Consider the following 144,179-nt stretch of genomic DNA (forward strand, 5'->3'; position numbering starts at 1 on the left):
AGGTCAGGGACCACTGCTACAATGGCTATGCAACATCCTTAGGCCTTTATCCCTAGACCAGTGATGATGACCCTCAGACACAAACTTCTGAAGTGTCAGGGAAGAGTGTTGGCTTCAGGTTGGCTCCTTACTGGAGCTATTCACAGAAATAGGTTCCCAAAGATCATGAGGGTGTCTCCTGAGAAAAAAAGTGCAGATCTTAGTCCTGGGTCCTGCAGTTATGCTGAGATACAGCCTGAATCAACTGTGGGACAGTTAGCTTGTGGAGACTGCTAGGTGAGTTTCTTCATTCCTATGGCTTGACTTTTTATTTAATTTAAAAGTTTATATTTATTATTGTACTTAAGTGTATGTATGTGTATCTGTAAGGAAGTGCCCCATGTGGGGGTGCCCGCAGAAGCTAGAGAGGGCATCATCTTCATTTGGAGCTAGAGTTCCAAGAGGTTATGAGCCACCCTATGGGTGCTGGGAGCCAAACACAGATCCTCTACAAGAACATTGAGTGTTCTTAGCCATCTTAACACTGAACTATATCTTTCCAGCCCCTGCCATTAGAGCTCTACTCTGGGCCTATAAAGTCACTCTGCCAGTGGATGACATGTGTGATGTATTCAATTTCAAAGAAGTACAAAGAATACTAACTCACCTATGTACGCAAGTCTGTCTCCAAAGTATGCAATCTCACGGTAATGCTCAGGACCATGAAACTGTGAGACCTGGGGTCCCCGCTCTCCCCAGGACACATTCCCCACCTCTCTTGGAAACGTGAAGTGAAGAAACCAAGGAAGAGTCAGAGGAGCCATCCCATGGGTCTTGCTCTTCCCTAATCATTAACACAGTAGACTTTAGCTCCTTCGTAGACATCCTTCTTTAAGACTCGGAGGGGAGTGTCTGCTCTAATTAGTTTACTCTCAGTTACCGGGCTGCAGCTATTAATTATGGTAGTGGAGAAGAAAAGGCTTGTCAATTGTTTTCTACATACAAACTATGTCAGGGCCTTAAGTTGTATATTTAAAGTGTCGTAGGATTTTGTTTAAGGTAGGAGCACTCCTACTTAATAAGCATCTGAAAAAGTAAGCATTTTGTTTCTGTCTTAGAAGCAGGAAGTGGAAGTCAGCCTTTAAAGCAAAGTTGTCTGCCTAGAGGTGTATCTAGGGGGGACTTCCCAGGGAGCACAGGAAGTACCACCTGCATTGGGTGGGAAGAGGCTAAGGAAAGAACCCTCCTGTTTAGGGACTCTGGACCAGCTTAGGCTCCTTAAAGTCCTTAGCTGTGATAAGAGATTTAAGGGAAGCACAGCTGTGGTGAGCTTGGCTTAATCTATGCTTGTGGAACTGTGATTATGTGACCTTCCCTGCAGACAACCCTCCCACTTTATCAAGGATTTAGATAAACCCTCTTTAGGTTTGTTTTTAATCTGCCTTTTTGAAGTAAAGAACTATTTAACACGAGTCTTATTTTTAGGAATGTGTGTATGAACTCATCTTCATAATGTCTGAATACTTCAATGTGACAAAGTACAGTAGAACAGTAACTTAAAGGGAGAGATTTGGCACATCGTCTCAGAGAGCTCAGTCAGTGGCTGATTTGGGCCTGTGGTGGCACAGTACTCCATAGCAAGTGCATGTGACACAGCTTGTTATTTACTTCATGGTGGTGGAGAAGCAAGGAGAGACACGTGAAGAGCTGAAGTGCTGATATTCACATTCAAGCATGCTCCCAATAACCTCAAGTCCTTCTACAAGGTCACAATTTTATTGCCTCCCCAAGGCACCATGGACTGGGGACCATGGTTTTGAACCATAGACCTTTTGGAGACATTTACCAAAATCGCTATAGTATCTTCCTTTAGCAGATGTAGAAACTAAGAATCAGGGAAGTCCCTGACCCTCCAAAGGCTGCATCAGTTTAAGGAAAGCCAGAATTCAGACATAAGGTCATTTTACTGTGAAAACCCAGCCTCTGTGGTCCCAAAGTTCCTTTGGGAAAGCCTTTCTTGCAGACCATCATCCTTTCAAGGGGTTAGTCACACCCCAGGCTTCTGTGCCCTTCTTTGCTCTAAGATTTGACTCTGAAATCCCTTTGTCTTAGCCTTAAGGTCTGTTTCCTCCTGTGAAGGTTTCAAGAATTTCCCCCCAAGGCCTTCATCAGGGGACCCAAGACTAGGAAAGCTTCAGGTACAGTTCCCAGCCACCCCCGTCCCTATTTTTGCTTTTATTTTTAACTGCACTTTCTGGCAGGAGCCCTGTTTGTCCTGACTCGTGTCTGGTGTTATGAGTCACCAGGGGGATATAATATGCTGATTGCTGAAGCAGGTTATTACTTTCTTCTTTTTCTATGACTCATTCTTTTCAAAATCTCTAATTTATGATAAAAGTCGGTTAGATGTAAGCACAGAAACAGTTTCCAATGGGCTGTCTTATTATGCCTGGGCCCACTCTGTCTGCTTTACCTCTTGGGGAGAACAATGTGAACCAGTGTGCCTCTTAGAGAGAGCTACAGCTGGAGATCTGTAACCGCCATTACATCCCAACATAGCAGGGCAGCTCCTGAGCAGGCATGGGGTGCAGGCATCAGAGGATTCAATGATGCAGCGCTAGAGAAAAGAGCATTTTGTAAGAGGTGTGGAGAAGGTGTCCTACATGTGTGAATCAAAAGGGCAAAGAGCCAAGGAGAAAAGTTTTGATTTACAATGTTCCTCCTGACGGGACCTTGTATACTCTCATCCCCTTCACCTAACACGAAAACAGAGCCAACTCACATTCAAAAAGAACCATAGTTCATGGGATTACGGTGTCAAGTACTAGGAACAATTGCTGGTTCAGAAGGGGTGGGGATTTGTGTGGGGGCTGGTGAGATGGTCTGTGTCTTGAGTGTGTGTGTTTCTGTGGTTTGGTTATGGTGTGTGCCTGTACCCATGGACCTGTGTGCATGTGTATAGTCAGAGTAGTATATCATCTGCAACTGTAACCCACCTTATCTTTTTTTTAGACAGGTCCCTTGCAGAAGCTAGAATTCACTGGACCAGTCAGAGATCCTCCTATCTCTGCATCCCTCTCTCCACACAGCTGGAGTTACAGATGCATGCTACCACACCCAGTTTTTACTTGGATTCGGAGGATCCAACCTCACGTCTTTAAGTTTATGTGGCAAGGACTTTACTAGCTGATCCATCTTCCCATTCCCAGAGATGGGGGCTTGTAATGATCTCTTTTATTTTAAAAACAAAAATCAGAGGACTGGACCATGTTCTTACCTTATTGAATGTCTTCTATGGTTCCTCAGACCTAGAATCCTCAGACCAAACCTGTTCTGATGAGAACCCTTGGCACCTATACCTTTACGAATCTTAAGTTCACTGTCTGACGACTGAAGATCTGTGTCCTGATTTCTCCCAGAACCAGAGGGAAAAAATATGATGAGTTTATCTCTGTATCGCTGGGTTCTTAGGAGGGCAAACTCCCAACTAATTTGGTCCCATCTGTTGTCTGCACAGCTGCCCATCTTCAGTCTCTTTAGACGATACCGGGGGCCCTGCTCTGACAAGAAGCATCTTCTAAGTGGATGCACCTGTGCTCTTTGGTACTGTGGGCTGCTCATTTGTGTCAGCCTCTGTCTGGCAAATTAGCTTGTCAATGCTGCTACCTGGGAGCCTGACACAGTGCAGTGGCTGGAATGGCCCATGATTTTCTCCCAGTGTCAGTGCCCTTGCTTGTTAGAGAATGAATTACTTCTCTCTAAAGCCCAAATGTTAAAGTCCTACCCTTTAGGGTGGTTGTAGTGATAATATCCTATGGAAATGATTAAGGGGCAATGAAGGCCTCTGAACAGAGCTCTCAGAAGTCTGGCATGCTCATGAGAAGAAGAAGAGACAATAGACATGAACATATTGAGTGGAAAGTCCCTGTAAAGATGTCACAAGGAAGTGACCATACCGAAGCCAAGAAGAACCTTGACTTTAGACCTGCAGGTTTGAGTGCTAGAAAAGTACACTGTGTTATTGAAGATGTCCTGCACCTGTATATGGTTTCCTACTATGACAACCTGACATCATCCTCTTGCCTAAGAAGAACTCTTCAGGTCAGCTACCAGTTCCTCCATCTGGTGCCAAGTGCATGGTGATCCCTCCATTCACTCCCAGGGACAATCCAGACCATCCTCTCGTTCTCTTGCTTTCATTGCTCCTACTTTCATGCAGTCCTCCAAGCATCTTCACTTATCACTCCACACCAAGAGTCAGACTTACCATTGCTCTCGACTCCAAAAACAGATCTTTTGTCTCTCTACAAGACTCATTTTTTCATTCTTATAGAGAGAACTTGGCATAAGTGCTAAGGTCTTCAAAGAAGTTATGAGTTCTCCTGATCCAAAGTTTTCAGAGTTAAGTTGATGGTGAAGCTATCAACCAGCAAGAAGAAATTCCAAGATGCTGGATGAGCTGTTGTCTGAGGAGGAAGATGCAGAGGAACAACTTCTGCCTAGTGATGTCCAAGTAGAATATCTCCTAAGAGTGATACTTTGGCTGGCCTTGAGATGTGCATTAAGAATTCAAGAATGAGGGGGATGGGAAGGAGCCCTGGGAAGCAGAATGGTGTGGGAAGCCAGGAGGAGATGGACATGTGGGAAAGATGGGTTCAAGAAAGCATGACATGGTTCTTGGTCCAAGTTCATGAGAGGAAGAGCTGTGTTTGGTGGTCCCACTGAATATGACTGTAGCTCATTAATACAGTTACAAGTCACTCTCTAGATGGGCAAGGGATGTTTTTGTGTTTTTTGTTTGTTTGTTTTTGTTTGTTTGTTCCTGAGTCCTTGGTTCCATGTTGTTTCTGAGAAAGTGCATAGGAATGAATGTCATAAGTCCATAAGGAAGACCATGAACACTGTGGTGTGTTAGTGAGAAATTTATGTGGAGTTGAGAAGGAGTTGTGATTTCGACACAGCCCCTTTTCATGCTTCATTTCTGCATAAAGGCTTTGGTAAAATGGGATGAAGGGTGTGTGTGTGTGTGTGTGTGTGTGTGTGTGTGTGTGTGTGTGTGTGTGTGTGAGTGTGTGTGAATGCAAATACTATATGCATGCATCCAGAAGCTAAAGATCAACCTCAGATATCATTTCACAGGTGTCACCACCTTGTTTGTTGGGGTAGGATAGCTTGACTTGGAACTCACCAAATCAGCTTGGCTGGCTGGCCAGTGGCCTCAGGTCTTTGCCTGTCTCTTCCTCCTCAGCAAGGGAGTACAGCAGCATGCTACCATATGCTGCTTTCTCCCTGGAATCCAGGGGATCGAACTCAGGTCTTCAAACTTGCAGCCATTGCTCTAGTCACACCAAGGATGTTTTTGTGGTTTGTTGTTTGTTTGTTTGTTTTTTAATAAAAATTACCTCCCACTCACACATACTCTCTGAGTTATCACTGTCCAGAAAGAAAACAATAAAATGGATTTTCACCTTTTCAAGCAAATTTGGCAACTCTCACAGCTTTGTTTGAGCTGCCAAATCTGTGTTCCTTCTTCTGTGTTCCTCCCTCAAATACTCAGTAGATGTTTTATACGGAAATAGAAGCAACTTAATGTATTTTGATAACTTATTTGCTGACCTTGGGAAAAGGTCCAACGATTGTCTGCATGAGCTCAGGCAAAAACAATTCTACTTTAGAAACACTAAGTTTGCCTTTCTGAGTGAGTTTAAGTAGATTACATTAATAAGAAAAACATGTGTGCCTATAGGTAGCGCAATTTACTCAGTTAATATTGGCCAACTTTTATATGAATAAATTATATTTTAAAGTCCATTTAAATTTATTATTTATCCCATTTGTTGAGAGTTTCACAAATGTATATAATGAATTTTAGTCATTTCTACTCCCATTGTCCTTTCCATTCCTCTCCAACTCCCTTCTTCCTCCCAGTAAGTTCCCTTCCTGCTTTGATATTTCTATGTATGTGTGACCCAATTGAGTTTAGTTAAGGTTTCTTGGATAAGAATGAGTGGGATGTTATTTACTAGGGCATAGACAATATCAGTAGCCACACCATTAAAAAAGATGAAACTACTCCACCAGCCACCATTATCTACCAGTAGTCTTCAGGGAAGGTTGGAACACAGTGGGCATCTCTCTTCCACTCATGACGAAATGTTTGGCTGAATCTTCTGCAGGTCTTGTGCAGACAGCCACAGTTGCAGTCAGATCGTGGATGCCATATTCAGAAGACGTCTTGACATCTTTCTCAGGACATCCTAAAACTCATACTTTTTTCCCTGCCTCCTCTTCTACTGTGTTCCCTTAACCTTGGAAGAGGTGGCATAGACATACTACCCAGGGCCAAGAAGTCCACCAATAATATCATTTTAATTGCATATCAGTATGTGTGTGTGATATAAAGCAAAGTAGTGTCTATTAATTTATGCATTCCTTTGTTCAGCCAAAGGACTCCAAGCACCAATATCCTCTAGGTCAGTGGTTCTCAATCTTCCCACTGGTGTGACCCTTTAATATAGTTCCTCGTACTGTGGTGACACCAGCCATAAAATTATTTTTGTTGCTACTTCATAACTATAATTTTGCTACTGCTATGCCTAGTGATGTAAATATCTGATAGGCAGAATAACTGAATGACCTCTGAAAAGGTCATTCAACCCTCAAAGGGGCTGAGATCCACTGGTCTAGGTCTTGGGAGATGTGAGGAGATACTTCCTAGTATCCATGGCATGTGATTCACAACTCTAACTCCACCGAATTTGATGCCCTTTTCTGACCTCTGTACACACACACACACACACACACACACACACACATCTTTAAGGGAAAGGAGAGTTTTGAAGAAATAATGCAAAAGTAAATCAGAAATGCTATGTATACTCTTTGGTCACATCTTCATATGTGTTCCGGGCAGCTTTAGATCAACTTGACACAAGCTAAAGCTAAAGTCATCTGAAAGAAGGGAACCTCAATTAAGAAATGCTTCTATGAGATTGGACTGAGGGCAAGCCTGTAAGGCATTTTCTTAATTACTCGTTGATGGCCCCACCCAGCCTTTTATGGATGAGGCCATCCCTGGGCCTCCATGAGAATGCAGGGTGAGCAAGCCATGAATATGAACCCAGAAAGGAGCATTCCTCAGTAGCATGTGCAATAGCTCCTGCCTGCAAGTCCCTGCCCTGTGAGTTCCTGTTCTGGCTTCCATTGATGAGAAACAGTGCTGTGGAAGTAGAAGCTGAATAAACCCCTTCCTTCCCAAATTGTTTTTGGTCATGGTGTTTCTTTGCAGCAATAGAAACCCTAATTAAGGCAATATGACAATAATTCTGTCAAATCTTCTGTAGAGAAACAATACAGACAATTTAATCTTCCCTCTCCTTTAATTGCTTGGGTTCTTTATTAATAGCTCAGAAAACTTCTGTCATATTTCTTCATCAGCAGTGTCATGTCAGGTTGGGGGAAAACTGCTACCACATTTGCTTTATTAAAAGGTACAAGATTTGAAGATACCATGTTTTCTTGCACAGAAGTCATTCTTAAAATTTTTTGTCAAGTCAGTATTTGTCAGCAGCCCCGATGGCCCCTGGTGTACTGGCATAATGGGAGTTGGCTCTTTTTCCAGTGTTGGTATTTCTCATCAACTTAGCAGGAAATCCGAAAAGCTATTCTCATAACTCTACCACATCTGATTTCTTTCTGAATAAAAAAAAGTGGGACATTCTAATTGTAGATGCTGCATTATCAAGTATATTCTTGGAAAGATGAGACTTATGTTTCAAATTATCTGCTTAGTGTTTTACATGTTTGACGATGGGAGGGATTTTCCACAGATTAGCTCCTGATTCTGGGCATTCAAGATCCAGTCTTATTCTCTGCAACCTACACAGTCCTAGATCGTGGTGGCAAATGTATTTTGTGGTCTGTTTCCAGGAGTAATTCCTACATGAGGATGGTTATCTCTAGCAAGTCAGTAAATATATAAATTCACCTCAGTAAGCCCAAACTGCCACTGCCAGACATCCTTCTCAGTTCAACACACAAAGTGCCAATGGATACAATACTGCTGCCCTACAATTGATGCAAGTCCCAATACAAGGGAATGTGGCCAAGGGGGTGTGGGAAGAGACGGTGATGATCTGCACAGAAAGCGCTGCAAAGGTGAAACTTCATTTGATTCCCAGAAATCACTGACAGGCCCCAGATATTTCCTCACGTCTAAAAAGCATTAAATGGATTAACAAAGACCACATGCTAATCGACAGATTATGATCTGGAACATAGGTTTTATATGAAAACAGATCTTTTGCTGCTACAAAGGCTGTCAGATGTGGAACATCCCTCCTCTTTTTTTTATGACCTATTTGGCACACAAGCTATTGACTTAGGTGCTATGATTTCTAAAATGGTTCTGGATCAAAAACATTTTATACCCTAAACCTATCCTCCAGAGTGTGGGTCACCCTCTCTTGTCCTTTCTCAAATGTTCTGATGAAATGCCGGAACCTGAAGACATCTTGCCTCTGGCCCAGCCCAAACTTACCACAAAACAAGGTGCCAGGGTGCAAAGTGAGCTGAGTTCCTACTGAGTCTAAAGAGCAGACAAATGCTACATGTGCCTTTGAATGGCAGAGTCTCAGTGTGAGCAGAGGCCCCGTGAAAGTCTATAGGAACTATGCCCCTCTTGACATAATTCACTTTAGGTTCCTTAGAGATCCATCTATCCCCATACTCCTAACAATGAGGTGGTTTTCCAGAACCACCATAGATTTATATAGATCTGAAGTCCTTCAATAGATGTGTTGAACTCAGCCAGTAGCAACAGCAAGCAGCAGCATCTCTTCACCACAGTCATCAGGCTCCCTTGGACCTCTGGAGTCAGTATTCCCCAGAGAAGGACAGAAGGAAATGTTGATTTGTCTCTATCTGTATCTTCACCTTGAAGATCATCTCTGTATCTATTCGTATCTGTATATAGAGAGAGGCTTTTGAATTAGTAATCACAGAACCCTTCCTAGCTTCCCAAAACACACTGCTCTGACAAGAGAAAATGAACTCTTTGATGATTCTCATAAGTCTGGATCCATTTAGAAACATCTTTTGGTGTTTCAGATAGAGGTGCTAATGGTAGGGAAGACCTTATAAGGGCAGGGAGACCAAAAGGGCATATAAAGAGGTAGAGGAATTAAAAGGAAAACAGGTCTGATCAGTGATCAGGATGTGCTAACACTTGTGGTTGGGTATCCAGGCTGCTGCTGCTGTTGCTTCTGACCTCCTAGAACATTCTCAGAGGCATGGTGCAGGGCCTAGGGCAGGAATTCCTGAATAGGTGCTACCCCTGCTTAGGAAACTAGAGGCTGGATTCTCCTTAACTCTCATACACCCACAGGATCCACACTGTCAAGAAGCAATGGCTTTCTAACTCTGCTCTGACTTGCTCACTGTTTTCTATTAACAGATGCTACAGAGACTCCTGTCTGCAAGGGAGCTTGGGAAATGTAGTCTGTGAGCTTCCACCTTTAGCTATTGACACCATGTCTTGCACTTTGTGGGGATTCTTAAAGGTACTGTTCCTAAAGATCTTACTGGTGTCTTCACGGTTCTTTTTGCGGCATCTTTGTCAAGACAGAAATAAAGTTTAAATAAGTTAATCTGTTGCCAAGCAACTTCACTTCAATTCAGCATACTTCTTGTTGCTCCAAGCAAAATTGCTTTCTTTCTTCAGTAGCAGGAGCACTGGAAGATTTTAAGGAATTATATATACACCTACCATGCTGATAGAATTTCTTTTGTGAGGCAATCTTCCTTTCTAAAAATGTGCTGATTTTCATTACATTGGCCAGTGCCTCTGTGAAGCTAACAGAAGGAGGGCGCCTGTCTTCCACCTTGACTACTTTTAGGAAGTGCTGTTTATGTGATCTATCTTGTAGACTTTTCATTTCCTGTTTTGAAAATCAAGTAAATTTTATGTCTTGGATAGAACATCAACTACTCTTGCTTTTTAGAATTTATAGTAAGTGTTAATCATACTCTACTTTCATATCTATTCCCTGAGGGGAAAAATATCAAAGCCAGTTAAAAAAAAATCACGGAGTTTTAGATGGCGGCACTCCAAACCAGTTGGCCATTCTCTCTCATCTTTACTGGCATATAATCACACATTGCCTTCTCTGCCGCTACTCGTAGCTACACAGAGAGACTGAATGGATTCCATTGGTTATCCCATTGTTGGAGGCTGCTCTTCCCAGAGATTTTCATCTATTGTGATAGCCCTGGGTTGACTTTCCCCTTTTTTTTTCTCTTTGCAGCTCATTGCCCTAACTATAGATGAAGACATGAGGGTCAAAGAGGTTCAGTGGCCTTCCTGCCAAAGTCAGAACAGCTATTTTTGGAGACAATCCTCAAACCTAGGGTTGTTGGTGTTCATATTACGGAGCCCGGCATGCTACCAAGATGGCAGCACTCGAAGAGCTTGGGTGGTGTCTGCTCTCTACACAATCATGACATGCTCATGGCACAGTTGCTGAACTGTAAGAGTGTTTGTGATACCTACTTTCTAAAACAGAACTCTGTGTGTTTGCTCACAGTTATGCTCACTGTGACACTAAAATACCTCACATGCCCAGCTACAGGATCCAGGTCTCCAGACTGGAGTTTGTGGAGCTGTGAATCTTCACCCTTGTTATACTGAGTCATGACAGTGAAACCAAACATGGCGTCTATTTCAAGGTTGTTCTGAAAGTGTGATCCTGAGCTGGATTGCTCTATCAACTCAATTGCTCAACTCATATTTGGGGGGCTAAATTACTCTGCATCATTCTGTGTTATCTATTTGCATTTATATTTTAATTGACTTATAAAGTATGGTATTTTCATTAGCTTATTTTTATACAAATAGAGCATTCTCCTTTCCTATTGTCCTTCTCCATCTCCTCCATCCCTCCTTCCCTCATCTCCCTGGCTCTTTCCCTCCCCACGACTGCTCTCATGGCATGTGTACGCATTTTCTAGGTCTAGATGATTCCACATGTAACAGGAAACATGGGATATTTTGTTTTCTCCCAACATCCTTTCTTATTGTTTCTGCCCCCCTCCCCCCACCTGCCATTCTATTTAATATCCAAGAACCCAGAGGAAAAAGCCTATTGTTTAAATCTCCTTTATATTTATTTTGGTTTTAGTCAGTTGTCACACTTGTACATTTTGAGAGCAATAGTTAAAACAGAAATAAGCATTTCCTGCTATGATTTCTCGCTTCAGAGGCCAAGAAAGAGAAGCAAGTAAGACCACCATCTGGTTGAATGTTTTAGGGATTTTTCTAATAAAAAAAATACGAATCTTGGGCTGGCGAGATGGCTCAGCAATTAAAAGTGCTTGTCCCCAAAGCAAGGAAATCATAGTTTGGAACCCCATGTAAACTCCAGGTGAGCTTGACAAGCCACCTGTAATTCCAGCTTGGGGAGGCAGAGACAGGATCCCGGAACCAAGCTCCCTGGGCAGACTACCAGCCCAGTTGACAGGCAGTTATCTATCAAAGAGGCTCAAGTCTCTAGAAAACATTTTGTGTCTCTTCTCTCTGCCACTGATCTAGGATTGGTCTGACTGACCTGAGACCGTATATTTCATTTCCTTCGGAACCAAGAGCCTGTTGACACCCTAGCAAATCTTCTCTTACATTATGAGCAGCAGATTCTGGCAGACAAAAAGATGCCCTTTAGAGATGGAAGGCGAGTGTTTAGATAGTTACGATGACCAGGTGTCTGTCTCCTTCCCACTCGCTTACATGTCACTGCTTCTTGGAAAACACATTTCTGTTCATTTAATTGAAAATATTCTACACCTGCAAACTAACAAGCATGACAGCAACAAGCATTCACAGCTACTTTGTTCCCTTTTCTTTGTATTAAGGAGGTCTCTGCCCATGATTTTCAAGTCCATTCAGAATTCTTGAGGGCCATGGGCAGGAAAGAAAATCTCTTGGTGTCAGTAAATATCCATTCAGCTGTTAGTGGATGTTGGTAAGTGTGAGTAACTGCAAGGGCTGGGGGAAAGGGTGAGATGGTTGATAAGCTTTTCATGATCCCAGTTAATGTTAATGGGGAGTTAGGATCCGTGTAGTCATTCTACTCGTTTGTAGCTGTGAGGGGCTGGAGATGGCTTTAGTGACCTCTGAAACTGTCTTCCTGTTCACTTTATCTGACAGACAATGGTTCCTTAAGCTGCTGACTTCACACTGCTATAGAAGGGGTGGGCTGCTTACAAGGGAAGCTGAGGATGAAGAATGGCGTAGAATAGCTCACAGCTCTAGTCATGTAGAACCACTTTAGGTTCACCAGTCATTGAAACACCGAAGGCACAGTTTTATCCTCCGAGCCTCACTCTACCACTAAACAGATTCAACAAACCAAATTGGTATTCTGTGAGCATCCTGGACTCAGGGTCAGAGTTTCTCATTCTGAAAGCCAGAAAGCAGCACCTCATGAGGGCTTTCCAGAGGGCCTGGGGACAGTTAGGCTTTCAATCCATCCATCCATCCATCCATCCATCCATCCATCCATCCATCCATCCATCCATTCTCATTCTCTCTCTCTCTCTCTCTATTCTCTCTCTCTCTCTCTCTCTCTCTCTCTCTCTCTCTCTCTCTCTCTCTCTCTGTCTCTCCACCTTGGCGCGCCACATGCTTATATGTGACACCTGGATAAGAATTTAATCCACATGTGTTTCTCTAACTCAACATTTAATGGGAATCACACAGACTTTTCAAGAGCTTTAGTAAAGATCAAAAGACCAAAGCAAACATCCCTGGACAGGGGCTGGGGTTGGTGGGGGGGTGTCGGTCCTTCGGGAGAGCTCACATCCAGACCTAGAAGGATCCCTGCCTGTTAATAGCCTAGGAAATGTCTTCCGTGAAAGAAAGAACAGCTATCCCTTCTGCTGATATATGGGACAGCCTGCCAATGCAAACTCAGATTTTAAAAATGTTTCCTTTTGCCCTGGCAGTCCCCACTTCCTGCAGCGCTCTCTCTCTCTCCCTCCCTCTCTCTCTCTCTCTCTCTCTCTCTCTCTCTCTCTCTCTCTCTCTTGCTCGATATCTGCCTGCAGCCAGCTTGTTTCCATTCCATAACACTCAGCTCAAACCTTACCTCAGGGGAAGCTCATCATTCACAGCAAGTGGTTCTGCTTCTGCTCTCCCCAGAACTTTCCTATAGCTCTTCGAGGGAGAATTGTAAGAGACTCTGCCTTATTGATTTCCCCATCCAGCTCAGTACCTGTAAAGAGTTCTCCCCGGAGATTATCAACTGATTAAATCAGGGGATGAATGAATAATTGAGAAGGTATTCTCTGCATTTGAATTTCTGGTAGATGGAACGATTCCAAGCCTGTCTCAACTAACTCATTCACATTTCCCAGTAAGACAATCATAAGAGACCTGATTTCTAGAATTTTCGAATTCTCCCGAGCTTTGTGGGGGTCAGAGCCATGGAATACATCTGAAACAATAGACCTAATGTCACATGCTCAGCTGCTTAATAGAATTATGGTGTGAATAAACTTCTTCCAGGGTCTCAGGGTATGGACCAGTGGGTGTGACTTTTCCTAAGGAGCTGTGAACGAATGTCTGCTTCCACAGTTAGGGGACGGACAGCAGACCAAAGGAATAATTACACTTAATTATGACATGGTGAATGAATGAGGCTACTGGAGTTACACACAGATGTAGAGATGATGCCAAGACAGTTGTCACTGAAAAGCCCCACCTAGCACAGAGTACGCCCCCGGAGCTCTGGCTGTCCTTGGCATTCCCACTTCAGGCTCTAGAGTGTTAAGATTTCAGCTGTGTCCTACTGCACTTGCCCTAATTTTCTTATAATTTCTGGTATCCATTTTTAATGCTTTTCTTCATTTGTTCTTATAGAAATTTCCCCCTGCCCTTCCCCCTCCCCCTCCCCTCTGTTTGTGTGTGTGTATGTGTCTGTGTGTGTATGTGTCTGTGTGTATGTGTATGTCTGTGTGTGTGTCTGTATGTGTGTGTATGTATGTGTCTGTGTGTATGTGTCTGTGTATGTCTGTGTGTGTGTATGTCTGTGTGTGTGTCTGTATGTGTATGTATGTATGTATGTGTCTGTGTGTATGTGTCTGTGTGTATATCTGTGTGTGTGTCTGTATGTGTGTGTTTGTGTGTGTATGTGTGTGTGTCTGTGTGTGTGTATGTGTGTCTGTGTGTGTATGTGTGTGTGTATGTGTGTGTCTGTGTGTGTGTCTGTATTTGTGTATGTATGTGTGTGTATGTGTGTGTGTGTCTGTATGTGTGTGTCTGTGTGTGTGTCTGTATGTGTGTATGTATGTGTGTGTATGTGTGTATGTGTGTGTGTGTCTGTGTGTGTATGTGTGTGTCTGTGTGTGTCTATGTATATGTATATGTATGTGTGTTTATGTGTGTGTGTCTATATGTGTGTGTGTCTGTGTGTGTGTCTATCTGTGTGTGTGTCTGTGTGTATGTGTGTATATATCTATCTGTGTGTATTTCTGTGTGTGTATGTCTGTGCGTGTGTCTGTGTGTATGTGTACATGAGTATGTATAATCATTTGATATACATCTTCATATTCATTCCCCAGATCTTCAAGCCAAGTATAGCTACAACTGTATTCTCTAAGATGTATTTATTTTTTAATTTTATGTATTTGCCGGAATCTATGGCTGGGCACCACATGTGTATGTGTGTGTGTGGTACCTGCAGAGGTCAGAAGAGGGGATGAGAGCCCCTGAAACTGCAGTTATGAATGGCTTTGAAGCACATGTCAGTGCTGGGAACTGAACCCAGGTCCTCTGCAAGAGCAAAATCTGTTCTTAATTGCTGGGCCATTGCTCCAACCTCTAACAACTGTATCCTTTAGGTTTCATGTAGCCCCACAACTTAATCCCCTGTCTCTGTTTTCTCGTCCAGTCTCTGACTCTTTCATTCCCCATAACTGGAGACATCAGAAGTGAAAGTTCTCATTAAGTGCTTCTATACCAACGTGTGGCCTCAAACAATCTGAGACATGACCTGCAAACACTGCCAGGATAGCTTTTAAAACCTCTGCCCAGGTGCTTCCTGCTGGGTGGAGTGTGGTGGGTCTATGGCTTTCGATCTACACACAGCCAAGTGCCATGGAACCTCTATGCATGAAAAGGTAACACACCCGTGATAATGTCCAAGGTCAAGGTCCCCGAGAGCGGGATGCCTGTTTCTGCCAGTAAGAGATTGCAGTGGTGTTTGTCTTGCTTAGAACATTGACTTGAACTTTTGGGTGCCTTTCTTCCCTCTCTTCACTGCCCTCTTGCCTGTTCGTGTCCTCTGAGACTTGATCACATTTCCCAGAGCGGGCATCTCTGCAGTCATCACTATGATGATCATTTTCTCAACTTAGCAACACATCAGCTGTGACAGCGTTCACTCTGTTGGCCTTTCGGTGACATGGTTGAGCAAGTCCTTCGCTGAGGTAACATTTCACCCAGCCGTGGTTCTAACTACCAGGGAAGCCAATAGGAAGGAACTGTGGAAAGTCATTTCTAAGTACCTGTGTCAGGTTCCTGTCCAAGGATAGCCCGAAACTAATGCCACACACATGACTCAATCACAAACTTGACCCGAGGAATGAGTTTCCAAGAGACAGCAGGTCAAATGAGTATACCCCTGTGGGAGATATTTCTGTGGAGTTCCCCATGAAAAACAAGCTAGGTGCTCATGTTCCCTGTGTAGCTATCTTTATGTTCTTCTGAGAAGCCAAAGGGCCATGGGCCCAATGTCCCAAGTCCGTGGTATTTAGTTACTGTTAATAGGGCCCCATTCAGACTACTGTGCTGAGGACTGACCTTCAGGCTTGTGGTTTTGTTTTTTAACTCCAGGCTGGGGTTTGGAACAACAAGGTTAACCACCTGAAACAACAGAATTTGCCTAATCTAGAGCAATCTATTCCCCCACCAGAGATCCCTCGCCGAGTTATTTTTATTTTTAAAGGGAGTTAACATTTAACGCGAGTGTTAGCATGTTCCCACCGCTCTGAATGGGTCTGTTTGTTTCCACTTGATTCTCTGTTACACAGTTAAGCCTTGCCTTCCTCTGGGTTCAGAGAAATTTAAGTATTAATGAGGACCAAAGACCCCTGGAGTTTGAAACTGCTTCTCAACCATGTAGCCCAGTAAACAGTTTCTTAAAGCATTTAGCAACCTGATTAGGAGGTGAGTAGAAATGCTACAGTTGACATGGTGATAGTTTCTAAAATTCCTCTATGAAAAAGGGATGGGTGGCTGGGCACTTGGTATTAAGCACCTTGGGAAAATGTTCAGGGATGAGTGTTTCCCGCATTGGCCAGAGCGGCAGGGCCTGAGACTCCAACAGATACGGATTTCTAGGTCCTACCTGGAATCTGTTGAACTGAACATTTACCAGAGATTACTGAGTGAGTCTGGGAAGAAAGCGTAAGGGTGAAGACCTGAGTCTGATCCATGTAAGAAAAAGCCATGGAATAAGCCAGACATGGTGGGCCAGCCAGTCTAGCTCATCCACCAAACCCATGCCCCAGTGAACCCCATCTCAAAAAACAAGGTGGAAGACATCAAGGAATGATGCTAGAAAGGTGGCCTCTGGCTCCCATATGTTCATATGCACTCAAAGGAGCACCCCTCCAACTGCCCCCTAGGGACACATTCTGGGGTGGGCCATAGCAACATGGATGGGCAGGTGGCTTTATGAGTAAAGTGATTATTTGCCCAGCAAGCCTGACGACATGACTTTGAGGACTTAGGACCCACATTAAATCAGGAGTCCTGCACTTCTACACTTCCAGTGATCCTATGATGAGACAGAAGGGGCCAGATATCCTGGTGCATGCAACTGTCAACAACAGACTCTGTGTCAAAAAGGTGGAGGAGGGTGAGGTTGTCCTCTGACATGGGCATGCACTCCATAGCATGTGTGCTTCCCTTATACTTCAAACACATATGTGCCTGCCTGGTACACACATACAATGTCAATAAAAACACGGCCCTTTGGGCTGTGAATGGCTTTACCGATGTCAGGGACAGAAGCTTTCTATCTCTGCAGTTGGAATAGCCAAAATAGCTGACTCTTCTCACTTTCTCCAAATCAGCCGAGCACTTTGCCCAGAGTGAAGTATTGCAGGGTTTTCACCTTGAGGAAGCATACTCTAAACCCATCGGTTGAGTTTCTGCATGTTAGTTTTAGCTTCTTGGTATAGTTCTGCACATTTATGTCTTAGCTTTATCAGGAACTGGAAAAAAAAGTCAACTTTCTCTTTGAATTGAAACATGGAGTAGCAAGCAGCACATGGTCACGGGACAGTTTGGGAGCATCCAGGGAAGGACAGAGTGGTTGCTTTAGAAGAGGTTATGCATGCCTTTTGCATTAAGCCAAGCCTGGCTGTAAAACAGGTTCTCCCTTTGGTGAATTCCACATATTATCACATTAGCCACCTGACTTATGAGAAAGAGAGACTAATTCAAGGGTTCAAATAGTGTTGGTGATGGTTGGAAGAGCCAAGTTTTTTAACTAGTAACATTACTTTCAGGAAAGTTCTTTCCAAGTGTGATGTTTATAAACTATTATTTGGATTTTTTACATTTTAATATCTAATTGGATTACAGTGGGTCTGTTTCTATTGGTTATGTACAAAGCAAAAATTAAATTAGAAAAGCTTAGAAAAGAGGACAAGGTGTGACAGAGAGAGAAGATGGTAGATGAAGGAGTTGAGGTGACAACTTTGTACTTTAAAAAAGACACCTGGGGAAGGTTGGGATGAGAGGCAGGCTGACCCAGCTAGGTGCCCCTGGGACATAAGCAAAGCAGTTGGAGGAAGACAAATCCCCCCAACACCCCACTCCCGCTGGTCTCTCCATTCACACTCTCCAGTGAGCACACCAGCCTCTGGCTACTTTGTGCTCAGCAACCAAGCTTAAAGAAAGATTTGACAAATAGGAATTAATCCTAGATAACCAGAACCCTACCATCTGAAAACTCCCTCAAAGAAGGGAGCAACGCCCACGGGGAAGGTGATTCTCAACTAAAGAGGGAAGCGGAATGAAGATTCTGTTTTTACAGTCAAGAGAGCTGAAAAAAGTATCAGGCCATCTGTGACTCACTCTGGGTGACTTTAACTGACTGGAAAATTAGGAGAGAGAAGAGAGGGAGTCCAGCTGACTCAAGTTAAGTTACTTGCCCAATGATAAAGATACAAGCTTCTCTCTTATAAGTTATCATCTTGTTGGAAGTGACCAACAAGAGGCCCTTGACAACCTTGACAAGGAAGTTACCAAGAGATGTGCAGGGGCTGGTTGTCATCAGATGATGTCATTTTGCCCTGATTCCTGTTCTTCCCCATTCTGATTATAGAGTCTCTGTCTATTGTACAGGAAACTGAGCTCTTTGGGCATCCTTCAACCTCACAGGGATGTCTTATCAAAAGATTCTCAGGACTAAGGAGATGGCTCATTTTGTAAAAGCATTTGCTGACAAACCTGGGAACTGACCTGTTTGAGCTCTGAAGCCCCCATGGTCAAAGGAGAATACCCACTCCTATAAATTATCCTTCGACCTTCCTACACGTGCTGTAGTATGCTTCTACACACACACAGATACACACACACACACACACACACACACACACACACACACACACACACGATAAATATGAGAGGGAAATGCCCTTTCTCATCCCAAACAATCTTACAGGACTATACAACTAACACATATGTTATGTACTTAAACTTTGTAAAAATTGTACCAGGTTGTTAAGTTGTTTAAAAATATAAGAGAGAAACTGAGTCACTGACATTTCTACCCCCAGTCAGCTTCATAGGAAAGAGACTGTTTAATGGAGAGGTATCAATAATGTGAACAAGAGTTCTGCAGTGGGTCCAAAAGAGACTCAGCACTCTGAAGATGGTATGACTGCAAGAAAATCACCAGAAAAGCAAAAGCAAACCGAGAATATCATGTGACCTGACAGAGAAGATTCGTCTATTCTAGAAGAAGCTTTCGCATGTTATCTCTGCACTTAGGGTTGCATTCCCAGGAAATCATTCATAGGAAGTCATCCGTGTTAAATTTTCTGTCACAATAGCCTTGATGGTTAAAATTACAAAGTTAAAGATTGCTGAGATGAAAATCTCATTTTTTTTAATTCTTTAAAATGCTTAGGTTTTAAAACACCATGAAAATATAAAATCCGGATAAATCAGATAAAATATGTATAAGGCTTGGAAAATTGAATCTTTAGAACCACAATCCTTGACAATTACATTTTACTCCTCTAGAATTGTGTGATCTTTTTCTTTGCTTATATCCTTTGTCTCTTGCAGAAATTCATCCTTTATGCAATAGAACCATTACATTGTCCCCAATTTTAATACACGAATTTACATGGTTTCTGTTAGCTGCTGCTATGGTTCATTTTGAATGTGGGAATGCTTTTTCTTTCCCTTCCTTCCTTTCTTCTTCCTCTCTTTCTCTTTATTTCAATGAAAGTCTTAAGACATTATTACAAAGTTCTTGCTACATTTAGATTTTATCCATAGATCTTATTTTATTGAATTTTTATAGTTGTTTTAATTTTAATTTTATAGTCATTTAATTTTAAATTAATTAAATTAAATTAAATTTTTAAAGATTTTAAAATAAATAGTTATTCAGTAGCTGAAACTACATGGTGCATTATTTCAACTAAGTTAAAGTACAGTCTCTGACTGTCATATTATTTTCAGGGATGTTTTTCTGCACTAAGGAATACTTTCGTTTTAATGGTGTGTATTCGTATGAGTTCTTATGCTCATGGGGTTCAGAAAACCTCAGGTCCCCTAAAGCTGAAGTTGAAGACAGTGTGTGCCACTCAATATAGGTGCTCAGAACTCAAGTACTCTACAAGAGTAGCAAGTGCTCTTAAATCCAGAACTGTCCCTCCAGCCTGGCTTTTCAGCTGTCCTTGAATCCATTCCTATCCAGAGACTGTGACATTTTAATTGCATTTTGTTAGCATATCACAAGCACAATGCCTTCTACCTTTACTTCTGTCAGATTTTAACTAGATCTTTGTCATTATTTTGTATGACTGTTAAGAATATTTGATAGAGAACATTGTAGATTCTCTCCTTCACTTCTTCCTAATTGGAATTCTGGAAAACAGTATACATGGCCTTTTAAAGTTAGCATCATTATGACACCAGAGATTCTGGTTCAATAATTGTTTTATTTTCTTATATTCTTCTAATGTTTTCCACAGATCTCTTGTATTTTTTCATGTGAACCTCATGCTTCTGTGTGTTTATAAGTGTATTATTTGTGTGTGCATGTGTCTGTATGTGCAGGGTATGTGTTTGTGTGTGTGTAGAGTGTGTGAATGTGTGTGTTTGTATATGTATATGTGCCTGAGTGTGTATATGTATATGTGTTTGGGTGTAGGATCTTTGTGTGTATATGTGTGTGAGTGGGTTTAAGTATATGTGTTTGTATGTGTAGGATCTGTGTGTATGTGTGTGTTTATGTGTGTGTGTATGGATATGCATATGTGTGTATAGGATCTTTGTGTGTATATGTGTGTGAGTGGGTTTAAGTATATGTGTTTGTGTGTAGGGTCTATGTGTATGTGTGTGTATGTGTGTTTCTGTTTGTGTATGTATGTGTATGTGTTTGTGTGCATAGGATCTTTGTGTGTGTGTGTGTGTGTGTGTGTGTGTGTGTGTGTGTGTGTGGGGTCAAGTAGGGATCAGAGTCAGGAGTCTGCTATCTCTCCACCCTATTCTTTGAGGTAGGGTCTCTCACTGAACCTGAAGCTCACCATTCTGCCAGACTGCTTGGCCAGTGACTTCCCTGAGTTCACCCATCTCCATCTTCCAATGCTGGGATTACAGGGCTGCAAAGCCATGCCTGACTTTTATATAAATATTGGGCATTTGAACTTGGACCCTTTCACTTCTACCATAAGTGCTCTTATCCACTGAGCTCTCTCCCTGCTTCTTAAAGCTCATTCTTAAAAGAGGTTTATACTTTGGCATCACTTTTAAGGGGGAAAATTTCTCATCCCTGTTACAAGCATTTAGGAAAGCGATAGACTTTATAACATCATCAACCCTGCCTCCTCAGAAGTTAAGTTACATAAACTGGAAGGAGTTTTAACCTGTTTACACCACCAACATCAACATTCTGACTCTAGTTAAACAGAAACGGTTTCAAGAGTGTTTGTTGGTTAGTATATCCTGAATTCTATCATGTTATTTTGGTATGTTTGAAATTTACCCTGATATTTCTACAACTGTTATGGTCTGCCTAGCACCATTTCAAAATGTACCTGTCTAAATTCTTTATTTTTTACTTCTTAATTTGATAGCTTATTGTTTCTTATTCTTCTGTGCCAATTTCACACATGTAGACAAAGGCCTTCTGGCCACACCCATCATCCCTCCATCCACCAGTCACAGCTGCAATTCCTCCGACTAAGCTCCCATCCACTTTCATTTCTTTCATTATTTTTGTTTTGTTGTTGTTGTTGTTTCTGTTTTGTGAGCCAGTGTGCATAACTGGAACTGCTCACACGGTCCTGGGTGTGAGGCTGTCCATTGAAACATGAGTACCTTAGCAACATCCTCTCTCCCAACAGTCCTCACCTGCCATTAGCATCCCTTGGTGAGATGGGGAGTGGGTCCATGGGCCAGTCCTTCACCCATGGCTGAATGCCTGTGGGCTCAGTCTGGATCAGGCCATTGCAGCAGACCACACCCCTACTTAAGAGACCATTAATTTTCCTGCTGTTTAATTACCTCTTGCTTCTTAGAATGAGGTCTTGTCTCATAGTTTCAAAATTCAGATATAAGATGATACTTGGTAATTCTAAAATCCTGAAGACATGCTCCTGTGTGTGTGTTGCGCTGTCTGCTTGGGTTTTAACTTGTATGCCTGCTGAATTGGTAATCTTGAGATTTCTCTGTCCTTTGTTTTGCTCGACTATCTAAAAGTAGGTTTCTCTTTTTCCTTTTCAGTGGAAACTAAAGGCATGGCATTCACAACAGGAGATAACATTTTATAAGCCAGGAAAGCCCCTTCTCCAATCCCAGTAATTTCACCAGGCTTTATCACAGATCAATAGCAAGAGAATGCTGGAGAAAGGCATCCTGTGAGCAGCGTGCTTCCACTTGTGCATAGTAGCCCAGTTGTGCTTTGGTGTTTTGTTTTGTATTAATTGGCAATCTGTTGGGGAGTAGGGGTTTTCTTTATCTAATCCTAGGCGAGGTTCAGCAGTCTCACATATGTCCACAGCATCTGCACGTCCTTCTCTTTCAACGGCCTTTCTTTCTACCTCGCAAGTTTTCGTTTTCAAGAGTGTTTCTCTTTCTAGTTATTATTTTGGTGCTGGGAATTGAATCCAGTCTTAGTTGTGTAGCTAGCAACTTTCCTGAGCTGTCTTTCACTTGACACAAAGCACCTGTGTCCTTTGCTGTGCAGAACCTTTTTAGCTTCATGCAATCCCATTTGCCAGTTCTCAGTTTTATTCCCTGAGCTAATTGAGGCCGTTTGGGAGAGTCCTTGTCAAATGTTTATACCAGGAAGTGTTTTTCCCTTTTTAAAAAATTATTTTATTTCTTAACATTCCAGCCATTGGCCTCCTCTTTAGGTCCCCCCCACAACAATTCCTCTGGAACATCCCATTCCTCCTCCCCCTTGCCTCTGAGAGGGTGCTCCCCACCTCCCCACCCCTCACCAGGCCTCCCTGTTCCCTGGGGCCTCAAGTCTTTTGAGGATTAAGTGCATCTTCTCCCACTGAGGGCAGATCAGGCTGTCCTCTGCTATATTTGTGTCAGTCTAGCCTGTGTATGCTCCTGGTTGGTGAATCAATCTCTGGGAGCTCCCTGGGGTCTGGGTTAGTGGAGGCTGCTGGTCTTCCTATGAGGTTATCCTCCTCTTCAGCTTCTTCAATGCTTCCCCTAATTCAACCATGGGGGCCCCCAACTTACCAGCAGCTGATTGAGACACACCAGATACTTACAGCCAACCACTGGACTGAAGTATTTCCCTTTTTTTCTCTAACCATTTAAGAATGTCAAGTCTTGCATTAATGTTTCTGATACAGGGTGGATTGCCTTTCGTGGAGTGAGAGCATCTGGTTCCATTACTACTCTACATGTAGGCACCCAGTTTTCCCAGTCCCATTGGTTCAAGGGACTTTCTTTTGTCCAGTGTAAATATTTTGGTGTGGTTGTATAGGTTTATTTATGAATCTCTCATTTTCTCTCATTCATCTACATGTCTCCTGTCGTGCTTGCTACTCTGTACTGTAACTTGAAGTCATAGGTGACAGCGGTACCTCTAGCAATGTTCTTTTTGCTGAGAATTGCTTTAGCTAATAGGCATCTTAGGTCTTCTATTTGAATACTAGGATTGCCTTTTCTATATCTTTAAGAATGTCATTAGAATTTTAATCAGTAATTTTGCTATATTAAGACTTCCCATTCATGAGCATGGGAGCTTTGTGATCTTTTTAGTTTTTTTTATTTCTTTAGAGATTTTTTTTTAGAGATCTCTCATGACCTCAAGTATCTTTTTTTCTGGTCATTTTATTTTTTAAGCTAAGGGAAGTGAGATTATCTTCCCAGTTTCAGCCTCAGAGTATTCATTATTGGTATATAGAAAACTTAACATTGTCTACATTCTGACTTTATATCTTCTTATTATTCTGAAAATGTTTATTAGTTCTAGAATTTTCTAATGGATATTTAGGGTCTTTTATGTATAAAAGCACACCATCGGGATATAAGAGTAATTTCATTTCTTTCCTGAAAATAAATTCTCTAGTTCTTCCTTATATTTATTAGAACTTTAAACCTAAATTCTCATTTGCTATCAGCAGCCAGAGCCACCAATGACAATCTCAGTACAATAATAGCTTTAACCAATGGTATGGCAATTTGAGTTCTCTCTGTGTCTGTCTCTGCCACAACCCCCTGCTTTAAGCTGACTCTCAAATCCCACTATTATGGGACCAGTGGAAGGCTTATTGACCTTCTTCCACTCTTTTGACAGTTCTGTGAATTTGCAATTCTAAAGACAGAACATGCTTTGATTTTCTTCTGCTATGTGCCACACACTCACGATGCTTTCTTGAAGAATACAGAATCCTGTAGATATTTCCTTTATATCTTTACATTTCTTCTTCATTGACTCACACTTCCTATTGTGCTGTGCTCTAGAGGAATTTCATGACTCAATCGCTTAGCCTGTTAATTTTCGCCTAAGGAGTCTTCTACTTGTATTTCTGCCCCACTAATTCTTACTTGCTGTTAATGTTTAAGATCAAAAGTGCCTATTTGGAAGAGACTGTCTTTGCTCTCTTGCCTATTTAAAGCTACCCTTCTAATTCTTTCTTTACACGAACTACTTTTTACTCCTTGGTGTGAGTTCTATCTTTCTTTTAAATTATTTATTTTTTATTTGTTGGGTGTAGCCTAAACTAGTTTAGACTTTCCAATCCTCCTGCCTCAGCTTCCCAAGTTCATGCACTTGCAAATGTGCACACGTGAGCGTGCGTATTTGTGTGTGTGTGTGTGTGTGTGTGTGTGTGTGTGTGTGTGTGTGTGTTTTCTACCATTCTACCACATCTGGCTCCTTTTGCTATGATCTTTAAATGTGAGTTTAATAGAGGTCTCTGCTCCTCTGGCTTGAGAATGTCTGTCCTACATAGAAACATGTATTTCATGAATTTCTGTATACATGAAACTACTCTGCCCTGTTTTTCACTACTGGTATGATTTCATTTTTTTAAAGAGATTTTCTTCTTCTGTCTTGAGTTTGGGGGATAAAATAAAAAAACAAGTGATTTGTGCATATGTCAATCTAATCTTTCCCCTGCTGCTTTCTAATTAAGTTTTTTATGTTTATTATGCTATAATGTGGTCTTTGGGCAGTCTGTCACAGAGTTCCCTTCTGTACGCAGTCAGGAAGCTGGTACCAGAACTATGGTAACATTGACAACTACATAGAAACTATTTGAGGAATAAACACAGATCCTAGTCAGTCATCTGAAAGTTTTTTTTTTAATTTTTGGAGTTTTGCAAAAAAAAAAAAGTTTGTGTGTGTGTGTGTGTGTGTGTGTGTGTGTGTGTGTGTGTGTGTATGTGTGTGCATGCAGTTGCCCTGGAGTCCAGAAGAAGGTGTCAGATCCAATAAAGTTCAAGGTATAGGTAGTTTGTGAGTGACTCGGTGTGGATTCTGAGAAGGGCAAAAAGCCTTCTGAACTGCTGAGCCATCCTTCCAGCCCCTGAAGAGTATTTGCTGACACCTTGGGCATGTTCAAGTATCTCTGGGGGAGGAGAAAACTTCCTTAGTAACATAGTGGTGAGTAAGCAGCCTGTGTATCTGTAAATAACCCTTCACCTGTGCAGCAATAAATAATCCCTATTAAACCCACGGCATCACCAGGAAGGAAGGGAGGAGGGAGGGAGAAAGGGAGGGAGGGAGGACAGTGAGACAGGAAAGTAAACGGAGGACTCCTTGAAAAGAGAAAAGGGATCAGCAGGAGTCAGGGGACAAGACAGGGTAATGGGGATGAGAATGATCAAAATACATAAATAAAAAATTCACAATAAAGTAATTAATTGTGTGATAATAAGAACACAAACAAATAAATATGAAGACTAATCTGCCAACATAAAATGATGCCTCACTGAGCAATTAGCTTAAAAACACATTAAAAAGCAACTGAGTTCTTGATGGCTTGGAGGATAATGATTTATGGGGGGACTATACAACAATTAACATAAAACTGTTTTAGACCAATAATTTTGAATATGAGATGGTTTTAGGATACCCTTACTATTTTGTCTTTTGAGAGTACATAAGTAATACGATGTTACAAATAGTCACTCATAGTCTAAAACAACTCTTCAAGTAAATATAAAAGATAAACATGCCATGATTTAAAAACAAACAAACAAAAACAAGATGGCAGTATTAATGTGCTGTAAAATAAAGAGTGGCGTTTTCTTTTCTAAACGGACCTTCAAATTAGCGCACTAGATTTCTCGAATGCAGTATTAGGTGGTATTTTTAAACATTGTTTAGCTACATTACATTGTGTGAGCCACCACACTAGGCCCCATAAATGGGTGGGCAAATTGTGGTTCAAATGAGAACCTCAATGTTCGAGCAGAAGAAAGAAGGATGGAGCATACAGATGTCTAATAGTGCAAGCTGTAAGGATTTTGCAAACTGCCACCTTCCCATGCAGCGTAAAGAGTGCCTTCCAGATTATACTGAGGAAAACATCAATGACAGTTCAATGAAATTAGAGAATTTGAACCAGGCAAAGATGATGAGGAAGATGTTACAGGAGAAGGGATCTCCTGAACAGAAACAGGTCTGTTTGGTAAATATTGGATAGCTTCGTGAGACTACGTCTTATGCCATGACAGCAAACAGTGGTGAACAAGGTAGGGTCAGAGGGGGTTCACCAGCTCAGATAGGGGCTCAGAAGGTAGTTAATCAAGCCTTGACACTTGGGCTTCACTGTAGAAGAAATTAGAAACCATAGTCTGAAGTTTGGTATCATCTTTAGATCTGATCATGATTTAATGATGTGTAAGGAAGATAATCAAGGAGCTTTGTGTTGGGGCTGGGGAAGCAGCAAGTTGCATGAAGGAAGGACTATGCAGATGCAGGAGTGCAGACACGAAGTAAATGGTCCTCAGGCCAGAGGTACAGGCATTTCAACTGGATTGTTACCAGGGTCTGCGGTATCGGCACATAGCAATTCTCAGCTCTCTTTGCCCATATATCAAGTCTATCTTTACTGGGAGGTTTCTGCATCAGCGTCCCTGTCAGTTGGCTGTCACTATCCTCCCCCAGCTCTGCTGGTGTGGACTGATATCATCACATTCTACAGAGAGCTTCTGGGAGCTGACCTTCATCTTCAACTGTCAGTTTCCTCTGAGCAGTTATCCCTCAAAACACTACGGCTCATATAAAAGCAAGCAAAAGTCGAAGCAATAGATAGCACCCTGTTAGTCACACCCAAGGTGAGACCCAGTGTATCTCCCAGACTAGAGACTCTAGATGATTTATCTACAATAGGAGCAGAAAGAAATAAGGAGTAAAAGTCACAAAAGTCACTCCCACCCCTTTACACACACACACACACACACACACACACACACACACACACACACTCAATTCCTCTTTTGTGAGCTACATCTTCCAGAAAACAAACTAGATTATTTAGGTGCTCTGGCATATGTGGTGCTTTGACACATTCTAGTAAAACCCAGGGACTCCATTTAAGCGCAAATGGAATTCCTTCAGCTGTGCTCCCGTGGACAATCCTAGATTAGCTCAGTCATTGTGAGCGCCCAGTCACCACATACAGTGATAGAAACAGGACTTGGAACCTGCCTGCCTGCCTGGGATGGGGTCTTTAGTCTTAGTTTCAGTTTTTTGGTTTTGTTACTGTTTTTGTTTGTTTGTGTTTGTTTGTTTGTTTGTTCTTTAAGGAACTGTGTTCACTAGTGCTTCATCTCCTAGCAACCCAGAAACTGAGCTGCCCCTCCTCCTTTTTAGTGAAGGTTCTTCTTGCTTAAAACACTTAGATTCTTTACGTGGGGCTGGTTTCCATGGACTTGGACCCTACATAAACATGTTGCCTTATGCCATTTTGAAGCCATATTCCAGTAACCACAAATAATTCCACGTGTTTAATTAAACAAATGAGAGGATCAAGTGATATGGCTTATCTGTTAAGATTTAGCACCAGAATAAGGGATATATAATATATATGAGAATATAAGATTATATAGTATTACATATAATTAAGCACAACACACAGGATATATAGGATTATATATAATTCTGTAAATATAGTCAATATTTTATATATATATACATACACACACATACATGTGCACATATGAAGAGAGAATAAGAGAATGAAGGGAAGAAAGAGTATGAAAATTGATTTATGAGTTTAGAGAATTGAAAATTCTCTGTAAGCTGAAGTCCTATTGCTGCAGGTAAAATTTCATTGTGGATTTAATGCTGAATACAAGGTATTCAGTGGCATAAAGGCCAAGTCCAAGGAAAGGAGGAGTTGGGGAGGAGGAAGAGGAGAAGGAGAAGAAGGAAGAGGAGGATGAGGTAAAAGACCTATGCCCCATGCCAGGTCAGCCCCATGCATTCTATAACCTAGGACAGCTTCCTGCCACAGATTCTGCTCACACTTCCAACAACCCAGTTAACTCATGACTCAACAAACTGGAACCCTACAACCAGATATATATGTTAAATGCTCAACGTACAATACATCCACACAATTAACTTACAACCAATTGATAAGGATGTAAATTGCCCACTTAGATAAGATATAGTTTGCTCATCTAGACACACAAAATCCTGTACACATCCATCCCTTAAGAACATTCATAATAACCTGTTTCTATGTAGAGATGCATGGCGAGGATCATTTATGTCTGCCTCCACATCGCTTTTCTCGACTGCTTTCCCCCTCATTCTGGTCTCCTCTCCTCTCTAAAACTTTTCTCCCACCCATCCTTTCTTCTCGTCCAATGACAGGCCTCGTTCTATCCTGTACCTGCCTTCACCTGCATAATGACATCATCCTACAATACCTAATAGTTGGTAATAACTAATAATAAATAGAAAAACTATGGTAAGCCTTATAGTAAAATTTCCTTAAGACTCAAGTTATTTCTTGAAATTACTATGTCCTATATCCCCATGATGGATGACGTCAGAGAATGAAAGCAGGATAAGACATCGCAGATTGAAAAGACTACTGAGCTTTTGAGGGCCACAGTAATCCAAAGCTGCAGCCAGATGTCTCACTGCAACCTCATCATCTAATCTCTAAGAGAAGAAAGATGCAGGATGATTAGAGATGATGGGGGGGATGGGAAAGCAGTCCTGCTTGCCCGAAATGGTATGGGCTGAAATATTATTTCAGCATCCACTAGGAAACTAAGAGTAAAGAGTAGAAGATTGCCAGAGCGATGAAGTGACCTTTGGACCTAGGTTTATCTCTAGCATTTTTTTTTCTCTACCCAGGGCACCTATCACAGGGCAGTTATATATCCCGGGATCCCTGTGGCTGCCTGCCCGGCATTCAATCTGGAAAGCAGAAATGATCAGAGTCAAGAGCCTGGGTAGAGAAGGGAAGAAAGGATGGTTGAAAATCAGCACGGAATATGGAAAAACAAATGATACATGTATGAGTGGGCCCGCAATTTACTCTCAAAATTATAGCTTTCCTAGACATAGAAAAGTGGGGAGGACAGAAACGTAAAAACACATATAACCACAATAGGCTTCTATGGAGGGAGATAGGTACAGGGTAGCTGTTTGGAAGGGGGTTTTCTCATTCATAGATGTCCTAGTCCACAGACACAAAAGACACAATATGTCTCTCTAATAAGTAGAAAGGTGGCGACGCCTAGGGACATTGTAGGGTGGGGGCCTAGCTCTTTGGCTTATGTACTTTTTTTTTCATATTCCTGGCTATAATTAAAAGGGTGAGTCCACAGCCTTACCCTCACACAGCACCAGCACAGGGCTCAGAGGCAGGACTGTGTACAGGTATTCTTGCTTTCAGTTTGGTACAGGGTTCTGATACTCTGGTCTTGAAGAGAACAGAGATACCTTGACACTCCAACTGATGAGGAGATGGGAAATCAAGCTGTTTCCTGTGAAAGACATGATGCTAATGGAAAGAATCTTATTCTGAGGGGAAAAGAACCTTGTTTTTCTTTGCTCAGTTGGTTATCAAATTGCATCTTTAATATTAACAGAAGAGTATTCACTCAAAATTTTAATGGCTATTATCCAATGTGGTAGTCACCTTCTATAAACATAATAAGCTTCAAGTTTATTAAAGTTAAAATGTATTTAGTAGAATAGGAAGCCCAGTTCTTTGATAGATCTATCCTTATCACGGTCTCAGGAGAATCAATGTGTCTATGAGTTTCATATGCGTGTTTGCTCTGAATAAGTGGCTCTCTAACTCTTGTGCCTTCTCTTTGCCTTGATCAACTCCAATGTGTTAGGTTTTATTTTATCATATTTTATTTTATTATTATCCATTAGAAACATGTTTCCCCTTGAGAAACAGGAAGTGAAGGAATTCAGAATTGTGGGGTTGGGGGAGCTTCCAGGAGGATAGAGGAACTGGAAACCATAAGATATATTGAGTGAGGGCGATAAGAAGAAAAGTTCAAATTTAAAGAACTATAAGAAAAATTGATATAGGGAGGGGAAAAAAGCCAAGAAACTAGCATTTGCATTATGCACAATGCAGACAGAAGATCATTCTATCATTGTAAAATTCTTTCTCAGAATGTCACTCTAGCACAACAGCAGGAAGTACTTTAAAGTGATGGAAAGAAGAATGCTGTAAAGAAATGACACAATTCTATAAGAGACATTTTCCCTTTGAAGTCAATTCGTTTTGACTCACTTGTGAGCTACAACCCTGAGAACTCCCAATCTGCACTCAGAGAGCCTCCTTCCACAATGTATTAGCTAAGAAATGTGGAGCATATTTGTAATCCTTAATTTTTTTTCTTTTTTATTTACTGCAGGAGAGATGGAGGGAGTACAGAGAGGGAAGGAAAGAGACTGAGGAGACAGGAAGGGGAAAGGAAGAGAAACAGCACTTGAGGGGGGAGGGTTAGAGGAGGGAGGAACAAATGGACAGACAGACAAATAGACAGACAGAGAGACACACAGATCACTTTATAGGAGTTAGTTCTTTCCTTCCACTTCTACATGTGGGTTCTGGGCATTGAACTCAGGCCAGCAGTCTGTGGCAAGCACCTTTACCCACTGAGCGATCTCCTCAGTCCTTTAGATTGTGTTTTCTGAATCATAAGAAAGTAAGAAGTACCCATGAGAGTCATTCATTCCTCTCACTTCCCCATTTTGCCGTGTAGCATATAAAGACAACAACAGCAGCCTTCCTCTCTCTGTGTCTCTTGCATGTAGCAAGAAACCAGGAGCACAGTAGGTGCTTAGTAAGTATTGAATTGGTAAATTCCATAAATAACACTTAAGCAAATGATTTCCTCCATTATGTAAATGGGACCATATTCTCCAACAAGATCATACTGCAAGGCTAAACATGAGTAAGATTTGGACCTTACAATATGTCTGAACCAGAATCAGAGCATCCCAGTAGATCATGAGATGGATTATGATCAAGGTTCCTAAGGAATTGTGGGACAATAGGCATCACAGAACAGATTCAACTAAGCCTGAGGTAGATGGAGCACTGCAGAAGGATGGTTTTAGAATCTTGGATCTGCAGTACCAACAGCTCACTGGAGTCTCTTGCATATGTGTATAAAATGAAATCAAGGTACACCTCTGTAGCCAATGGGTCTTATGCACTGCACTGATGTCAGTACTGAAAGACCCCTCCTTCCTGGAGACTTCCAAGCCTCAGACACACTGAATTGATTAAGGATAAAAATTTCCTTTCCATTTTCTAAACAGAGACAAGAAAATAATCAAAGACAGTGAGATAATAACCATAGGATATACTGAGGAACCAGGGCTACACAGGAGGAAATAGGTCACAGCAGACCAAAATGTACACCTAAAAGACCACAGAAAACTAAAAAAGTTTGAAAAGCTTCATAGAGCTGAAGAATAAGAAATAATTGTTCTAACTTTACAGAGAAGGGAGAGTTACTAGGATAGCAAATTATGGCCAACAGCCACCTTTCTCATTCTGGAATAGAGAAGGTTCTAAGTTAGATGGAAAGAGAAAACCCAGGGAAATTATTTTAATAGGGAGGCTCATCAGAGACGCAAAATCTACAGCAATCCAATAAAGTGGTTGTTTGAGAATGAAAAAACAGTAAAAGATACTAAATTTAGACTCTAATATCTATGTCATATGTCAGATTAGGCCCAAAGAAAACACAATACAAAATAGGGTATGACAGAAAACATGGAGCTAGAGTAGAGAGAAGATAGATGAAGTGACCGAGCCGAAGAAGCTTTGGAAGAACGGGCACGGTGGTGCACGCCCATCAGAAAAAGAAATCAATCCAATGCTGCCTGGACTTTTTATGCAACAAAAATATGCCTGGAACATAAAAATGAAATAAGAATAATCCTTATAAAAAAGGGTGAGAAAAAATTGTCATCATCTATGATGAAGAAAACGGCTCTTGTTGGAGACGTGAGAATGGGTGAAAGAATGGAGAATGCTGGAATGTGAGGTCTGAGGACAGGTGAGTCAACACCAACTGGAAAATTAAGTATCCTGGGAATTTGTATAGCAAGTCTAGCAGTCTGTCTCAGATGCATTGCAAACTTGAGACAAAGACATTGAAATCCTTCATGGCTAGAGTAGGAGTGTTGAGATGCAAGAGAAAACCTTAATTGTGATACATCAATGTACATGGATGGCATAGTCCAGGCTGGCCTTGGAAAGAAGAGCTAAAGAATAGGCCACTAACAAATTAACAGGATGAAATGGGGGAGCAATTTCCCAACATTGATAGGTGCATAGTGACTCTTAGAAGGAATGAGATTAGGGATTCCACCTTCTACTGAGACAATTAGGACCCACACAGAAGGTCATGCACACAGGGTCACTACATGGGGTCACCACATAAGGTCATAACAACAAGCACAGGAGTTCAATTGATCTCATGATGCTCCACGGAGCCAAGATACTATAGAGCCATTACTCCCAAGGAGCAGGGGTTTTATTTCAAAGTATAAAGAGCAAATATAATCTGTGTTCTATATGGAAAAATAGAAAAAAAATCCAGCATTAGAGCAATGCTCATAAGATTAAAAAACATTACGGAGGCTGGAGGTCTGATAAAATGTTTCCACAGAGGAAGATGGATGCTAACTGTTTTTCTCCCTTTTCCCCAAAGTCACGTTTGGGGAACCATTGCATCACATCTGGAAATCTCTCACCTGGCTCATAAATTCTTGGATGACTCAGTGGGGTTGAGAACAGGACATCCTCCAAGGTCAGACTCACGGTTTCCTTTCCAGCCCATTCAGCCTTTAATTGCAAAACCAATGCATTGGCAAACCAAAAGGACATGACCAGTGCACAGTGGAGACTGAAATCTTAGTATCTTTGCTTTCCAGAGGCAACCGAGGATCCAGGTACACGGAAGAGGCAGGATGATGAATTGGCACTTTTGTGACTCCCAAGGAGTGAAAGTTTTCCATCCTACCACTAGGTGATTCTTCCTTGGGTCAGACTTCTTGGAAAGTAATACAATATATAGTGACTAAGGACATAAAGGATCACTGACCCAAAAGGCAACCACCCCCCAGCCCAGTCCACCCCATAACACTAAGAATCCCTTCATTTGAACACCTACTCAGAGCCTGCCCCACATGTGGCCCATACATATACAGCCACCAAACTAGATAAGATGGATGAAGCAGAGAAGTGCAGGCCGACAGGAACCGGATGTAGATCTCTCCTGAGAGACACAGCCAGAATACAGCAAATACAGAGGCGAATGCCAGCAGCAAACCACTGAACTGAGAACAGGACCCCCATTGAAGGAATCAGAGAAAGGACTGGAAGAGCTTGAAGGGGCTCGAGACCCCATATGTACAACAATGCCAAGCAACCAGAGCTTCCAGGGACTAAGCCACTACCTAAAGACTATACATGGACTGACCCTGGACTCTGACCTCATAGGTAGCAATGAATAGCCTAGTAAGAGCACCAGTGGAAGGGGAAGCCCTGGGTCCTGCTAAGACTGAACCCCCAGTGAACTAGATTGTTGGGGGGAGGGCGGTAATGGGGGGAGGATGGGGAGGGGAACACCCATGTAGAAGGGGAGGAGGAGGGTTAGGGGGATGTTGGCAGGGAAACCAGGAAGGAGAATAACAATCAAAATGTAAATAAGAAATACTCAAGTTAATAAAGATAAAAAAAAGAAGAAGAAGAATCCCTTCATTTAAGGATTCACTCAATTCAAATGACTAAATGGTCACTTACGAGCGGAGCCAGTGAAGTTGCTTTCTCTGAGGACAAAGCAATTAGGATCTCTTCACAGGGATCTCTCATTGCTGGGAATTTAATGAAGAAATTTAAAAAAACCTCATTAACACCATCTCTTATGTCTTCTAGTCTGCCAGACACTGAACAAGGTACCTCATTCTCCCAACAACTGGCACTGTGGTTGTCTTAGTTTCTATGCTTGTTGCTCTTGATAAAATACTTGAACAAAAGCAAATGAAGACAGAAAGGCATCAACCTAGTTCATAGTTCAACACAGTGGAAGTCCATCACAGTACAGTCCATCACAGTGGAAAGTCAAGGTTGTGGGATCTTGAAGCATCCTGCCACATTATTTCCACAGTTGGAAGAAAGCAGTGAGCAAATGATGCTAGTGCTAAGTCCAGGACCTCCCATCAAGGGCAAGGATCTCCCCCATATATTCCTATACCAACTCCATAGGCAAGATAATCCCCCACAGGCAGTCCAAGAGGTTCATCTCCCGGCTGATTCTAGATTGTGTCAAGCATACAGTTGGCACTAGAACGACACCTCTTATAGGAGGTGGCAGATTCTTTGAAGGCAGAGACTTTATTGAAAACCTTGTCATGTAGTCTCAGAACCTGGCACTATATAAGCACTTAGCAGACAGTCAAAGGATAAAAAGAGAGAGGTAGGGAAACAGGAACACTTTGAACAAAGCGGTAAGTGTTCTCTGTTAACTTCCCAAAATAGAATTTTACTTATTTTCTAAGTAGAGAAAGAAAGAACAGATGGATATTGTGACCAGAGATCAAGCTTGAAAAACCAAGGTTCGAATTATTGCTCAGTTATTCCTCCTGGGCTGTAAGGGAAGAGTACAGAACTCTGTGCAGCACGCAAATGTTCCTACCACAGGGTTCAAAATCTAAATTCAAATTTGTATTTTCTCACTCCCTGCTCTCCTACTCCTAAAGCAACAGCCAAGCTCAAGTCCTCATTATTGATCTCATCATTGCACTGCACAGAGAGCTTGCATTTGTCTATAATGTGTTTTCATTGGAAATCATTATTTATCCTTTAAAATTCATCTTAAAAATTGCTTCTGCTTTGAAACCATCCCCAGGCACAATTGCTTTTCTTCCCCCACTCTGTTCTCATTAGTCTGTGTGCTCACATTTATTATAACACTTGTCAGCTCCATTTTTAATCACTTGTCTTTAAGTTTCTCAACTAGGCAGCACATGGGCTGCAAAAAACAAAGATTCTCTAACACAGCCCCTGTGTTTTCTTTATTTCTTTGTCTTTGGTGTCTGGAATTTCTGTGACCCCTAAAATGAACTAAACAGTAAAACACAGGTTAAACAAGAGTCAGACAGAGATGACGTTGGTTAGACTCTCACAAAGAACCTAGAGAGACAGAGGGAAGAGAGATATGAACCAGAACACAGTGTCCTAGAAAGATTTCTGCTGCTGGGATAAAACAGTGACTGAAACCAACTTAGGTAGAAATGGATTTATTTATTTCAGATTATACCTTATGGTACATCACTAAGGGAACCTAGGGCAGTAACTCAAGACAGGAACCTAGAAGTTGGAATAAAGCAGAGACCATAGAGAAACACAGATTACCGTCTACTCCCCTGGCTTTGCTTAAGCTTTTTTCTTACCTATCCAAGGCCTATATGGTTAGGGATGACACTGACTACATGGGATGGGTCCTCCTATGGAAATGAGCAATTGAGAAAATGTGTTGCAGACATGCTCACAGGCAAATCTGATAGATGCAAGTCTCAAGTTGAAACTCTCTTCCCAGGTAATTTAAGGTTATATAATTTCAGACAAAAGTTTTGTAGCACATTGAATAAGCATACTATTAGAAACACAAATGGCACCAAGATTGCATTATCCCCTTTTGTATTAAGAAATGTCTAACAAACCAAGAAAAATTGCTGGAGACAGTAGTACTAATGGTGAACATAAGAAGAAAACTCCTAGGATCCTGATGAACTGCTTTGAAAGGGGATACTAAAGGCTTGCATAGCTTTAAGCTACAATCCTACAGAATAGAACATTCTTCATCATTTGAATAAAAGTGTGGACATTATATTGTGAAGTTGGAATTTTATACACTATTCACGAAAATATACACTAGCTGTATGAAAAACATTATGGGAGGTCCCCAAATTCTATAATAAATTCTGGTTCGAACCTTCGCCTGGAGCAGACCTGGGGCACTGGCTCTGTACCCTACAACAAAGAAACTCAAACGCTAGGTGCTCTATCCAGGATCACAAGTGAGGCCACAACATCTGCCCCACTACCTGGAGTAACTAGGACCCTGGGGATCCAGGGATGCAGAGGCCCCCATCCGGCCAGAGGCATGGGTTCCTTCTGGTTTGAATCTGCACCTGGAGCAGACCTGAAGTGCCGGCTCTTCACCCACTCCCACAACACCCAGAAGGAGCCCGACTCCCAGAATCTCTGAAATGCCCAGGATCACAGGTGCTCTGATGCACTCAGGACCACAGAGGAAGCTTGACTCCTAGGAGATCAGACACACCCAGGATCACTGGAGTTCTGACACACTCAAGATCACAGGTGAGGCAACAGAACCTTTCCCAACACCTGGCATAACTGGGACACTCCATAGGAACCAGGGAATCATTAACCCCCTCCCAGCCAGAGGCCTGACAGGTTCCTTCCAGCTTGCACCTGTGCCCAGTGCAGACCCAGGGCTCTGGCTCCCCACCCACTCCTGCAACACCCAGAGAAAGCTTGACTCGCAGGAGCTCTGACACAACAGGATCTCAGGAGCTTGGTCACACCAGGATTTCAGTATCCCAGAGGCAGCTTGACTCCCAGGAGCTCTCATACACCCAGAATCTCAGGATCCCAGGATCCCAGAATCACAGAAACAGCTGGACTCTGAGGAGTTCTGACACAACCAGGATTACAGGAAAAACAAGCTTTAGTCAGAGACAGCAAGGGCAGTTAGCACTAGAGACAAACAGATGGTGAGAGGCAAATGCAAGAACATAAGCAACAGAAACCAATGCTACTTGACAACATTCGAACCCAGTTTTCCCACCATATCAAGCCCTGCATACCCTAACACACCTGAAAAGCAAGATTCCAAGGTAACCCAGTCACAAAGGAACACACATGGTATATACTCACTGATAAGTGGATATTAGCCAAAAAGAAGCCCAGAATACCCACAATACAACTCACAGACTATATGAAGCCCACGAAAAAATAAGATCACACCAAAGGATGGATGCTACAGTTCTACTCAGTAGGGGGAAAAGAATAATCTCTGGGAAGGAGAGGAGGAGGAGGGGAAAAGGGGGGCCAATTCAGATATGGGAGGAGATGGGGGAGAAGTACAGAGGGTCAAGAATTTAAAAGTAGGTGTGTAGCAGTGGGGTACCTGGGAGTAGCCACTAGAAAGTCCCAGATGTCAGGGACCCAAGAGGTTCCCAGGACCCAACAGGGAAGACTTTAGCCAAAATACACAACAAAGGGAAGATAGAACCTGAAAGACCATATCCAGTGGATAGGCATGGCACCCAGTTGTGGGATGGGGCCACCCACGCACCCACCTCAAAAATATTAATCCAGAATTCCTCCTGTCAAAAGGAAATGCAGGGACAAAGTTTGGAGCAGAGACTGAAAGAAAGGCCATCCAGACACTGCCCCGCCTAAGGATCCATCACATCTGCTGACACCAAACCCAGTCACTATTGCTGCTGCCAAAAAGTGCTTACTGACAGGAGCCTGGTATAGCTGGTCCCTGAGAGGCTCTGCCAGGGCTGGACCAATACAGATGCAGATGTACATAGTCAAACATTGGACTGAGTGCAGGGACCCCAATGGGGAAGTAGAGCAAGAATCATAGGAGCTGAAGGGGCTTACAACCCTATAGGAAGAACAATAGTATTAACCAACCAGAATCCCCCAAAGCTCCCAGGGACTACACCACCAACCAAAGAGTACATAGGGGTACCCATGGCTCCAGCTGGATATGTATAGCAGAGGATTGCCTCATCTGGCATCAGTGGAAGGGAAGTCCCTTGGTCCGGTGGAGGCTTGATGACCCAGGTTAGGGGTAACCTAAGCTGCTGAGGCAGGAGTGGGAGCACCCTCATAAAGGCAGGGGGTAGGGAGGAGGAGATAGGGGCTTGTGGAGGAGAAACCGGGAAGGGGGATAACATTTGAAATGTAAATAAATAAAATAACCAATAAAAAATCTAAAATGAAAAAGTGCTGTGCAATCCAGTAATGGTAGCCTTGGATATATAGATGAAGAAGAAACATCAGAATGGCAAAGGTGTCCACATTCTAGCACGATTCCTAATAGCCAAGATACGCAATAAACCTCAATGTTCCTCAATGGCTGGATAGATGAGTAAAATGTATATACAAATAAATTGCTGTCAACATAAATGGAACTAGAAAATGCTTTGCTCAGTGAAATAAACCATATGCAGAAACACAGACACCCTGTGATGTCACTCATATAAACAAGTTTTTTAAAAGTTAATTTCATGGGGGCTGAGAAGTAGGGACCAGACATTGAAGGGGACATAGACAGATTTGATTAAGAGAAACCGTTACAGTTGCATTTCTGTTGCTAAAATACTCTGACCAAAACAATATAGAGTAGGAAATGGTTTATTTGGCTTACAGTTTTCCAGGTTATGGTTCATCATTTCTGGGAAGTCAAGGCAGGAACTCAGGAAGTTGGCCATATTACAGCTGCAGCCCAGAGTAGAGGACAAAGAATTCACCCATGCATTCTCCTTGCTCAGCAGAGCCAGTTTTCTTTATTCACACAGTTCAGGGGCCAGCCTAGGGAATGGTGCTATCCACAATGGGCTGGGCCAATTAACAATCATTTCCATGGCCAAGATGATCTAGATAATTCCTTAATAGAAACTCTTCCCAGGTGACTAAATTGTGTCAAGTTCAGTAGAGGTACAATGTTACATTTAAACAACAAATAACTCTTTGTATTCTGTAGCAGGACAAGGCAAATATAATTACTATTAATGCCTTGTATATAGTAAGGAGAAAGGATTTTTAATAGATTCATTTCAAATAAGTGAAAGAAGCTTAAGGTGATATATATGCTAACTAGCCTTATCACCAAATTGTATACATTAATCAAAATATCACATTATGCTTCATAAATATGTACAAAAATATAGAAATCAAACAGAAAATTCCTGTGCATTCATTAAGAAACAAGAATGATTATCACACACACTATCAAGTGGTTATCAAAACCACCATATCAGTTTGTTCTCCCTTCCTGGACACATGTGGATCACCTGCACCAAGGTCTCTGTTAGGTGCTACTGTAGGTGTCAACTCCATGCCTAAATTCTAGCCAATAGACTCTGAGCCGAAGGGATACACTGTGCTTCCAAGCCTTTCAAACCTGCCATGCAATCCTTCACCTAGTGCCTTTCATTCGCATGCGACAAGGCACCATGACCGATGCAATACAGATGAGGTAAGGGTTTATTTGATTTACAGTTCCAGGTTATTGTCCATCATTTCTGAGAGGTAAAGTCAGGAACTCAAGCAGTTGGCCATATCACAGTCAGAGGCAAGATTAGAGAAAGAAAGAATTCACACATGTAGCCTGCTGACCTAATGGAGCCAGTTGTCTTTACTCAGACAAAAGCAGCTCTGGCCAAGAGCCCTGGTAGACAACTGAACAGTGAGTGGATGGGAGAGTGCACTCAGTCTTGGAAACACATCCCGCAGAAGATTTCTCCCACTTAGTTTCTACAAGCCCATCCCATATGATATGAACTGTAAGATCCTACATCTCAGCAGGACACTGATTTTCTCTTGGAATCTCAGCACTTGGAAAGCCAAGGAAGATGGGTCATGAGTTCAAAGCCAGCTTGGGCTGAATGATGAAATTCTGTGTCAAAAGCAACTAATAATCTCACTTCTCAGTAGCTTCACATAGAAAATCTTCTCCTCCTTTGTGGCAACTTGCCCATAATACAGAAGAATTCAGTGCATGATTCACCCCAGCCCCTCCTCTGACACACTGAGATTAATTCTGGCAAAGTTTCTTTGTTGGTTAGTTTTAATTGTCAACTTGACACAACTTAGAATTTTCTGGGAAGACAGACTTCATGAACAATTATATAGATCAGGTTGGCCTCTAGCCACATCCATAGAGGGCTTTGGTTGCTAATTGATATGGGGAGACCCACTCTGGATGTGGGTGGCATTATTTCATGGGCTGGACCCTGAACTGTGTGAGAGTGAAGAAAGGTAACAGCTGACCCCAAGAGAGCAAGCAAATACGAGTTTGCTCAGTTCTCCCTGCTTTTGACTGCACATGTGGTGTGACCAATCAACTCATACACCTTCCTCCATGACTTCTTTGAAATTGCTGAACGTAACCTGGAACTATAAATTAAAATAAACCTCTTCTTTCTCTAAGTCGCTTTTATTCAGGAAACATTATCTCAGTGACAGAAATTAAACTAGATCACCTCCTTTACAGGGTTAGATGTGAAAAAGAGGCTAAGGTTTTTGCTCGTTCTCTCACCGATTCAGGCTTTCGAGTTGATCTTTCCATTCTGTCAAGGAGACTGGACAGAAAGCAAAGAGGCGACAACTTCAGAGCACGTCCTTTCAACTGCATGAGAACAGTGTGGAAAGAGCAGACCTTGTCACTGTGAGTTGGAGGGCTAGCAATGGATCTTTGAGGCTGAATGTCTTGTGGTTTGGCGGTGTGATTTTTTTTTTCAGTCCTTCAGTTATGGCCCTGGGATCTGTCATCTCTGACCTAGAACATTCTTCTACACAGCTTGGTCTGTGCTGTTCAGAGCATATTTCTAGAACACTTAACAAATATCTCTGGGCCTAAGTACCATCAGCTGTATGGAGAGTGAGGTCCAAAGCAGTAGGCTTACATGCCATTCCCACCTCGGTGAGCATCCCTAGATGTATTCAACTCTGAGTGCCTGCATGTGTTCCAGTGCCCTCTGGTTTCTTGATGGATATCACAAGAGAAATTCTCCCATTGTAGAGAAGGGAGGATCCTTATTTGACATGTTACCCTTCAAAGTTGTTACCAAGCCAAAGATTTTTGAGATGACTTTGTGTAGAGGAAGACCGTGAGTCACGCTGGGCTTACTAATTCTATTTCGGGAAACCGTGGGAGGCAGTGTGGTGTTGTAGAGAACAGCAGAGCACTGCAGTCACCCTGGCCTGGGACTGGAACTTGGCTCAAGCTCACCAGCTATGTGGGACTGAAGTATTACTCTGACGCTGGGCCTCACTCTCTTTCCCTGTGAAATGGGTTGTTGAATTGGTAAAATGACTCCCATAATGCAGCATCAGGACATACCGTCCGGAACATACCGCCAGGAAGTGTCATAGTCCTGAAGCTTCACAGATGATGAAGGCACAGGACACCATATCGTTTCTAGCTTCAGTGTTGGCTTCCAGTAACACTATAAGAATGTAATTGTGTACTCACCTTAATGGTCAAAGATACCCAACACATTATCTGGGGAAAAAGTTTCAATTATGACACTTTTCCCTCAGTCTCTCACATCTTTCATTGTTTGTGGAGAGTTTAAAAACATTGTAGGTAAACTTGTCGAATTTGAATGGGGTTTAATGCATCTATTCTTTTAGAGACCAGATTGGTGCTGCCTGATGATACTGTCCTGAATGCCGTGAGCTGTCTATAAAAATGATAACTGATGTTTATTAAATTCTACTGTGGTCCAGGGGCTAAAGAATATTCTACACATTTTCCAAAGCAACATCCTGAGAAGGGTCCATGGCTTTAATTTTGAAGATGAGGAATGTGTCGTTTAGATAGTTAAAGTAACCTTCGTGGTTCCCCGCAGTAGAAGCAAGATACCATTCTGGGACTCCAGCCACAAAGCCTTGCCTTCCCCTAAAACATGAGCCTTGGCTCTTGTTCTTCTTTACTGCGTAGACAGCCATGCAGAACTCCTGCCCTGGAGGAGAACATCGTGATTGGATAGGACAGTGAGGCTGATTTGTTCAGTTTGTGTGGAAATGCAGAACCTGTCCAGGCTGAGCTTTACCTAAACTTAGTCACAGAGCTAGAGGTGAAGAATTGGGCATGAAATTCCTTTCACTTTAATGAAATGCCTAACAGGAAAGAGTGGAGGAAAAACACATCGCTGCCAACCAAGAGGCATGGAGCTTCCGAGCAGCACAAGTTTGAGAAGGAGAATCCCAAGCCCTATAAAAATGAAGAGTTAGGGGTTGGGGATTTAGCTCAGTGGTAGAGCGCTTGCCTAGGAAGCGCAAGGCCCTGGGTTCGGTCCCCAGCTCCGAAAAAAAGAACCAAAAAAAAAAAAAAAGAAGAGTTTTCGGTACAAAACAAACCATGACTGCCATGGTATTTTTGTCCCTGTATGTTTCAAACGACCACTTACAGAGAACAGTTGAAACATTCCCAAGCCCCATCATCTGCTTCCTTTTCTTTGGACTATGGGTAGTTCTTTTGACAGCCCTGGGACCCACTGACTTACTAGTGGCCCCGGGAACTGTTATTGGTGAACGTCAAACCAGATGCCTTACATGGCAGTAGTTACTGGGGGAGGGATGGGTGGCATCTACATGCCAAAGCACGAAGTTGAATCAGCAAAGATCTCTCTCTGATCTGTGTTCTTACGTTTAGACATAAAGCCCAGACAGACAGCGTGACACCTGTCTTTCACATCAGAAAACCAGGGTCTAACATCTGTTCTGGTGGCTTCATTCTGCCTTGTGGCTTTGAGCTGGCTAGTTCCTTCCTCTTTTTCAACCTCTGGGTCTTCCATTATCAAGCCTTCCACCAGCCACCAATTCTCTGATTGCCTTTCAGTCTTCTAATTTCGATTTTAGAACTCCTTTGAGAGTTTGTATGACATTTCTTTCTCCACATGCCTCTACTAACATGTTTCTTGAGGTTTTTCATTCGTGGGTGGTATCTAGAGATCTCCCCAGCAGGAAAGGCCTTCACAGAGCTTCTCATCTTAAGTGCATTTAAGATTGCCTGAGGAAGAGACCCTGGATGGTTATAATGATCAGATTCAAATTCTGCATGTCCATTCTTTAAGGAATTGGAGGTCACCAAACATCAGACATGGCCAAGGTTCTCAGAAGATCTGAAAGTTAACAAACTGACTAACAGAAAGCTCCATGGACTTCACAAACAAGTCACGAGGTTCTCAACTGTGTACGATCTTTCTAGACCTCCTTAGAAGCCATCTAGGCAGACTTTCCCTCTGAGAGATAACTATTATCAAATGCTATTCTTTTTCATCCTTAACTGTGCTGAGATCCTGAGATGTTACAGCCCATCCCCTACCCCCAGAGAGCTCAGTAGGAAGTGGCTAAAAAGATATGTGTGCTTAAACCTCCACCTCCCACCTGCCACTGACACTCAGTCCCTGAGTAGGCTTGAGGTGGTCACTTCTGAGAGAAGTGCTGGGGATGGAGGTTGGGCAGCTAGTCACACTGTATCAGCTTTACTGAGAAGTGATTCACACAATCCTACAGCTATATTAATTATTAAGTGTTACACTTCAGTCCCACGGACTTGGCACCTGCTAGGCAAATGCTTTCTCATAGAGCTCAGCTCCCATCCTCTGAGTTGTGCTTTCAGAGACTGAGATGTCTACCTCTGCCAAGCCTAAACCATCTCCTTCAGCGTCTTTTTGTATAGTTCTGACTGTGTGGCTGGCTTAAGCCCAGCCTGCTGGGCAGCACTGATTTGCAAACCCTAGTCCCTGCTAGCTTTTGGAATGAGTTGCCCTGACCTTCTCTTGCCTGTTCAGCTAGTGTGGGGCAGGAAGGGGAAGGGTGGAGGAGAGTTCCCACCCTTTCCTGCATAACAACACGGGACCTCAAACATGCACCATCTACCCAAACAACCAACAGGAGAACACTGTCTTCATGTGGCTTGTGCGACTCCTTGAAATCCTCACTTGAAATCATCCTTTAAAACCTCAAATTGTGCTTAAAAAAGTCTCCTTCAACAAGGCAAAATTGGCTCATTATTTGCAAGAATGTATCCATAATACAAAAATAGTAGATGAAAGAAAAGCTGCATCAATTAATATCTACATCTTACTCAGTTCTAGACAATAATTGCTAAAAAGAACGATTTCTACTAATTTAACATATTATCTGGGGTATGAAGAACCTTTCCTCCATATGGAGAGTAAAAAAACCCTCAGATCGTTCTGGGCAGCCTGTGAGTCCTTTATTTGAACCTTGTATTATATTATTATTATTGTTGTTGTTGTTGTTGTTATCATTATTATTATTGTGATGATGATGATGATGATGATGATGATGATGATGATGACGACGACGACAACGACGACGACGACGATGTTGTGGGCTGATGAATCCAGCACAGGCTGCAGAGAACAGGAGCAGCTGCCACCTATGTGACAGCAGGAAGGAAGTCAGAAAGCTGTAAGAATTGTCTCCTGGAGCCTGTTTGACACTCTCTAGCTTGTACTATTCAGTTTCTTCTTGGGCCTTTACTTTCCTCACCCCCACACGGGAAAGAAGGCTCTGCTACAGATGTCCCTGGAGCATTTGGACAGCATTTTTCACTGTCCCCTGATAAAGTCAATCCTCGGCTATGGTATTCCCACAGGAGTGCACACAGGCAATGGGACCCTGTTATGTCATGACTTTCTCCTTCCTTTGCCTTGTTTTAGAATCCAAGCTTGCTTGTTTGCTTCCTTCCTTCAATCATTCAATCATTCAGTACAGGGAGAATCACCAAAGCCTGCCATTACACCCACTTGCATCCCCAGCTCATGCCCTGTGCCCCTCTCCTTCCTACCCACCACACTCAGATTTCACCGAAAGGAGACTCTCCTCTCCAACCAGAACGGCCTAAGGAAAGCTCACTGTGCGGGAATAAAGATGACTGTGACTCTTACCCTAAGCAGCATGTGAGAAAGGAAGAGAGATGTTTGTGAGGAAAAGCACATTCACGTTCAGTGTTACAAGAGCTCCTGTGGCCACTTTATGAAGTTAACCTCAGAATGAAGAGATGATGGGAGCTCGAGTCTGTACATGCTCCATGTGCGTGCCCGTTGTCCCCAGAAGGCAGAAGAGGGCATCCAATTCCTTGGAATTGGAGTCATGGGTGTTAGTTAGCTACTATGTAGGTACTGGGAAACTGAACCCCAGGTCCTCTGCAAGAGCAACGAATGCTCTTAACCGCTAAGCCACCGTGGAACTTTTTGAAACAGGTTCTTTCACTGAACCTGAAACCCATTAATTTAGTCAGGCCGGCTGGGCAGTGGGCTTCAGGGATCCACCTGCTGAACTACCCAGTGCTGCTATTACAGAAGTATCTCTGAGCCTGGTGCTGTGTTGGTGCTGGGGTCCAAACTCATCTCTCCAGCCTGCATTCTCCTTTATTCTCTTTCTCTCTCCATGTCATTCGCTCTGCATTTCAGGTTCTCTTCTGGTCGTGTAAGCAAGGTGGAGCGTGCTGAACTTGACGCAACATGGCTAATGAACGTGCTTTCAACCCAATGTGATTTCCAGCTTTATCTAGCTTGTCCAAAGACTTGAGCTCCCACACACATAAAAAAATGTAAGATGGAGAGCAATTGAGGAGGATACCTATTGCCCACCCCTGGCCTCCACATACACATGAACAAACCCACAAAGGATAAGAAAGTTATGCTAGGTGGCAGGTTTTCTGTGTTAAGGCAGCTCCCTTGAGTATGCTGACACCCCTGTGTCTCCTCTCCCCCTCCCCCTCCCCCTGCATGTTCAGAGGGAAGGATGTCTGAATGGAGTCTGGGCTCAGGAGGCTGAGTTCCGGAAGCTGGAAGCTCAGTAGGGCCAGCCCTGAAGATGACTCAGAGCTCAGTGCTGGACCCTTTGGTCGCCACAAAGAAACTGAACCCTGGCCGAATAAAGGTGGACCTTTACCAAGGAGCTCATGGCTTTCATCGTGCCCTCTCCAGATGCCTTCAGCTAAGGAGGAATCGGAGAAACAGGGCAGCCCACAGAGACCTGCTCCGAGGTAATGAGCGGAAATAGAAAATGTAATTAACATGTCTGCCCTGAGAAAGGAGAGCTAACTCTATTACACTCGGCCTCCCTGCTTCCATTATGAACGATTGTGTTTCAATTATGATCCCAAAAGTATTTCCTTCAGGAAATATGTCAGGGTTCCGCAATAGGAAAGAAGGAAATGGAGCCATGAAAGTTTAATTTATTGCGGTGACTGCATTTTAAAAAGGGAAAAGAACAGAACTGCAGGGGGTGGTGACAAATACAACCGCCTCACCTGCTGTGAGCAGGGTCTGTTTGTATAAAAGAGGCCCAGCCTGTCTAAATGATTTTATGACAGATATAGGATGGAGAAGGAGAGGAGATCCCCATCCTCCAAGGGACACTGTTGTACTCTGGCTCCTACTAGCCTCCTTTGTGCCCCCAGCCCCACGCCAGTGACATTCAGGAAGGAGGGCACTTGGTTTGAGGGTGAACAGTGGTCTGGCTCCAGCATCCTGCAGGATACTGGGCTGAATGGGTAGGGTGAGTCCAGTGCCGCTTCCAATCTCAGAGTATAATAATAGCAAAGAACGGGGCGGCTGAAGTGACGGATAGAAACTGACCTAAGGAGCTCTTGCAGCAAGCCCACGGAAATCAATAGGTGGGGAGCCATCTGGGGAAATCAATAGGTTACTAAGTTTCTGACTCATGCTGGTCAGTGCTCCTCCCAGGGGAGACATCACCTCTGCAGATTGCAGAGGCGAGGGAGACTCTTCCATAGATGTATTCAATCGTTAGTTTGTTCGTTTGTTCATTCATTCATTCATTCATTCATTCATGTTTCTGCTCAAAGTGAGGCTGGGAATCCCACCAAGCAGGAAGTCTGGACAAATATGGAGGCTGGGCTCACTGGGGTCTTGGATACTGTTATCGTTCATTCTAGGCTCCGCCCAACAGTTACCTGGCAACAGCCAGGTAGGCCTGGCTTGCTATGAAAGGAGCTGTTTGGCTCCTTCTCCCTCTCTCTGCTCCTGCACCTTTCTGTCCCTCTCCCTTCTCCCCCCCTCCCCATCTCTGTTTCACATTCCGTCTCTCCCTCTCCCTCTCCCTCTCCTCCTCTCCCTCTCTCCCTCTCCCTCTCCCTTTCTCTTTCTCGCTCCTCCTCTCTTCTCAACTCTCCTCCCCCCACGCCCTAAAAAACTCTATTTTACACTGTATGCTTTGTATGGCTTTGTACCTCAGGGGGAAGGGATACCTCAGCATGGACCAGCAGAGGCACCCCTCCCACCTCACCATACACTCTACCAAACATATCCTGGTGTTTTGTTTGTTTGGGGTTTTTTTTTTGTTGTTGTTTGTTTGTTTTTTTAAATAAAACACTACAGCGGCAGCACAGGGGATTCTCCACAGGAGAAAAGCAGGTTTCTGAGAGAAAGAGACCTCTGCAGTCATTCTTAGGGAGGTTTTCCAGGCTGATAAATGGGAACAGGGAGCTGAGAATGTGCCTGCACTGAAGTCAGAGACTATGATTTGGGGCCAGTCAGGATTGCTGTAAGAAGGGACAGGAGAGAGACTTAAGAGTGTCATTCAGGTTGAGGGGTAGGAGTAGTAGAGTGCTGGAAACCTGGATTTACCCCTGACTGGACTGAAGACCTCAGGGGAAGACTTCAGCATGAGGGCAACGTTGGGAAAACCACCTGAGGAAGGGGACTTCTCATTAGCGAAAGTCAGCAGAAGACAGAGACTAGTTTGGAGATCCACGGATGGCTACTGAGCCATGCAAGACGGATGTTGAGGGCTGAGTAAGGCAGAGGGAGCACAGACCAAAGAGAGGATGTCCCAGGGGCTCTGCCAAAGGTCAGTAGAGGTCAGTGTAATGGATACTGAGATCTTGAGTCACAGACACATTCTGCTCCAAACTACACTTTGGTGCAAACACCTCGTGCATGATGGGATTAGGAGATCCATGATTTACTATGTAATCAAGAAACTGACTCAGAAGGACCTTTACCCTATCTGTTTTATCATAACACATTACCTCATTTTATCCCCAAAGCCACTCACTGGCAGACAAGAGAGCACTTCTTCTAGCCCTTTGGGTTAAGATCAAATGTAAAGAGAAAAAAGATCAAATTCCAAAGCAGAGGCTGGAGGAAAAGTCTCTGTGCTTAAGAGCACTGGCTGCTTTCTCAGAGGACATGGGTTCAATTCCCAGCAGTTACATACAAATTCACACTGCCTATAACTCCTGCTTTAGGGGAGCTGATGCTTTCTTCTGGCCTCCCAAGGAGTTAGACACCAAGCATACACACCTATATACATAGAAATAAATAAATATAATTAAATAAAGGAGAGCACCATCACATTTCACAGTTATTTAAAAGCAGAAAGAAAGGCAAATGACAACGAAGTTTAAATTTGTTCAAAATCTCTCATACCTAGTATGGTAAGGATATTAATTCCAGCACTTGGGTGTTAGGAACAGGAGAGTATTCATACTATGTAGTAAGAGTTTGAGGCCAGCCTGGGCTACATGAGACCTCTATTAAAGTAACTCTGCCAATTCTAGCGTTTCAATCAGAACTTGTTTCTTTTACATTTCAAGCCAGGATATGTTTCCTGCCCTCATTCCTGGGGCCTTCCTTTTTACTCCCTCTCCTCCCTTCTTTCATCTCCTTTCTCCCCTTCTTAGGAGCCAGGACCAATAGATCTTAAACATGAAGCGGGTTGACATACCCATCATCCCTGGTAAGCAGAAAGGAAACCTGTCACTAGATGTGAGAAAAGGAGAGCTGGGCCTGATCATTTCAGATTCATAGCAGAGGAAGTTATTTCCACCAGCCACCCCCACCTTTGTCTAGGTCTCCCACAAGGCTGTGCAAAGAAAGTAGCTCTCACTGGGAAAGTAAAAAAGAATTTCATAACCGCACAAGACCCTCTAAAGCACAGAGACTCACAGACGGAGCACCTACCCTGATCCTACAACAAGTCAACCTGCCAGTTGTAACCCCCCCACTTTTCAGATTTATCATCCCCTGGCATTTCTTTCCAACTAGAGAACAAGTATTCCCTCTATCTGTTGCTCCTCCATTGCTTTGCTGGCTACAGCTTTTCCCCTTGACCATCAGAGATTAGTTTTCTGATGTCTCTCCACTGACGTCACTCAACTTTGCCTGGCCTGTTTCCAACACACACAGGTCTCAGCACAAGGCCTCTAGGAGAGTGTGTGTGTGTGTGTGTGTGTGTGTGTGTGTGTGTGTGTGTGTGTGTACACAAGGCACCTGAAACTTAGGAGTCAGCCTGCACTCTGCACTCTTCCTTCAGAGATAAGGGATTGAACCCTGAACAGGAACAATGGAATACTCTAGTTCCTGTCCTAAACAGCAGCTCAGGCCCCTCCTTAACAATAGGGAAAGCAGCCCAGCATTGTAAAAAGACTCTGATGAATAATTAAGTCACCATTTACAAGAAACTCTAATCTTAGTACAGTTCAAGGTAACAACAGACAACAGCCATGGACAGCCAATAACAACATTGCCAGAACACTCAGGACACAGACCTCTAGCCAGACACTGTTATTATTATTTTTTTTTCTAAATACTGTCGCCAAAAGCTCAAGTCAGAAAGTCTCTGTCTGTCTGGCAACCCCAGCATATCAGTAATAGTAACAATAAAAAATAATTAGCTATGATTTAGGATTGCCTATTAAGGGCTCAGCACTGAGAGTTTGTATTATTTTATTTTAAACACTACTCATTCCTCTGTGAAATTTACATAGCATTATTGCAGCAAAAGAAATGAAGAGGTTACACTGATTGAAGTCACAATGTTATTAAGAATCAACTCATAACCAGGTATTGCCTGTACCCACTTTTCAGATTTACCACCCCCTTGCAATTCTTTTCTTCTAAAGAAGCAGTTTCTCCAAATGAAGGTTTTGCTTATTTATTTCTGAATCTTCTACATCTCAACAAAAGTAATTTGATTATTTGGATATATATTACATAGATATATATTAATTACTGTGCTGGAGGATTAGTTTATTTTATTTTATTTTTAGTGCAGTGAAAAATCTGACCTTTCTTCCCAGAAACCCATACATGTAAATGAGTTTTTAATAAAAGGCTGTATTCTAGATGAATTTTTGAAATCCACTTGTGATTCAGGTGACTGAAAGCATTTGTGTAAATGTAAAACATTGTGTCTTCTTATATAAGAATCTCCAGGATAGGCCTATGCCTTGCTTCCCATATATATATATATATATATATATATATATATATATATATATACACACACACACACACACACACACACACACACACACACACACACTGTTGGCCAGGAGGGACTACTGGTCAACCTTCTATTCTTCAGTGGAGCAGAGCAGATTCAGAAGGGACATTTCCAGCTGTCACAAATGGTTCTGGGTTGCTTAAGCTTTGTTCCACTGATAGTTGGGATATTTTTACCTCTGCTATTTTCTGTGTTTTGTCTACCTCTCCAGAGAACAGATAGAAGCCCTTGCAAGTGTCACAGCTTTGGTTTGTTGTACTGATGACTGGAACAAGATGATAATAACATGACTTTTCACCAAGTCTTAGAACACCTTGTTCTTCTGTGGCTCCTACCACCACTCTGCACAGGCCCCTCTAGCTATGATGTCTGAATCCTTATAGCAACTCAGAGTCAGAGTGAAGATAATGGTCATAGATGTCTCCTAAACAGAAGGATACAGGAAGAAGGAATTGGTAGGAATTACTGTGAAACTGTGGCACTGATAAACCTACAGATTCCCTGATTTCAATCCCTTAAAGAATCTGATGACTCCCAGTAGGTAGTGATATGTGATAATGTGGTTTAGGAAGGCATTCTTGTTTCTTCTTAATTTGCACTTTTTGCAGTGTGAGACTTTTGACCTCAAGTACAAAGACCATTTTGCAAATTTCCTTCCGATTCCTTGGAGTTTATTATCAGGATATTTGTGAAGAAAGGTTATGTTTGAACAAATACACTCTCTGAGACATTCCCTAAGTAGAAAGTCTATTTATGATAGAAAGTGTGAGTGTGTGTGTGTGTGTGTGCGTGTGTGTGTGTGTGTGCCTTCATGTGTGTCTGCGTGTGCATACACATATATGTAGAAATTAGAAAAGAATCTTGTCTATCATGCCCAGGAATGCTGTCCACAGAGAGAACACAATAAAAACCAAAAACTGTATTTTGATTGTTTTAAACTGTGTATAGTAGCATGAAAAGGGACCTTAAATAGCTCATTTTGATCAATACTTTTTTTTGTTCTTTTGCACACAATCTGCCCCCAACTCTCCCCCTGATCCTAATACGAAATATTCATAGATTTAATTAAACGAAAGTTCTTGGCAGTTATCAGTTTTACAGACACATCAAACATCAAAAGTTTTAAAAACCACTTTTCAAAAAGATATTTTGACTTCAAAAAAAATCTGAAAAAGCCACTTTTTAGAATGGAATGAATGATTCAGACGGCTTGCTTTCTATTTTATAGATGCACGTCTGTAGTCGCAGGTAAGTAAGAAAGAGGTGATAGGAGGAGACAATATCCAAGAGTCCTGAGTGCTAACCTGCAGCGTAGTTCTAAAATGTGGGAGGTTGGATAAATAAATAAATACATGTCTCAGGCACCATCACTAGATGGTTGGAGTTCATTGACTTTTCTCTTTTTCAAGCCTTGATCTCAGTGCAGGTGACATGGTACCTTCTGAAAAGTGGCTTAATACAGTCCTAGGCTTAGAGGTGAACCATGGTTCTCTGCTCAGAGTTATGAGGAGTCAGTGATACAGTCAGTGTTGTCTCTCTTCTCTGCAAGTCAATGTCCTCATCCACTGAAGGCAGATATTTGATAAGACATTTTCAAATTCTAATAATATTCTATGACTCTTTTTGGAGGGATATTTGAAAAGCAATGAGCTAACTATTGGCTTCTATATAGTATTATATAATTGCTATGATGCTTTTTCATCCAAATTTTTACTTTATGCTATTTTCATTGTACAAGCATTATGGCAATTATGGTTGAACAGCCTAGAAACAGATTGACTGGTATTTGTACCTACATGTCATTAATGTTCAGTGTGGCTTTGGTGAATTGCCTAATCTGTCTGTGCCTCAGAGTACTGATGATTAAGTAAGGTTAATGTGTGCTCAAAGGCTAGAATAAATTCTAGCCTATGGTAAGCACCCAGTATAATTATCAAAAGCTGATCACTTTTCTTGTGATTGTATGTTTACTTGCCTGTCTTCCTCCTAGATTGTGAACTTGGTGTAGACAAAGATCTTGAATGGCACATTACTTTTCTTCCAGCTTCTAACATAGTATTACCTAAGAAATAATCACTCAATAGAGAACCAATAAATAGATGTTCTACTCTGAATCACGAATTCAATTTTTATTCAGTCCTATTTAGACAGAGTAAAACAGTAAAAATTTTCCTTGTACCTGGGTTAATTGGTTGAGTTTCAGGGGTCTTATATATCCCAATATTGTTTGATTTAACTTGTGTGGCAATGATCTTAAGAGTCAACTCCCCAACTTGCTAATGATTCTACAATTCAGCCTTTGAATGACAGAGACAAATCCAGATGGCCATATTCTAAAGCAGAGCCCTTATTCAGTAGAACCAGCACATCCAGTAGAGCATGCTGGTGCCAAATTGTTTTTGTGGTGTCAAATAAGATTGATTTTCTAGAATACTGTTGCTTAGGAGTGACCGAAATTGCTTGCATAGGTGAAGTACCATAGAAGTGTGTGTCTGTTGACCATATATATACTCCAGGAAAGCCCTGTACACATCCTAACCATTTACAAAGACACTGCCCTGCAGACTCTTTAAAAGAGCAAGTGCTTGGGTTAGGGTTTTTAGTTGTATCTTTATGGCAATACAGACAAGCCCTCATTAGCACATAAATTAGGTGGTCTCATTCTTTCCATTTTAAATGTGCATGTCATCTAGAATACAATTGGTCACAGAAAAAAATTCAAAGAGTCAGCTCAAAGGTGTGTGTGTGTGTGTGTGTGTGTGTGTGTGTGTGTGTGTGTGTGTGTGTATCTGTCTGTCTATGTGTGTCCTAAAGAAAAATGTCAGATGCCATTCCTTAGGTATTGTTCATCTTCTTGAGACAGAGCCACTCACTTGCCTAAAACTCAACAGTTAAACTAGAGAGAATGATCGTCAACCACCAGAGATCTGCCCATCTCTGGATTGCCAGTGGTAAAGTGACAAGTGCACAGCCCACACTCTGCTTTTTAAAGATGGGTTCTTGAGTCCTTGTGCTTGCAAACAAGCTTAAGCTCTTCAAAGGAAACAATAGGCATGATAAGCTTCTGACAATGCCAGACCTGGTTCACAACCATCTGTTTGTGTTGCCTTTAAAAGTCTTCACTTGTTTGGTTTTTTGCAAAGTCTGGAGAGAGGATTAAGCCCAAGGCTTTGCTCTTCATGGCAAATACCCCATGGAACTCCATTTCTAGCCATTTTTTTCTTTTTTTTTTTTTGATTTATAAATGTTTCACTTAACATATAATATTAGTACCTATCCACAAGGTACAAAATTATAACAATATACATATACACATTATATATATATATATATTATATACACACACACACAATATGTACTATACACACACATACACACACACGCATATGTGTATATAATGTGCAGTGATCAAACCAGGGTAATTATTATTCCCATATCTTCAAACATTAACATTTCTGTGTTGGACACCTTCACACACTTCTCTAATTATTTGAAGTGTGACAGGATTGAATTCCATATATATTGTGCTCCTGGGTACATGAAATGCTACAATTAATTTTCCTCAACTACATTTTCTATTATCCTCCGTCTTCACTCTAGTCATCTCTATTCCAGAAGGTAAGACCTTCCCAGTAACAATTTCATGCTTTCAGGATGGCTATCACATACAAAAGCCACATGCTCATTTGTATACCTACAACCATCACTGGAATCCTCAAAAGGCCTCCAGTGTCACTATGACCAGACCTCTGGGGTCAGTACCTACTCTGGGTTTTGTTTTGTGACTGTACCAGGAATTTAACCTATGGCCTCACATATGCTAGCAGGCATTCCATCAGGGAATTGCACTCCCTGTTCAAGCTCTGAGCTATTTGCTGTTGTTCTTGATTCTACCCTATATTGCCCATTTGCTTGGCAAATGTGTATGGATCCTTGCCTGTCAGGCACTATTGATAAGTAACAGGAATCTTATTGAATGAGGTAGAAATAGACTTTTCATATGCTTTTCTCTATATAATATAAATAAACAGGTTAAGAAGATGGGGACATAATTACATATACAGAGACATAATGCTTATTGCTTATAGAAACCAGTACCAGAAAGTACCCCAGATGTATTTTAATTCAATCTCAAAATATTCTTGCATGGCTAGTGTGTTTGTCTACATTTTAGTATTAGGGAGAGTGGAAGTTTTAGCAAAGGTGACACACAACAAGCCAGTATGGAAGGCTAAATTCTAATTTTTGTTTGTTTGCTCTTAATTTGGTATGTGTTTTGCTCTCCACAAAAGGCATAGCTTGCCTCTCTTCAGGGGAATTATGAGTCCTATGTCTGATGATGTTAAAATCAACCAGCTGCTTGTTAATTTCATTCTAAGAATTTAGGTTAAAGCTTTAGTGCATTTTGGCTAAGCATGATATACTTGGAAGTACATACATTAATCAATGTTCCAAATTGCAACAGTGTCCATGGCTATAGATAGAAATTGATTAAATTTGTATTTTGACAAGCTCATACATACATCTAATACATTCTGATTACGCTCACCCATTACTGCATATTATCTCCGTCTCTCTATGCGATCTCCCCCTCTCTCCAAGTCTGCTTCCCACATTTACTCTGTTTTGTGACCCACTAATTTTACTCAGCGTTCTCTGTGGGGCTACACATTTGGAAATAGCCTCAGGAAGCTGGTTGGTTCACTGTTGGAATGACAGCTGAGAGCAGTGCCTGATCTTCCCCCAGAATCCATCAGTTGCCAATAATTCACTAGAGACAGTTAGGGCTCCAGGAGCTCATCCTAGGTCTAGTCTGTGATTGGCTGTTGACAGGCCCAGTCTTGTGCAGGAAACAGCAGCTGCTGAGAGATTATGTCTGCAAAGGCTGTGTCATGCCCTGAAGATAGCCTTGTACAGCCTTTCTCCCTAGCTCTGACTCTCACATTCTTTCCCCTCCCTCTTCCACAATGTTCTCTGAACCTTAGACTGGGTGATATAAATGTTAAGGGCTCAACCATTAATTCATTTCTACACTTTATGCAGCAGTGACTCCATTGACTTTGTCTTCTAGGAAAAATGTCTATGACTTTGTCTTCTAGGACACAATTCTAGGGAGTGAGATGTCACATTTTTTTAAATCAGTCTTCCTGTGGCAAACATTTAGATTAGATGACTAATCCACCTATTTGAACTTCTCTAGTGGCAGGGGGGTGTTGGCATTTATTTATTCAATCTCAATTTATTTTTGCAATGGTGAATTAAGTAGAGACAGAGTGTGTTGAGACTTGCCTGAGTTTCTTGATGTCTAACTCAGAATTTAACTGCTTTCCCCAGGGAAGTGGATCCTCACTTCTCCACAGCTTCTCATCATAAGATCTATGTCTACTTTCTAATTGGCATGCTTCAGAAATGTCCCCGGAACTTGACTTCACGCTCCTTTGATATTGAAATTACATCCACCTGTTAGCCCATTGGACTTCTGCAGGGTAGAGAGGATTGGGCTTGCTCCCTCTCATTTTCCAAATATTTGACCAGAGTCAAGCAATTTTCCTCATGATTTCTTGAGGCAGGGTGGGCTATGAATCTAACTGTGCTAAACTTTGTGCTGGCTTAATGCTTTGTGACTCTTGAATGCCAAAAAATTAATCTCCTTTATATTGTTTATGATTTATTTTGCCTTAAACTCACTGTGTGACAGAATGGTGACCTTAAAAACGTTTCCCCCTTCTTGCTTTACCTCTAGTGTAGGCAGCGCATGCATGTACCAGCACATCTGGCACTACATACCTGTACAGCACATCTGGCACTACATACCTGTACAGCACATCTGGTTTTATGTAATGCTTGCAATCAAACTCATGATTTCCTGCATCTTACACACAGGCACTATACCCTCTGAGATATATCCCCAGCGCACTTTTGCCTTTTATTGATTTTAAACATGAAGATCAGCCCATTTTTTCCTTTATCAGTGTATGGAGTAAAATTATTAGGAGTTAAGCATAAAATTACTAAGCAATGTATAAGACCCTCTACTATGCACTGGGCCTCTCCTCATTGTGTTCTGCACTCCTTTAAATTCAGCCTTCATTTTGTACAGAAAAGTAATGTTATTAGCTCGAGGCCCCACAATAACCACAGTGACTGAATTTTAAACCCTGGTTATCTGCCTATGCAGTTTCTCCTGACAGTGGCTGGCCACAAGCATTTGTTCAGTTAAGCTAGGAAAACTTATTATCATCTTATAGGCCTTGAAAAAATGTATTTATCTACTTCTGTCTCCCATCTGGGAGCTGGAGAGTGTCTAGAAACAGGGAGGCTTGAGGAGTGAAGAAGTTCAAAGAGAAACTAATTATGTTTCCAGGTTACTGAAAAAGAAATGTTCTTCAAAAAATCAAAACAGTTTTACTCTCCTGAAATAGACCCTGGCAGCCCAATATCCATGGGAATGTACATTTAAGTCACAATGGAGCCTCGGTTCCTGGTCCTGAATGCTTAAGCCTTGGTGTCCAGCCACTCAACAGCACAGCCATCAATGTACTAACAGCTTTCATTGGGCAAGTCGTTTAACCTCCTCAAGACTTTCACTTCTCATATTTAAAATCAATAACTATTTTTATGTTGAGTAACTCAGGACTTCCTGCTTCTCAGCAGCCATGCAGGTAGCTCCTCTCACTTCTCAATGAGTGCGCACACTGCAAATTCAGTAGTTCTACTACATAGCATCACAGAGAAAGGGTGACATGTCAACAGAGGAAACCAATGTGCATAGTGTGGTGGCTACAAACACAAGCCTTTCACTATTCTTCAACATTCTGTCATTAACATAGGTTTCTTCAAACAAATTGTATTGGAGTGGAGGAGGACACATGTTCATGACGCATGGATGGAAGTCAAAGAGCTTCCATCACATGGCTTCTAGGGCTAGAGTTTGTGTCTTAATTTTGAGGTTAAGTACCTTTACTCATCAAACTACCATACCAGCCCTAACATCATATACATAAGATGATATTCCATGGTTTTTGGAGCTTTGGAGTAGCAGTTCATTCCTTGATAAATGCGCATGTAGTGTCATCAGATTCACATGTGTTCACTCACTGGACACTGGACATGACATTTGACTGCTTTAAATCTAATGCCTTACTCATTGTGATCTTTCTCCTGTATTTTTTCTGTTTCTTTTTCTTTTCACTTCTCTGTTTTCAAATGGAAGCTTCACCAGATAATAGATGTTCTCTGCTGTTTGTAATTAGTTGGGAGAGACGAGGGAGAGGAAAACCATGTGTCCTGGTAAATTAATTCTGATGTTTGGTTTATATACACAAGGTTCTATATGGGCTAAAACCACTACCTCTTCAGAAAAGAACTCTTAGTATAAAAATAAATTAAATTGAAGTTAAATGAATTTATTTTTAGTTTTATTTATTTTTATACATGGCTACAATGGCAAGGAAATAAAGAAAATGTTGAAAGTCCAGATATCAGGAGAATCACAAGTACAGACTGATGTTTAGCCCAGCAGTGTTCTCCAGTCTCTGGTGGTCTGGGCATGGCTGCCCTTACACATGCATCAGAATAAGATAGTGGGGCCTGGCATAGTGAAAACAGAAAGCCAATCTTTGCATGGATGGATCAGTAAGAAGGATCCATAGAGGGATGTTGGAGAACAACATTATGGAAACATCATGGCTCTAGGGGCCCACACTGACCCCAGATATAGCCTAGTTTTAGAATAGTATTTACCATGAGGCCCTGAGTTCTGTCCTCCGCACTGCAAATGAAAGAAAGAAGTCTCAGGATGCTTCTCAAATCACTTCCAGACACGTGGAAACATCTTTTCCACATCTGAAGGGTCTTATCATTTAACCTGTATAACATGAACCCTTCTTGCTTAATTAACCTCAAACTCCACCTTAGTCTAACAGTCAAGTCTTCTTTTTTATTGGATATTATCTTTATTTACATTTGAAATGATATCTCCCCTACAGGAACCTCCCCATCCTATTCCCCCAACCCATGCCTCCATAAGGGTGCTCCCCCACCTACCCACCCACTCCCATCTACTCCCTACTGTGCACCCACTCTCTCCTACCCACCCACTCCCTCCCACCTCCCCACCCTGGTATTCCCCTATACTGGGGCATGAGCAAGGACCACTCCTCCTGTTGATGCCCAACAAGGCCCATCCTCTGCTACATTTGCAGCTGGAGCCACAGGTCCCTTTGGTTGGTACTTCAGTTCCTGGGAGCTCTGGTGGGTCTGGTTGGTTGACATTGTTGTTGTTCTTAGTGGAATACAAACCCCTTCAGCTTTCAATCCTTTCTCTCTAACTCCAACATTGGGGATCCTATTCTCAGTCCAGTGGTTGCCTGCAAACATCTGCCTCTGTATTTGTCAGGCTCTGGCAGAGCCTCTCAGGAGACAGCTATATCAGAGTCCTGTGTACATACACCTCTTGGCATCCCCAATAGTGACTGGGTTTGTTGACTGCATGGGGGATGGATCCCCATGTGTGGCAGCCTCTGGATGGCCTTTTTTTCTGTATCTGCTCCACACCTTGTCTCCATATTTCCTCCTGTGAATATTTTATTTCCCCTTCTAAGAAATGCTGAAGCACCCAAACTTTTGTCTTTCTTCTTCTTGAGCTTCATGTTGTCTTTAAATTGTATCTTAGGTATTCCGAGCTTTTGGGCTAATATCCACTTATCAGTGAGTATATATCATGTGTGTTCTTTTGTGATTGGGTTACCTCACTCAGGATGACATTTTCTAATTGCATCCATTTGCCTAAGAATTTCATGAAGTCATTGTTTTTACTAGCTGACTAGTATTCCATTGTGTAAATGTACCACAATTTCTGTGTTCATTCCTCTGTTGAAGGACAACTGGGTTCTTTCCAGCTTCTGGCTATTATAAATAAGGCTGCTATAAACATAGTGGAGCATGCATCCTTGATATATCTTGGAGCATCATTTGGGTGTATGCCGAGGAGAGGTATAGCTGGGTCCTCAGGTAGTACTATGTCCAATTTTCTCAGGAACCACCAGACTAATTTCCAGAGTAGTTTTACCAGTTTTCAATCCCACCAACAATGGAGGAGTGTTCCTCTTTCTCCACATCCTAGCCAGCATCTGCTGTCCCCTGAGCTTCTGATTTTAGCCATTCTAACTGGTCTGAGGTAGAATTCATGGTTGTTTTGATTTACATTTCTCTGATGACTAAGGCAGTTGAACATTTCTTTAGGTGCTTCATGGCTATTCCTCAGTTGAGAATTCTGTTTAGCTCTGTACCCCATTTTTAATAGGGTTATTCAGTTCTCTGGAGTCTAACTTCTTGAATTCTTTGTATATATTGGATATTAGCCCTCTATTGGATGTAGGATTGGTAAAGATATTTTCCCAATCTGTTGGTTGTTCGTTTGTCCTATAGACAGTGTCCTTTGCCTTATAGAAGCTTTGCAACTTTATGAGGTCCTGTTCTTGATCTTAGAGCATAAGCCTTTGGTGTTCTGTTCAGGAAAGTTTCCCCTGTGCCTAGGTGTTAGAAGCTCTTCCCCACTTTCTCTTCTATTAGTTTCAGTGTATCTGGTTTTGTGTGGAGGTCCTTGATCCACTTGGACCTAAACTTTGTACAAGGTAATAAGAACAGATCAATTTGTATTCTTCTACATTTGGACCTCCAGTTGAACCAGCATCATTTGTTGAAAATGCTATCTTTTTTTTTCCCACTGGGTGGTTTTAGTTCCTTTGTCAAAGATCAAGTGACCATAGGTCTGTGGGTTCATTTCTGGGTCTTCAATTTTATTCTACTGATCTAGCTGCCTGTTGCCGTACCAATACCATACAATTTTTATCACTATTGCTCTGTAAGACAACTTGAGGTCAGGGATGGTGATTCCTGGAGAAGTTTGTTTATTGTTGAGGAGAGTTATTGCTCTCCTGAGTTTTGTGTTATTCCAAATGAGTTTGCCAATTGCTCTTTCTAATTCTATGAAGAATTGAGTTGGAATTTTGATGGAGATTGCATTGAATCTGTAGATTGCTTTTGGCAAGATGGTTATTTTTACTATATTAATCCCACCAATCCATGAGCATGAGAGATCTTTCCATTTTCTGAGATCTTTGATTTCCTCAGAGACTGGAAGGTTTTGTCATACAGATCTGTCACTTGCTTGGTTAGAATCACACCAAGGTATTTTGTATTATTTGTGACTATGGTGAAGGGGGTAGTTTCCCTAATTTCTTTCTCAGCCTGTTTATCCTTTGAGTAGAGGAACCTTTAGCTCTTCACTCTGTGTCCTGGCACCCAACACAAGGTGATATAGTACCACTATTTATTAGTAAATGGGCAGGGATCTTCCTTAGAGCCTAAGGATAAAGAATAGGATAATGATAATATATGGTGATGATAAGAATAATGAATTTTCACATCTTCAAGATGCTTCTGAGAAGATTCTACAGCAGGGCTTCAGAGATAGGCGAGCTGATTACGTTCTTACCACACAAGCATAAGTACCGGAGTTCAAGTCATCAGTGCCTACATAAAAATGCCAATACATTGGTGTGTCTACTCTGGATCACTACTCTAGGGATGTGGAGACAGAAGAATGCCTTGGAATTAATGACCAGCCAGTCTGGCAGAACTGATGAGCGCCAGTGTCTGAGTGATGCTGTCTCAAAAAGTAAAATGAAGAGTAATTAAGGAGAATTCCCTAATTGGCTCTGTGTACCCACGTGTCTGTGATCCTACAGACCTATAAATTTGCATAAATACACACAATGAAAATTAAATTAAAAGCAAAGGAATGTCCTGATTAGCACAAGAGCGGCGAGATGGAGAGACAGCATGGCCTCTGACAGACTTCCTAAGGGCAGGACTTACATGGAGCCACCATTATAAATGAGAAACCAATCTCAAGCATACTAAGTAGTTTTAATGTGACCTGCCCTCCCCCTGCCCCCTGCAACTTTTGTGTACTGGGAATCTTATTGCCAGATGATGGGCTTGGGAGAGGTGATTAAATTCTGAGAGCTAATCTTACCCACAGTTTGATCTCCCAATGGACACATGATACTGTACTCTTATTAGGAGCTAGGAAGCAGTAGGTGTTACCTAGTGGAGGGATTAAATTGTAGGAACATGTCATGGGCGCTTCACTTCACTAGAGCCCCTGTTTGTATTCCTTTTTCAGCTTTCTGTGACCCATAATGGGAGACACTTGCCCTACAACTCCCTCCCTGATATGATGGACTAGGTCTATAAAATTGTCCAGAACCTAAAGCTTCCCTCTTTTTCAGTTCTACAGTGAGGAAAGAGCTAACAGGTAGTTCGCAGGTTGAAACATTTAAAAAAATAGAACCTATCATCACCAATAGATAGAAGACTGGGTGGGAAACATCAATATCAAAAAAAGGGGGGCTTCAGAACAACAATGGAGATGAAGGGTAAAGTGGGACACTCTAAAATAACAATCATGACCATCCTAAGTGGATGGATTTGTATCTTATAACAGGCGGGAAAAGGCAGACTATGCAAATTGAAGGAACAGTTCGTGTTTCTGAGAATCTTTTCTCAGTAATCAATGAACATACCAAGAGAAAATGAGACAGGATACAAAGGGCTGAATGACATCACCAGACAGCTGGATTAAAATGACCTTAAAGTTATTCTACCTACTACTGGGTAGACACGCATCAGGTTATGCAGAAAATTAAATGCGACAAACCATTTCCTTGGTTGTGAATTAAACTTCAACAAATGTGAAATATGAGATACCATAAGGTGCATTTCTGAACTGTATGTTTCTTTTGTCAGGGCTGCCATAACGAAATGCTGCACACTAGGGGTCTTAAGCAACAGATGTTTGTTATTCCAAGGCTTGAAGCTCAAGGTCAGTGTGCTGGTGAGTTTCTTGTAAAGCCCAGCTCTCTGGTTGGTTCACAGACAGCTGCCTTGTTTGTCACTTCTTCTCTCTCTGGTCCTTCTTTTGTCTGGGTTAAGTGTCTCCTAATCCCCTGTCATTGTAAAGACTGCAGCAATACCGGATTGAGCCTGCTTTAATGACCCCATAACTTAATTACCACTTAAAAGCCCTGTCTCCAAAAGCCATCACATTTTGAGGTGCTGAACTAACACTCCAAAGTTAGATCATTTGGGGGTACACAATTTAGTTAAAGATCAGAAATTGAATCGGAAAACAGTGCCAAAATGAGAATGAAAGCCATAAAAATCTGAAATCACACAAGGCACACAGATTCAAGGCACAGTCACAAGTTGAATAAAATAGTTCTGGTTGAATGAGACTGAAATTAAAATACCCCACACTGTTGTAGGATGCAAAAAAAAAAAGGTGCCTTCTAAAAGGCTAGTGGCATCAAACAGCTTGCAGAAGGAAATCAAGTTCTGAATCAGTCAGCTAAGACTTTATTTAAAAGAAGAGAAAGCAAGGTCAAGAAAAAGACAAGGCAAGCAAAGAGGTGGTCACGAACAGCCAGGAAAGCAGTGAAAAGAAATAATAAAGCAAAAAGACAGCTCTGTGGATAGTGGACTAAAAAACAGCTCTAAAGGTAGCAAGACATACACAAGTACACACACACAGGGAGAAGAAGGAGTGGTCAAGAGGGAGACAGAAAGAGAGATTGTCAATGTCATTAAGTTGTCCATATACATCAAATGGATAATGTGCTTGCATGAACTCACATTACATAAATGTTATTTACATGCATAACTCTGTTAGCTGTGTTACTGTTATATGTGTCCCTTGATAATAGACATGTGTACAAGATGTATGTGTGCATATCTCTACAGAATTTTGACTACATATATTGAGCAACCTAGATAGAAGCTCAACTCTCAGAAAAGACTAAAATAATTGAAACAAGGCCAAGATTGAGCTGATAATCAGAATTCTCTAAAAAGTATTATTAGATGGTTAACAGATTAAAACAAAACAACTACCCAATATTCAGAGTCTGAATCATATCTGTTCTATAAAATCTCTTCCAAAGTAGAAAGAAAAGAACACTTTCCAGCTATTTTTAGAAGTTCAACGTTACCTTGATGTCAATGCCAGAAGAAGTATAAAAAGATACAAATCACAAAGCCATTTAAATAGCCTTGATAGTATAAACTCAAAAAAGATTTTTTTTAAAACAAATCCAGTAACATGCTTTTTAAAAGTGCAGCACAAATAAAAACATGTTTATCCTAAGAATAGCAGAATGGTTACTATTTTAAGCCATTTTGTACAACTTTAACAAATGAATCAGGAATAAATGTGGCATTGGGCTGGAGAGATGGCCCAGTGGTTACAGGAGTTCACTGCTCTTTTAGAAGATGTAAATTCAGTTCTCAGCACTGATATCAAGGTGTTTGCAACTGCCTGTCACTATAGCACCAGGGAATCTGATGTCTTACACACACACACACACACACACACACACACACACACACGTGTATACACATGCAAATACACGCATGGGCATGCACATAAACATTTTGTGAAAAGAAATGCAGCAGATCTTGTACACGACCTGTGTTCTTTATGCTAAAAATGTAGTACAAATACTAAGCAACTGGAGAGACATGGGCAGCAATTCTCAATGCCTGAAAAGTGTCAATCCTTCATGGATGGTTAATGTCCATTGTTGAGTTGACGGGATTTAAAATCACCAGGGAAATATCTCCAGGTTTGTATGTGAAAGTGTTTTGAGAATATTGAACTAAAGAGAAAAATAAAAATGCATCCAAAATGTGGGCAACATCATCCATGGACTGGGTTCCAGGACCAAATAAGGAGAGAGCTGCGTATCAGTGTTCATATTTCTTGGCTTCCTAACTACAGTTGCACTGAAACCAGCTGCTTCAACCACCATGCCTTGTCTGCCATGATGGACTACCTCTACAAACAGTAAGCCAAAATAAGTCCTCCTTTTAAAAAAAAATTTTATTGATATACATTTCAAATGTTATTCTGCCCTTCCTGGTTTCCCTTCTGAAAACCCCCTATCCCACCACCCTCCCCTTGCTTCTCTGAGGATGCTCCTCCACCCACCCACCGACCAACCCCCTCCCTCCTCACTACCCTAGCATTCTCCTCTGTTGGGGTATCAAGCTGTCACAGGGCCAAGGGACACCCACCCTCCCATTGATGCCAGATAAGGCCATCCTCTGCTACATATGCAGCTGGAACCATGGGTCCCTCCATGTGTATTCTTTCATTGGTGGTTTAGTCCCTGGGATCCCTAAAGGGTCAGGTTGGTTGGTATGATTATTCTTCCTATGGGGTTACAAACCCCTTCAGCTCCTTTAGTCATTCTCCTGACTCCTCCATTGGCGTCCCTGTGCTCAGTCAGATGGTTGACTGCAAGCATCTGCCTCTGTATCAGTAAGACAGCCATATGAGACTCTTGTCAGCAAGCACTTCTTGGCATCAGCAATATTGTCTGCCTTTGGTGTCTGTAGATGGTATGGATCCCCAGGTAGGGCAGTCTCTGGATGGCCTTTCCTTCAGTCTCTGCTCTACTCTTTGTCACCTGTATTTTCTTTAAACAGGAACAATTCTGGGTTAAAATTTTGAGAAGGGTAGGTGGCCTTTCTTAGTTTTTCTTGAGTATTTTGTCACAACAAAAGAAGTGATAAATGCAAGTTACTGATTACAGCCTAGGTGACAGTATGTGTTAATTATCACCCTTTTAAAAAGGAAGAAAAGCAGCCCAGAAAATGGGTGCCTGAAGATATCTGTGGGAGATTAACTTGATTAAATTACATGAAGTGGGAAGATTGTCCCCCTGTGGGTAACACCATCCCCCAGGTGGGGGCTCCTAGCCTGTATAAGAGTGGAGAAAAGGAACTTATTCACTACCATTCATGCATTCCTCACTGCTTTCTGTGATTACAGATGCCACGTGACCCACATCCCCAAACTCTGCTTCTGTGCCTCCCCAACCATGATGGATAATAACCTAAAACTCTAATCAGCAGAAAAAGAAAAGAAGACACCATGCATTGGAACCATTTCTGTGGCTGTGGTAAAGCACATGACCACAGGTAACTTAGAGAGGAAGTGTATTTGGGTTTACCAATCCAGAGAGATAAGAGTGCATCGTGGCAGGTAAGCCTGGCACAAGTGACAGACTTGGTGGTGGGGAGAGGAAGATGGAAACACATACATTCAAGCCACAGGAGGAAACAGCAGTAGTGAACTGGCAGTGGAACAAGGCATTAAAGTCAAAAAGCCAGCCACCAGGGATATACTTCTTTCTACCATCTAAGCACCCTCCGCCCCTCCGCAACTCTGACCCACACAGCACCACCAACTGATAACCAAGTAACAAAATATCTGAGCCTATGGTGGGCATTCTCATTCAAATGACCACGCCCACTTGCATTTAAATTTAATGCAATACCACTAAATGTGGACACCCCGGAAGGTGTGTTTTTAGTTCTTATTCTAGTGTACGCACATTCTCCCACCCTGCCCCCTGAATTTAAAAGGAAATGCAAAGGTGCTAGCCATCAATTTAGGGGAAGAATGAAGTTGGAGTGATTACAGCACTTATTTTCAACACATTATTCTAATGCTACAGTAGTCACGCTGCCATAATAATATTGGCAACGGGAGACACAGATCAATGCAGTGGGCCACAGAAGCCAGAAATAGACTGCAAGTACAGCTAAGCTATATTTGACAAAGATGCAAAGTGATTCAATGGAGAAGGTGAACGTGTTTTCAAAGCTATTAGGAGGTGTGGACATCTTTATGTAAACCCATGAACTTAGTCATAAATAGGCCGTCTTATTCTAGGAAAATGATTCAAAGTCGATCATAGTTCCAACTGTGATTGAAGCACAAGTTATAAAAATCTTTAGAATAGAATGAAAGTTCCAAGTGGGCTCAAACAAAACCCCCAAAACAGCCCATTAAAGAAAACCATAATTAACTGGATCATTTAAAAATTGGATTTCTCTGTAAAAAGGACAGAGACAAAGACAGACTAAGAATATTTGAAGGTTACAGACATCCAACAAGGATTATGTGTATATAATCCTCAATGTTCAATAATTCTCAAACCCTCAACAATAAGAACACCATCCACATTTAAAAACCTAGGCGAAACATGCACCCACATGTTAGCAAAGATATGCATGAGTAAGCAAAGAAATACAGGAGCTAAAACATGTTCCACAGCGCCAGTCGCCAGAAGAAAGCAACACCAAACTGTATGTAGGTATGACTTGTGCACATATTAGAAATGTCGAGTCAATTGGGAGCCAAGCCTGGTGGCACAGGCCTTTCATCACAGCTACAGGAGAAGCTGAGGCAGGAGGGTCATCAGTTCAAAGCTAACCCACTTTACACAGTGAGCCCATGGCCAACTTGAACAAATTGGCTAGACTTGTCTTACATAGGGAAAAAAAGGTCTGGCAACCCAGCTCAGTCATATAGCACCGGGACATGCACAAGGCACCATTCAGTCTGTAAGCATATACATACAATACCATATGCTGATGAGTTGGAAAGGATCTGAGATGCTCATTTGCTGCTTTGGAGTCTATACAGCCAGGCAGTTTTACTAGGAAACATTTTGGCAGGGCCCACAAGTTAAACTTCACAAGAGATACAGGAACCCTGCCTGTAGGCATTTACCCCATGAGGTACACACTAAATTTTGATTGCAGCTCTCTCCAGAATTAGCCAAAGGTTTAAAAAATCCAAATGTCCTTCACTGGATAAGAACACAAACTGTTGTTCTTGAGTCAGTTCATGACCACAGTTACTACCAGTGACCACAAGCTTAGCAGCTTAGAGCCATACAGACTTAGCAGTACACAGCTGTGAGGTCAGGAATTAGAAACCAAAATGCTCTCAGGACAGCATTCTTCCTGCAAAGTACAGATCGGAAAACAAACAAACAAACACTTTTCTCCAAATTTTCTAATTTTCCTAGAAGTCTTTTACATTCTTTGGCCCCTAGTCTTTATCTATAAAACACACCACTCTGATCTCTTCTTCTGTTGTTACAACTCCTTTCTGACTCTGACCCTCCCTCCTCATGTGGATCCTGCAAAGTCCCGTTTCTGTGTAAGGTGACACAATCATAGGCCTTGAGGACTATGATGAATACATTGTTAGCACCAATATATTTTCTGCAACATACACTGGTTCCGTGGGATACTAATGACCACCATAATGGAGAACACTTACACGAAGGTAATAGTAACACAGGTGAGCCTCGGACTCATTATGCTTAATGCTTAAGAAACCAACATCTAAAGTCATGTACTCTGTGTGTCTGAGTACCTGGCTTTCTCAAAAAGGCAAATCCTCCTGCTGGAGAACAGGTCTGTTGATGCCAGATGTGAGAGGAGAAAGTTACAATGAAGTAACGTCAAGCAGCCGATGAAGGGCATGAATGTGTTCTAGCTTCTCAGTGAGCTTGCTGAGTACAGGAATTGGTACCTAAGTTACATCTAATAGAACTCTACTCCAAAAGAAAACTAACATTCAAAGTTGACTTTGCTCTATGTTTCAGAGATATAAAGAGAAATAAAGAGATATTACTTCATAAAAAAGAGCCCCCTTTATTTTTCTGACCCTCAGTGGTGTGATGTTTATATAACTGTAGGAGAAAGGGGTTAGCACAAGAAGTCTGGGTATCAACACCCATTCTTTTGTATGGAGGCACTTGGTATTGTATAATTTATCCTCCTTTCTCACACCTCAAGGACAGAGTATCCTTGAGAGTATGTGTAGAAGGCCTAGAACCCCAAGTCCAGAAAAGAGCTCTGGAGGGAGCTTTGGTGAGTCTGGTCTGCTGCCAATGATTACACACACACACACACACACACACACACACACACACACACCACAACACACACATATCTACATACATACATACATACATACATACATACACACACATACACACACACCACACACCACACACACATACACAGACACACATACCACACACCACACGCACCACACATACATACACACACCATACCACACATACACAGACACACACCACACACCACACACCACACACCACACACACACACACACACACTACACTCCATATACCATAATGGTTACACCATACACACACACACACACTCACACACCACAACACACATACATACATACATACATACATACATACACACACATACACACACATACACACACATACACACACATACACACACATACACACACACATACACAGACACACATACCACACACCACACATACATACACACACACACACACCACACCACACATACACACACACACACCACACACACCATACCACACCACACATACATACACATACCACACCACACATACACACACACACACCACACACCACACACACACCACACACCACACACACACACCACACACCACACCACACCACACACACACACACACACACACCACACACCACACACACACACCACACACCACACACACACACCACACACCACACACCACACACACACACACACACACACACCACACACCACACACCCACACCACACACCACACACCCACACCACACACCACACACACACACCACACACCACACACCACACCACACACACACACACACACACACACACACACCATACCACACCACACATACATACACACACCACACCACACATACACACCATACCACACCACACATACATACACACACCACACCACACATACACACACACACACCACACACCACACACACACCACACACCACACACACACACCACACACCACACACCACACACACACACACACACACACACACACACATCTTTGGCCTTGTTTAACAATCTCACAATTTCAATGAGCTCTATTTTCTTTTCAGGAGGCAGATGCCACCAAAAAAGAAAAAAAAAAATGGATCACAGGAGCCTCAGGAAGATGACCCTGGAGACAGCATCTCCTGGAGAAGTGTCTGCCAGAGTTTATGAGTCCCATGTAAATATGCCTGGATGCCGCTGCCAGTGACCTTTACACTGTTTGCATTTCAGGAAGGCTCCAAACAGAGTTTCTGTCCTTGCAGAGCCTTAGGATTCTAGACTACACTTGGGAAAAACAATAACTAAACCAGATTCCACCTGAGCTGAAATACAGAAGTGACAATGTGGGGAATGTCATCATAACACCTTTCTCCTCCCTGGGTGAGCCCTGGGCCTTAAGAATTGTGTGCAGTACTTCCTGCACGGAGCACTCGGTCCCAGCAACTTTCACAGGTAGGAATTGCTATTATTACCCTAAGGAAGAGGCACATAATTTGGAGTCTTATACTCTATGAGGGTGCAAATTTCTCATATGTAAATATTGTGTGTCAGGTGGGCTGTTAGCAATTTTTCACCAAGAGAAACAATATAGGTACTGAATACATCCCAAGTTCTCCTGACATGGGTAAGCCAAGAGCCCAACCCAGGCTCTACAAGTATGCCAGGGCCTTTCCATGTCACCAGGCAGGTTCCTCTGATATCTCCTGTTCTAGGGTCCCTCCTCCAGATCTATCTAAGGATCCCCTTTCACTAGAGTCAGAATGTGACCTCCATCTAGCCTACAAAGATGAGGGACTGTTTTGTCTTAGGAGTTTTCTATCACCATTTTAATGGCCAGGCAAGGGTGACAGAAACAGCCACCATGATGAATCAGTCAGGCATGGAGTATCCCCTCACATCAGTGGGCAGGAATGTTGATCTCTTGTTTCTAGATCCTTCCAGATAGAAGGTGACTATAGCTGGGTTTTATTTTTTTCAGTTTGGGTTTTGAAGGGCACAGTGAAGATGCATTAACCTTTCCTAGGTGGGTTTAGTACAAAAGAAAATGGTGAGTATCACCTCTCCATCTGCCTGCCTTCAAGGAAGTGCAGTTCCAGTAGGATCCTGCACTGTCCTTTGTGTACAGGGAGCATTCAGGCTGGTGACTCCCTTTAGATGATACTTGGTGACTCTGTCCACTCATATTTGCACAAGTCTTCCATTTTTACCAGACTATGTGTTAATGGCAAGAAGGTTAAATAATAAAATGAAAGGAAGGAGGGAGGGAGGAGGAGAAGGAAGGAAGGAAGGAAGGAAGGAAGGAAGGAAAAGGAGAGGAAAGAAAAGAAAGGAGAGAGCAAACGAGGGGGGGAGAAGGGAAGGTTGGAAGGAGGGAGGGGGAACATGAAGAATGCCCTCCATATCAGACTAGACATAAGAGGGAATCATTCACATACCAACAGAACTGAGAAATAGCATGTAGACAGATTAAATAAAAGAGCAATCTCTCTGGACCAATAAACCTCTAGCTTAGAGAATTGATTATTTTATTTCTTTCTCCCTCTTGTTTTGAGAATTGGATAACTAATTTTGGAAAGTCATTTCAAATACAAAGGATGTAGAGCTAGAGGGGAAAGCATCAGCTATCAGCCCTCAGCCACAGGCCAGATGAGATGTTGCACATCTCTGAGGTGTTTACCCTCTTGTTTTCTAGATTTTGATCTGTGTGTCCTTGGTGGCATTGGTACATAAAACTGCTTGTGTACAATTCAGGGTCTGCTTGTTCCTTCCGAATAAACCACAGCTATTCCTTGTCATCATAAGAGTCAAGAAAAAGACTGAAGAACATTAGTTCGCAGGTGAGAAATCTCTGCGGACATCTGAGATCATGAAAGCATGGGCAGATCAGTTGCACGCTGTCACTCAGTGCTCAGTGTTACAGCAATGTGCATTTTCTGGTCTGACCCATGGACTGGCCCTGTAAGATGCTCATACTGGGAAACATTAGTTGGCATGTGTGTCAGAACTTGCTCTCTTCACATATATGGTAAATGTAAGGTTAGTTCACAACTACGTATCTTAACCATATATTTATAATGGATAAAATTTCCTTAACTGTTACAGTTGCCTCATGGGAAAGGACTAACATTATTCTTTTTATGACCCCTCTACAGCTCTGAAAACTTTCAGAACCACAGAATAAAACTTGTAAGACAAAATTTCTTTGCTAGAATTTGAGAAGTGACAGTTCAGTGAGTGAAGGCATTTGCCACCAAGACTGACAACCTGAGTTCATTCTCAGGACCCCATGATGGAAGGAGAGAATTGACTCTAAGAGATTGTCCTCTGCATCTGGTTGCATGTCATGCACATGTGCACAAGCATGTACATCAGCACACATACACACACACATACACACAATCAATCAATCAATCAACAAAAACAGTAAATAGATAGTAAATAAATAAACAAATACATGTAAGTTTAAAAAAGATTTTAAGTCTTTTACCAGTTAATATTTTGCTTCAGTTGATGTGTATCTTTCGTAATAAACAATTGTATAGTAAATTGATAAATGAACAGGGTTGTGGCTTTTAAATTACCCCGGAGGCTCAAAATTCAAGACTATACTTACAGAGGACTTTACATGCTTTCCTAAAGAGTTAAATTATCCGTGCACTGATTGCTACAGTTCTTGGCATATGTTATCTGTTACAAATATTTTTGACCTGCAAGTGTTTAAGAAAACATCTCAATTGCATGAAGATACATAACCTGAAGTCCATAAGAGTTTTAATTTTAATTAAATGTTTATCCTAAGATCTGTACTAATGAGTAGGTATTGGTAATTATTAGTATGTTCAACATAGTTTACTTTCCTTAGTATATAAAGGACTCTCCGTGCCTTCTAGCACTTGGAATAATATCTTTGTTTGTCTCAGTAGAACCAATTTAAAACTTCAGCTCCAATGCATGAATAAAAAGCCCTATAAAATGTTGTTGCTGGAAGAATAGTGACTTATATACAGAATGGGTAGGCTGAACATACAAGAATTGTGGGGCTTTGGTGTTTTAGGGCTCAGAACAGGGAGGAAACAAAGAAATTAAGCACATGGATATTCTAGGTTGTTGAAGTTATTATATATGACAAGATACTGGTAGGTATATGACACTGATCATGTCAAAACTCATCAACATTTATAGCAAAAAGAAGGAAATGATATGAGCAATCATTAAAGTCATGTGGGAGGTTCATTCAGCATTCTGAGTTCTACCATGAGATACAGGCAGTAACAAAATAATCCAGTTATAGTTCAAGTGTTTAAAATAGAGTCACAGAGGATATGGTGGGTATGGGGATCTACCCTAATAGGCAGAAAGATGAGTGGAAACTGTAACCTACAGGTCAGAGCAAGATGTAGAAGGACTGTGCTCTTATTGATAGAATGTATCAATTAAGTGACCCATTACTAATTCAGTTGTGCGTGTGTGTGTGTGTGTGTGTGTGTGTGTGAGTGTGTGTGTAAAAATGTACATAATATAAACAAACTGAACAGTTAGTAGATGAAGTGTGGGTGTTAAGAGCCAGGTCTTGTCTGTTGCAGTGGGCATGTACCCACAAACTAAGCGAAGGACTAGAATAAAACATACAGCAATAGATTCAGCTGGGGGACCCCAGGACAAATTCATTCTTAGTTTAAGATCGACACACTTCTTTGATGTTGAAATATTTAGAGATATATTTATGTAAGCACATGCTTACATGTTTATATTTACTCCTTTGCTGTGTCAGCAGAGAAGGCACAGAAATACTGGCATCCTAGTTGAATAAATAGAAATTTTCGTCCCTAATAAGATGCTTCAATACATCAGACCTACATAAAGGAATGAGTGAGTGTGGGGGGTGGAAGAGGGAAGATGAAAAGTGAGCTGAGTGCAGTCTGTGGTAATAGGATATAGACAAATGCTTAACAAATACACACATATGTGTGCATATATAACATATAACACACACACACACACACACACACACACACACACACATGCACACACGATCAAGTACCAAAAGAATACAAAAAGCCACATGAAGGTAACCTAATGGACAAAACCAAAGTAATAATAAATATAAATGAAGCTCACTGATAGATAGATTTTAAGGATTCAACAAGCAAATTAATGGTATGGAGAAAGGGGCAAGTATCTCCTTAGTATTTATGAATGGCAGAGTCATGAATAGTAGAACTTAATACTCTTCATTGGAAAAATAAAGATGGTCATTACTATGATTAGAACCTTCCTTCATATAAAAATGATGCCATAAGTAAGCAGGTCACAATTTTACATTTTCAATGCCAGGCACTTGTTCTGTTGCCATTCCATAATATGTATATGGATGTGTGTACACATTCATAATTTTATTAGATTTGTTCTTTGACAATTGCATATACATGTATAAGCCTTCTGATTATCCTCCCACTCAATTCCATGCCAGCCCTGTCAGCATCCCCCTGGGTTTATGACTTTCTGTTTTGTTTTATGGCCTGTTGAGATCCACCAGGGATAGCTACATGGCCATGGGCCTCTCCAGTGGATCCTGGTAAGCTCACTAGCCCACACTTGTTCCTGGAAGCACAAACATGGCTGCTGAATAAAAACTGAGTTTCAATACCACCCAGTACTGAAGGATACCAGGAAATCCCATTTCAAGAGGTCAGGATTATCTGATGAAGGCTTCCTCCCAGATCTCCTCTGTTCTGTAACAGTAACTTTAAAAGTTGCCCTTGTCTCTGAGCCAGCTTTAGAAAAAGAGGAGACCATCCAGCAGCACGGATGCTCCTGACTTGGATGTATATGTTAAATTCAGCTTCGTTCCCATCTTATTTCTTGTGGAAAGTGTGCTGTGTGTACTTGGCCCCTTTGAGATGTGTGTGTGTGTGTGTGTGTGTGTGTGTGTGTGTGTGTGTGTGTGTGTGTGTAGTTTCTGTGCTAATGATAGGTGGATGGCAGGCACAGGACTGGATAAGGGTAGAATTTGTAGCCAGGCCATGTGCTTTGGATATCCACAGGGACCCCCAGGATGGCCATCAGCTTTTTGTTTGGCTTTCCTTCATGTAAAAGAAAAGCAGCTTCTGTTTTATTCAGAGAGCCAGTATGGAGTCTGCATAACACATGGTTCAAACTTACTTCCTTTATGCTGAGCGCGTAACAGTGCAGCTGAACAGCTTCGCATTTACAGGGGATTTCATGCATGACAAACTGCATTTAATCAACTTCCATGGCCTCACCCTGTTCCCTACCCTGCCCATCTGTCCCTTGGAACAGAGAATCAAGGATCATGGGATGTAAGTCGTGTCTTGTAAGTTGACAAAATGAAGACTTACAAGGGGTCAATGCCAGCTCAGAGTTGGATAAGTACTAAGTAGATAACCCCACTGTCCTCGTGGCTTTATTGTCAGGGACAGGGCTCCCATTCCTAAGTATGGGAACTAATTCACCAAGTGTCATTGCATGGGAGCACAGTTCAAACACAATTGTAAACTCTGAAGGCACCGTGAACACGCCCCATAACCCGCGTTCATGAGGATCTGATTCTTCTTCACTGTAGGGCTGCTGTAGACTTTGAACACTCCACACGCAGCTTTTGTTTCAGGTCTTCTCAGGGTGCTGGGGTGGAACAAGGTTTGCTACACAAACATGAAGTAAGAAAGCAGCTTCAGAGAGAGAAGGGTGGGAAATAGATAGGAACCAATGAATAGGGTTGTGTACAGATGACCTATCATGTGCCCAGCCTGGCCTCAGCCCTTTACAACTATTCTATAGCTAACCAGGTAGTTCCTGAAGTCAGTACGTTAGTTCCCATGAAGGAAACTACATTAAGGAGAGTGAAGTCATTTCCTCCCATTCATTGAACCAGCGAATGTCAGAACTGAGATTTGAACCCACACTAAGCATTTTCATTACTGGGGCTACCAATAGAGGATCCCAAGTGGATTAGTAATGGTCTCGGGGCTCTAGACTCTTAACAATCCATCTTCCATTTTTCTCACCTGAGAAGATCAGAATGAAAATTTTCCAGTGAGTGTTCTCTGTATGCAAAGAATAGTCATGTGTATTTTCATTGGCTTTCTACCCAATTTTTTTTTAAATCAAGAACAACGGAATATTTTCCACTTGAGTATAAATAGATGTCTCAATTGTAAAGGTGCCTAGAGCTCAAAGTTACTTAACTTCCAGTTTAGGTATCCACCCTGCATTGCACAATTATCAAATGGGATATGGTGCAATTTTTTTTTTAAACAGACTAAGCAAAACAAGTATTGAGTAAGTAGAATCTCTCTGTATCCTTGTATGTGCCTAGCAACCTTGCAGGTCTGTTAGGGAAAAAAAAGGCTCTTGACGGTAGCTCAGAAAGATTGTCAAAGAGTAGGAATGCATGGGACTTTGAGATGTTGCAATGGCTTGGGCAGGCTGAAATGAACAGAGAATAGACTGCTAGGACTTCCACTGCATCTTCTGCTCTCTTTGTTTGAAGGTAGTAGCATCTACTTGCCACTGAGACGAGAGCCAAATAAATACCTCTGGCATATCCCTCTATTTACTCTTCGGACAGGTGAGCCTCTAAAAGGTGTGCACTGTTTTCCAATGTGGATTTTTCTGCTGAATAAAATAACACATCATTATAGGAACTTGGGAAAAATTAAGAATTTCTGTTGGCCCATTTCTTCTCTCTAACAGGGTGGTTTTGTTCTTGGCTGCTCCCTTCCAGCCTTCCTTGTCAGTGTAAGTGGTTTAACCTGTGAGACAAAATGAGGAAGGCACCATGGGCTGAGGGAGGCATCCTCTTTGATTAGAAATTAGAACTCTGAGGTGCTGAGTTGATGTCCAAGGGGCTGAGGAGAGGGCTCAGTTCTTCCATGTGACCCAAGCTTGGTTCCCAGTACCCTACAGGACTGCTCACAACCTCCTGAAATCCAGTTCCATAGAATCTGATGCCCTTTTGTAGCTTTACAGCACCTGAGTACACTTATACGTACCCTCCTACTTTACAATGAAGTGTGTAACCAAAGACAATTTCTGGACCTGTCTAAAGTGTCCTGCACAGGTCCCACAGATGGGACTGAACTCTAGTCTTGTGACACAGAATCCATTAGGTTTTCCTGTTATTGTCGATCCACTATAGTTTGCATTTACCACCCCATTGAAGTGTCTTGCTTCATTGTGCTCATTTAAATTTATATTTTATATAAGTAATTTAAACATCAGTAGACATGTCGCCATGTGCTCTGAAACACTACATTTGGCAGCAAATGTCAATTTCAGCCTGCAAAAAAAAATTCAAGGCTGTGACTGTTTTCTGTAATCATTGTACATTTTGCTAGATATAAAATCTAATTTTGAACAGGGAGGAATTGATATCTCTGTGCCCTGGAAAATTCCAGAAGGTTGTTTGTGTTTCACATTCTTAACTAGTCCCCATTATCTTAGGGGGTTGGAGAGAACCCATGCAGGCCTCCAGTGTTTATTCTCCACCCTCTTAAACATCCCCTGGTAGGCCCCACTACCCTCCCAGGTCCTACTTATCTCTTCTGAGAGGTTACTCTGTACTTTTGTGCAAAGCCTCCTCAGATCTGGCTTGATTCAGCAACCATAGTTTGCCTCAGAGCAAGAAAACAAGAGCACAACCAGATGATTTGGTTATCAAGGTTACTGAAGCTGGGCTTTCCAGGACCAAGTTTCCCTGTCAGCTGTGCTTATGTTTAAAGCAGATCTGCTGCATTCCCAATTAAGGCTTTCGGGGGACTAGAGGGCATGGGGTGATGGCAGTTACTGTGGTGTGGTTCTGAATGGGTGGTAGCTAGCATGGCTACAGGAAGATCTCATGAATGTAGCCATGGCCCCAGTGACCAGTGAGTGGATGCATGTGTGCCCATCATGGTTCTTCAGAATAAACCAAGCATCTATGACTTCAAGGAATTGCTCACAGTGATTGTAGAGGCTTAGTGAGTCCAAAGCATGTGGAGAGACCAGCATGCTAAAAGCCAAGGGAATCTACAGCTAAGGTCTGAAGCAATCTGTTGATAAATCCTTTTTGCTGGGAAAAGGGGTGGGGATCAAGTTTTTTTTTTCTACTCTAACTATATGAAATCCACTCACACATGGAGGGCCACCAGCTCTAATCAAAGCTCAGTGATTTAATACAAATCCCACCCTATACCATGTCATACAACCATTGGGAATAATTGTCAGCAGCATATCTGAATGCCATGACCCAGACAGGCTGACACAAAGTCAACCACACAACATTCTTGCACAAGCAGGAACTGGGAGCAAGTGGCAGAGCTTCGCTGCTTCTCCAGTGCTTCTCCATGGAGTATTTTTCACCCAGTTTCTAAACCTCCAGTTACTCTGAGAGAGTGCAATGTCTAAACAAGCAGGGGAAAGAAAAGAAAAAAGAAGAATGACGACTTCTGCAACACAAGGATGAATTTGTTTGAGAAACATTAACTGGCAGGCATTCATCTCCATGGATTCACAAGGTGACTCAACTCCTTGCACTGTCTCAGATAACTGACTTTAGTATTGGGGTAGAAAACAAACTAGTTCTAGAAAGCATATTATGTTGCTGCTTAAGCTGTTGAAATAGCAAAAGGCGCTAAGAGATGTTTGTTTAGGTGTTCAATCCGATTGACTTTGTTCATTTTCACCTGGGTGGTAGGTTGCTGGCTCCACCAAGAAGGATTACAAGAAACAGACACAGGAAATGTGCCCTTGTGTCAAGGTGGGCTGCCAATAGGCAGTGGCATCTACATCATGTCATTGCCCTCCTCATGAAGACCTTGGGTGAACAGTATTTGATTCAGAAAACAAAATTTTGCTCAGTCAAGGGTTCACTTTTTGACTTAACAATAGAGAGTTAATTTTGAAATATACATATATATATGTGTGTGTGTGTGTGTGTGTGTGTGTGTGTGTGTGTGTGTGTGTATAAGAAAGACATATATAACATGTATATATTTTTCTTTCTTTTGATATATAGGAAGAACAAAGACCAAGACAAGAACAACCTCAAGTAACATTACAGACTGGGTACTTTCTTTCACATATACTTACTATACTCTACTGTGTCTGTCTTTCTCTCACAAATATGTCCCTTTATGTTTTTTCATTTGATTGTTTTTTAAAGATACTTAATTGTAGTTAATGATCAGTTTTACAGACATCTCAGATACATTTTTGAAAAGACATAAGAAGTTAGATCTAGGGATGGGTTGGTTTTTAGATAGATGGAGAGAGATAGATGGGTGGATGTAGATGTCTGAATGGATTAAGATTGGATGACTGAGTTGATTGAAGAATGGATGGATAAATACAGTTGAATGGATGGATGTAGTTGGAGAGTAGGATGACAATTAGATGTATGAGTTTTTGGATGGATGGATGGATGGATGGATGGATGGATGGATGGAATATTAGATACTCATTTGACAAAGTTATACAAATTATCTTTGAAATTATGACCTTTACAAGGTTATTCTAAGAGGAGGAGGGACTCTCCACTATAAGGGAGAACTGTTTTTATGAGGAAGGGAGGTGGGTGAGGGGAATCTCTATTGCACTAATCTTTGGTGGACAGAGCTAATTAAATAAGTGACTTAGCACTCACATCATCTGGTTAATGCACCACCAAATGGGCCCCAGATACTTCGGTCATTATACTGATGGAAAGCTTTTGGGGAGAGAAAACACATCTCCCTGTGATCACCCTGTAATTATCCATTTCTTGCCTCGCTCTTGCTGGTTTTGATAAGATCCATTAGGCTAATAATTACAGGCTCTGCTAATGTACGATGACTCTATAGACATACGCTTCTTTCAGTCACTGTGTGAGACTGAAATACGTTAACCTCTTAAATGTCTTCAATCATAGGCTGTGTCAGACCTGTATTAACAGCCTGGCTCCACTGCCCAGGCTCCTGCTAGCTGCACACATGTGTGGAAACAAAGCCTTTTCATTTTGCTCATGGCTATTTCCCTTTTTAGGAACATGAAATGAAATACTGTGTTTATCCTGTAGGTCCCAAGAATGTACGTCAGCTGCAATGCCTGAAATAGACATGGTTTGTTGCCCTAAATATTTGATTCTTGAGTCAAGTTATTATAATTGCTAGACATCTTTCTTTAAATAGAAGGGGAAGCATAACAGCGCGTTTGAAATAAATGCCATGTGAAGATGTAGCATGGTTCCTCTTTAAAAAATATAATATCCCTAGGCTTAACGGATGCGCTAAATACTGATGAGTTTTTTAACTTATCTGAAGTTCTGTAGCTTTAAGGAGGCAGGATTAAAAGGTCTCAAGGTTAGGAGAAGGTTTGTAGCAGTTAAAGGGATTTCGGTTACAAAAAGACATAAACTTAACACAGCCTTTTGTAAAACCATTGCATTGTTGATCAGCCAAGGCTCTAACCCTAAGGCTGCTGTTTCTGTTAGTCTGATAAGTGTATTCAGATTAAAGAGTGACGGCAAATACACTTACCACAGACAAAGCTTTGCACAGGGCAACCTAACTGCCTTTGAATTTCTTGATAACTTATCTTCCACAAGCAGAGCAGAGCTGAAGCTGCCAGGCCACCTTGACATCTAAGGAGATGGCCTTCAGACAGAGATATCTTCAAGGAGTCTTGCTTGGGATGTAATCAAGTCAAAGAAGAAAATAGAGACTAGGAGTTTCTGGGTGTTCCTGGAATATGCATTGTGGTGTGAAATGCCCACTAACATCCCAGTCTGATTCTTGTGATGTTGTTGTTGTTGTTGTTGTTGTTGTTGCTATTGGTGTGTGTGTGTGTGTGTGTGTGTGTGTGTGTGTGAGAGAGAGAGAGAGAGAGAGAGAGAGAGAGAGAGAGAGGGAGGGAGGGAGGGAGAGGGAGAGGGAGACAGACAGACAGACAGACAGAGGCAGAGGAACAAGAAGAGTGAAAAGGAGAGACTTCATCAGGACTAACTTGATGGAGAGAGATGAGTTCTATTAACTTATGTCTAGAGCAACTTGCTAATTTTTAGCCCACATTTACACTCAATTTTCTGCTTACCGATAGCTATGCAGGTTGTAGAAAACAGTAAATTAAGATGAGCATTGTACCCAAATGTTGTCCATGGAGAAGAAAGCTAATAATATGCATAAAGAGGTACAAAGAAGATTGTACGCTAACAAGACAGACCCTCATAATGAGAAAATCGGGAGCTACTCCCCTCTCAGAGAGGAGGCACTGGCCCAGCTGGGAGGTGGAGGGGGAACAAAACACTACGTGCTTCCCAGGCTGGTTTCTGTTTGGCCCTTCGGATCTAGGCTGTCTCTTTTTATGTAGTAAAACAAATGCAGAAATGCAAGCTCAGCACACTGCTTATTCCTGGCTCGTCAAGATGCATGTGTGGGTGAATTCCTGTCCTATTTATTTCTCCATGGAGTTGACTCCAAATTCACTGAGGTCTCTTTCTCACAATGGCTCGGGCCCATCTCCTCTACTTCCACCATTAGGAGCAATCCTATTCTGGTAATGATGGCCATACGGTGACAAACACAGTGTGTTTGTTGCACTCTAGACATTTCTCTTAGTTTTTGCAAGTAGCATTGCTTTCCACATTCTACCATATTCCTAGCTTTCTTCCCATGGACCACGTTGCCAACATCCACCCATTGCCCCCCAGGTCACTACTTCAATGCAGGCCCTTATTTGCCTACTTAATGGGTATGCAAGATATCTCTGTCCTCTATTTACATTCATTGGTGGGTGGGACTAACAGTTAAATAAGCTCAGTCTTTTTTACCAAAAATCAAATTATTCAGTATTTCTAACCTGAGCCTGGTAAATGTGAAACACATCAGTTTTCTTTGAGAAAATAATGGTGTATTGGGGGTGGGAAGGAGGATTTATGACCTATCGATAAATCACACTGAATAAAACAGACAGGTTCAAGATCAGCGATTCCAACTCACAGGAGAAGGCAATTGGAGCATTCCAAGTGCAGCCTGTCATACAAGCACGGGAGGAGAGAATAGAGGTTGAGATTCAGAAAACGCATGCATTATTCAGCCAATGTAGAGAGCCTTCACTCACAGCCAAAGAGACAGGAAGCCCATCACAGTCAGAGCAACCTCGGAAAGCAAGGGCTAGTTCTTGTTATGTGCCAGGCATCGGGGACAGGAGGATCCAGAGGAGGGTGTGAAAGGCGACAGGCATTTCCCTAGACATCTACAACAGGAGATGCTTCGTGGAATCACATCCTAAATGCCGAGCAGAAGTGCTCTCCTTCTGAGTGGTTCTATAAATATTTATTAATTACTCTGTGCCAGGTGATAGACTAAACCCAAAAGCTCTCAATCAGTCTAACAAAATCTCTACACTCCTCAGCAGAGTGATGTAGGCATGAAAACATGATGCAGCATTTAAATGTGTAAGGCCAAACACACAAAGGAAACCTTACATAGTTTTGAATTGTTATATTAACATCATATACAATTTTAATATATGTATAATATGCATACCATATACAAATTGTACATACATTATGATGTACATTAATACAATAGGTTAAAATACAAAAAGCTAAGTCATTTTTTAAAAGATACATTTTACTTGTTGTTATGTGCATGAGTGTCTGTGTGGGGGGCGATGTGCACGAGTGCAAATGTCAGAAGAAACTGGAAGATATCAGACTCCCTAGAGCTGGAGTTAAAGGCCATTGTGAGCCACTAAGTGTATATATTGGGAACTGAATCTGGGTCTCTGCATGAGCAGCTGGTGTTCTTAACTGCCTGGCCATTTCCCCAACCCTCTAGCTACCGTACTTTTTTACATGTCTTTCTTCCTTCTCCAAAGGAGCTTCCCTCTCTTCAGTAGATCTTCCGTCTTTCTTAGAAAGTCTCTTTATCTCTGTCTGTCTCTGTGTATGTGGGTATCTCTGACCCTTGTTGCTGTCTTTCTCTATCTCTGTCTATATATCTTTCTGTCTCTGTCTTTGTCTCTGTTTGCCTCTGTTTGCCTCTGTCTGTCTCTTCTGTCTCTGTCTCTGTCTCTCTGTCTCTCTCTCTCTTTGTGTGTGTGTGTGTGTGTGTGTGTGTGTGTGTGTGTGTGTGTGTGCATGTGAGATGGGGGATAGGACCCAAGGCCTTACACATACCATGTAAGCACTTTACCACTGAGCCCCACTCCCAGTCCCATGCACCTTAATGCAATTGTTTTCCCGGTAGCTTTCTAAGAGTTCATTCCCTGCAAACACGGCTTGGCAGAGATAGTATTTCGAGGCATGTATAATCATAATGTAATACCAAAAATAATCTATGATCTCCCTTTCTGACATGCTCTGAGTGACTGCTAACATTGCTGATCTGGAAGGTTCACTGAACCTGAAACAGCAGGAAGTGACAGATGTCAGTTGGTGCAGGTGACACGGGCAGAAAAAGAAATACTTCCCTCCCAATTCACAGGTTCCGTCTGTCACTCCATTGAGAATCTGTAGCCCCTGATTAGGGACTGTCATGCAGGAAGAACCAACCATGATGTACAAATAGAGAGAAGCATGCAGGTGCATGGCAGACTTGAAAGGAAGAGAGCACAGTGTGACGCACACTCAGAGTGCAAACAAGAACAAAACTGGCGGCAGCTGCAGAAGCCGTGCGACTGAACGCTTTGACCTTGCCTTTCAATTTTTTGACCTGGAAAACCAGAGAGCAACAATATCAGATTTGGGTTCTGAAACTTCGGGTTCATACGAACATAGACGATATTGCATACAGTTCTTTAGTTCTTCTTTTTTTCAAATAATGAAACATTATTTGAGAGCACAGAGCAGAAGAGAGTTTTCATTTTTGAGCCTCTCAAATTTGTCCCCTATCTACCAGCAGTAGGGATATCACAAAAATTAAAAACAAGAAGACATTCTGAAAGGGTCCATTTTGACATAAAAACTGTTTGGTTAAGAATTCACTTCCAGACCGTAAGCTAAGGTAAACCTATCAACGGCCATTTTCATGGAATTTTTAGATTTGACTTCTCCCGTGCTTTCCAAGCAGGGGACATGGGTGTCCTCAGCCTCCTGTCTATCCCATGGATGAGAGCTGTTATTTTTTCCTTTCACCATTTCACTGGCATTGTGTTCTTTTTGTTCCCCTCACAGCAGGGAAGCTGGACGGCAGATATTTGTTCAATAACACACCATCAGCAAAGAATAGACAGAGACACTGTTTCCCTTTCCACTAGGCAAGAGCTCTCCCTGATCTCCCTGTCCAGTCACTGACCAGAAAACAGGATGGAGATGTTGCTGTATCTTGTAACAAAGAAGCCATCTTTGTCCACTGATCTTTAAGTCCCAGAGAAATTTAAATGAACAAAGACTATGACATTGGGGGAAGTCACTAAACACTCTCTAATGAGCCAGCTACATCAAATCAGATGTTCCCTATCAGATATTTTCTCTGGCATAATTGGCCCACAACTCCAGAGAAATTCATTTGTTCATAGATGTTTTTCTCTTGGAAATAGTCTGCACATTCTCACAACTCAGCTGAATTTGTGTGTGTGTGTGTGTGTGTGTGTGTGTGTGTGTGTGTGTGTGTGCATGCATATGATGGTGTGCATTGTATTTCTGTGTACATGTTTCTGTGTGTATATGTGTGATGTATGTACATGTGTGTATGCATATACATATATGAGTGTACATGTATATATATGTGTGGGTACTTGTATAAGTATGTATGTATGTATGTATGTACATCTATATGTGTGCACGTGTTATATGTAGATGTGCACATACATGCATATGTGTATTTAGGTAAGGGCTGTTCTTGACTACCTCACTCGTCTGTCCATAAATTGCATTATTTATTGGTTCTACCCAGTCTTTGCTGGATGGCAAAGTTAGAATTGATTACTTCCTCTCTGCGCTTCCATAATAACAAACGTTTGAATCTCTGTCACTCAGAGGTATGAAAACATGGAAGAAAACCTGTGTCTGTTTTCTCACTGTCTTGCCTGGGAAGACAAGCAAAGTGAGAGTATATGAATAATTTTCATGTGAATTCCAATCCAGCTATCATTCATTTCAAAATGTCACCATCTAACTGGTTACATTATTACCAAATATAAATCCAATTCAAATCACAGGACAGGAGAGTACCTGCCTGGTGTGTGCTTTGTACTGCATAGAGACATTTTTTAATCCTCTCTGATGTTGGAGTGGCAGTTTCCTCCACTCAGTCTTTTCATTGTGATGAGTGTTTGTGGGCGGGTGTGACCTGAGACAGAAGTGGCCTGTGGGTTCTAGGTAGAAGTTACCTTCCAGTCAATCCCTGATTTTTCTTTGCCAGGGGGTGAGTGTTTGTTGTCAGAGCAGTGTTTCTGCACTGGAGATGAAGAGAGACCTGGAGACAGAGACATGCCAGGCAGTTGCTGGTCAGCATCCTTTGTGCCTGACGGGGAGCCTCCCATGGAGTCCTTCACATTTATATGTCTGTTGTAGGGCCTCCTGTGATAGAATCAGGGCCAGACGCTTTGCCCAGCCTATTCAGAACACTGTCTTTGAGGGCAGAGAGGAGACTCTCTCCTAGGATTACACAGAGTTTGCACAGGTCCTTTCTTATTTCTGTGATAGATGTGTTTCACTGTTAAGCACTCTCCCCTGCTGTGGAGAATGGTGAATGATACATGATGTTTTGGTCTATAACATCTGTCTAAGGAGACACATGCAGAGGCAGACTCTTCTGGTTCTGTTGGTGAATACAGTGATGAAGACAAGCACCAGAAATCAGGCATGTCAACCATGGGCCGGACCAAAGGGCCTGGTGGACACCCTGTAAAACCTTTATCTGAGTTAAGCATTGACATTTGAGAGAGGGGGGGAAAAGAATACATCCTGCTGAAAATGTAAAATGGAGGGGAGATGGGGGAAGGCTGACAGAATTAATACTGGGGACAGAGAGTAGGAAAGGCAGCTGCATGGTGTGTGTCAATGGAGCACCAGTTTGCCTTGATGGTCATAAGAAACACCTCATCAGCAGCAAAAGTTCATGCTTCTGTCACAGTTGAGAGCAACTGTTTTCAGTCTGTGCTGGCCACAGCAGTCTCACTTCGTTCCATGTGTCTTCCTCATTCTGGGATTAGGACCAAAGCAGGGCCACATCTGGAACACGTTACAGTCACAGTAGAAGAGGCAAGTTAGAAGAGTGCCACAGCTCTTAAAGCTTTTGATCCCATACAAAGCCAAGCGAACTTAACCTTCTCCCAATTGATTAGTCATCTCGTCACCCAACCATGCCTAATATTAAGAGGAAAGAATTCTCTGCCAGCAGGAATCTGTTGCAAGGGCAGAGGTGTAGTTGGCGTGAAGCAAAGGCATGATATGTTAAGCATCAATGATGTGAGTTTTAGAACCTGAAGACCATGGACAGGTGAAAGGTTTCCCTGTGAGCAAAGGTTCTAATAGAATCGCATCAGCGCTCTCTGGGACCCTGTATAGTCAGTGCGGACTGCTGTAACAGAAAGAACAAAACAAAATAAACAGACATGGACTAATGAGCATAAGCAACAGAAACCCAGCTCTTAGTAGATTCCAGAATCACAGTTGGCTTCTAATAAAGTGTCTCTCTGGTTTGAAGAAGGCCTTTAGGTCAGAGCTCCCGTATCTACAGTTCTGAGTCATGGGTAGACTTTGGCAGGTCTTTTAAGCATTGACATTGGCTCATAGCCTTCCAACACAGCGAGATAACCCATCATCATTTAGCAATCCTTACCTTGCTACTTTTTGTTTTATAACAAAATGTAATTCGTTTTATAAAAGCCAGGCTAGCATGATTCTCTTCCCTTCTCTTTCCCTCGTACCCCTACCCTGTTCCTTTTTAGCCATAATAATGGATCTTCAAAGTTGCACACATTACTTCCAGAATCATTTGATAACTCGTGGATTATCTCTCATGAGTATCCAACAAGGTCATTCTGTACTTTGAAATCTAGTCTGGAGTCTGACGTGGTCAGGGAAAACACAATAAAAAAGAGGCAAGAATAAATGACTGGTGACATCATGGAGAATACGTTCTATTGTCCCTCAATAATACTTGTAGGCTTTGTATGCCCGGCTTGTCATTGAATAATCAAAAACTGTGCCCTGAACATGATCAGAGACATGGCTCTGTGTGAAAAAGGGGGAAAAGGTGAAATGGAAGACGACCTTTCCAGAAAATCTCGAACCCTAGCAGAAATCATTCTTTTCACTACCTGCTCGATCTGGCAGGGCTGGTCCTCTGCGCCAGGGTGCTTTGCTCTGTCTTCTGCCCGTCAACTCTCTTTACATCAGTGATCTAATTAGCCAGGCTGCAGGACCAGCAGAGGACCAGGCAGGCTCACTTAGCTCGTTAAAAGTTCCCAGTCTCCTACTTGGGAAATTGTTCTCTAGTTTTACCAGTGCTGTTTGCCTTTTGCAGATCTCAGGGGAGAGAGGCAGGGCTAGTTGAATTCCTGGTAAGGCCCCTTGGCTCAAGGCCTCCATAAAATCTTGGCACCAGCCTTCCTGACTTGGGGCTTTCCTCGTTAAACCGAGAGACAGGAGGTAGTTGTGTGGCTTTGAGAGGCCCAGGTGAGACAGACTAGTCTCCTCCTCCCTGAGGGCTCAGAGCTGAGACAGACCTCTTAAAGTGAGGTTAGGAGAAGGAGACATTGGGCTCTGTAGGGGAGAGGCTGGGACATAGCCATGACAATAGATATGTGCAAGTTACAAATCAAGAGTTCCAAAACTAACATGCCATATGCACACCATTGCTATACACCCTATACAACCTCTATCTTATACTTGTACTTATACTTGTTCATCCTCCTTACGTTTACTTTATTATTTGGGTCTCTTGTCATTTCATAGGAATAACAAGGCACAGTGCAGAAGCAGTTTGGAGAGAGAGAGAGAGAGAGAGAGAGAGAGAGAGAGAGAGAGAGAGAGAGAGAGAGGAGAGAAGAGAGAAGAGAGAAGAGAGAAGAGAGAAGAGAGAGAATGTGCAAGTTCTGATTTGCTGCAAAAAGAATAAAATCTCTAGAAATGGCCAGTCACCTCTATCATACCTTCACACACTCACTAGCTTTGTAAATCCTATTTTGAGGGGGAATTATCTCGAAGGGTAAAAAGGGTCCAGTGCTCATCAGCAGATACCCTAAAGGACAGGAGCCACTGTAAGGGCCAGTGCGCTGATCATAATTTGTAGATGAATGAAGTCACAGCAGCAAGGGGAAGCAAGAACTCTATCCCTCTTCCCCAAGAATCAAATAACCTTTCCCTCCAGTACATAAGAACAGGGTGGGTCCTAGTCATTTTAAAACACTGAAGTGCTCACTCACATGATGGTCCACAAGTGGCAGGCTAAAGCAAGGACCTATTCAGTTGCCCCTTTTCCTTCCTGCTCACAGGGCCACTAACCCCCTTATTACAGTGTGTACAGGGCATGGGCCAGTTGTACTATGTCTGATAGTAGGAGCATCCTGGGACAGAAAACAAGGTCAACTTCGGTTCTCTGAATGGCAGTCTTCAAGAGGGAGATGTGACAATGGAAGTCCCTGTTGATGGGTAGCTGAAGGAGGGGAGGTTGGAGACAGAAACTGGTTAGTGTAACACCTGGCTCCTGCTAAGTGCTAACGCTCTGTGCTCTGGGTTATATTTACTGCCTGCATCCATTAATAAGCAAGCTAATGACCAGGCTGTCCCTGAGGTCTCTTTCAGCTCTAACAGGCTGTGTTCAACATCAGGACACTTTGCTTGCAGCATTTAAACGTCGATTTCTAGAATGTTGTGCGGATGCCCTATGGAACCCAACATCTGGGCAGGGGAAGATGGAAATGGCATTTCCCTCTTTGCATTATAGATGACATGATTGATGGACCCCCAGTCCTCATCCTCCAAGCCTTGGACTGGAGCTGTTGCTTTAAACTGGGAAGCTATCACACTGAATTAGCAAAAATGTAATTAAGAGCTCTGACAGTCAGCTTCCTGAGAGCCTTCCTACTAAAACACAGCTGAGCAAGAGTTCCTGCTCTGCCCCTGAATTAAGGCTTCTCCAGGGCTTGCTTACTTGTGTTTATATGAAACACAGCTCATTTTAATACCAACCCTGGTTATATGCCAACATAAAAACTATGCAAAGATTGATGCATGCCATTGTGTGTTTTCTTCAAAAATAACGACAGGTTTTATCTACTGCATACCTGGGCATGCCATGATCTTTGATAAATATATTTCATGCAGAACCTCTTGCTTTTTTTGGAGCTTCTACAGGTAAGTATAATTAAGGAAGTGTAGATCCTGAAGTCAGAATTCTAACTTAGTTGATTCTGTCTTCAAAGCCAACAGGTTTCCTACAACTTATTTCATTCCTCAAATATACCAAAGTCATGCACATGTAATCACATGGTGTCCTCATTGCAAATCCGACACTGATTTCATGAATGAATTGAGCCACAACATTTGACGCAGTGAGACATTTTCCCATGAAACACAGCCTCAAAAATGTCCTCAATGAGCCCCTGTATTTGAACCCTTGGTTCCTAGTTTGTGGTTCTGTTTGGGGATGTTATGGAACTTTTAGGATGTGGAGTCTTGCTGGAGGAAGTACGTCATTGGAAGCAGGCTTTCAGAGTTTCTAGCCTTGCCTCCCTTCCAACTTCCTCCCTGCTGTGTTCATGGTGCAGATGGCTTGTTCAGCTTCCTGTTCCTGCTCAATGCTTGCTGCCTGCTTCCAGAACTTCTCATCATAATGGACTTTTCTCTCTTCAGAAGAGTTCACAAAATAAAGGCTTTCATCTCTAAGTTGCTTTTGCCCGTGGTATTTTATTACAAAAATAGAACAACTAAAACAAAATATTTTGTACATTTTATTAAATATTTTATTTGATATCCACACACGTATGTTTGAAGCATGGCAACCACCCATTCGTTCCCTTTTATTCCTCTTCCTTTTACCTCCTCACCTTACGTGCTATTTCTCTTTTGACAATTAAACTGTAATACTCGCCAAATCCATTTAGTGCTGCCCGAATGTGCAGGACTGTAGGAGCATCTATTAGAGTCCAGGGAGCAAATTCATCTCCCTGGTCCTTAGTTCCTGGTGGAAGCACAGAACAGTGTTACATTACCCAGTCACTCAGAAGGGCATTTTACAGAGGACAGATGACATCATGGGAATAATAGGGCTTTGGAGTCAACTAGTTCTACTTTATTTTTCAACAAATATTTATTTAGCATATACTCTATGCCAGGCACGGCTCCAGTGCCAAAGGCAGCCTCCCTGCACAGCTCTACTTTAGGGGCAGGGTGCCCAGTACCAGTTAGTCTGTAACCTCAAGCAAATCATGTAAGCTTCCCTAGGTTGGTTTTGTTTTTCCATTTGTAAAATGGCATTTTAATAAGATTTGTTGCTAGAATTAGATCTGACTGTGCCTAAAGTTTCCACCATACAGTAATAGCTTAATGAAGTCTATGTAAGTCAACACCATATAACATGACTGAGAATATTTATATTACTCTGGGTGAATATGTGAATTATTTTTCAATTCTTCTCTTTGCATGATTTAAAGCTACAGATATAAAAACATTATACTTTAGAATTATATTTTTAGTTCTGGAATTTTATTTTCTTTTAAAACTTATTTTTAAGTGTGGGCAGGTATATGTGTGGATATGTGTGAAGAGTATGTATACTCTTTATGTATGTAATTTATGTGTGTGGTGTACATGTGTGTGTGTGTGTGTGTTTATGTGTGTGTGTGTGTGTTATATGCTCTGTGTGGTATATATGCTCTGTATATGGGCATAGCATATTGTGTGTTGTAGATGTGTATATGTCTGTATTTGAAGTATATGTGCATATGTATATGTGTGGGTAGTACATGTGTTCTGTATGCATATACATGTACTATATGTAGAATATATATGTGTGATGTATGTCTATATTTTTGCATGCATATAAACTGCGTGCACATCTGTGAATGAATGTGTAAATGCCAAAGCAGAAGAGGTGTCCTGATTTACTCTTTGCCTTTTCCCCCTTGAGAGAACTTGGGACTAAGCTGGCAGTGGTCAAGCCTCTGGGATCCTCCTGTCTGGCTACCTCGGTATTCTGTCATCTTCCTCAGCAGCATAGCTGGTTCTAATATCCAGTTATTTCTACATCAGCATAGAAGCAAAGTTAATTGAAGGTCACTAGACTATCAGTCCTACCTCCATGTGCTGTTATATAATGACTATTTATTTTCTTTTTTCATGGAAAGGTGCAACACTGGTCGAGGTGACATATGAACTGAATATATTAGACCATGGCTCAAACTTACAACTGCTGTGAGAAATAACATTGGCTATACTAAGGACATACACTCAGAGATACCTGGAGAGGGGAGAGGGGTATCAGTGATTATCCCAGGTATCAATAAAATGTGGCTGTATACATGGACTTGAATTTCTGAAGGATGAGAATGAAGCAGATCTAGGAGAGAGAATCAGAGATGCCTCAAGCTGCAATTGCAAGTTCCCTGCAGCTAATGCATCTGATGCACTTCCGATGGAATTCCAACCAAGGCTTGCTTTCTTCATTTTTACCAATGTCAGAAGACACCCAACTTCCCCATTTGCATCATGTTACAGTCTTCTAAAACACAGATGTTCCTTTTGACACAGATGTTCACTTTACAGGAACTCCTATAAAAAGAGGGGCTTAAAATTTAACTGTTAAAGGGATTTTTGCAATGTCTTTTGGTATTTGTGATTTTTTAATAAAAATATTAGCTGTTTAAAATAGCAGAAAAGATCAGAAATAGATACTAAATATTTCTCTTATATGTGAAATCTAATTTTAAAATAAAATTGCATGCTTGTATATGTGTATATTCATGTGTGTATATGAGTGTGTTTACATGTGTTTTCATGTGTATTTACTTATGTATGAGTGTTTATGTGTTTGTATGTGAGTATGTTTACATATGTGTGTAATTAGTATGTTTATATGAATGTGTTTATGTGTATATGTGTGTATATGCATATGTGCTTACATGTATGTGCCTACACCTTTACAAGTGTGTGTTTACATTTCTGTGTATGTACATTTAAAGTATGTATTCATATTTGTGTATTGGTGTATGTGTTTTATATGTGTATATGTGTTTACATGTGTATGCCTATATGTTTACACATGTGTGTTTGTATGTTTACACAGGTATGTATGTGTGTTTATGTGTGTGTGTGTGAGTGTTTACATGTATGTGTTTATATTTGGATATATGAGTGTTTTTATGTACTATTTATATGTATATATGTGTTTATATGTGTGTATGTGCATTTATATATTTATTCCTGCATGTTTACATGTATATATGAGTGTGTTTACATGTGCATATTTATGTACATGACTGTTTTTATGTGTGTTTTTATGTGTTATGTATGTGTAATTACATGTGTGTGTATGTGAGTGTGTGCATATGTCTATGTTTGTGGATAAAGAAACATCATGAAGGGGAAGTCTGAAAGGAAGTGAGAACTGGAGCAGAGAAGGACCTTCCTGGATTAGGAAAGGGAAGAAAAAAGGGAGGGAGCACATGGCAGGAGGAGGGAGGGAAGGAGTGAGAACAAATATGACATGTGCATGAAGACACCACGATGAAATCAATTCCTTTGTACGCACACCCAAAACCTAATAAAAATAGAAGAGCAATATTGTGCTTTGCTTCTTGTAACTAGAACCATGGCTCATCTTGAGTTAGCACTTACATGATAGCTGAGATAGAGGTCAGGTTCTATTTGTCTTGTATGTAAGTACTGAGTTACTTTAGCCTCATTTAGCATCAAAGAAGACATTTTGCTTTGAGAAGAGATCCTGACTAGGAAAATGTTCAATTTGGTCATAGTTAATCCACAGTAGAATTTTATGATTTTACTAAAATAAGTCTTTCCCCAAAACTGTTCGATGACAAGGAATATTGTTTAAACTAATAAGTAATTTAAAAGAAACTAAAAATTATACACAGAATACTTCCCACTGTGTTTAGAAATAAATACAAACCAATACTATTAGAAGAAAAATTCACTGAAATATGAATAGTGGTTGTCTTGTAATGACAGATTATTTTTCCCTCCCCCGTTTTCCTGTTTTTCAGTTTCCACCAGAAATATGTAATACTACTATGGTTCAACCGGAGTTAACTTTTTAAGTGAAATTTCTTGAGCTAACGTCTTCTATGATTATAAACGAGAAGCCTGAGGCACTGCGCCTTCATAGTAGTATTTTCTGTTTGGCAGTTTCTCCAAATGAACTCTTTGAGAAGACAAGAAGAGAGAAAGGCTCTGTTCAAAACCATATGTTAAATATGGACCAGTGATGAGACTCAGACTAAACTTGGGTCTCCTGACCTGAACCCCAGAACTCCTCCCATCCTTGTCTTTTTCACCTCTTAACATCAAGAATCTCACTGATTTGAGTGGAAACAACAGCAAGGAATGACAGGCAAAAGCTATTGAGAGGAAGAACTGAGGGGAAGTTCAAACCTTCAAGGCAAGACTCTACTTAGTACCCCAAGAGGCTACACTTGACTTTCTATATGGATTGGATAAATAATACCTGGGATTCTCACCACGTGAAGCAACTTCTTAATATCTCATAGTTAACTCTTTGCATATAATATAAAATTGGATCCCTCTCCCTCTCCCTCTCCCTCTCCTCTCCCCTTCTCTCCCTCTCCCTCTCTCCCTCTCCTCCTTTCCTCTTAGCTGACCAATGAGATCAGCCATAGATTCTGATCTCTCATTTCTCTTTAAACATTTATGTTGCTCAGAAAGTCTTGGTCGTGCCTTTAAATCCTGATGTTTGCGGAACCTTCTGGAATCATTGTAAAACTAGTGAATCTGGAGAAGAGCCAACACTGGCTTCATAACCACATCATCGTTCTGATCCAATTACTTCGTGGTTACTCATCACTGACAGCTTACTTTCTCTCATGCTTCCTTCTTCTATTTCTTCTTGTCTTTAATACTCTCTCATTTTTTTTACCTTCCTCTCCCTCTTCCTTTATTCACTTTCTCCAAATTACTTAGCAGACACTATTGATTTAGTTCTTATTCCTGATTTATTTTATTAATTACAACACTAGCAATGGGCCAAAGCATGGGCTAAGTTGATCAACGGATGTATTTCACTTCTTAGTCAATATCAACTAAAGCCTAAACTGTGGCAAAATTATCTCATTACACATTTAATCATCTCATGGGCACCCACGTGCTCTGTTTCTCTTGTGTGTCTTAAGATGTGTGAGTTTTAAAAACCTTTGTAAGTGAAGACAGTACCCATTGCCCATGATCTATTGTAACAATCACTACACAGCTTCTGTAGCATTAGATTTTGAGGCTGCTTTTAATTTCCAACTTGATTGGCTTGAGGAAAATGCTGGACAGTTTAGATAGCACACCTCTGAGTGTATCTGTATGGTATTTTCCAGAGGTAAGTAGATCCCTAGGACTTTGACACAGTGACTGAATTAGTTACTGCATCTACCTGAAAGCATACTGGGATGTGGGTAAAGGTAAGTGGAGAGGCACAGTTGGGTCAAGTAGGACTTTGAAGGCTCTCCCTTTCCCTGGTCATTCTCTGTATTTCCTTTTGTTCTGTCTTTCCGTCCACCATAGTGTGAGCTCTTGTTCTCTGCTACAACATCTCAACTCTCACCTCTGAAACCGTGAGCAAAACAAACAGCTCTTCACTTTCTTAAAATCTCCACAAGTTATTTCCTCATATTGATGAGAAGAAAAGCTAACACGATAGCTAATCTTCACCTGTCATCTCCAGCTCCATATCAGCCTGCATCCTGCCAGTGATGGACTACAGCTCTGAACTATAAGCCAGCCTAATTCAATGCTTTCCTTTATAAGAGTTGCCATGCTGGTCGTGGTATCTCATCACAGCAATTAAATCTAAGACAAGGAATATTGGAATTATATGTCCTTGCTTATTGGGATGGTAAGATGAGAAGTTAATTTTAGCATCTGTTCTTTTCTTTTGGCACACTAGATGTCAAACATGAGATTCAGCTTTAGGAGGACATTAAGGTTTTGCAAAAGAAACAAGCGTTTCACATGAAAGAACAGACAAGATTCTTACCATTCCTCCATCATGGTTACCTTTAACTATCAGATAAACACAACCTAGAATTATCTGGGAAGAGAATCTCAATGAAAGTATTGCTCGGATCATATTGGCTAGTGGGCATGTTGTGAACGACTGTCATGAGCAGCGCCAATCCCTGAGCAGAGGTTGTCCTTAACTGTGTAAGAAAGCTAGCTGTGCATAATTCTGCCCATCAACTAGCAAGCAAAGTTCGCCATGGCTTCCACCATTTTTCTTAGGCTGTGATTAAGTTCATTGGTCAGAGATAATTCTGTAAATAATAACAAAATGGTATGCTGGGTTGCCTTTTGGTTCCTGCCTTGGCTTTTCTCAATGATAGAGCATGGCCAGAAACTGTAAGCTGAATAAACCTTCTTCTCCGTTCTGTTGCTTTCTTCTTAGGGCGTTTTTATCAAACAAAAATTCAAGGTATTATAAAGCACAGAACTTTGCATAGATTCTTGGTGTTCACACAGATGGTCTTGTTTTGTCTGTTTTCCTGGAACTGCAAGTCCTTGAGGAGATGAGCACTCAGCACCCACCCCCCCTTTTATGTGATACGATCAATAATTCCAGAATAAGCCGATCGAAAAATGGGCCTAAACCTAATACCTAATGTTTTGTTGCTTTATCCATTTTAGAAATCTATTTTAATGTTCCTGCAAAATTCTGAGAGTTTCATAATGCAAGTATTGAAGTGGGCACTTTGAGTGTAAGGAAGCAAACACAAAAAGGTCTGTGATACGGTTCAGGCTACAAGCAGAGTTAAAGTTGAATGGCTGTCACAGACATGAGCTATTTCAGGCTAACTCAGATATGGCTTTTCCGAGGTTCAATGTTGTTATGTCTTGGAACCCTCACAGCTTAGGTGTTGAAGCTTGTTTCCAGCTGACAATACCAGTAAGGGTTGACTGGATCCTGCAGGCATGGTTAGCTGGCTAACCTGTTGATAAGCTCCTAGTAGACAAAGGTGGGGTTTCACTGGAAGAAATGGATCCCTGGGGGGAGAGATTTGTAGGTTATCACATTATCTTTGCTCCTTCCTGAGTCAATCTCCCTATTTCTTCTTCTCTTCATTGTCTTTCCTCCCTCCCCCACCCAACTCTACTTCCTGATTACTGTGAATGAGCAACTTGTTCCTTATTCTTCCCATCAAGATTCTCTGCCTCACCATCAGCAGAAACAATGACACGGCCTGACTACAGACTGAGCTACCTCAAAAACAATACACAATAAACATTTCTTTTGAACTGCTTCACTGGGGTATATGTTGCAGTCATTGATAAGTCCAAATAACAAAACAACCCTGGCTCAGTAGAGTATGAGATTCCATAGTCCACTCTGATCCCCAAACCAGCAAGCTATGAGCACGAGGAGAAAGGCTGTGTCTAATCTGTTCTCTGGAGTGGTGCTTGTCTCTAGCTGTGCATTAGAAATGACTTCCTGGAACAATCTAGAAAAGGCCAAAGATAGGTGATGGAATTGATCCTATCCATGTATATGTAAAAGGGGATGGTAGTCAGGAGGAGGAGTTTCAGTAGGTGAGGCCAATGAATACAAAGAAAAGGAATGTGATGATTTGAAAGTAAATGGCTCCCATAGGCTCAAAGAGCGGCACTATTAGGAGGTGTGGCCTTGTTGGAATAGGTGTGGCCTTGTTGGAGAAAGTATCACTGAGGGCTGACTTTGAAGTCTCAGAATCTCAAGCAAGATCTAGTATGGCACTCTGTTCCTGATAAATGCCAATCTGGATATAGAATTCTCAGCTACCTCCTCGGTTCCATGTCGGCCTGAATCCTGCCAACGATTGACTAAACCTCTGAACTATAAGCCAGCCTAATTTAATGCTTTCCTTTGTAAGAGTTGCCATGCTGATCATGGTATCTCATCACAGCAATTAAATCTAAGACAAGGAATATTGAAATTACATGTCCTTGCTTATTGGTATGGTAAGGTGAGAAGTTCTTGGAGATGGCTGCACTGTATTCCTGGCCAGCCAGGACGGAATATAGTGTGGTTGTATGGGAAAGATAGTAGCATGGTCTCATGAGGATAGAGGAGAATGAGGACCACAGCTGACCTATTCACCTGAACTTACAAATTAACAGTAAATGAATGTCAAGATGTGCAAATTATGTAACGCATTCTGCCCTAGAGATATGGTTCAGTCAATGACTGCCATACATGAAGACCGGAATTGGATCCTCAAGAACACAAATAAAAAGGCCAGTAGCAATGGCTCACACCTGTAAGACAGGAGAATCCCAAGGATTCATTGGCAGCCATCCTTGCCTAATTAATGACCCCAGGATCAGCTCGAGACCCTCTCTAAGAATGTAAGATAGAGAGCAATAGAAGAAGATCATCACCATCAACCTCTAGACTGTACACACACATGTACATCTATACACAAGCACACACTCACGAATATACACAGAGTACACACACACACACACACACACACACACACACACACACCATCTCAGTGAGTGTACCCATCTGGCTAATATGAACCTTTTTAGCAGTCAGAACCCACTCATACCTCCTCCCAGCCACCATAATCTTCTAAGTAGGACACTCTCATGACTTCTTGGATCATAGACTTAAAGAAATAAGAGACCAAGAGAGTAAATGCTGATGCCATTCTTCCTGGAGAAGGAAGCTATGATTGTTAGACTAAAGGGGTTATTTCTGGTCAGAAAGTAGAACTGGGTTTGAGGTCCACATATATACTACTCATAACTGTTGTTTGAGGGTTGTGCTTTTCCTGGCCAAACTCTGGTTTCCTCATTAGTGAAGTGGAGTTGCAATGTTGAATTGTTGAATTACTAGTTCTGTGGTCAGAGCTGAATGGTACAATATCTAAGTATATATACATTCCTGGCCTGGTGCTCATTAAGTATTGGCTGAGTGGCAATACATGAAATAAAAAAATGCATAGGGAGGTTTAGAGAGAAAGTTAGAGTCAATATCACTGAGGCCCTGGAAGAAGTCTGTATCAGGATGTTGATGGGAAAACCAGGTTGGAGACATGTGTCCTCACTTGCTGGGACACCTCTGCCACAGTGCCACCTTTTCCTCCTTCTCAGTTCCTACCTTATATAATTGGTAAATTCTATAACACATTTTAGGACTACCAATATATCTCAGAAACATTACAGAGCTCAAGTTAGTCAGTTGAAAAAAGCAGAATATAAATAAAAAGTGACTGTGATGCCCAGCGATATGTATAAATTGATACTCATTTGAAGACAGATATCCAGACTTAAAAGAACTCAAAACCACTTCCTGTCAGAGCCATATTTTGTGGATTACAAGGCTGATGATATAAGATCTGGGTAGACAGGTAAAGGTGCTCACATAAGACAGACACATCCTCTTCATGATGTGACACCCTAGCACCAAATGTGCGATCAGTGACATAAGACAGATGTGAGGCAACTCAATCTCCAGGACATGATGTGTGTCCTGACATCCGAGGTCATACTGACTCCCGAGATGTCACAGGTGAAGGAAAATGTTCTGCTCAGCCATGAATTTGTGTGGCCAAGGCTCTGATGGGAAATAGTGCCAGATAGCTAGAAGTCATTGGAATGGCAATGACCTTCAAATGCTTGATTTAAATGATTTTCTTAAGAGTCACCTTGTAACAAAGACATCTTACTACTAAATATTTGTGTAGAGTATATAAAATTGGGACATTGAATGGACACCTGACTTCTAGGTTTACCTCAGATTTATGGTAATAGCTAAAACATGGAACAAATATGTGCCTATAGACAATGAAAGAACAAAGAAAACAGGACATGGATGAACAATGAGAAATATCTCAGCTTTAGAAAAGGGAGATATTCCAATTGGCATTTGATGGCTTTGGGGAGAGGAAGAGCTTTCTTTGTGCGCCCATGCTTTACCAGATGTGACTATACCCATGTGCACAGGGCAGTTTCTCTGTATATCCTTGGCTATCCTAGAACTTGTTCTATAGACCAAGCTGGCCTTGAATTCACAGAAATCCACCTGCCGCTGCCTCCTGAGTGTTAGGATAAACATGTATGCCACCACTTTCTAGCGGGGAATTTTTTTAAGGACATAAAGGAGGTTTAAGGTATTAACATAGAAAACATATAAAGCACCACATATGTACATAGCCTGATTAGTCATCTCACAACACATGGGTACATCAGAACATCATGTCTCATGCCCCAAGTACCTGCAAAGTTTATTTAGCCATTAAAAAAATAAATTGGGAAATTGAATCAACATTCTTAGGCAGAAAACTATGTGAAATTATTCACCCTATTCAAGAAAATGTTGAATTTGAAAATCAAACATACATAGAACAGTGTATTCAGGGTGCCTGCTGTCATCAAGCATGCTTCAATGAAACCACCCAATTAATAAAATACCTTACAATGGCATTCATTTAAATACTGTTCTCTATAGGGTCAAGCTACAGATGAAATATGATGCATTTAAAACAGTGGAAAGAGAAAACTAAAAGCAGTTTCTAAGAAAGGAAATTTTCTTACCTTCCTGCCAGTGAATTCTGTGGTGAATTTACTTCATGGGCCTTCCAGACCTCAAGTACCAACTCAGATTTCTTGTCTTTTCTTGGGTTGCCATGTCCCCACACCATCTCGTTGCATTTGGATGCTCTGTCATTGTCTGTCTAGAGACTATTTCATAACTTTTCATTAACATACACAAACCTTACAAAATGACAGGTTTCACTGTGTGTGTGTTTAAGGTATTTTGATTTGACATATTTATTACCCTTCTATTGCCAAAGATCCCTTCTCCTCTTCTTCTCCCTCACCCCCTCCTGGTTTATTTATTGGGGAGGGTTGGAGATAAAGTACTATAAGTTGCCTAGGATTGACTTAAACTTATCATGTAGCTCAGGCTAGCTTTGAGTTCTCTGCGATTCTCTTGTGTCAGCCCCTCCAGTGCTGGTATTACAGTTGTGAACCATCATTCCCTGATGAAGGCAAAAATATTTTCAAGGTACACCTATGCACACATGCACACACATATACATGCACATAGCAGTTATGAAAGGACCTACCACTCTTCCATGGGAAAAACCAAAATGTATATGAGTGGAGGGGGTTGAAAATTGAAACCAAGTCTCAACTTGAGATGTCTCTGTCCTCCACATGCCTATAACCTTAGGGAAGAATATCTCAGACCTGCATAATTTACATAGGACTAGATCAGGAACAGCACCAGCAGGGGCTCACATGGGGTTTAGTCCACACAAAGCATCTGATTGCTTGCATAAATCATTGTCTCTGAGGACTGTGGATCTTAACTCTAAGGGGAAACATTGTACACTCAGAACCTTACAAGGAAGATTAAAGAGATAGAAGTCCTGGCTGCCTGGTGTCTTTGTTCTCCCTCCTATCTACCTGCCAGTAAGAATGTGGAATGGAGACATGCCCAACACAGTCAGGCCAACTGATGTTGGTTGCTTAGGGATAGGATTTGGAAGGCGATTATAATTTAACTATTACTGAGTGATTAAAGAACTACACCACAGGTGGTAGGCATAGCTCAGTTAGTAAAGTGCCTGTTATGCAGGCATGGGTACCCAAATCTGACTGCTGCAACCACATAAAATACTGGACATTATAGCTCACGCTTGCAGTTTCAGGAGTGGGGAAAAAGAGAAAAGTATATCCCTGAGACTCACTAGTTCTCATCCTAATCAAACTTTCAAATTCCACTGAGAGACCTTCTCTCAAAAGGTAAGGTGCTCCCAAGGAAGGACAATCAAGGGTGATCTTTAGCCTCCGGATATACTCATGCAAGCTTGCCCATAAACACACATGTATTTTCACACACAGGAAAACACAGACACCTACAAGTGCATGCACACACACACACACACACACACACACACACACACACACACACAAATGAGAAAGTACACAGCAAGGCAGCTAAGCTAGAGAAGATTCTCCTGCCCACCTTCACCCAGAAAGAAAAGACCAAACAAAAAAAGAACAGCAAAAACCCAGCTTCTAGGAATGCTGGGATAGGCAGGCCTGGAGGACAAACAGCTTGAGAAGTGTCATAATGGATGGCTGCTATCAGCTATCAGCTTTCTTTGAAGATCCATGAAGGAGGAGGAGGAGGAAGAGGAGGAGGAGGAGGAGGAGGAGGAGGAGGAGGAGGAGGAGGAGGAGGAGGAGGAGGAGGAGGCATGGGGGAGGGGAGGGGGAAGGAAGGGGGTAGGAGGGACAGAAGGAAGAAACAGTCACAGAAAAGGCATGGGGACTTGTTAATTATATCATCAACCACCCTGGCCTTTATTTCCTCTATGGATAATAAGTAAACACCCCACAGAGTTGAAAAGATTAAATGGGATTTGCAGAACCCAAATACTGAGTGACCTTCCAGCTCCTTATTGTTCTTAACCCTACTGACAGTCACCTTTTACAAGGGTTAATAATATATATATATAATAATATATATTATATATATACATATATATATATATATATATATATATATATATATATATAAACTTTCCTTTCTGGCTTTTAGATTTCAAATACTTTCCAAGGTTAGAAGTGTCACAGAGCCATCCCAAGAGCAAGTCCCAATCTTTGACACTCTTAGTGATGCTCTGCTGTGCTTGCAGACAGGAGCCTAGCATTGATGTCTTCTGAGAGGCTCTACCAGAAGTTGACCAAGAGAGATGCAGAAACCCACAGTCAGGGACCCCAATGGAAGAGTTAGGGGAAGGATTGAAAGCCCTGAAGTAGATGGCAACCCCACAGGAAAACCAACAGAGTCAACTATCCTAGACCGTTGGGAACTCCCAAAGACTGAGCCATCAACCAAAGAGCATACATGGGCTGGTTCAAGTGCCCTGGCATATATGGAACAGAGGGCTGCTTTGCTAGGCCTCAGTGGGAGAAGTTGTGCCTAATCCTGTAGAGACTTGATGTCCCACGGGGACTCCCTCTCAGAAGGGAAGGGGGGATGGGGAAGTGCTCTGTAAGAGGGGACTGGGAAGGGGCAGCCCATAGTATGTTAATTAATTAATTAAAACCAAACAAGACAAAGCAAAACAAAAAGAAATGGCACGGAGCATGTAAAAGACATGGACCATGCAGTCCCACTAAAGTGTTGATATCCAATCCTAGCTCTCCCCTCTCAACAACTGTTATGTGGAATTCATCATGTTGGTCTTCTGACTATCAATAAAAGAGAATCCAGATGGCTGTGTTCCCTGTTTTAAAGGAAGGCCATGCAGCATGGATCAATTCTGAAACCAAGGAAATAGCTGAATCTGCCAGTGGCAAGCTGCTCTCAGAATAGACAGAGAAGACTTTTGGTCCTGTTGCTGTATACACGGAGCACGCCGAGAGATATTCCGAAGGGAAGAGCCCGAGGAGGGAGCTCCTTACATGGCATGCTGCCCGGCTTCCCTTCAGAACTCCCTCTGCTTATGTATAACTCCAGGCTTGTATTGATATCTGTGCGCATATGTTGGCCCGGCTCTTCCTTTCCAGGCGAGAGATGGCTTCTGCCGAAGCTGCCAGTGCAATATTTTGAAAATAGACATCCATTTCGAGGAGAAGAGACATCCAAATAAGACTCTTTTTAGTTTTTACATTAAAAATCATGATAATATCTATCTCTCCTGTCAGTGGCATTCTTGGAGCTGTGGGATAAGCCTACAGCTTATAATGACCACCTAAGGGCACAAACCCTCAAGTGTGGGCTATATCCAGCCTAAGAGAGCCCCCAATGCTGCCCAACAGAACATTGTAAACTTACTTAGATCATTCTAAGAATTATGTGTGAGGGGGTTGTGATTTTTGTATGATGCAACCGTATGTCACTCATATACATGCACTCTATGCACAAGGTATATGTGAAGGTCAGAGGATACCCTCAGGTGCCAGTACTAAGACCCCCTTTATCTTCTGGGACAGAGTCCCTTACTGTCCTCTTCCTAGTGTAGTCTTCCCCGTGAGCTGACCCTCAAGCTTCCCAGAGTAAACCTGTCTTTGACTCCAGCGTCACCATCAATAGATTTACAAATGTTAACAGCCACACCCAGCTTTTTTTCTGGAGGCCTGAACACTCTTATGGTTGCACAACAACTGCCTTTTACCAACTAAGCCAACTCCCCACTGATAAACCTCTAATTGGTTTTAACTCAACTGACTATTGATGGCAACTCTGTGCTATAATGTCAAATGTTTGGACACCCCTCAGAGGGAGGTGTTTATGTCAATATGCTAGCATTGAAGTAACTTATGACTGTATAAAGAGGAGCCATTAATACTCTGGTACTGACTTCCCATCCCTACTTTTGCACCCTCCAGATATTCTAGATGAAACACACATATTCTGACTCCCCAGAACTTCAGAATGTGAGATTTATAGAAACCCGGGTCATTGTAACTAGCTAAATGATGATGAGGTCATAGTAGAGTCAGGAGACCATGTACTCCAATAAGACTTAGTTAGGTCCTTATGTAAAATGGAAAGTGAGGACACATACACAAAGACAGAATACATTTGAAGACATAGTAGAGTCTATTAGATGTAGAAGGCATGTGAAAACTTAGCACGGTGAATGTAGTCACAAGAGAGGGGTTGACCAGAACTCCAGTTAACCTGCACAGTTGTATCTATTATGTTTTTTTACTTCACCAATTATTTTTGTCTAGGCATGGATGGAGGGTGGTGGGGACTGAAGTTATTCAATTTAAAAAACCATAATCACAGGACAGGCCATAATTCTAAGATCATTTCCTACTCAGTTCACTAGCTTGTCGAGACCCTAACATGCTCTGTGGAAGGAGAAGCTTGTGCCTCAACCTCAGGTTCCCTCAGCTCCAATTTTCTAATCAATGGTTTCCCAGTACTTAAGATAATTATGCCTGCCATTATCAAGATTTCAATATCATTTTTTTTCTTGAAAGAATGTCCAGTGTTTTTTAATATATTCACTTGAGTATTTCCAATGTAATTAAAGAATTTATTAATCTGCTATTTTGAGAGAGTGTATCATGCCAGAGGTGCAGTGACCTTAGTGTTAAATTTTGAACCTCAGACAAACAGCTGAGGGGCCTATTTAATATAACAAAGTTGATTTGGAACTCCAGGTTCCCCCTGTATCCCTCAGTCCCAGTTTGCTCCAGAGCATGGCTGGCATATTCTGCCCTATACCCTGAACTCTACAGCCCAGGGATTGAGCCATCCTTCTTCCAGAGGCTTTTCCCTGTATAAACCAGACATTTTGGCTAGCACTCCCTTCCCCTTTGTATCTTTGGTCTCCTGGCTACTATACATGGTTCTCCTCTCTTCCCTTCCCTTCCCTTCCCCTTCTCTCCACATGGTTTAGGATCATGATCACTCTGGACTCTCAGATGTGTCTGCCTCTGGCCATACTTTTGCACATATGTATAGCAAACTTTCTCCACCACCATACCTAGGACCAGTCATGTCCTTTCCGTTCCTCTTTATTTCTTCTTTTTTTCCTCCTTTCTAAATTTTGGACACTCAGCCCAAGTTAGTGTCTAACACTGTATTAGAATGAAAGCCCTCATAAGAAAAGATGCCTAAATGGGAAATATAATTGAAGAAATTAAGCCCTGGTATTATCCTAGTCATAGCATCTCTTGTGTTTGTAAATGTGCTTAATGGTCACCTCACTTAAAGATATTGTAATCTTGGTTATGATAACAAAAACATTTAAACAAGTAATCCCTTAGAGCCACACTGGAAGTAAGGTAGCCACCAGTCACATGTGGCTGTTCAAGCTAAAGCTGATTGAAAGTGACGACAGCTTCAGATTAACTTTTCTGCCACTACATTAGCTTCATTTTAATTGTTCCCTGGTCACATGTGGCCGGTGATTGTCAGAGTGAACAGTATGTGCTGAACAGTACCATCGCTGGAGGCAGAAATTCTCTGGCCTGCATTTCTTAACTCCTGTGTGTCTAACATCATGAAATAGAAGCCCCATAACTTATGAGATGTTTTCACTCTTCCCACAGACACTCCAGATGTTGTTATTAGAACAAGATTGACCCTGCAAGGACATTTACTTCCTTTCCTCCAGAACAAATTAATAGCTTCTGGACCATAGAAAACCTCACAGTGTGCTGACATGAGCCTATTATTCAGCTTTCTGTGATCTCTCAATCCACACATAAGGAAAAAAGTAAACTCAAAGGGAAGGTAGGTCCTAGTGAGTCCAGGGACATACAGGTAGCTCAGGATACTGGATATGTAGGTCTCATGGAGTTGGATTTGTAAAGGAAACACTATGTAGGAAGGTGGCCCAGCCATGAATGCCTCAATGTTGGGATCTTGGGTTGCTTGTAGCCTTCTGCCTGGTGTAGCACCTACCAGTCAAGATATGCTTGCTGCTATTGAGTGAATAAATTCTTCAGCCAAACACCTAACACATCAACCAAATAACAGACTCCAGATGAATGAAGGCCAGATATATTTTCCAGATAACCATGCTACTCTTTATTGCTAAGAAGCCCTAACTTTCAGAATTTTACTTTGTATGCTTTCTTTCTCAGTTAAATGTACATATGTGAAATAATGTCATGGTAAAGAATGAGACTCTGTGTGGCCATTGAGGGCCCACGAACTATGGTCACCCATTATCTAGGACATCCTAAATCAGTGTCCAACAGGTTACTGAGACATTAAAAGAGGGATGGAGAAGTAATATGGTTCCTAACTATGTTAGGCTGTTCCAGGAGTTGCAGGAGTATGGGTTCTTAAAGGTCATTGTCAATAAACTGTGAGATAACCCCATCTTCAGCTAAAAAGAAACACCCAAAGTATTTTGTAAACACCAATCATGCATGCCACAGCAAATCACACAAGACTAGGGCAGAGAGCAGTTCAGGCTTGCTGGCCATTTGGCCCCTCAACCATTTCAACAGAGACCACATGATGCAGGGCAAAAGCTGCCATGGACAATATAAAAGTGAGTAAGCCTGGTTATATCCCAATAAAATTTTATTTGTAAAAACTATGCTTTGTATTACATGCAAATCTGTTGTGAAATAAAATTTTTCTCTGTTTTTAGTTGAATTGAAAATGTGAAATATAGTAAAGTCACAGACATTGGACAAGATTTTTACTCCTGGAATTTTATGCCGATTATATCAGTATATATAAAAAAGATATCCGTGAAGGTTATTTTTAAAAATATATTTAAATAAAACAAAAATAAAAATAAATGGAAAATATAGATATAGAGAAACAATATATAAATATAGAAATAAATATGTATAAACATATAAATATAGTATATAAAAATGAAAGTTTAAAGCCAATGTTTTCCACAGACTGCAGAGACCAGCAAAGCCTATTGCAAGTCATTCTTGATTTAACTCACTGTGGAATGTGTTCATTTTGTGGCCCCTCTAGGCACCATTTAGAACTAACCCCCCACAATTAGAGAAAAGAAATCCAGGCTAGGAGGAGGGGTGGAGAGGTGTTCTGGGACTCCTCTAGTCTGTAATAGAAACCCAGGAATAAAGATGTTCTCCCTCAGGCACCAGGCTGCAGAGGCCACTAGCTCACTGTGAGAATTCCCGGAGTCCCACACAGAAGGAAAGTTTGTCTTTCTTCAGGCAAAGGAAAGAAAACAGCAGTTACATTTCTTTCTTTCAGAGTTATCCTATTCCCAACTGAGTAAACACACCAACAAAAACACCAGATGAAATGAGTGGTCCTTAAAGTGATTTCTTCCCAGTGTTTACAGTAGCGTGGGGTTATTTCAGATAATTCGGAAAATGACCTAAAGGTGTAATCATGAGAACAAAAGTCCCCCCAAGCTCAGAACCCAGAAGTGACTGTTGTAAACTAGAGGCCAGTTCTTTGACACAGGGGTTCATACTAAATCACTGTGTTCATAACCAGCATTTTGGGGTTTGTTGTCGTTGTTGTTGTTTGAACAGTTACTCTTTTCTCTTTGTCAATTAAAACACCCTTATAATTTTTATTTTTCACTGGCCATGTAATTGGGGACATCCTTTTATCTGATTAACTGATACAAAGAAAATAACTTTTATTTAATGAGAATACTTTCAGCCAACAATCCGAAGTTCCTGTTTCTAGGGCATGGCCTAGACTCCAGGGCCAACAGGGGGCCCTGAACTCTTGTCTTCTAGGCATTGGCTTCTCACACATCTCTCTGTCCATTGGAAAACCTTGTGCTATGTCCTTGTGATGCTGAGATGAAATCGGCCCAAATTTTGCCCTATGGCAACCCTCAGGCAGGGAGCGAGAGAGCTGGGTGCTCCAATGACGAGAGCAGCTGTTACAAATGATGCTTTGCACAGTCCACGGAGGGGACACATCTGCATGATGCCAAGAATATAGTGGGGACCGGTAAGCAGTATATGACATTGTGGTTCCAGTACCTACAAAGGGAGAGTGCTCTGACCAAAGAAATATTTCTCTGTGCGTTCTGTTGTGTTAGTATTTAAAGCAAAGTTTAGTACTGGAAACTGGTGACTGTTGAACCTTACTGATAAGGTTGTAGTCTACCATGTCCGAACAGCTTTCCTGAACTCAACGAAAAATGGAGGATTCCCTGTTCTTAGCTGGGCTGCTTCTTCTCTGCCTGATCTCTTGAATGGCTCTCCAAACAAAAGAGGTATGCCCAAGACTGTAAACCTCAGCTAGTGAACCTTCACCCTAAGAAGATCCTCTTCCCACTTTCCAAGGTTCATATACATAGCCCTGGATTAACCCCAAATAAACGGTGTGAGCACAAGCTGTTCGGTTGAAGACCATCTAAGAGAGCTGTTTTCTAAAAGAGCTATAATATTGAAGAGCTATAACACTGAAATTTTTGGAGACCCCCTGCCCTCCCCCAACAGTGTTGGATCAGGATCCTGCTGACTCACTCAATCCAGACTTTGCTCCAACCTTCCCCACTTGGTGTGCAGCAGAGCCCGGACATCCCTAGGGAAGAAGTTAAAAAGGGAACCACAGTGACCAGTTCAGTACAGACATGTTTCATCCTATCTGAAGTCAGGGAAGCATCCTTGTCTAGGGAAAGTCCCCTGGACTGCTTTCCTTGTATCCTTGTATGCTCAGTGCTTCCTACACCTACTTCTTCCTCTCAGCAGAAGTCTCAAAGGCAACGCCAAATACTTTCCTCACAGTGGAAGCAATGAATTTACCACCATAAGGCACCACACATGCTTTCTGTGGCCAATGCTCTCCACAAACCAGGATTTTCTCCAAAGATGTAGCTGACTTTGGTCGGCAGAGGAAAGACGCTCTCTGTGTGATAAATTAACTAACAATTTCCCTCCCATAGATCCCCATTGGGATATGCTGTGTTTTAATACCTGATTTGTCTACCTATTTCTTAATGCAAACAGGGGATTCACAAACCTGGACCCTGCTTTCACACTGTGCCAGCTTAGGGGACACAGGCAATCTCCTCATGTCCTAATCCACGCTTATGGTTAGTGCACACTTCTTCCATTTTCTAGCTCTTGGATAAGTTCTGAACTTAGTAATAATCAATTTTATTATACTGGTTTGAAAATGTGAATTTCTCAAACTAGAATATATCTAGCCCCCCAAACTGTGTACAACTGACCAGAGCTTCATTAAATCACACAAATCACTCACACAGGCACATCGTACATCAATCACCTTCTACCTTTCTCATCCATAGACATCTGTTTTTTTGTTTTGTTTTGTTTTTGTTCGTTGTTTGTTTCTTTGTTTGGTTTTAATCTCCTTCTTCCAATAACAGTGACTCACAGACTGTCCACCTCTGGCATCTATGTTCCAGACAAACCCCAAGTCTTTGTGGACTAAAGCACTTTACTTATTCTGGCACCTGTGGCGCTCTTACCCACGAAACATTAGTATAACACTATTATTATTTTAGGGAACATGTGCTGCTTGCTGGTGGGTAAGGTGAGTGCAACTCCATTTCCTCTGTGATATTTGTGGTGGCTATAGCACATTTGTAATAGTTTATAGGAACACGTATGTTGTATGCAACATGCTTATCAAGAAGGACTTTGTGTTAGTCTCTGTTTTATCTTGCCTGACTTGCATGGCTTTGTAAAGTGGTTGATTTTGTTAATTTAAAAAAAAATAGTTTCATCAGGTATTACAAACAAGAGTTTTTCTCTAACTTTACAGGGCTTATTCAGGCTTAAGGAGAGAAAAGCCTACCTTATCTTTTTATGAGTGGTTATGTCGAAATGATTTTTACTTGTGTTTTAGACCCATGGGAAGCAGCATGGTGCTTGCTGTAGGAGGAAGGCGTCTTTGCAATGGAACACACAAAGACTTGAACTTCTGCCGGACAAGTGGCCCCCACAAGTGCCTCAGCTCTGCAAACATCACTCATCAATGTAAAAAACAATAGGAAGATGGCATTTCGGGCACCTCAGAGAGTCAGCCACACAATGGAAGGGAGCGCCAACCCAGTGCTTCTGGTGGGACTGACGCAACTGTATATTTGTTTCCTCCATTTGTATAAATAATAACAGATTGTATAACTCCAGAGATGTAAAACTAACAGAACATACAAGCACACACATACACTCATACATGCATACATGCAAGCATACATAGCCATATACATACACTCATGCATGCACACACACACACACACACACACACACACACACACACCGTATTGCTGAGCACAGCCTTCATCGCTCAGTCTACCCAGTGTCATAATAGTCTCTTCTTAAACATCCTCCTAGACACACTTAGAAATAATTGTTTTACTGACTTTTCATGACTCTCTTAGCACATTTAAGGAGCGCCTGAGATCCCCATCATGTACATAAGCTTGACTGAGCAATCCCACTGTGCTCGGAGCTGCTCTAAGGATTTCTGTTGTCCTTGTCTTAACTACCTCTCTGTAGCAGCCCTGTGCAGAATTCCACAGCCATTGCTGCCCTACAGCTGGGTCCAAGGGAACCCAGGAAGGTCAAGTGACTGTCTCAAGGTCAAATACCTAGTGTGCCAGTTATTGAATTATAAACTCTCAGCTCCAGCCCCCCCACCCTTTCCATACTTTGCCTTTTGAGGCTGTGCTGGGGATAGGCTGTATAAACTCCATTCCTGTCTTCTCTGCAAAGTGTCTGGGATCTTCTCCTTTCTCGTTTCCTCTTGAGTTGTTTTCGGTTCACTTGCTTTTCTTCGTCTTCCATGTTCTCCAGAAGCTGCACCCTCTCCTGTGCAAAAGCGGGTTCTGTTGTACAGTTTTTCTCCACTTACAGTGCAGGCTCCTAGATACCCCATCTCCTCTGCCCCACCAAAGCATCAGCAAGTCTTGTTCTCCTTAGGCCTTTCATTGTACTCCAAGGGATGTTCTCCTAGGGTTTGGAGCCTTTACCATTGCAGAGGCCTCCCTTTATCCCCCAACAGCAGTGGATTGATGATGCAACCTGTAGCTGCTTCCCCTGTGGTACCATGCAGACCTCTTCTTCCCTGTTAGATGATTTTGTTAACAGGGTTATATTCTTTAATGGTGGCTGGTGTGATGCCATCTTCTGAATGGTCTAAGCTGTGCACTCTACATCTGGTAAAAATAAGCTAAACCCTCAAACAGCCAGCTAAGAGTGGAAGCCTACCACCTGTGGTAGTTTGAATGACAATAACCTCCGAAGCTCCATAGGGAGTGGCACCATTAGGAGGTGTGGCCTTGGAGTAGGTGTGGCCTTGTTGGAGGAAGTGAGTCACTGGGGATAAGCTCTGAGGTCTCAGATGCTCAAGCCAGGCCCCGTGTCTCACTCCCTTCCTCTTTCCTGCCAATTTGCATATAAAATTCTCAGCTACTTCTCCAGCACCGTGTGGGCCTGGATGCTGCCATGCCTCCTGCCCTGAGGATAATGGACTAAACCTCTGAATCTGTAAGCCAGCCCCACAGTTGAATGTTTTCCTTTATAAGAATCGCCACAGTCATGGTGTATCTTCACACCAATAGAAATCCTAACCGAGACAATGTCCATACACTGCCTCTCAGGAATATCTCATAACCATAGACCCTTAAACAGGTACTATCTTTATTGCAAACCAAGTTGTGAGGTAGATGAAAATGCTATGCTCCTGTTAGTAAATTTCTGTCAATCCTTTGTGGGTCCTGAGTTCTGGAACCAGGGAGAACAACTAGTTACTTTGCCTTTGATACCACTGTCTCTGACAAGAAGGGAAAGGCACCAGGGAGGCTAATGGATAACAGATTCCAACTCTTGATGCATGCACAAGTTTTATTTGGAATTCAACATTTTGGGTCAAATAAAAGACAAAGCACGTTATCCAGGAATTGCTGGTCCAGTCTCCTAGAGCGGCTGAAGTGGAGAACCTCAAGAAGCACCTCTTCTAAAACCCTCCTTTACAAACACTGAGCCCCCAAAGCAAGGTCCTAAAGCACCTATCAAGTGCAAGCTGGAGCAAGAGAGCACAGACCTACCAAGTCCTCCACAGCAGGTGAAACAGAATTACGAGCTGATTGAAGAGGAACATTAGCCAGAGCTCATAGTCAGCGAACAAGGAGGCCCTTAGTTCTCCTCATTGCTGCTCTCAGAAGCCTGGAGGGAAGGGAGGATGAAAAGCTGTATTTCTCCTTTCTTACTTGTCTGCTGTATGGGCTCTCCTTTTCTTTCTTCAGATAACAGGGTGAGGCAAGCCAGGCGAGTCTGGGTGGGGTCACATTCTGTTGTAAAGTTATGATCTGTTTAATTCATTATATTTTTGATATGATGTTTTCAAAGTAAATGTAGCATTCAGATGGTAGGTTGGCTGGTGTCTTTCATGCCTCCATGTATTTTTTACTCAAGGTGTGTGTCTTGCTCTAGGGATTCTACTGTTGCTTTATCACTCCTCCCAGACAGGCCCTTCCCATTCCATCACCCCATCACCCTTGGAGAAGACACAGTGGCAGCTTCACAGCCATTTTCTAATGTGTAGTCCTCTCCTGACATGCCAAGAGCATTCCTACTCAGAGTGCTGATGTGGAATGATGAAAAGAATGCTGGCCACCCAGCATCATTGGATACGGATCAAAGAAACAGGGAGCTCCTGACTGTGATTGAAAGGATGAACGGAGAGGACCAGGACTCAGCTTTGAAGGCAGACAACCTGGGCTGCAAGTGCTGGTAACAACTTGGTGGTTGTTGATAGCCACTGATGGATCAGCTGGTATCTGCAGGCAGTGGAACAGGGACTTGACTCAGCCGCAGCTCCTGTTCTAGCCCAGAGAGAGGGAAGCCTTCATTTCTCTGCACCTCAATTTTTACAACCAAAAATGGAAACAGCATCATCTTGCTGTCTGTCTAGCATTGGATAGAAGCCCAGTTAAGATTTGCCTGTGGAACCTTGATGTGAAATTTTCACTCTGCACAGGTAACCTTTCCTTACGGAGTGAATCTTCATACTTTCTTCACACTAACTTGGAGAGTCAAGGAAGGTCCAACAGATTGCCTGAGCATGCAAGGATCATTTTATGGTCCCACACTCCTTGCAACCACAGTCAAGGTTTTTGGAGTCTCTTCTCAAACTGCCCATTCTAAGAGCATTATTATTTTTAAATATACGTTTTGAAAAGGAATAATAAAATCACTTCATCCTAATTAACTCACTAATAAAATCAGGAGTGATATTTTAAGCACAAGCGCCACCAAACATTTGCTCAACCCCAAACTGTGCTTCCCGAGGAGGTCTCATGGTGAAAATGTCTGTTCTGAAACAACGATGCTTACACCTTACTATCAATGGCATTTTTATTCACTTACCCACTGTACAAAATAAAAGAAAAACCGTGATGGACCTGCAACTAGGGATAAAATGCTTTATATCAGATCTATGTGTCTTTTGCCTGCACCCTGTCCTTCCTGTCATTCCTCATCACCTAATTAGCACCGTGTCTTAGCCTCCTTCCTAAAGTTTATATGACACCCACCCTTATACCATTGCACTTACACATGTGTACATTGTAGGCTAGGATCCACAAATGACAGTGTCCAGTTATTTTGGTCTGATTTGGGGTCACCTCGCTTAATGTTATACATTCTAAGTTCATCCATTTCATGTAAATATTGTGATTTGGTTTTTCTTACAGCTAGATAATATTCCACTTTGCATCTGTACCCCATTTTCATTATCTATTCATCGGCTGCAGGATGTCTAGGTCGGTTCCACTTCCTTATCATACATGGGGTAGCATTAAACATAGGAGTGCAAATATCTCTATGGTAGGGTGTGGACTTCTGGGTACACACCTTGGAAAGAAATACCTGGGTCACGTGGTAGTTCCATTTTTAACTTTGGAGAAACCTCCAAACTGATTTCCACAATGGCTGTGTTAATTTGCACTGCAACCAGCAGTGAATAAGGGATTGTCTCTGTCCACACCCTCTCCAACATTCCTTGCCATCTACCTTGATCATAGCCATCCTGCTAGGGTGACTTGGTATCCCAAAGTAGATTTGATTTACATTTCCCTGCTGACCAAGGATATTGACCACTTTGTAAAAGGTCATTTTTATTTTTTTTAAAGCTGCCTACTTAATTCATTAGCCCATTTTATGTTGGCAGCTTCATTTCACCCTTATTTAACTCCTACAGTTCTTTGTAAATTCTGGATATTTGCCTCTAGTCTGAAGTGCAGCTAGTGAGGATTTGCTCCCATAATGCTGATTGTTTTCTCTCCTGACAGTTTCCTTTGCTCCACAGACACATTTTAATGTCATGCCATCCCATCTGTTGATTTGGGGGCCTATTTTGGTGCCACTGACTTTCTTTTCAGAAAGTCTGGACTTATTACAGTGTCTTATGGAATATTCTGGATGTTTTACCCAGCAGTTGAAGTATTTCTGGTCTTAGTTTTTGGTTTTTGATACATTTTAATCTATTTTATGCAAGGTGAAAGATATGAATCTAATTTCATTCTTCTGCAGGTGGGTGCCTAGTTTGCCTGCACCATTTGTTGAGTGGGTTATCTTTTCTTTTTCCACTGCATATTTTTTCTCCTTTTGTCAAAATTGCATGGATATAACTTTGTTAGCTTATTTCTGGTCCTCTATTCTAACCTATGGATCTGTCTGTTTTTATGGCTATTCCAAGCTGCCTTTATCTCATGTGAATTTTACAGTTCTACCGAACCACATTTATCCTTAACCTCACCCTTCAGCCTCTGAACTTGGCTCATCATCCTTTACGACTTCCGGTATGCCTTTACAAAGGGGCATCGAGGATTACTTGAGAGCATAGACACACTGACAGTAAAGCAATTTCAGTCTTTTCTGGAGTTTTTTCTGGGCGAAAGCTCTCCTTACCTGCAGTGGGAGGCAGAATTCTGGGAGTACCCCTGGTGAGGTATGGCCTTGCCAAAGGTCTCTTGCATGTAAGGAGGACTTGTAACTGACTTCTAATAAGTGGAACCTGCCAAAGGTGAAGCAGTAGTCTGTGTGATTGAATTATATTATGACCATGTTATGGAGTTGTGTGTATTCTGTTGTTCTGTGTGAGACTCCAACAGAGAAACCTGACATGAGTGTTGAAGACCTGATCTGCCATGCCCTGTCTGCTTCAATATTGCAACTAAGGATGATGGGTAACAAAGTTCAGTCTAAAAAAACAAAGAAACAAAACAAAACAAAAGCCCAAGCGCACTCATTATGGGCTACTGATCATAGCATGCTACTATCGATTTGATACTATTACATGGAATAGCTATAAAGCTTTCTTAACATACGAAAATGAATCCATATGTCCTCATTCTACAAGCAAGCAAAAGTAAAATTAGACAGGTTGGAAACCCACCACTGCTAATCAATAGCTGACAGATCTAAGATCTGGGCTTATTTCAAAGTTTTCTTTCTTTCTTCCTTTGGCTCACTTCCTCCCCTCTTCCTTTGTCCCTCTCTTTTTCTCATAATACATCACACTCTAGAAAGGCGTAGTTTATTCTGGAATTTCAGCAACACTGAAGAAGTACTCAGACTGAGCACATATTGTGATGAGCTTCCTATGACTTTATCTCTAGCTACATAAACTTCCTTCCAAACATTGTTAGCCTTCTGTCTAAGCTCCACCCCACGGTTACCTGGCAACAGCCAGGTATGCCTGACTCACTATTAAAGGGGCTGCTTGCCCCCTCCTCTCTCTCTTGTTCTCTCTTGCTTTCTTGCTCTTGTTGTTGCCTTCCCTTCCTCGCTCTCTTCCCATTCTCTTCCCCCTCTCTACATGTGCCCCTGGCCAGCCTTTACTCCTCTACTTCTCCCTCCTCCTCCTCCTCCTCCTCCCCTCCCTCCTCCTTCTCTTCCTCCTCCCCCTCTCCCTCCCCCTCTCTCTCTTACACACACACACACACACACACACACATACACACACACACACACACACACACACACACACTGTCTTTTTCTGCCTCTACTACCCTCTTGACTCCCTTCCCCATGCCCTGAATAAACTTTATTCTATACTATACAGTCCTGAGGCTGGTTCCTTAGAGAAAAGTGATGCCTTGGCATGGGCCAGTGGAGACACCACCTTCCCCATACTCCACTATGCCTCCATAGAGCCTATTTCCCCCTCTCTTTATCTTTTTATAAGCACATCAATTAAAGGTTTAGCATAGACTATCCTACTGAAGTTCAGTTGATTATTAATAGAGCATGGATGAGATCTTTAAAAAGCTTCAGGGAGGGAAAGCATGGGAAATAGTCAGAGGCATCCATTCTTTGCCTAGTCACCTGGTTTTCTTCTCTAACCATTTCTTGAGTTCAACAGTAGCCCAGCCACTTCCAACAATGTCTACACTAGTGATGATTTTCTTCTCATGGAATGCATAGAAGTGAAGAAATTCTAGTCTTCTCCCCATAAACACTCAAAATATCGATTTTTTGCCATTCTTTCCTATTCGTAACATTCAGTGTGTAGGAGCAGACAATTACCTAACCCTAGTTACAATTACCTGCAGAGTGTATGTGACAGAAATGCCCCCTATTTAACAGTGCTGAAATTATATAGCTCAGAAAAGCTTGACAACCTGGGGATCTACTTGCGTGTGCCTTTGCAGAATAGGACAACTGTGAAGGAGTGTACCTAAAAACCTCTGCCACAGATTCCCAATTCCTTGCAAGACAGTCTCTCCTATATCTTGCTTGACTCTTAACTCTCCACGTACCCCTCCCACAATGACTCTTGCCAACATAAAATCTACTTCACACTAAGCTGTTCAGACTGCCCCATTTCTCTAGTGTTTTGCCATCTATCCAAGTACTTCCCATTATTGGATATACATTCCTGCCCACCAGCCCTCACCCACCTCTCCTTGTGAACTCATTTTAATGCTGACCCTGAAGTTGTGGTAGGGATGAAATGGTGTTGAAAGCTGCGAGGCAAATTTAAATGTAGTACATATTTCTTTAACTGTTTTGTAGAAAGAACTGATTCCACATAAGCTGAAGATTTCAAATTCTCTCTCTCTCTCTCTCTCTCTCTCTCTCTCTCTCTCCCCCCACTGTGTGTGTGTGTGTCTGTGTATGTGTGTGTGTGTGTGTGTGTGTGTGTGTGTGTAAACACAGGTAATGAGTAAAGGAAGAGGTGTCATGGACATAGAAGAAGAAAAATAGGATAATAGGAAATCAAGAAAAAGAAAGTTGAAAGAAGAGAGAACAGGCTGTGGGGCACTGAAACTCAACACCACTTGTTCAAGTCATCGAAGAAGGAAAAACTGCTGAATGAGGTCATTCATTATCCTTTCTCTGCACTTCAAACAAATGGTAATTGTTGGTTTAGCTAACAAGTTGTGCCTTAATTACAGGCCATTAGGCACCATTAATAAAGAAAACCAATTCCACAAGAATCTGAGTCTCCTTCTCAGTCTTATTCCCTGAGGATTGAAATCTACAGGGATTGGAGTCTTGTCCTCAGAATCCTGTAACAACTGAATGATGCTCGTTCTTAGATGCTAGGCCTTAGCATGATCTTCTGTCAAGGGCCTCCTGTATCTATGCCCTGCACTGATGCCTCAGTTTACTGACTCAAGAAGTGTGCACTTATAGGTACCAACCCCAAGTGGCCTGTTTGCTTATCTGTCTCTCCATATAGCATCTAGAGTGCCTACAGGGGAGCTATCTTCTCTTCCTTCTTCTCTGTCTCTTCCTCCTCTTCTTTCTCTTTCTCCTCATTCTTTCCTCTTTTTTCTGAGTTGTTCCAGAGCTCTGCATACCCTTTCTCACCACTGTGTTCCCCTTAAGAGCCCCCCTGGTATTCTCAGACTCCTGGATGCCCTGTAGCAAGGGCCAGTGGTAGCTGACATCTTTGTTTCTCCCTCTTCCTCCTCTTCATGCTCAAGGACTTCAGTATTCCAAATAGATGCTCAGTCACTGAGCTGTGCAAGTTAATCCCTAATACATATTCTTCAATTCACTCCTATTATCTAAATTGATCTTAGCAATATGCTATTACAAACATAGTGGCCTGTTTTAATGATGGGAAAAGGAGACCCGACCCGGGGAGGCTCACTAACTTGATCGAGGCCTCACATGAAACTGGCAGTGACTGTCAAGACTGGATCCTGGAACTCATATTCTTTCCAGAAGAAAAAGCAAATTAAAAGGAAGTATCGAGTTCTCAATTATACATTGACACCACATGTTACTGTTTGCCAGGACGTCTTGTTTTAACATTAGTTTTGTCTTTCTGGGGATGAGCAGTAGTAGCTCAGTGGCTACTGTTTTATTACCATTGAGGGATGTGTTTGTTAATCACATTGGCTCAAAATGAAAGGACTGGCAGTCTTCATTGGTGATGAGGACACGGTGCGCCTGGAACTCTCACACTTTGCTGGTGAAAGTACAAACTGGCACACATGCTGTGGAAAAGTGTTTGGCAGCTTTTGCAAAAATTAAAAATCTACCATCATATAAACCAGGAATTCGACTTGTAGGTTTTGTTTAAGAAATAAAATGAAATCATATGTTTACACAAAGATTGCTATGCGAATACACTTTAATAATAATAATCAAAACTTGGTGGCAGAGGTCACTTGTAAAATGTCCCCCTAGAGACTTATATGTCTTAATACCTCCTACACCGATGGTACCAGTGTTTGTGGAGGTTCTGTAACCTTCAAGGAGTAGAGTGGACCTTTGTTGGAGAATATGGGTCACTGTGGCTTGGCCTTGAGGCATTTTCAGTCTGCCCTACTTCTTGTTCACCCTCAGATTCCTGAACACTGATACAATTTGATCAGCTGACTTCTTGTCTGCTCCTGTGTCTGTCCCACTGTGATGGACTGTATCTGGAACTATAAGTCAAAATAAATCCGTTTGTCCTGGAAGTTGATTTTGTCAGGTTATTTTATCACAGCGACAAGGAAGGAACTAAAACAACCGGAAGCAATCCAAATGTCTATTAACAGGTGAGTGGTGAAAAAGAAAGCTATGGAATGTTCATAAGATTTATTTTATTTTAAATTATTTATATACATGTATGTGTCATTATGGGCATGTGATCCATTTGACATATGTACTAGGAACAGTACTCAGGTCCTCTGGAAGAGCAGCACACACTCCAGCACACACCACTGGGCATCTCTATAACCACATACAATGGACTGTCAATATGACATCAGAATTGAATCACACCTCATGTTAGTCTCATTACTTGTCATTACTGCTGGGAGGGGGAAGTGAAGACAACATAAGAGAGGGGGTATATATTATTTTGACTCGTGGTTTCAGTTTATCATGTCAGAGAAGGTGTTGGAGGGCAAAACAAGTCACATCAATACAGATAGAAAAGGGAGAGCAAAAGAGAAAGAGGTGGGTACGAACATGGCACATTTGCCTTGTCCTTTCTTCCATTTGCTCCATCTGGACCTTCACCCATGGCATATCCTACTGCATTCAGAACTACAGTTAATAGTCTCTAAAGCGCCATAGCAGACACAGAGGTTGCTTTCACTAATTCCCCTGAATCATCTTATCTCTGTGGTTTAATGAAAAACTAGGAGAATGTGTTACAGTAAAAAGTCCACGCCCAGCATCTGGACCCCATCTTTATGGGAAGCTAGAGATCTTATATGCTGCAGTGACTACCATTACCAGTGGAACTTTGTCCTATGGACCTGATGTAGTTTTCACATCTTTCTGAAGAAGGTCACATCATGAGGAGTGTCATGTTTTACTTTCTTTAACCAAGGACAATGTACTACATACAAGTGGGAAATTTGATACAAATGGGAAGAAATGCAAATGCCCTGAGTATGGGACTATGGTCATTGGGAGAGCCACAGAAGTTCACAGAGCTACATTTTGGTTTTTCTAGCACCAAGGACTCACATCCTGAAGTGTCTAGAGCAATCTTTATTGCTTAGTGTGAACAAGACATACATCAGTAATGAAAAGATGTGAAACTGGACCTTTGCAAACTTGTGTATAACATGCTCTCTCTCTCTCTCTCTCTCTCTCTCTCTCTCTCTCTCTCTCTCTCTCTCTCTCCCCTCCCTCCCTCTCCTCCCTCCCTTCTTCAACTCCTAGATTTTGTAAAAGAAAGACATCTGGAAAAGAAGAATGATCAGAATACCCACCCGTGCTGTAGAGGAAGAAATCTGCATAGCATATAGGAAAATGAAAAACACTGCAGGGCTAATGCATACCCAGAGTATACCATCCTGGAGGTCTGAGAGAAAGTATAAAATTAGAGATCCCGGTCTGACACAGCTGTATTGTGTGGCTCTTTTACTCAGGACTTGCACGATCTCGGTGACTCACTGAGCTTTCTGGGCATCTGGAAATTAAAGACTGTAGTGACTTCCATGGGAGGTTGTTCAAGTTAAAGAATGTTGGATGAGCTAACACCTATCCCTCCCTGGTTAAACACAATCAATATGCTGTATCCATTACTTGTGGTGATGCTGTGACCAAATGTCTAACAAAAGCAACCAACTAAAGGAAGGGTTTGCTTTGACTCCTGGTTTAAGGATACAGTCCATCATAGTGGGAAGGCAGAGGACTGGGAGGAAGAGGAGGCAGGTTAGATAACAGTGCATCTGTAGCCAGAAAGCAGAGAGAGATGAAGTGGTCCTCAATTCACTCTCTCCTTTATTCCTGTGTACTTAGTCTAGGACCTAAGCCTGTGGGCTTCTGAGTAAGACTTTCTTCTTCAACTTAGCCTCTGTGGAAATCCCTCGTGACTGAGACGCTCAGAGGTGCATCTTTTAAGTCTAAATCTAGACAAGTTGACTGTGAAGATTAAGCATGCCATTTTTCTTTGTTTTCCCAAGTCTTTTCCTCCCATCTGCATTAATGTATTGGTCACCTCTATGTCATCTGATATTCATCTTTGCCAATGATGACCCCAGTCACTACCTCCCCAAGTTAAGGAAAGAAGGAACTGGGTAGTGAGCCATTCCACAAACCAGTTCTACCCATGGTTGTGGCACTGAAAGCTCCACTCCTTAAAGAACGAGAGTCATATTTTTGCCTTAGTTCTTGGCAGTTAGGGCTCTTTCTTGCTCAAAGCTCCCTGCTGTACCTCTATATCTGTCAGCTATAGGTTGAAGCCTCACAGGATGAATGATGCAAAAATCAGTACCCCAATCCTTGTGACCTTCACATTGCAAATAGTCAGACAGTTCCTGCAAACCCCTGAGCCCCACAGCATGGTAGAAAAGAAAAAAACATGCCCTTATTCTCCTGTGAACAAATCTATTACCTTCTGCCCTACTAGGTCTTTTGTGTGTCTGTTTTTGATTGCCACTAGGACATTGTTTAGTGTGACACAGACAGGTCTTGAAATTTGGACAGCTGCTACTTGACCACACTCCACTCTGAACCCCAGCATCCAGTGTCAAGGCCTCTGGTTTGAGACATGTTTTCCTGCCCTAAATGGGACTTAGCTTCCGTTGCTAGCATTTCCATAATCTGTCCATTTTTCAATAAAAGTTCAGAGACTGCTCTAGAAGCAAAGTAAACACAATATTGGAACACTGGCAACAAGGTGTTCAGATCAAGAAACTTCCCAAACAAGATCAGGATCCAGAATAACAGGAGAATCCAAAGGCTTGATATTCTTTAGCACAACAGTTTTAATGCCTCCCCCTACTCATCCCCTCTTACTTCTCTACTAGTTTGCCAGGTTTGAAGTAATGGCATCAGTTCTTAACATCTGTGTAGTGTTAAACATTTCTATCAGTGTGAAAACCCTAAAGCAAAGGTAGATGCTGGCCTCATCAAATGAAAGGTGGTGTCATTATCGACAGTTGTTGCTGATGAAATAGACATCTTTCTCATTGTTTTTATCTATGATAAATGTGAATTAAATAGATAAATATATTATTAGATGCCATAATTAAGCACTATTAACACTCTTAGTTAAGGGGGGGTGGGTATATTTTGTACATTTCCAGGTGATTCTGGCATTTGGAATTCACACCACTGTCAGATTAGCTTGCCATTCTTGTCATTGCTATGTGACCTAGAAAACAGGGATCAGGTGCTTACAGCAACTTGATAGATACATGGTACTCTTGACGGCTCACAGGCAAGAAAACTAAGGCTTAGGAAAAGTAGGTAAAGGTTATAAGGTAGCCAAGCTAGGGCTGTGACCCGGCTGTTTGTCATAACAGAGTCTAGTCTTAAACTCCCCCAGAAAAAGTGAGCTTCAGAATCACCCAGTGACTTGTCCATGGTTAAGAACTCAGTGATGGGGAGGAACCTCCTCCCATAGACAAAAACTACAGGCTGCTGAGGAAAACTGAGAACAGGAGAAATAGTCCTCCCCAGGGAAGAGCATTCCAGTTGTTTAGCCTTTATCAAAGGGTCAGCCCTGAAAATATACAAGTAACACTAAATGGGCCAAGAAGTTTGTGTGTGTGTGTGTGTGTGTGTGTGTGTGTGTGTGTGTGTGTGTGTGTGTAGATAGATAGATAGATACATAGATACATAGATAGATAGATAGATAGATAGATAGATAGATAGATAGATAGATATGGAACAATAACAACTAAAGAAAAACAGGCCATGATTTCAAGTGGGGGCAGGGGAACCATAAATGGGAGAAGTCAGAGGGACGGAATTTCAGATACAGAACTGGACCCAGTATCTGGAACCCAGTAAGCCTGTAGCAAACAGCCTTCCCATACTTGACTTTCCCTAACAACAGGTCGGGCTGCTGAAGTTGCAGGGAGCACTGATCCCAGCAGGCAAAGAAAAATACCAAATTGTCTTTCTAACAATAGGTGTGGGCTGAAGGCTGCTTAAATCCATTCCCTTTGATGCCTCTGGTAATGGGCTCTGGTTCAATTTCTCTGATAGGACAAAAGTCTTTGAAGCTGCTTTGTGCTGAATTTAATGAGCCTGATTGTCATCTTCCAGAGGAGAGCGTGGAGCGTCCGTGCACTCGGTGGATGGAATCACTCATCGATCTTGGTGTCACACCAGGCAAGCAGTTGGAGAACCAGAGCAGGATGTGAAATCAATCTGACTGTCTATTTATAGAGCAGGCAGTGCCTTTGTCATGGTGATCTGACCAGAGTAGGAATGGCAACATCTGCAGCATATGACTCCCACAAATTAAAACCCATGTCCCGGAAGCATGGAAAAGGAAACTCATTTTTTTTCCCAAAAATACCATATAACTGCAGACTTCCCTTCACCCTGTTAGTCTCCTCTCTGTAATCTTCAATCTATTGCTTGCTTCTGTCCCTCGGTTTTTTTGCATGCCCTCCCCTCATTCTTCATCATTTTTCATTCACTAAGCATTTATTTGCTCCGTTATGAGTTACACATTGTAGAAAATGCCCTGAAGAATTTAGAGAGAGTGGCATGTCCAACTATTTCCCCAATTCGTTCTTTATTTGTGACTTTGTAGCATTTGCTTGGCTCTAACCCTAAGCTTCCTTGCCTTGGTGGCAAAAGAAGAAATAGTATCTTTAGAGCATCTCAGGCACAAACTTAAGAACATAGAGGAATGCCTAGCTGAATACTCCAGATCCTCCCAAGTCTCAAAATCTGTAAAAAATACTCTGAGTAACACTCACTGTACATGTGTTATGCTTTGGTTCTGACAACCTCTCCCCAGAAGGCTCATGTGTTGTTGAGCTTAGTCCTCACCTTACCACACTGCTTTCGAGGTTTAAAGAGCCTCTGATGGGACTAGAGGAAGGATGTCTTGCTCCTGACTGGCCCCTTCCTGCCTTTCTCTACCCTCCTATTAAGTAACTCTTCTGCAAACACTCTCAAGTGTTGGGACTATGGGTTCAACCTTCGGAACCAAATTCTCCCCACTTCAGGGATAATCTGATATCCCATGGATATACTCCGGCCACAGCTGGGCAAATGTACCACAAACAACATACATAGCATGAGATTGAAACAATAGTTAAATAAAAATGAATATGCACATTATAATAGAAAGGGCCTAGGTTAATAAAGACTCTCACCTAAGACTTCTATAAAATTTGGTTAGCAACACAACACATGGTTATTCATTTCATATATACAGAGCTCTGTGTAAAGCCAGTTGGCCTCCTTTCTGCCCTCCCCACTTCCTTAATTCTTAACTCATAAATCCTCACATTGCCATCAGGACACAAGATAAATATGAGGAAGTCATTCTGTCAAAATTGTATAATATACAGAAGGAAATGGAAACCACAATAAATTGTAGCAATAAAGCAAACTAAGGAACCATTCTTCCTTAACTTACATTATTTAAAAAATAACTTCCTGTCTAAAACAGAAATTGCAGTGATATATTATACATAAACAAAGGTAAATTTACATAGCAATGCTGAAAAAATACAGTGCAGTCATAGTCTCACATCAGGGGCTGGAGGGATGGCCCAGCTGGTAAGAGCATGGTCTGCTCTTATGGAGGACCCAAGTTTGGTTCTCAGCACCTAAACCAGGGAGTCCATAACTGCCTGCAGCTACAATTCCAAAGGGCTCTAATGTCAGTCTTCTTCTGGACTCCATGGAGAATGTATTCATGTGTATATACCCACCTGTCACTATACATACATACATACATACATACATACATACATACATGTAATTTGAAGTTGATTTAAACTCTTTAAAACAAAATGATTATATCATGCATGGAATGATGCTACACCATTTAAAATCACATGGCAATAAGTTTAAGAGATTATATATATATATATATATATATATATATATATATATATATGAAACAGCATGTCATTCACTTGAAAACTAAAAATGAGAAATAAGAGCTAAGACAAGCATGGAGATAAAATAGAATTTTCAAAAATTTCAAAGGTACCCAGAAAACAAGAGATAAAGGAAGAACAGAAAGAAACTAGTAACGTGCAGGTGAAAGACTTAACATTCACATTGAATGGAAATGGTCTAAATATCTGATTATAGAGCTATAGGAGATTGCTATATTAATCTTGACCATATGCACTGCACATACCCACTCATGGATTCACAATAAATAACCCCTAGCTTGTGCAGAGCCAGGCAAGCTCTCCTGTCAGAGTTCCAGCCTGCGTGAGGCTCCTCTGAGCAGTGGTTGTGGCTGGATAGCCTAGGGTACTCTGATGGGGAAGGGTTCAGAGGGCTATTATGGTGCATGGCTGCCTAAGCAAGTCACTCGAAAGAATCCCAACAGAGAACCAGAATCTCCAAAAGACCAGTATCTTGGTCAAGCAACTGTCTTATTCTAAATGTACTTTCACTTTATTAATTTATTCATTTTTGATAAGTGTTTAATTGGCTTAATAAACCACCCTCATACTTGTATTTCCAAGGAAACCTGAATGCTGGGATACTTAGATCTCCCGTGCTTGCTTCTTCTATTCGCCTGGTGCACCATTAAAATCAGCCTCAAACTAGCATCTCTTCTTAGTTCTGAGCACATGCGAGAGAAGATCATAGGGGGTTAACAGCTCTCACCATGTTAACAGTAAGGCTCGGGACGTAGATCCGACAAGAGCACCTCCAGAGCTAGAACTAGGAGCTGTGGTTTCTTTCAAATGAGTGTCTACCATGGGTATGTCCAGTAGCCACGAAGTGAAAAGCTCCACTCAAGGGTATCTACATCTGGGGCTTGAGTGCAGGAGAGCTGTCCACGCCCCTAACAGGAGAGTGGGGGAAGGGAGCAGGGGAATGGCCTCTATGGCATATACATGAAAGAGTTGTCTGACCCTCCTTGAAGACTGGCTACAGGAAGAGCTGACTCTGCACCTCACCAAGGCATGGCAGGAGAGCTGGCCTTTGATGAGCTCAAAGAATTGGCAGGCTGACCAATTCAACTACAACCCAAGCCTAGATCTAGGGCTTTGAGTTGGCCCACCCCAATGTCTATTCAATCTACTAACTGCTAGAGTGTATGAAAAAGCTACTTCTACAGATGCAAACCTACGAGATATCTGTTACAGGGCACCAACAAGATATCCAAGAAAAGTCTTAGTGAGGATTCAGTATTGATGGTGTAGCAGAAGCAGAGGCCTTGAACCAGAACAGTGACTCGTTGCAAAGAACATTTCCAAGTACAGATGTTCAGACAAAATGGTATACTGTAAGACACACTGTGACACACTGCAGCTTTCACAGTGAGTTTTTCTTTTTTGTATTGTTTTGTGGATTGTTTTCTTTTGGGGGGAGGTTGTAAGGGTGCATGATGTGAAATTCACAAAGAACCAATAATAAGTATTTAAAAAAATAATCCTTACCCTTAGCTCACTACTGCCAAATTCTGTAAATCAAAACAATCACAGAAGCCAGCAAGGTCAACAAAGAGCTCTCTCTCTCTCTCTCTCTCTCTCTCTCTCTCTCTCTCTCTCTCTCTCTCTCTCTCTCTTGTGTGGGCATATGTGTGCACAGATCAGTTGTAAACATCAAGTTCCTGCCTCTATCACTCTGCACATTTTCCTTGGAGACAGGGTATCTCAATGAACTCAGTTTGGCTTGGCTGTCTGGCTAAGAAGATCCTAGAATCTACCTATTTCTACTCCCTCAGCTTTGGGGTTACAGGTACACACCAGTGAATTCAGCTTTCCCCTGGGTGTTGGGGATCCAAACCCAGGCCCTCATGCTTGCAGGGTAGGTGTCTGACCCACTGAGCCATCTTCTTAACCGATTTTTGACCATCTTTAATCTACTAAAAAATATAATGCAGAAAAAGACAACATTAGCCACTGTGTCCAGGATGGTTCCTCTGTGCATACAGGCAGCTCAGTGGAATCACGGGTAGAGAAGGATAGGTTTCTGCATCGAAACTGCTCAAATAACCATCATTCATACTGAATCAACATGCCTTGGGGATCACCAGCGTGTAAGTGGAATGTCAGTTTAAAAATATTTGTCCCACAACACCCATTTGTTAGTTATACCAGTGATTAAGGATCCAGCCCATCATTAGTGGTGGTCAAGAGGCAGACACTGAGCTACTTCTTAAATGGAGAAACATCTCTGGAATTCAATGGCTGAAGTTTCTCATTTGCAGTGAGGCAAGGGGACATTCCAAACAGACAGAATTAGTATAACATTCTAGTAAAAATTATCAACCACTGAGCCTTATCTGATTGTAATCTCAACCCACCCTTTATGACTATGTAACCATAAAGGAACTGTCTATCATGCCATTCTTGATCTCTCAAAATCATGTGCCTCTGATTGTTCACATGTCAAAAAGGCTTTGAGGTATAAACCCATGGTGGAGTATGCATTTAGCATGCCTAAGCCCAGGCTTCTATCCCTAGCACCAAAACCAACCGAAGAAGCTCTAATCACACAGTCATACCAAATGAGAAAACATCTTCAATAAAAGATGGTGTGGTGGTTTGAAAAAGAATGGCCCCCATATGCTCACAGATTTGAATGCTTGGTCACTAGGGAGTGGTACTATTTGAAAGGATTAGTGGGCGTGGCCATTTTGAAGTGGGTGTGGCCTTGTTTGAGGAAGTATGTCAAGACCACTTGGGGTCGTCTTTGAAGTTTCAAAAGCCTCTTCCTGCTGTCCAAGGATCTGGATGTATAACTCTCAACTACTTCTCTCTTCCTGCTGCCTTCAAATCCTGATATAGAACTCTCAGCTACCAAGTTTGCCTGCATGCCACCATATTGCTTGCTATGAGGATAATGGTTTCTTCTGAAAGTGTAAGGAAATCCCAATTTAACTAAATGCTTTCCTTTATAAGAGATTCTGTGGTTGTGGTGTCTCTTCATAGCAACGGAATACTGACTTGGCCCTATGGTATGTATTATGTAAATGTTTGATAGTTACATGTGTTTGCATACACATAGGCATACATGCCATAAGGTGAACATCAGAAGACTTATCCATGAAAAGTTAATTGCTGGGTAACAGACAATACTCCTGGTTTTGGTCTGTGTGTGGCTTTTCAAGGTACAAGCTGGAACCCAGGGCTTCATACACATGAGACAAACCCACTACCACTCATGTACACAGCCTTTGCAGCTCTGTTTTAAGGTGTGCATGCTCCCAAGCTTTCCTGAATTGCAAAAACAACTTAAGCTCATTGCACCGTGGCACCTCATTGGCAAGTCCTAATCCAATATATGTAGTTGTTTATGAATAAAAGTAGTCCTAATTTTGATAAGGAAGCCTCCTTGGTTCCTTTTGACAAGAACTGTCTCTCCCCCAGAATTTGGCTTGGAGACTGCAGAGACTATAAGGGAGAAAGGTGCTTCAGGGGATGCAATGCTGCTATGATACAAATAACATGGAGCACACGTGAAACAGGACACACTTCTGCATGTGAAGCATGGACATGTTGGTCTCTGCCATTGCTTTGTAAATAACCTATAGATCCAAAGTCCTAAGACTTAAATGCTGCAGGTGATGGAAGCTAGGCTCTGGTGAATCCAGGGGAGAGAAACAGCAAAGTGGAATGCCAGAGGGGAGGGAGAGCTGGAGGCTGATAAGAAGAGTGACTAGCATAAGGTTTGCCAGGTCTGAACTGATCACTGGAGCATTCTGATGTTTCCCCGTCTTTGCTTTGAAAGTCTCTTCCCAACACTGGCTTAGTCACCATTCTATCTGACTTTGATCTCCATTAAAACACTAGGGAATGGACTCTTCACTGCCTGCAATACTGTGGCATCAGAACTGGCTTCAGTGTCAGATGGGGTAGCAGTGGGAAACCTTTCTTTGCTGTTTGCTTGTGTTCCATTATTGGTGATCACGGTGACATGAGCTATGATGATATGGAAATCCCCAATACTTGTGAATTTGAACTTCAGAAGGTTCTTACAGTTGAAGCCATGCATACACGTTCTGTAATCAGACACCTACTATAGATCGCAGATACACGCAAGTCTGGATTGCTGAACTGGGTTCACCACACAGCCTCCTTTACCCCCAAGCACAAGCTTAATCACACAGGTTCCAGGCTAACCTCCACTGACCTCTCCACAGGGCCCCACCATCCCGCCACAGCCCACAGGAAAAAAGTTCCATTGACTGCCACGTATGTGCGGAAAAGGCTTAGATCCGGACTTTTGCTAAAGGTCCAAACCCACACATCAAATTGCACATAGTGAACATACCCATTTTGGCTGTCCACAGTGTTTCAAACTCAGAATTTCCAAAACTGGCCTCCATATCCCCACTTCCTTCCCATGAATGAGTCTTCTCCAATTTCAACTGCTTCAGTCTACATAGTCATGGATCCAGAAAAAAAAATGAAGGGGGGGGAACCCATTCTCAAATTGTTTTTAGATGATTCTTATCATCCAAAGCTTAATGCATCAAGCTAAGAGTATATTTGAAATCAACTCTGAGCTCAGGGCCTCTCCTGGCTCTGTCTCTTTATCTAACTTCCAAGGCTTCCTTAAGCAGTAGGATTTCCTGTTCTGTCCATGGACTACACCAGGAGGCTGAATCAGCAATTGTCTTCACAGTGACTCCACCGGATACTGCACAAGCTCCACCAAGGCAGCTTTCAGCTAAGATGATGTTCTTCCTGGTAAGGTAAAGTATGAACATATACCAGAAACCACACTAAGCAACTTCCAAAAGGCTCTGTTCAGAACCAAAACCAGGGAGGTTTTGGAGAATAATTGAGATTTTGAATGAGGATGTCATATCTTGAATTCTATAAGACTTCCATGTATTTTACAAAGGAAGTTCCCTTCTACTCTGGTTTGTCAGAAGACGGCTAAAGACCTCATAGAAATACTCATATGTTTCTGGCCTAAGGATAACCATGGCACCAGAAGTAGAGGGAAGAATCCTAGAAAGAAGAAAAGCAGAGAAGAGAGTCTGGGTGAAAATTCTGAAAAACGCTAGCGGATCCCAAGGCCAATTCAAAGCCATTACTTAGAGGAAGTGCAATGGGCTTGAGCTGCACTGACCACAGGTAAGATAAGACTACTGACCTGAGTTTATTCAAGAGAGATATTAGCCCAAACAAAAACACCTCCTCCAGAAAACAATGATAAAATTCCCATGTAACAAATCCTCAATATCATTATATTATTTTTTTAGTTTGGGTTAATATGATAAAATACCCTCCCAAGACCAACTTGGGGGAGAAATGGTTTGTCTTAGTTTATAGTTGCAGGTAGTCCATCATAACAGGGAATTCACAATGGCAGGACCTTGACGGAACTGGTCATATTACATTCATAACTAGTAACACAGAGCAATGAATACAAGTGAGCTTGTAGTCAGCTCACTTTCTCCATTCTTATTCAGTTCAAAATCCCCTTCTTAAGGAATGGTGCTACCCACAGTGAACAGGTTCTTCTGATCTTAATTAATGTAATCAAGATAATCCATTATAGATCTATCCATAGGCCAAACTGATCTACACAGTCCTTAATCAAGACTCTCTTCCTAGATGATTCTTGGTTGAGTCAAGCTGACAGTTGCAACAATCACACACCCCCCAATATGAAGCATTTTCAAATACTCAGGATATGTCTTAATATTTCCTGACATAAAGACAAGAGGACATGTGACAATTCTCAAGGCATGCCAAGATTGCAGTTCCTACAATGACTGAAATGAATAGACAAGCACTTTGCTTAATGGAATTAAAGAAAGTAAGCTAATTCAGGAGAAAATATTCAACATCTCAACAGAAAAAATGAAATATATGGAATAAACCAGAAGGAAATCTTAGTTGTAGAAGACCTACTATGTAGGTTTTTAAAATGGAATGAGTGTACAGAACTGGAGATATGGCCTTCCCTAGCATGCAGAAGGCCATGGATTTAATTCCTAGAACTAAGGGGAACTAAGGGAGTTAGAAAATGTCAAATCTGAACTAGAGAAAGAGGAGAGAGACAGTAGGAGAAGGGAGGGCAGGAGAGGATAGGAGGGGAGGAGGGGAGGGGAGAGAAAGAACCATGGCCACAAACAGCATTGTGTCTAGTTCTCTGTTTTTGAGAATTCATCCTCCACCCAGCTCACAGTAAGCTCCACATGTCTCCATGTCTTCCCGACTTTGTCTTTTACAATGCTTCTATCTTGGACCTGGATGCTGTCATATAGGCCTTGTCTTTTACTACCCAAGTCTTGGTGTGCTGAGGTCTTCTGGCTGACCCGGAGTTCCCTCTTATAAAGAATCTTAGCCTAGATTCTACTTTCTTGTTCTATTGGAGGTTGTTTCGCAATCAAGTAATTCCCCACATACCCCTTCCTATGCCTTTAGATATGTTAAAGGTCTGAACTGATCAAGTAAAATTGCTAAACTTTGTCAAAAGATCACAGGACTGGCTGAATTTAGAAACATTGGGATTTTTGTCTAATTGAATCTCTTGTATCGGTTCTAGCTATAAGTTTTCTAACGCCAAAGCCTTGGATACCTTTTCTTCAGTAAATTATATTTAAGATAAGTTATTTCTCAGTAGACCTAGGAAGTTCCTAGTCAAAAGTCTTTATTCTGTATCCTGGTGTCTTCTGGGAGTTTTAAGCAGCTGTATGGAGTATTATTTTGTCATTAACCTTGAATTCACAGTGAGTTCTTCAGCTTTTACTGTAATTGTACTGCATGCATGATCATTAAGGGAATTAATTTGATCATTTTAAACTTTCCTCATTCATTCCAAGAAACCTGGCAGAGAACCCATGAGCATTATGGACTTGGGCTTTGAAAGGAGATGGGAACCATTATTATCCAGCATTCCCAGTATCAAGGCTTATTCTTTAGCCTTTTCCATCCTGGCAAGGTTTGTGACTTCTCAGTGGGTCCACTTATCTATGTGCTAAGGTACAAAAGCCATCCCCAGGAAAGAGAATCTCATCCAAGTATCTCAGGAAGCCAGATCCATGGGCATGATCACTGGGCATTCTGTCAGCTACAGAAGCAGGGTCTTTTGGACAGGCCACAGGCAGACAGATGTGCCTGCATCCGATCTTCGCACTCAAGGCTTTAGATATCCTGAGTTAACAAAAATCACTGCAGGGACTATGATGGCTTACCCTACTTCCCTAGACTCGACAACACAAGCTCTGAACACCCCTAGTAGGAATTTTCTTAATCAAATTATCTGAAGCAGGAAAATATATACCTTTTGGTGGTACCCCATGTAAAAGGAGATTTTGTTATTGCCAACTTGCTCTCATTCTCGCTGTGGGACTAACCAGACTGCATCCTACAAACCAATCTAAAAAGTTCCCTTTTAATACTTAGCCCTTCTATCAGTTCTTTTACTTTAGTGAACCCTGACTAGTACAGGGATGATGGCAAATTATGAAATAATAATTATGAGAGTATCAAGGACACAGTATTTATTTGCTAAATGTTCCAAGGGAACTTCACATGACAGCCATGTGATCTCTCTCCCTAGAGCCCATGGATTATACTGAGTATCAAGTTGATACTTTTTCCTTGCTTTCCTGTCTCTACAATTATTCACCAAGAACCAGAATATAGAGATGCAATATAGAGAGTAGAGCATTATTTGAGTTAAGTTTTATATTCAGTGGTCCAGTTCCACCCTGTTTTAGTGATATTCCCCTTTGCAAGTTACTTAACATGACCCTTCAGTTTTCTCATCCATAAGGTAGAGATGACATATTTTCCCTTTTCTTGAGCTTAGTGTGTATATCACTTAGAATTATCCTTGTCATGAGATTATCACTGTTTCCCAGGACATCTTTAAAGGGAGAAGGAATAGATACTCTCTCAGTTCTTAATATCTCTTATCACTGTTTTATTGACTAGTGAGACTAGATGAAAGAGGCAAAAATGTTTAAAAAACAAAACCAATATACAGCTGTGATTGGAGAGATGACTCGGTCTATAAAGTGCTTACATTGTAAATATGAGGACCTGTACTTGGTCTCAGATTCCTCATCCTTAAAAGCCCAGCCTTCCTGGTAGGCACATAGGATCTCAGCCCTAGGGATACAGCAATAGGTAGATCCTGGGATTCTCACTGACCAACAAACCTATCTCCTTGGTGATTTCCAGGACATTCCGATCCTCTCAAAAAAGTGCATGACTCCTGAAGAGGACCCTTGAAGTTGTCCTCTGGTCTCCATGCACACATGTGAACACATGTACCACATCTCACGCACACAGTACTGAGAATAAGTACTCCTGTAGCATCACTGATTAGAAGCCCTGCCAGCAGAAAGGCTACTTATGTAGCTTAGATTTCTATAGTTAAATCATGTGTGCTGTAATATACTTAAAATGGCCTCATTTTGTTTTGACAATGACTGTTGAGTCATCGCAAGTGAAACCCAGCTACCCTAATTAAACTTATGGCCACCTTACCTAAGGAAGATGCAAACACAATGACTTGTGAGGACTTTTGAGAGTAATGAAATGACTGCATGACCTAAGCCAGTGACAGAACTCTGTGATGTCACTCTGAACTAGTAATTTACCAGAACGAGTGTAATAACTCTCAGGTCTTGCACTAGTGTAAGACTCACTAACACTGTCTCCCAGCATACTCACAGAATAGTGTGAGCTACACTTTTCATGTCCCCAGAAATGACCAGTATCTTAGTTAGGGTTTTACTGCTATGAACAGACACTATAGCCAAGGCAACACTCACAGGACAACATTTAATTGTAACTGGCTTACATGTTCAGAGGTTCAGTCCATTATCATCAAGGCAGGAACATGGCAGCATCCAGACAGGCATGGCACAGGAGGAGCTGAGGGTTCTACATCTTCATCTGAAGGCTGCCAGCAGAATACTGGCTCCCAGGCAGCTAGATAAAGGTCTTAAAGCCCACACTCACAGTGACCTACCTATTCCAACAAGGCCATACCTCCAAATAGTGCCACTCCCTGGACCATGCATATTCAAACCATGACAACCAGCATTGAGCAAACACAGGACACATGGCAGCAGAGCAAGGCAGAGAGAAACCAGGAAAGATTCAGTCTCCTTTCCCATTTTTTAAATTTTGCTTAACCCGTTAGACTTCTAAAGAAATAATGCTTGGATATGTATATACACAGAAAATATTTGCCTTCTTAATTCTGAAGGACATTCTAACGCTCAAACTCCTACGTTTTTATCATGACTGCTAAACTTGAAGATGTGACAGAAACTGGAAGCACAAATGGAGCCAGTTACCATCTCCCAGAGACCTCTATTGACTAAATGTGTGATTATTTAACATCATTTCACAAAATGACTAGGAAATGGGTTATAAGATGCTAGGGGTAGTGCAGATCCTATCATGGTATTACGTGGAAAAGATCAGTAAAGAAAAAGAAAAACAAAATATGAACTCATTATTTTGCTTAGTCATCTCACAGAGAAATAGTGTCTATGATGTACATGTATAAATATATATGTATATGTATGTAAGTAAAGGCCCTTATGATATGGTATGATATGATATGATATGATATGATATGATATGATTGATATTATATGATCAGTTTCTTGTTAGGGTTTTAGTGAGAGTCTGCAAACTGATTAGTTCTAACGAGCTGTGTAGCCAAGAAAACCACTGCAAGTAGCGCAAAAGAATATTGGGAGCCAGTGCTATAGACTCCAGCATGGGTGTGGGCAGTTCAGAGCCATGAGCCCTGAGAACACACACTAAAGCAAAGACCTTGTCTCAACTCAAGCAGTCAGCTTTGATTCTTCCTCCCCTGCCTTTGAGTTCTGTTCAAGCCATCAAGGAACAGGGCGATCCCAACTCACACTGGGAAGAGCTGGCAGTCTATTTTATTTGGTCTACTGATTTACACATTCACATGTTAATGCCTTCCAGAAACAGCCTGCCAGGCACAACTAAAAGGCTTAACTAGCTCCCTGAGCATCCCTTGACCCAGTCATGTTGACATTTCCAATTATGAATCATAGAAATACAGAGAAACAATAGTGAGAAAAAGATCCATTTGGCAGCCGGCAGTTGAAGCGTTGCTTGAAGCAAACATCTCTATCAATGAATGGTAAAATGATTGTAAGAAAAAAACTGATGAGAAATAGGGTAGTTATGAGCTCAAAGTTTTATCCTATAAACTATTAATTAAAAAAGGGATGTTAGAATGGAGTTACCAAATAATCTTTAGTCAAGCCAAACAGGCAAACTTAGTATTGAAAAAAAACAAAACAAGAAACACAATATATCTTTTAAGTTATAATAAAATGTGAACAACACTATTTATGTGTGATATCCTTCCTATAGTGATTTGAATATAAAAGACCCCCATCAGTCCATATGAAATGGTGCTATTGGGAGATGTAGTCTTGTTAGAGAAGGTGTAGCCTTGTTGGAGGGAGCGTGCCTCACTGTCTTCCTATTTCTTGCCAATCTGGATATAGAACTCTTCCCTCCTTCTCCAGCACCATGTCTGCCTTCATGCCATGTTCTCTGCCGTGAGGACAATGGACTAAACCTCTAAAACTATAAGACAGCCCCAGCTAAATGTTTTCACTTCTAGGAGTTGCTGTGGCCATGTTGTCTCTTGACATCGATAGAAAACCTAAGACATCTCCCAAATATGATACAGAAAATAGGTTTGGATATCCACAAAAATCTATGCAAAACTACATAGAGTCTAAGCATTCTAGTTCCACTTAGAATACACTAATCTGTTTTTATCCTCATTTTTTTTAAAATTACTTATGATTTTCTGTGGTCTGAAAAAAATCCACACATTTTAAATTGTGGGGCATACCAAATAGAAGGATAACAATTTACGCTTCCCTACTCCATATTGCTGGGATATGATATGATATGATATGATTGATATTATATGCAATTGATATTATATGATATTATATGATATTCTGCAACCAGTGTATCTACATTGTATATGTTACCCTTTTGTGTCACGTACTAGTTGTCTTGACAATCAGGCTGTTCAGTTTCTATGTTCAAATGACATTTACTTTACTTAAAACTGTCCTCAAAATTCAAGAGTAGTGATACAAGCAATTTTATTGCAGTGTATTTTATAGCCTCAATATTCATTCTGTAATTAGTTATTATTATTGATCTTTTACTATGCCTAATTCATGAATTTAACTCTATTTTACATGTCTATGAGGCAGAAAAGTATATTTATATTATTGGTTCTATTTCTGGAATCTTAGATACATCTATAGTTAGGGACGGGGAGGGTGATGATATTTGAGAGATCAGATGCAGTGTACAGAATTTGATTGAAATTTTAATCAAGACACTCAGTTTTGGAATATTTTCACGATATACCTTACATCTTAAGATCATTTATCATTCATCATTTATCTACTTGTATATTGAATCAATCCCAAATAGTTTACTCCCTGTGGACATCAGTGGTCTTCTTGTAGACACATCAGTTGTCTTCACCATTTTAATGGTTCCCGCTTACATTATGTCTGGCACACACATGATCCTTTATTTGTAAATTGTATCTTAAATTCTTTCCTACTTCTTTAGCATTTTCTCATGTGCTTCCCCATGTCACAGGATTGAACTGGGTAAATCTGGTTCACAGCCATTGGACTAGCCCTATTTTTCTAACTTAAGCCCCAGAAACACCTAATCAAACCGATACAGTCTACACCAGCTATTCCTTCTAAGTTATTGACATTCAGAATCAAGTGGTTTCATCAAATAGCTTTTGTCTTGAGGATTGAGGTGGATTCTTCTGGTGGATTTGGTGCTTAGAAGGGGTTGAGAGTTCTGTTTTAACAACACTCAAAAACCATGTCAAGCTAGTTCTGGAACCCAGGAGTGGAACAGGAGTGGCCTGGAAAGAAGGTCCAGGAAGTGGACAAGAAGTCTGCCTGTCAAGGAAGCATTCCCATAGAAGAGACAACTGATGTGTTATAGAAATCATGTCACCCAAGGCCATTCCAAGGTACATTGTTAACATTTCTAAAGTTCCTTTTAGCTGTGCATACAAAGATTAAAAATAGGAAAAGATGAGCTAAAAAGAGGGAATCTTTCCCTTTTAAGCAAATCTTAATAGAAATAAAAAAATAGACTTGCTGAGTTCAAAGATAAAATATTATCTATTCCCAGTGTTTCCCAGTGAAATATTTCCAGACTAAACACGGGCATGGACTGAAAGGTCAAGTTGAGAGTCCAGAAAGAGAAGCGTCTCAGGATAGAGTCAGAACCAGGTTGGTGGATGATTTGAAAATGCCAGGGGGATTTGAACAGGTACCTTCCTTCACAGAGTCTCAAGGAGCCTTCAGATCCCTACACTTTTTTCTTCCCTTTCATGTTTCAAAAATGACCTCATTAAAGCTTCTATGCACTATAAGAGCATGGTGTCCAGGAAGTCGCTGTCAAAAGCTGTCACACCCAGAGAAGAGCTTTTCACAGTCCCATCTGCAAGTGAACTCTGCGGAGTCGGGGTATTGAAAAATCCAGACATCAGAATAGATGTCTGCAAGACTTCCCATAGAGCTGTATCAGAGCTGGAAGGGATAGAGACGGACTGCAACAAAAAGCTTGACAGAAACCTGGTGTTAATGGTGACTGTGGGGCCGGAGAACTTTCTAGTATCAGGACACAGAAGGTGCAGCTTCATTTGGTCTGCTGGGCCTCTCACAGTCAGAGTCCTGAGCCACCATGGGATCAGTGCATGTCCACTGTACATGAGTTGAACCATAAGGGCCCACACACAGGTAATCCTAGTCATCAGTCCTCCTAATGTATGTGTTAGAATGCAGGAGAACGACAGGAGCCTGTGGATAATCCCATGCCTCTGGGTGTTGAGTGGCTCCCATTTTCTCCAATGTAACTTTCAGATAGAGAGCTAAGAGGAGTCGCTGAGCTGCTGCATACTTCAATTCATCATTCAACTTGACCGGATTTAGAATCACCCAGGAGACACATTTCAGCCTGTGGTTGGCACACACTTCCATATCGGTGTAAGCGAGGTCTGAAGTCCTGCCCTGAAAGTGAGCGGCAGCATCCCTTGCACCTCAGGTACAGACTGAATGAAAAGGAAGAATGCACTAGCATTCACCTCTCTCCTGCCTGCCTGAAGTGCAGAGTGTTTCTGCAATTAATCCAACCAAGACATTCCTTCACAAGCAGGCCAAGGGTTTAAACAGTCCCCTAGTAGGTGTGTCTGGAAATTAGTATTCTAGGTCACTCTAAACTCTGTCAAGTGGGCAATCCACACTGTCACAGGCTCATCTGCCTTCAGAGATGAAACATTTCTTGGCTATTTTGAAAGCCCTACTGCGCTTAGGCCATGCACGCAAACCTGTTTTATGATGACAGACATGTGTGGGGCCAGTGTCACTCGAATCTGCTTTCCTCGTGCTCCAGGGGCGTGATCATTCTCGGGAATGCTGAAGGCCACTCTCAGCTTGGCAACCGGCATCACAACTAGTAATCAAAACGGAGTTTGACAAGCCCTTAAATAGAAGGTCTGCGGGTTTAATTTGGGAACTGAGCTAATCGGAGGCAGGGTGGAGTTCATTGGGAGGGTTGGGAGCTCTTCGCTAGAGGAAATCTGTCTTGGTAATGGAGTGACCATGCCCCATCTCTGCACTTTTTCAGCTCATGTGGTTTATGCTTTACAGGCTCTCTCATATCACCCACTTTTTGGAATAAATGCAAAGCAACTTTGAAATGCCCAGAAAACCTTCCAGAACAGTCTTTCTGGATAAGTTTTAAACAAGTCATGTGTTTCAGAATCCAAAGGTCACTGGTGGCATCGTCCATTATGTAAGTCCAGCTTGGTTACTTTGGTTCATGGAGCAAACACAGACATGCAATGTCCTCGGGTTTAAAATTCAAGAGTGATGGGAGCACTCAGGATGCCCAGGGGAGAGAATGTTCAGTCTGGCCATTCCTTTATTTACCACTGACTTTCTTTTATTAACATTGATTTGGCTTTTAAAATGTAGGGGCTGGAGAGATGGCTCTGCCAAGGAACATGGTGTTCATTGAGGGCAAGCATTCAGATCCCAGCATCTACATCAGGGAGTCCACAACTTCTTGTAACTCCAGCTCCAGGGGATCCAACTCCCTCTTCTGGTCTCCATGGGCAACTTCACTCATCCATCAAAACCACACACATGCATGCACACAATTTTAAAAATATTTGAAATGTATTACCAATGTATATACTTGTTCATTGCAAAGATTTATAAGGTTAACATTTGTTAGGCATTCAAACAAATGCTTGCATCAAAAGGCATGCATGCATGCACATGAGCACATGCACACGCACATTCACACACTGAATAGTAGTTCTATCATGGTTTATGTACAATGCATGTTCATTGTAAGTAAGCACATATTAACATAAATGATGTTGGAACAAGATGAACAAGAGAGAGTTGCCATGTTTCTTAGATCTTTACAAGTGTAAGGGAGGTTAGATGTTTGGAAACAAGGGGTGACAAAGAAGCAAGAGTGGGAATTGAGTTCTGTGTAAACCACGTTTCCAGCTGCTCAGGGTGAGAGGTTTGGAGTGACAGTTGACAGTGTGGCAGGTTCAATGTCCTGAGAGCTTTTCCTGTCTATCCTGGTTGTTCACTGTGAATGTGACAGTCAGAGAAAGCCCCTCCAGATTAAGGGTGCATAAATCCTGCAACATCTGAAAAGCATCTAATTCATCTCAATTAGTAAACAAAAATCTGAACTAAAGCCTTTCAGAGAGTAGTTAGAAAGTTATGCTAAATGTAGCTCTCCCCCTTTTGTACGAGCTAATTTTGCATTGATTGGAGCACCCAAACTACTTTGCATTATGTCTGATGCGTCCTGTGGAAGAGCAATCGGAGCAGCTCGCTATTTTCTTCTTTTCCTACACACTACAGTGCATGGTCATGGAGAACAAATTTCGACATGAATCTCATTTTATTGTTGCTCAGGGAAGTGAGGGCAGGGAGAGAGGGAAGGGGGAAAGAAAGAAAGCACAGGAGAAAGTGAGGACTCCTTACACTCCAGTTGTTTGGAGCACGGCCTTCTGAGTAGAGAGCGCGGCCATCTGACCTGCTTTGGTCAGTGTCCAAGGTCAATGTAAGCCAGTAGCTTGCAGTTTCTGAGCTTTAGTCCCCAGATCCCCCAAATGAAGCCGCTGTTTTATCACGGCGTTATTCTCGGAGCTTACAAAATCCAAGAAACCAGAATTCTGGGCCAGCATTGCCACTCACTGGATGACAGATCTCAATAAATCAATGTCATTTTCCTATTGTCATCTTTATAAAAGCTCAGTTATGTCTTTTTTTTTCTTGGCAGAATAATTGCAAAATTCAGAAATGATGGATACTTTAGCAAGTACACAGAGAGATAAAATGTGGGTAAGTATTCGTTTTACACACACACACACCCCACATTTCTATATTCTTATGTATTGTGCATAACTAATATTTGATTCAAAATATTCACTACTTTTCCCATAAACTGAGGCGGGACCAAACAGCATTTTCTGCCAAGCTCCATCAAACCTTTCATTTGCTTGTTACCTGGGACTTCTGTGACAGAATATCGCAAAATTGGTGAATTAAAATAACAGAGGGCAGGCTGGAGAGAAGGCTAGCGGTAAAAGCACTTGTTACTCTTGCAGAGCATTCAGTTCCTAGCACCTACATGGCAGCTTACACCTTTCTGTAACTCCAGTACTAGGGAATTTGATAGCCTCTTTTGGCCTCCATGGGTGGCAGACATGTATATGAAACACATACATACAAACAGGTAAACTAGTCACACCCACAAAGTAAATTATATTAAAAAAAAAAAAAAAGAGGCACAGGACAAGTGGGAACTTAGGCTTCTACATACATCTGGACTAGACCTAGGCCTCTACTGGACCATTTTAAGAATTTCTGTGCCAGCTAAGGGAAGTAAATGTTATCTCTAAACGAAGAGAGCTTCAATTTGAAAAGTATTATTGGGTCTCATGGGTCTTGGTTGTTGAATGTGTCTTTATTTCAGGTTTACTATGGAGACATCAGACTGTGGTTCTGTTCCTAGGCTGATCAGGGCTAAGCAGCCCCACCCCAAGACTCAATCAGGGACAGAATACAACTATGACTGCATTCCCAGGGCACCAGGGTTAGACCAAGAGCTGAGTTGGGAGCTCTAGTTACATTTTCCACACAGTATTATCGTCTCCATTAAAGTCCTTGAAATCTCTGAATTTGGTTTGTTAATAAAAGCTCAAAATCCCACAAAAACATATTCTCTACAAGTCATTCCCTATTTAGCAGGGATAAAACTGGCCCTGCAAGCAACACATGCCACCAATGAAGCCACACCCTAAGTCGGCCTCTCAAAATGCAGAGCAAGTACTGATATCATTGTCAACACACAGAGACAGCATGGATTTTATCAACACTACATTTTTCAAAGAGAAGGTAAGTCGTCGGCTCCCAGATTCCTCCATGTATGTGCTTAAGTCCTTTGAAGTCTTCAAAGCTGTGATAAATGCCCTTTGTCCTCATCTACAAAACGCTGTCCACATAATACTGAGATGTGGGATCTTCCAGAAGTCAAGGTGGTAACTCTGCAGAAGCACCAGAATGAAGACTTAGAACTACTGAAGCTCCAACTTGAAGTCAGTCCCTCCTAGGACTTTCTGCTGAGTTCATTGAAAAGTCCCCTGCAAAGGAGCTGCGCCAATCCAAGGACGGTTTTGTGCAAGGTCATTCATGATTAAAGCTCATTAAAGAGGTGGCGCCATAATCACTTTAAGAAGTTCTTTTTTGAAGGGAAAAATACCATTTGCCTTGAATGCACATTTAAATGAAATTGGAAAAATCTAGGCTGTTACATGTAAACACTTTTAATTAAGTCATATTCATGAAATGGTAATAGTGCAGGGATTTATAGAGGCTTTTAGCATTACTCAGGGAAATAGCACAGTGTGGTCAGAAGTATTTCTGACTCATGGTCAAAGGACACTAAATTTAGTTACATGTTGTTATATAAAGAGTATTGGACCGAACAATAAAATCCTAAGAAACCAGACTGCATGTCTGACATCACCACCCACTGTCTAATTAGATCTTTTGTCACAGGGACCCACGCTGCTTCATCTAGGAAACTGAAGGTTTGAGGCTGAAGCCTACACGGAGGTCACTTCAAATCTGAAATGATGATGTTATTCAGTCTATTAATTATTTTTAGTTTAGTCATTACTATGTGGGTCATAAAATTCATTCTCACTTTTAGAATGTCTGATTGGAATTATTATCTTAACCCAGCACAGCCCCAGTGTAGGGGTCCAGGGCTCATTTAGAGAGAGATAGGAAAAGAAACCGAAGAAGTCTCGCTCTGTCTCTTAGTATTGTGATACCTTCACCCCAAAAGGAGATTGCTTCCTATAATGTATGTTCTGTCCCTTAGAGCAATGTTCCAAAATGTGGGGTGCCTTTGAGTCTACACTGAGAGTGAGCTCACTCTACCGTAAGCAGATTCACTGCCCAATTGCTAGGCCATCCTCCTTCTGAAGAAGAGACTTTTGCATAATTTAAACAAATGTCTTAGCAGTCCTTCCACAGAGTCCCTGAAGTTATGATGGGCCGTGTGGAGAGGCTAATGCACAGCCTTAGAGGTGACTGTCTGCTGTCACTCCTCTGACTCCTAGAACGCTGACAAGTGAAGGACAACCCCAGGGTGCCCTCCTTGTTTTCTGTAAAAAGTCAGGATCCCTTTGGTAACTTGCTTCCCACGTGTGCCACAGGTTTCCAGAGACATTCTGCACACTTGGTAACACGGAACCAATATTTTTATACTCGAATGAGTGAAATAGTTCTGAGAGTGTTCAAACCTCACAGACCATTTTCCATCTTAATAAAAAAAAAATAACTGAATCCACACACTTGGGGCTAAAAGAGTGAGCCACTCGCTTTGATGGATGGATGTGTCAGTTTGCCAGAATACAATGGACTCGAAAGCAGAGTAATTCCTTCCGAGCTGATGATGTGAGACTCTTCCATGGAGGCGTCTTTGTATGGATGCTGAGGGGTAGAAACAGCTCCTCCATTAAAAAAAAGTGACATTTTTATTATCTAAAATGCAGCCGGAATAATAGCATATAAATGGGGTATGGTAAGCAAATGCAACGCTTTCCCCTCCTGTCTACAAAATAATTCTAAATTTGAAAGGCATTGCCCTCATCAAGGATGGCAACGCTCTAAAATTCATACTCATCGAATATTAAAATGCATTAAGTTCAATTTTTCAAAAAGCATTTGTTTATTGATCCAACGATTACATTATATACATTTGAGCTGCCAAATGTATATAAATAAGCAGGAAGGAACTGATGTGTTATTCATCACTAAATCCAGAGGACTTCATTTTTAATGCATAATATAGCTGAAAAAATAATTTGTGAGAATTAGAAATGTCAATATCTACCTGTTAAACATATCCACTCCCTGAGATGTCTTCTATCATCAATGAAGCATAGTGCATAAAAGTCTTCAGTACTGACCTTGAAGGTAAGTTCCAGCCCATTAAATATTTCTCTATGCACAAAATGAGAGCAGATTAAATAAAGACTAAGAATGGGGGAGGCGCTCTTTGAAGTGCGGCTGTTCCACATACAAACTATGCCACTGCAGAATGCAACACATACATTAAGACGGTCTTCCTGCAGCTACTTCTTCTCTTACTACTGATGAACTCTGTGGTCATGAGTCAAACATTCCATCTCTCTAGAACCATTTTCACACTATTAAATGAGGCTAATAAGAACAACTACTTCCTAAGGTTATTGTAAGCATCGGTGAAGTGGGCATGCAGAAAGCACCTGGTGCCTGTTGACATGCCCATCACTGATGTCATTGACAATATTAGTCATATACAAATTGACTGTTAAATTACCATTCATTGATAGTTTCTTTGTCTTAAGGAAGGTACCAACTGGGCCTTATTTGCTTAAGTGTAAAATCGTGCATTTCAAAGCACTGAAGTCCTGTATTTGGGATTTAGGGCTGATATACAACAAAATGAAGGTCAGGACCCTGAGGCCCAAACCCAACAGTTAGGAGCGACACCCCCTGCTCAGTTTCAGCCTTACTTCTTGAAATTAAAGTCAAAAGTAGGACAGAATGCCCTTCACTTCCGACAGGATTAGTCTGTTGGCAAAGATACATATAGATGGTACCACTGTCACATGATAAATATGTCTGTCTCATTCCTGAGATCATCAGCTCACTAAAATGGCCCCCATGTTTGTTATTTCCTGAGTTTCTCTCCTGCCATACTCAAACTCTCACTTACATGAAAGACTTGGAACCCATGCTGCCATACACGATGACTGCATACTTGACCCATTTACATGATTTCCTGCGAATATAGCTATTCCTTGTACTGTCTTCAAGATACATACCTTGCAGTTCCATTGAAACTCATTTTCCCTGAAATCTGGTTGACAATATTGCCCATTAAAGTAATAGCAACATATTTAAAAGTATCAAAATGTGGCATGCTGGGGATTAATTTGGAAAGAAATGTGTAAGGCATCATCATCAACACCAAGGCAATACAACTTACTGGAAAGAAGTAAACAATCCATAAATAAATATAGAGATGCAGACTAATCAAGATCAGAATATTAAAAAAATGATATAAGGAAATCTTTGGAGGTAGAGAGATGGTTCAATGGGTAAGAGCACATACTGCTTTCCACAGGACTTGAGTTGAGTCACCAGCTCCCATATTGGGCGACTCACAACTGCTTAGAATTCCCATTCCATGATCTGATAACTTCTGCTGCCTCAAGAGGCATCTAAACCTTGTTGAACATACACACGATTCATAATTTAAAATAAGATTTTTAAAAGATAAAGAATTTGCACAAAGGCAATAATTATCACAATTTCAACAAAACCTTGAAGACCTTATTCTTTTATTCTTGAGAAAACAACAAACAAAGGCTTTAGATTAGACAAACAAGCAATAGAGAAGAATGCAATTGGATCACCGGTACACTTGATTTCCAAGCTAAAAACTGCAGTGTGGGATGGGGATGAATAATGAGATTGACAGTTAAGAACAGAGTCGAGACAGAATCAGATAAATATGGACAACCAAGCAATGAGAACCACACAAAGGCAGATCAGTGAATAAAGGACAGCCTTTTCCACTGAAGACTGGTTGACAGTTACACATTCACATTTAGAAAAGGAGCTACAGTGTGTACCCATATCACATATAAAAAGAATTTCAAAATGTCAGCCAGATCAAGATTTGTTTTAAAGCCTATAAAACTTTTAGAGCAAAACAGCAACTATATTTATTACCTAACATTAGGCAAAATATCTTAGATATGACACTCAAAGCGAGCTCATTGTGTTAGTTAATTTCTCACTAGTCTGACAAAACACCCGAAAACATCAATTTAAGGAAGGGAGGAATTGGGGGCAGCTGGGGTTAACTGGAACAAGGTCTCATGGTAGAGAAGGTGTAAGATTGGCAAGAATGTGAGACAGTCGATCACATCCCAGCTGCCGTCAGGAAGCAGAGAGAGAAATGTCTCTTCTCAGCTAACTTTC

The 144,179-nt window shown here is 41.7% G+C and overlaps 1 long non-coding RNA gene across 2 annotated transcripts; it reads left to right on the forward strand.

Annotated features, from left to right (window-relative positions):
- The first annotated feature begins 45,925 nt into the window (after positions 1-45,925).
- On the forward strand, positions 45,926-95,448 carry LOC102555927 (uncharacterized). 2 transcript variants are annotated; one of them, XR_010052535.1, is made up of 7 exons: positions 48,012-48,783; positions 62,146-62,233; positions 65,231-65,443; positions 69,204-69,591; positions 70,832-70,976; positions 78,155-78,204; positions 92,287-95,448. It is a non-coding gene; the product is annotated as an uncharacterized LOC102555927 (long non-coding RNA). The 2 variants fall into 2 exon arrangements; XR_354696.5 differs by lacking the exons at positions 48,012-48,783; positions 92,287-95,448 and adding an exon at positions 45,926-46,063 and having other exon boundaries at positions 78,155-78,544.
- The last annotated feature ends 48,731 nt before the right edge of the window (positions 95,449-144,179 follow it).

The sequence above is a fragment of the Rattus norvegicus genome, chromosome 6 (genome assembly GCF_036323735.1).
Source record: "Rattus norvegicus strain BN/NHsdMcwi chromosome 6, GRCr8, whole genome shotgun sequence".
Lineage (NCBI taxonomy): Eukaryota > Metazoa > Chordata > Mammalia > Rodentia > Muridae > Rattus > Rattus norvegicus.